Genomic DNA, 119550 nt, shown 5'->3' with positions numbered 1-119550 from the left:
TTTCTTCACCTGCGGGGAGTGACCACCGGTGCACCAGGGGACCCAGAGGCTCTCACCGGGCAGGGACGGACAGGGCAGCTCAGGGCCCCCTGACCTCACGCTCGCCATCTGTCAACTCGCAGGCATGTGCTCAGGGCACCTACTGGAGAAGCCAAAATGGACGGATGTCAACACATGTGACACATTTCAGCACGCTGTGAGAAATTGATAACTGCAAGAGAGTTATTAAAAGAGAGATTTTAAAAAAAAATCGTGAAGGAAAAAAAAAAAAAACTAACAATCAAAGGGGGAAAAAAGGTTTTACACCTGAAGATAGGCTAGGACATTTCGCAGAACTTGTGTGAAGGTGTGACCGTGTCGTCGGGGCTCCAGGGCTGTGAAGTGAAGCCCAGGGGGAGGGGGGCGGTGGGGGCGACGGGGCTGTGAGGATCGGTGAGGACAGAGGAGAAGGGGAAGCTCGAGATGCTGCTCTTCTTCAGGGAGGAGTGGGAGATGGAGGGGCTGCAGACTGTGGGCATCCTGCTGGTCATCTGCAGCTCGCTCAAGCTCCTCCACTTCCTGGGCTTGATTGACTTCTCCACGGGAGGTAAGAGATAGACAGAGAGAGAGAGAGAGAGAGAGAGAGAGAGATATTACATATCTGAGAATTCTGGCTGTATACTTAAATAAGGATATTTTAAACCCTGGATGTATGATCAAATAACATATTAGTTATAGTAGTACTATAGTATAGACTTAGTGAGAGTGAATAGTAAAGTATACATGGCAGTCTTGTAATGAATGAATGTAGCAGACCCAGGTGTGTAAGAAGTAGATGCAGATGAACCAGGGAGTATGAGGTGAACCAAATTGGTGATGTATCCATTTCTTCACCTGCGGGGAGTGACCACCGGTGCATCAGGGGACCCAGAGGCTCTCACCGGGCAGGGACGGACAGGGCAGCTCAGGGCCCCCTGACCTCACGCTCGCCATCTGTCAACTCGCAGGCATGTGCTCAGGCCACCTACTGGAGAAGGCAAAATGGACGGATGTCAACACATGACACATTTCAGCACGCTGTGAGAAATTGATAACTGCAAGAGAGGAAAGAAAGACAGAGAGACGGCAAGAGAAGGGTGTCAGAACCCCCCCCCCCCCCCCCCCAAAAAAAAAAAAAAGAAAGAGATTTTAAAAAAAAATCGTGAAGGAAAAAGAAAACAAACTAACAATCAAAGGGGAAAAAAAGGTTTTACACCTGAAGATAGGCTAGGACATTTCGCAGAACTTGTGTGAAGGTGTGACCGTGTCGTCGGGGCTCCAGGGCTGTGAAGTGAAGCCCAGGGGGAGGGGGGCGTTGGGGGCGAGGGGGCTGTGAGGATCGGTGAGGACAGAGGAGAAGGGGAAGCTCGAGATGCTGCTCTTCTTCAGGGAGGAGTGGGAGATGGAGGGGCTGCAGACTGTGGGCATCCTGCTGGTCATCTGCAGCTCACTCAAGCTCCTCCACTTCCTGGGCTTGATTGACTTCTCCACGGGAGGTAAGAGAGAGAGAGAGAGAGAGAGAGAGAGAGAGAGAGAGAGAGAGAGATTACATATCTGAGAATTCTGGTAGTATACTTAAATAAGGATATTGTTAAACCCTGGATGTATGATCAAATAGCATATTAATTATAGTAGTACTATAGTATAGACTTAGTGAGAGTGAATAGTAAAGTATACATGGCAGTCTTGTAATGAATGAATGTAGCAGACCCAGGTGTGTAAGAAGTAGATGCAGATGATGATGTGGGCTGCCATTAAAAGTCTTGAAAGCCTCTTCACTCTTCATAGCTCACACAACTTTCTCCTGAGTGCTGTGCGATGTAAAGGTTGCTGCAGGTGTTTCTGACGTAGTGGCAGGTAAAGGGCCATCATTATTGCTGAAGTTATTTACAGCAGAAGGACAGGATGTGTGATATCAAACAGAACAAAAACTGATATAGAAAAGTGATGCAACACTCGGTGCACTTTTGCAACTTCCGCAGGGATCACTGAAGTTCATTGATTTTTTGTCAGGTCATTGTAGAAATTTGGTTTGATGTACATAGTGATTGATCTGGAATTTTTTTTTTTAACTAGCACAAAAGAACATGGCAGATACATTAAGAAATATTTGATCATTTAAGCGTTTTTATGAATGTTGAGAAACTAATTTCGTAAGTAGGGCAGCACCATGGTTGGGTCTGACAGCAACGCTAACATAGCACTCATATAGTTGACTTAAGAGTGCCTTAGGTCGGCTTTCATGTCGTCTCCAAATCACCCTGTCATTTCAAAGAAAGGCGAGTAAATTTGTGCCAATTACTGGCTAATTATGGAAATATTTATTTATTTGGTGAGGTCAGATTACATTCACCGTGTGAATTGAATAATATTTGTTAAATGTTATTATTGTTCCTACAGTATATTTTGTTCTTTTCTCTTTTCATGTTCTGATGGGGCTATCATTTCTCTTTCCCTCTTGTGAAGACTCTTTGTATTTGTTCTGTTCTCAAAGCCAAAGCTTTCTCTTCATCATTTAAAATGGAGTTGGTCCTTTATTCCAGCCCCTAAGCATTGAGTTTGATCAACAGTGATTAATTACCCTGACCTGGTTTCCAAAATCTTTCAGTGCAGTTTACATGGTGTGTTGTGTATTGGGGGAAAAAGATCCTCCCTCACTTGTGGATGTCATATAAGACACATGCAACTTCATTTTTTTTTTTTACAAATACTCTTGATGAATTATTGTTGTTGAATTATATTATTATTGTTGAATTCAATAATCAATTATTATTGAATATTATTATTAAGATAAGTTATTTCTAACAGACTGAACTCATGAATCATGTTCCTACTAGATCCAGATTTCTCATGCAGAACAGAGGCATGTGGGTCCAGTGATTCACCTGAAATCTATTGAGGTTGAGCATTGTTCCCTCAAAGCTCTTTCAGGGCCAGGAATGAAGGCCAGTCTTTCTCTACTACTGAAGGCAGGTAGCAAGCTGTAAAATAAGTGTAAGGAAGCCTGCTACCTGCTTTCAGTATTATAGTTTTTTTTAGAAGAAAAGACATTCACATTTCATTGCACGTGGATCCTTGAAAATATAATTGAAGCAGAATAAAAAAAAAAACATCTATTTTTCTTTTGACCAATCCAACAAAAAAGCCTTCTACCAAATAGTTATCATTTTGCCCATGACATTAGGTGATCTCCTGTAGCAGGAGGATTATAATGGTAGAGCCTGGAAGTGTGGCCTTGAAAGGCTTATGTAGTGAAGTGGACAAGTGCAAAAAGATTCCTCAGTTTTATTTTACTACAACACCACACACACTGCCAAAGATATATTGTAGGACCAAGAGGAAAACAAGAGGTATTTTTCTTACTGTTCTCATACCAGTCAGTATTCTGCTTTACTGGAATTAAAATGTGTTTTCAAGCATTGTTTAATGATGGAGGTAAATGCCTAACATCAGTGGAGCCTTTGTAGACCATTTCTCTTGCTCGTCAAATCAGCTTGGCCACACCAATTGATATAAACATACTCTCACACACGCACATACAGACACACACACACACACACACACACACACACACACACACACACACACACACACACACACACACACACACACATACACACACACACACACACATGCACACACACACACACACACGCACACATGCACACATACACACATACACTCACCCTCAGGCCGGAGGCTAGGGCTCAGTTGGATGGCCGGAAACATAAATCTGGTGCTTAGTTGCCCATGACATGGCTGGTCCGACTCCAAGTGACGTGACCAAGGTGGGACCTGACCACAGAGCCAGGGTGCAGGGAGGGACTGGGCAAAAGACAGAGAGATAGAGAGAGAGAGAAGCGGAAGAGGAACATCCCAAAAGAGGATAAATACAGGCTCCTGACGACAGATTAGAGCAAAGGGAGAGCTCAAGGTGAGACTAGAGAAAGAGAGAGAGAGAGAGAGCGAAGAAGAGGAGAGCGTGAAACGGATAGTGTGCGTTTAGAGAAGCAATTGGCACGGAGCGAAGTCCAGGTCACCGCGGTGATGGCCTTCATCCCTCAGACTGCTGGAGCGGTGCTTAGGAGTGTGCGAGGCCTGCTGCCCCACAGGCACAAGGGCAAGAGTAAGTGCTCCTTATACGTCTCCAACGTCAGCGTACTCACCCACCGAACAGCAGAGAGACACTACTACTGCTCTCCTTTCTCAGTTATACTGTGTGGACTACATTGCAGTCGTTCGTGTTAATGAAAGCTTAATGTGGTGATTTCTTTGACATGATTTGTGGCATGAAGGTCAAGGGCATCCACCTGTGATCTTGGTGCTTTGTTCTCCGTGCTTGTGACTCATGGATTCTGTTTCCATGTTTGTAAAGTGTTCTGTTCTGTCCGCCGCTCCGTTTGTTCACCCATACAGTAACTGCATTCAATCTGCACTGAAAGGGCCGGGCAGGTCCGAGAGCTAGCGTTTGCACCCTGGAGTCGCGCACAAGGGCTGGTGATTGGGGGTCTGGTGGTGGGGTGTTTACTTCCTGAAGGGGGTCTGCTTGGTGGAGCGTGCAAGGGGCCAGAGCCAAAGTAACTGCTGACTGGCGGTAATCAGAGATCAGCCAAGAATCACTCCAACGGCTACCCCCATGTTGCAAGGACACATGTCAAATGGGAAATGTGCGGCTGCCCTTCAAAGCCATGGTGTCAGATCTCAGGGTGGTGTCATAAAGGTTGCCACCATACGGCTGTGTGATTGCGGTGCATGGCCTGATTAGAGTTGTGGTTGTGGTTGTGGTTGGGGGTTGTGATGGAAACCACTGGGAAGAAGGTTGATGAGCCAGGTCAGCAAACGTCTGTGTGGATGCTTCAGAGAGACTTGTCTTGCATGCTGCCTCCTCCCGCATGTTCTCCGACAGGATGAAACACACACTCAGGTTGCAAGTGTGGGTTTCTGGTGGGTGTACTGTGTATGCTGGCATTTCAGCATGCGCGTGTGAGTGTGAACTGCTTTTTCAACAAAGAGTCAATTCAAGAGCAAAGCTCATGGACATATTTGTACAATTGATGTATTAAAGCATTGTGCACATCAGATGCACATGATTATCTATGAATATCCAGGTCAACTAATTAGGCTATTATGTCCACCTGCACTAACCTCACTAACTAGGATTCTTTGGCTAGAAACAAATGTTATCGTTGTTGGGTCTTCTCAACTGCTTGTCTGTTTGCACGACTGTGCACCTGGAGGGTGACTATGATGGTGTTCTTGTGTATGTTCCTCTGTGTCTCTTTGTCTAATATCTGTGTTGTGGTTGGTGACTTTCACAGGTAACGCTCCCTCCAGCCAAAGCAAAAAAACCATAAAACAGAGATTCCTCAAACTGCTGCCCTGCTGTCGGCCCAGCGCCGCCCCCTCAGTCTCTGAAAGCAAGTGCCTCTTTGCTCTGTCACGCACTACTCCTCTGTACCACCCGTCTGTGTCCCCCTGACTGTCCCCCTCTACCCTGAGCCAAGCACACACACACACACACACACACACACACACACACGCACACACAGAGAAATATATTTATAAATATATGCACGCAAAGTCTTGCGTACCCTTCCCTCTTTACACACGCACTCGTGCCCATATTCACATGCATATATAAATACGGGCAATACACACATACATTCACACACATATTTAAGTATGTTTGTGCACACTTGAATCAGAATGTCTCATGCGTGCCACTTCAAATATCCAAGCAAGTATCTTTAGAAAAACAAATGCCGCACACATCAGGTGAGAATATACATGGTGCTAACAATGCACAGCATGTCTCAGACCTGCCTCCTGGGTCGGAGGATAGTGTTTGAGACTGATGAAACTGGATCAAAGTGATGCTTGAGGGGCTGAGGGCTCAGCCATTTCTCCCCCCAGGAGTGGAGTCGGTGGAGGATTAAGGAACTCAGGTCTCAGGTGCCAGACATAATGTTGAGTGCCATGCTTGCACTGTGTGCATTGCAGGGGACTTAGAAGCTGCAAAGTGGTCCTTGGGAAGGAGATGAGAGTGAATGCTTATGTGCTTATGTGTTATGATGGCCCTTTCTGCTCTCTTTGAATACTTCTCTGGTGGATTGCTTTCTTGATTCATGTTGGTCGGTATTCTGTTATATGAAAAGCAGTACAACATATGTATTCTCAAAGGATCATTATCTGTGGACATTACTTTGGTGTATGCTACAGGTTGTAGGATTGGACGTGAATTTCATTCATCCACCTCATGTTGTTATTCTCTTTTAGCTTATTTAATATACATAAATAAATATACTCAATGTGAATAGTATATTATATGTATTGTGTATGGATTGGGTAACTGTAATTGTTTGAAAAACAAATGCAGTTATGTATGCTGTGGACATGACCTTCATTTAGACTCTTTTGTGTCTCTAACAGACAGCATTGAGGATGACTTTGAACTGTCCACGGTGTGCCATCGGCCAGAGGGTCTGGACAAACTACAGGAGCAGACGAAGTTCACCAAGAAGGAGCTTCAAGTTCTCTACAGAGGCTTCAAAAATGTATGTCTTTATTGTAATGGAATTGTAATTCATGCTCTTATGCTTTATCCATTATGTTTACAACATGCACGTCAATAATTTGGTTGGATACATAGCACTGTATCTAACCAATATATCTATATACATCTCTATATGCTATATGCTATTATCTAATATGTGTGTGTCTGTGTGTGTGTGAAATAAGCACATTAACTATAATGCTTTATTTACCGTACATAAAACGTTTTCTCTCTCTCTCTGTCTCTCTCTCTCGCTCGCTCTCTCTCTCTCTGTGTGTGTGTGTGTGTGTTGCAGGAGTGCCCCAGTGGTGTGGTCAATGAAGAAACCTTTAAACACATCTACTCTCAGTTCTTCCCCCAGGGAGGTTAGTGTCGCACAAACACACTAAACACACAATTTCTCTCACGGTTGCACCAAATGTCTTTGACCTGACCGATTTTATGGAACACTACATCATTTCATTTTTACTGCATCATATCCATTTTACCCTAGGCTCTGTTTTAAAATATACATCTTAGGTGGAATAGATACCTGCTGTATCTGATGTACCCTTTTAATGTTATTGTTTTTATGTTATCTATTTTTAATAGCCAAAATGCAATAAATATGCAATTAGGACTCTTCTTCTTCCAGACTCAAGTACATACGCACATTTCCTGTTTGAAGCATTTGACACAAATAAGAATGGGTCAGTTAGTTTTGAGGTAAGCATCATTTATATACATTACATGTTATCTTGGAGCTTGAAAACCACACAAACACAACTCAATGGTACAAGTCTCTATCTGGACTCCACTTAGAAACTCTGACATGCAGTATCTGCTAATGTATTCACTTCCATGTCACTCAGTAATAAGCCGTTGTAGCCGTTGAGCCGCTCATTTCAACTAAGTCAGATGCAGCAGGTTGTCTGACTTCTCTTGGTCTGGGAATATGATAACTGACAGATGGAAAGAAATGTGTTACTCTCCACTGGGAATTGTTATGGTTAGCAAGGTTAGCAAATTATTTTTAAAAGTGTTGTATTTTTGTAGGGAAGTCAAACAGGAAACAAGATTTCTTGGGTGTGCATTTCATGCATCAGAAAAATGCCTTGGCTCAATTTTTCTACAAAAAATAAATTTTCCAATGCCCCTTTTATTATTTTTCTTGCTGTTTACTAACACCAAAATGTCTCATTTTAAAATAAAATAAAACTCATTAAGCCCAAAGACTTTCTCAAAATTCCATGAAACTTTGAGGAACACTGAGTAGCTTATCGCATTTGGTCAACCAGGTCCAGTAATTATTGGGCTGAGCAGGACTGTATTGTGTTGTGTCTCTGGGGATTTTATTTTAATGCTGTATTGTCCTCTGTCTTAGGACTTTGTTGCAGGTCTTTCGATTATCCTCAGAGGGTCAATCAATGACCGACTAAACTGGGCGTTCAACCTTTATGATCTCAATAAGGACGGCTGTATCACCAAAGAGGTAGGCCTCTTTCCCAGCCCCTTGAAGCCTGGATTATTGTGTGTGATGAGTGATCTGTGCTCACAGTCCCCCTCCACCCCTACCCCCTTTTTTGGATGTCTGGTTGTCTGGTTTAGGAGATGATGGACATTATGAGATCAATTTATGACATGATGGGAAAGTACACCTACCCCTGCATGCAAGATGACACTCCAAGGGAACACGTGGAGAACTTCTTTCAGGTTATCATTATATTTTCATATAATATCTTCATATTTTTTTCTGATTCATCCAATTAATTCCAGAATGTATTTTTATACTGTACAGAAATCATTCAGAGGTTAGGTATACATATCTTGAGATTTTATATTTTCCTCAATTTAAGCCACATTTCCTCTGATACCCGAGGACTGCCTTGAGGCATATGAATAGGGTTTTTTTTTACATCCAAACAGATTAGTCACGGATCCTTAGCTACTCAAAATTCTTGTGTTGCTACTATTTTGCACTCACACATCCCCAGTGTTATAGCCTAACATCAACACAAAGTGTGTGTGTGTAACATAATTTATTCATATTTCCATTTCCTTCTTACATTTTCCATTAATCCGTTGCTAATAAGCTAACGATTTCCATTAGTAGCAGCACTAAAACATTGTCATCTTTTGCACACAAAGTTAAATTAAATTAAACTTACCCTGAAGTAATTATAGCTTTCTCTTACTGTTCCTCTCTTTAGAAAATGGATCGAAATCAAGATGGTGTTGTCACTATCGAAGAGTTCATTGAGTCATGCCAAAAGGTAGGAATGAATCCATTTATTTTACAAGAAAATTTTGATCAGACTTATTTTGGTTGGTTCCACCTATAATTTTTCTGTGGGTGTTTTGTCAGTATCTAATTTGCACTAAAATAAATCCCATATTAAATAAGTAATTCTCTTTATGAAGTGAAGGATTAGCAGAGCTGTTAATAATGTCTTCTCTTGTCAATGTGTTCTTTCTGTCCACCTCAGGATGAGAACATCATGCAGTCCATGCAGCTGTTTGACAATGTCATTTAGGAGGGTCAACTGGTGGAGGGGACCCCAAGGCCTTGTTGTCTGGACTCCATGTTGGCCTAAGGACCCCCACAACTGGCCTCCTTATCCTCCAATGTCATTCCTTTTTTCCTAGAGACACTTGAAAAAAAGTGGGGCTGGCTTATAGACACACACATTTGTTATTTTACATTCATCATGTTCTGAGGAAGCTCTTGTGTTGACTCATTCGAAATACAGTCCCAGTCTGGGAGGGTGTGTGTGTGTGTGTATGTGTATGTGTGTGTGTGTGTGTGTAGGGGGGTGATCAAGACAGAAAGATGCGTGTATATGGGAAGACCAGAAGATGACTGGAAATGTGGCGACTGGGCATTGTGACGACGACGACAACGACCCTCCAACAACAAACTGATTTTATTACCGCATGATGTCACAATTAGTCCACACTTATCTATTTACCGAGATACTCCAAAGCCTGTCTGTTGCTCTATGTGTGTCCACACTGGTGCCTCGCTCCCCTTTAGCGTCTGCTGTCGTCGTTGTGCTTGTAAGGTTGTGTAAGGCTCTACTGCCGTCACTCAGAATCCCAGGCTACCTACCCAACCACCACTCACTCACTTGCCATAAAGTAACTTAGCTGACCAGTCCGCAGCGGTTAGTAGGGCAGAAATGATTACATTCCAGAGGAGTCTCCAGTTTGGGCCTTGAAATCTTTAGCTGTCGTATGCTGACTGTTTCTCTCTGTGCCCTCACAGACAACTTCCGGTTATAAACTCAACACATGGCTAATTGCATTGTGGGCAAATGTCTCACCATAGCCAGCCAATCTTCTTAGCTAATTGTATTGTATCTAGAATGGGAGTGAACATGTGAAATAATAGTGTCCTCACTCTGCCATGTAATACTCGACTGTACCATACAGTAGATGATGTCATGGACACACTGATGAGTGTGATCTAGTTTGAATAGAGAGAGGGGCTTCCTTCCCTCTGGCTAAGGCCTGGGATGGACGTTAGTATGTTGCAACGCATTGTCAAAAGGAGCAGCCATCTTTCCTCCAAGTTTATTTTCCCATCAAACACCAAAGAGAAAGGCTCTAGTCAGTTTTCCCTGATCCCTTCCTTAACATGCTACCATCACACATCTCAGTGTATTCTGTGATGGAATGGGGCCTGGCTTGGAGAATTAGAAGGGGTCACATCAGCAGTAGGAAAGGTGGATCTTTTACTTTTCCCATTCAGAAGCATAGGGAAAAGGGACTGGCACTGTTTTCTCTTTCCAGTTGAGATTACTACTGACACCACACTACAGACAGCCACTATAATAAGTAATGTATTTTACAAAGACCATTACAGAAGTACACATCTAGATGGGGTGGGAGGAGGGAGGGTGCATACAAATCTTTATTGGTAGTGTAATTTGTATTTCTATATTTTATTTATTTCCCAAGCAGTTAAAAAGGGACGTGTAGAAGATAGATGGGCTAGTTTAACACAAGCAATAATGTCCCTTCATCAACTGTGACCTGAAGTATTTATAATGTCATCCAGAGAATTGATCTACAAGAACCAATGATCAGTTGACAGAATGAGATAGAGTGTGTCATGTCTATCCCTACAGAGTATTCATTTGTGGTCAGCAGGGTGCAGAACATTGGTGATGCACATACTCTGGATCACTGTGGTTGTGTTCACTGTCCCAAGCCTTCCAGTGTCTCCTTTGTGTAATTCTTGACCCTAAGCCTATGAAGTACCGGTAATTATTGGCACTCAAGTTTAATGTTTGTATGATTCTTTTGCAAGTTATGTGAGGCTGTCGCCTTATTTCAACATGAGCTTGCTGCAGGAAGAGGTCCTGATTTGATATCTTTTGGCATGGTCCGATTGTTATTTTTTAACACATGGATAATTGAAGTGCTGTATTCCCAGTCTAGCTCTCACCACTAGACTCGATGCCAAGCATATATACATATCAACACACTTGCAATGAAGATCACCATGAATACAACATTAAAAATAACACATTATTACTGCAGTGCCTTGAGTGCTGTACTGAACTAATTTGGTCACACCCTCTTCTATGTAAAATTAACTTGATATTCTTTTTATTTTTGATGTGGCATGGATGGATATCGATATTTGGTCCTAATTGCTGGTAGCAGAACTCCATTCCTACCCAAAGTGGTACCTGTCTATATTCGCATGTACTGTCTAGAGCAATGATAAACTTAATAACCTGGTGTACCAACTGTGTCTAGTGAGCTAGCCTCAACTGGTTGCATTACATAAAAACATGTATATTTTGTATAGACAATAAAAATCACAACTGCTATGCATAGTATGTTATGCACCATTCTACTACATTCTTCTAAATGTCTCTTCCAACAGTCGGGACTTCTCTCTCATATTCAATAATGTATATTCTGATACACATTTGGGAATACTGAAAGTGTGGACTTCTCTTCTAAAGATGTGTTTTTACAAATAGTGCTATTTTTTACCTGAAATCAACAACATTCAGAAGAAAAACTACATATAGATATGTACAGATAGATCTTCACCGACACAGGAATTTTACAACATCTGTCAACACATTTATTGACAATAATACCTAGAAAATTCAAAGTTCAATAATTTAAATATACACAGTACTTAAGTATTCCCCTTCAATCCTCCTCACTCTCTATACCATTCAACATCGATGTATCTGTCAGGCAGTGCAATGGGGGAAGGCAATGGATGATCCATTTCAAAACTTTCAACAATCATTCCACATGGTGGCTCGCCATGGTTATCACATGTAATGCATTAAGTATTCACACATCCTGAAAATAACTATTATCAAAAGCATGAGTAAAAAAAGTTTAGTACACAATTCTGAACTTAAGTGTCATAGGCCTGCTTCCGGTAGAAGGCAGGGCCAGGTATGCTAGGGCTAAGAGTGGAATCCGCAAGTGTGTGTGCTTACGTGTGTGAGAAATGATTAAATAAATGGCAAACTATGGGGCATTGAGCGTCAACTGCATTGGAACGATCTGATGTTGGACAGAGAGAGGAGGCCATTTCCATAAGCGGGGGGGGGGGGGGCAAATTTACAGTCTCTCCACAAACATGTAGCTGCAAAGAGTGAAAGAGCTGCACTGCGTGAGCCTCAAGAGGGCTTACTTGGCGACCCTCCGCAATTCAGCGAGGACCCAGATGGCGAAGGTGAGCAGCGCCACAGAGCCAGACTGGTGCGTGGCGGCCAGCGGGGTGGGCACGTACAGCAGCAGCGTGCTGATGCCCAGAGCCACCTGGAAGGAACATCACCTCACTTCATTTCAATTCTCCTTTCAGTTCCTATTCACCAGGCACCATCTTCCCACAACAATTCCCACAACATACTACACACTACAAAGATTATTACAGATATTTCTGTGGAAACTTTCCCCCAAAACAGTTCCCTGATATGCAGTTACTTTGAAAACTGGCTTTAAAAAAGTATTTCATAGTAAAACAAACATTTCTTTCAAACATGAAATGCTAACATACTTGTGTGTAAGCCATGGCGGTGAGGCAGCTAATGGCAATCTTTGCCCGACGAGGCAGGTGCACTCTTCTGGAGTAGAAGAAGAGGCCGGTGATGGCAGCCAGTGAACTTATTGCCTGCATGCAAAAAGGAAAGAGCATGATCAGTTTATATGTTCAAAAAGAGTTCTCCATTAAAAATAGACCATGCGCATAATTCACCAATTTCAAATCATTTGCCATTTTCTTCTACAGTTATGACAACTGTTACCTTCCGTAAATAGACCCTAGGTTGTTTCAACTCCGGAATATCCTTTTAACCTTTCATAAAAGTGTACCAGAATATCGGCTGTAAAGGATATGCTTTATACCACATTCTAAAACTGATAGTTCCGGTCCTTAAATGTGATTGGCTGAATCACATTTGATGCCGTTGTAAAATGCAGCATAAACATACACCTTGACCGCATTTCTATATTACTGCGCTACTATAACTTGATACAAAAGTTAAAATAGCTGCATCGAGGTTGCTTGGCAACCAGAGGAAATATATTTCTTGGCGGAAGAATGATTATTTAGGAATAACTCATTATATTTCTAGTTTGCTGTGCCTTTACTTTACGAAACTTTGCCAGGTATTTATAGTAACAGTTTTAGGCAAGGGCAATTTCTTATAATGCAAACAATGGTCTTGCTCAAAACTCCACCAATTAACATAATGTTGCTCTCAAACGAAAGTTTGAACATGTTATGTTCCATAAATAGACCCTAAGTTGTTTCAATTCCGGAATATCCTTTTAACTATGCTTCACATGGATATCACTAAATATAAAGTCATTGCTTTCATATCAATGTCAATCTAAAATACATAATTTTTGTGGACATTTCTGATTATTCTAATGATGCCAATTACCAGTATCCTGTGGTCAAACTGCACCGTGGTAGGATTCTCAAAGACATTTTTGATGTTGGGAGAGAAAGCCAACAGGTCATCAGGGATCCAACGATCTCCCATCTTTGGGAAGGAGTTGTACACAAGACCAGCATCCAGTCCAGCTACAAAGGCCCCTGTCGTCACAAACTACCAATTAATGAGATGTTCTTGGAATATTGAATTAATGTCATACTTTCCAAATGAATGTCAATGTACCTGACAATGCTGTGAGGAAGACCAATCCCCCTGTCCCCTTGGCGAATCGGCGCAGTTGGGTGAGGCGTCTTGTTTCTCTTAACTACAAAGCAACAGAAAAAGTCCGCCAGAGTCAACCTCTTCCTCCCAAAAAGATACAACCCCAATATGTTCATTATGAATTTGATACTAGCAACACGTTTCAAAACAAGTTGGGACAGGGGCAACAAAATGCTGGAAAAGTTGTGTAATTATAAAGAGTGTGTAAAAAGAATAAAGGACAACTACATAACTGCTAAACAAGGTAAAAGAAGAACTGATATAAATCAACAACCCTGCTGGGCCTGCCGAATAGGAGAGAGGCATCAGAGACAACCAATCATTCCCGCTGTATGCGCCGAACCTCACCTGGTTGGGGGACAGCATGAGCGTGAGGCCCGTCCACAGACTGGCGCAGTAGAGCACCAATGCGGAGCCCAGGTGGGAGGCCAAGCGATACTGACTCACTCGGGGAATGTCATGAGACTCTGGCTTCTCCTCCAGCCCACTCTTCACCATGTACCAGCCCAGGAGGCCCTGCAGACACAAACAACACATATTTCACAACGCAAAACTATACACAACGTTTAACAACCGTATTCTAAAAACTTTCTACTACCTTACTTTTAGTGTATAGTTCATGTTATAAAATACAAAATCAAGTAAACTATGCAGGGTTTATGAAGGATAGACATTCTTCTCCGGCTCTGTAAATATTAATATTTTCTACAACAAAAACATCATATTTTATTCTTCTATTCCTTCGCTGTTCACAGTAGCACAAACTGAGCTCTCAGGCAACTTCATATAGAGGGGCAACCTCGGAGGACTGCCCACATACCTGGAAGAAGACAAACCCACACAGGCCCAGCACTCGTCCCTTCATGGAGCGGGTGAAGTAGCCCTTCCTCCAGAAATACATAGTGGGGAGGATATACGCCAACCCAACCAGCCTGCCCCACATGCGGTGACCCCACTCCATGTAGAAAATGAATTTGAACTCAGTGAGTGTCATGTCATGGTTCATTCTGTAAGAAATAATGTGCTTTATTAAATGGCAAATAATAGCAGCTTGCTAAAAGTCAATCCATACCATACTCTATGTAAATAAGCACCAATATAATGATCAAGCCAAACTAAACTACCAGCAAATGGTTTGACTCTTCTCTGTTGCAACATCATGCATCTATTCCTTAAGAGTAATTACACTTACATTTTAAACTCGGGGAATTGTTGGTACTTGGCAAACTCTGCTTCCCATTCTTCCTGTGATTGTGGTGGCTTCATCTCTTTCACTAAATGCCAGTCCACCATTGAAAGACCAGACTCCGTCAATCTGTTTTTGCAGGCAAAAAAGTGTTCAACATAAGCTAGCTTCAGATTGTAAAGTTAATGTTTGTATTTCAAAAGTGTGTTCCTAAATATTCTTTGACACAAGCTTACATCACTGACTGACCACTCAAAACTCCGCACCATGTTGTTGAAGGTGCAAACAATATCAGAGGTGCACTGACAGCTGCGTAAAATTCACCTTGGATGTGATTTTAATACGGGTCATCCGATTAAATTCTGCCCTTCAACCAAGTTCTATAGCAGGTTATAAACCTAAGTTGAAGCTTTGTGGACCAAAAGATAAGTTACAGATTGATTGACGAAATGTGACCGTCAGTTAACTTCGAAACAGCCACCTTGCTTTGATATAATAGATAGATAGATACTTTATTGATCCCTAAGTGGAAACTGAAGGTGTCAAGTAATGTCTTTGGATAGACAATGGCAATATTTCAAAGGAGTGATTAACGTTAAAAAATTCTATACTGGATAGGGCTGGGATAAATGAATATTTTTTAAACGATTGATCTAGCGATTATTTTTTCGATGCATCGATTAATCTAACGATTCATTTTTTCAGTCCGATTCGATTATCGATTATCTCCCCATTAATTGACTAATAGCAATTTATACATGTTGATTTATATATCTGAATGAAAAAACATGAATTACTTAACATTGCAATATATGTTTATTGCTCTTAAAATTCCAAAATAAAAGACTATACAAGTGCAAAGTAATGCATTCTTAGTCAGAGGTAGCATTCAATAAAGTTCAGTAGTGTATAGGTCTAATCGAGGGCCTGTCACTGGGGGAACCCTTGTAATTGTAACATTAACGCAGTTAAAAGGCTGCTGATGTGTGGATGCAATTCATAACGTAGTTAGTTCAAATAACGGTTTGTACTTCTCCTTGGGACAAGCACTTTTGAGTCTTGGAAAACACTTTTCCCATGTACATCGGGATTTTGCAAACATTCAGTGACAAGAGTCAATCAAATGAGCCCTGAGTAACGAAATTGACAAGCAGCTGTAAGTAAGCATGCTAAACTCAACATCCAAACAGTATTCTAACGTTAGCTTTGAGATACTGCATGATTGCATAACTTAACTAAGTTTAGTCTCCTCAATGTACTATGTTGTGATAAGACCTTACGGCTCCCACACACAGCTGCGTGCATCGCGTGGCTGGAGACGCATCCCATTCACTTTAAATGGGCTCACGTGATCCGTTGCCGAACTGAATTGTGGGTCCGTCGCGTCGCGTTTCTCCCGCTGCTCGCGTTGAGGAGTTCAGCTGTTACTGCACTGACAGACGGCACCGGCCAATCAAGCCAATCTACGGACGGCACCAACCAATCACATTACGGTTTTACTTCAAGTAATTTGCATAGCTACCGTCGGGAACACCCAGTGGAATGCGTTGACGGAACGCAGCTGTGTGTGGGAGCCGTTAGCAGAGTTAACTTGACTGCAGCAGTTTTGAACAAATTTGCACAGCATGGTCATGATGCTAAGCGGATTTAATAGCAATTTAGCCAGCCATGTTCTATGCAATGCTTCTATGTGGCAACAACAATCCTTCAACAATCGTGAATATTTTGTGTTAAATGCACATGCAGAGGAGGGGCAGCGGGCTCATTACAAGAGAGAGCGGGCGGGGCAGGGAAAGGCTGCGTGCGTAAAAAATGCAGCTCAAAGGATTTTATCTTATCTGTAATTTAAATAGTACAACATAGAACATCAATGTGTGATGGCCGGTTTTGATTTCGTGGCACCCCACCACAGATTCGTCAACGTATTGGAAACACTGAAGGTGTAAAATTCAAAATATTTGGCAGCACGTGTTTTGGGTCTGACAAATCGATGTGCACTCTTAAGTTCGCCTACAAAAAAGCTGCCATCTTTGACATCCGGTATCTGGCGATTTTTCCTATGGGAAAATAACATGGGGATTTTGAATAATCGCACCTGTTAAAGTCTCGAAAGTGAAGTGAAGGCGGCACACTTAGATTTTTGCTACCCCAGAGCTAACTTGCAATGCAATTTGCCATAGGTAGTTAGCTTCAATTAACAACCGGATCTCCTTATATGGGCAAAGATGGCCGTTTTGGATCTTTTTTGTAGGCGAACTTCAGACAAAGATGGTTGATTACGAAGATACTTCATGAGAGGCCATTTCCTGTCCCTGGAAATTTATGCAAATAGGGTAGCAGTACACGCCCCCGCACATTTATGCAGTGATCGGGCTCTCTTTTTAACATTGAGGTCTATGGCAAAATCCAAGAATTTCCCAGAATTTGTCAAAGCCTTACTTTTCTGAGCAATGGATGCACATTTCGGACACGGTATCATGATCTCCAAACCCTCCTCCCTATTTCAGTAGAATGTCGTGATAGTATGACCCTCCAGTCGGGAGAAAGTCAACATTAATGAAGGTGTACACCAAGTTTATTTTGTACTCTGGCTTGTCTGGCGTGGAAACGAGGCGTTCAAACGTAAGTCATACGTCAGTGACACGCCCCTGTGCAGGCGGGAACTGAACCAGAGCCCGTCTCTGGCTGAACTCCACTTTGCCCTCATAGACATGAACTAGGACGACCCATCTTGCTACGCATTCATTATCTTTGCTTCAGAGGTCTATAGACCTCTCCAGAATAAGTCCCGCCTCCTAACTTCTGTATCCATCCAACCTTCCGTCGTCAAATGTCTATGGGAAATAACATGGCGTTTTGAAAGATCGTACCTGTCAAACTCTGTAGGTGACAAAGTAGAAAAAGCTGGTAGGCAGATTGGCCTACACACTTCTGCCATCTAGTTTCCACTTGTCGGTGCCGTTTAAGTAGTATACTATAGACTATACTACTTAAACGGCACCGACAATCAAAAAATCCAGTGGAAACTAGATGGCAGAAGTGTGTAGGCCAATCTGCCCACCATTTTTTTCTACTTCGCTACCTACAGATGTTTTACTGGTATGATATTTCGTAACGCAATGTCATTTCCCATAGACAATCGACGCCCGGAAGTTGGATGGATACGGAAGTTACGGAGGCGGGACCAGACCTATTAGACATTCTCTGGCGGGACTTATTCTGGAGAGGTCTATTTTGCGTCGACGTATTTTTTGCGTCTACGTAATCGACGCGTTGTCCCAGCTCTAATACTGGAGTAACTTAGCATTAGGTACCTCGCCGATATGTTTAGAGTCCTAACGATGTTAAATAGCTCATTATAGTTACCATTATGGTAGCCTAAGGTGCCAGAAGTAAACACATGCGGATAGTTATAAAAATTGTCCTTTCATTATACAAATAAACATGACAAAACACTTTATAACTCTTGAGCCAGCTCCTATCTATGTGATCTCAATGGCGATGCACCTTCTGGTTTGCACCTCCAACAGCATGGCACACCTGTTGCCACCCACAAATGCCTGTATGTTTGTGTCAAAGAATATTGACAGTCTTAACCAAAAACTTCATAGTTCATTTTAAAGTTTATAAAAGTAACAAGGGGACACATAGTATATGACTGAAAACTCACCTGGTTACCCCACCTAAAACAACTGCTCCCAATACCAATCCACTGCAACCAACCAGCCATCTTCCAACAATACGGTTTGTGGCAGCATTAGGTACCGTAGACGTTGCTTTAACAGTGCCTGCTTCTGCAGTTAAGGTTGATGTGGTTTGCCACCTCTTTAGCACCCATTGTCGTAGAGGGGTCCGCTGAAGGGAAAACACAGACCCGAACCAAAATTCAATAGGATGCTCAAATATTCATCATCTCTATTGCTTACTTGAAGGACGTCACGTAACAGCGGTTTTCATAACACTGCAGCAAGGGAGCTTGCCTTATACAAAACAACTCCTACAACACAAAACATATTATGTTATACAATAAATTAAACATTTCCCACTTTCCATTAACGGTATCCTATCACTGCAGTCGTACCTCAATTCACTAACGTTAAACGATTGCTGGAATATGCTTTGACGTTACTAACCTTAAATGAGCTTGGGTAACGATCTATAATCAAAAGTTGTTTCACTGTTTTCATACATCTATTTGTACACAAAACACCTAATTTCACTCAATGGTTTATAAAATGTTAAGCAATTGTCTCCCTTGTGTTAATGAGGCACATGTAACTCCTTTGATAATATATGCCACCTAGCTAGTTAGCCTAAGCTATGAACTGCCTCGACAAAATATTAATCAATCTTTCGCGTTAGTGGAGGATTGTTATCGTACCTGGCTTTGATTAAAGCTTCGTCCGGCGTTACGACAGCCACATGATACCACGAATCGTAACGATGGGAGCAGCATTATGTCAGGGTTTCCAGATGAATTTGAAGATGTTCTTAACGTTACAACTCAAGCAACCATGTTTCCTTACTTAACCAGAAGCACTGTAACCTCTGACCCTATGACGTACGATGTAGAGAAAAAAACGAGGAACTTAGATAAACTATTCACTTGTTATTAAAGTATCATATTTCACTGAATTAAAACTTAATAATAACAATAATAATAATCACCTTTGAAATGTGTGACTTTAGGTGACGTGCATCTATGTTGTTGTCACGTGGTATACTTCTTCGACCTCTGACGTGCTAGGAAGGAAGCATCTCCTTGGTAGAGATTTTCACTAGAAACTGACTAGAGCAAGCTTAATACCAAGCGATTGAAAATGCATTGCGGACTTACTATGAGTTTTCACTTTCCACTTTAAGTCTGCAAGAAGTCATGAATGGGTTCCGTATAAATGCCAATGGCTCAGAAATAGACATACTTCGAATTTCTTCACCGAACCTTCAGTGATATGATATCCATTTGAAATTCATAGACTGTTAAAATTTAGCACACATAAACAACATTTACTGAAAGCCAATCAAAATCGCACGGTGGAGATAACGCGGGTTAAAGGTTGCGGCGTGCTCAATGTCCGATGTCCGAAGTTAGCAGGTAAACTTTGCAGCTGTCAAGAGTTTGGGAAACTTCATGCGGCATACTGTCTTTTATTTCTGTTTTAATATGTATTTTTTGCAAATTGTTTAAAGTCAACGACTCCATGTTTCTTTATCTGCAAGACAGTACTTGCATGGCAATGTGAATGTTCCATTAATGTTGCTCGTCATTTGTTTAGTAGCAAACGCCAATTAGCTAACATTTGCTTACTTTGTTAGCTAGCCTATCGGATTTATAGTTATCTTGTAGTCATTGGTATCTACTGCACGACCTGCATTTAATTACTACATTGATTGCAAGATATCCTCAGAGCATTCATAATTGTACTTATAACAGACCAATTAATAAAGTGGGACTTGCAACTACAGTGCTAAACTGTGTACTAATGAATGCTATATCGGAACTCCTATTACCGTCGGTCCCGTATTTCCACCGTCTTGCGTGTATGCGTCACTTAATATCAATTTCTATACAAACCAAGACAGCAGACTCCTAAAGAAACGCAACCACCCACACCTTAGGTGTATCTAAATTAGCTATGTACCAAAAATGACATTTTACCGTGACTCAAAGACAGTGTTGTAAGGCTGCATGTACACAACCGCTTGGAGCTCCAGTGGAATTTTAATTTCACGACGAGAATTCTCGGTCTAACCGTTCATGTGCCGTTGAAACGGTGTAAATAGGCGACCCATCAGGCCAGCACTATAACTCCGAGCGTGCTAAACAAAATCGGATATTTCAGGCAGTAAATGCTCCCGTTAACAAACAAACCAGATTTTGTTCAAATCTACACACCTATGGCTACTGAAAAATGTCAGGTTAATTTAGCAAATGTTATTCTGAAGTGTTAAAAAACATCGTTGTTTTAGAATTTCTCAACAAAAGTGGTGATAATTGGGGGTGTTACGATACATCTTATAGCTGGACATATTTAGCTAGACATATAGATTCGGTATGTAACCTGCCGTTAAGTTAAGTTTCAAGTGAGTTTTGATACCTACACTACTAGTCAAAAGCTTGGGGTCACTATGAAATTTTCATTCCACTCCATTATAGACAGAATACCAGCTTTCTTAATCAGGGTAGTAGTTTTCGAATTACATTATGTGCTTACATAATTGCAAACTGGTTCTCCAATGTTTTCTCAGTTAGCCTTTAAATATCAGATTAGTAAACAGAATGTGCCTTTGGAACATTGGATGAATGGTTGCTGATAATTGACACTCGCATGGTCATTGAACACCAAGTGCACCCTCAAGAAGGCACAACAACGCCTTTATTTTCTGAGGCGTCTTAAAAAGTTTGGCCTAAGTACCAGAGCACTTGTGAGTTTCTACAGATGCACCATTGAGAGCGTTCTTTCTTTTTGCATCACAGTGTGGTATGGGAGCACAACCTCCCATGACTGTAAACATTTGAAAAGAGTTGTCAAGTCAGCAGCCAGGATTACTGACGCTGACCTACCTGATCTCCACGACATTTACACTTCCCACTGCAAGAGAAAAGCTGATTGTATTATTAGAGACCCCAATCATCCCGCTCATGCTCTGTTCTCTCCCCTACCATCCGGGAGACGTTACCGGAGCATTAAATCCAGAACCACCCGTCTCAGTAATAGTTTTTTCCCACAGGCGGTCAGACTGTTGAATAGCTGATGCACTTTCTGTCTTGCACTATACACTTTATGTCTGTTTTTTTGTCTGTTATATGTCTCCTTGTCTGTTATACTGCATGTGAGTGATGGAGCAAAATGCATTTCATTGTATTGTAGGCCTACTAAATACATATGATAATAAACCCAACTTGAACTAATGGGCAATGTAGATATTGCATTAAAAATCAGCCATTTCTTTCTACAACAGTTGAGAACCCTTTTGCAATGTAAGCACATAATGTAATCTGAAAACTGTTACTCTGAACTGTTGTTACTCTGTTACTAAGAAAACAATGCAACTGATCTCAGCTGGTATTGTGTCTATAATGGAGTGGAATGGAAATTTTAAGTGACCCCAAACTTTTGACTGGATGTTCTGCACCATACTGCTGCTGTAGTGTTGACGGTCATCATTTCTTTCTAGGATGTCAGAGGGTTTCCTCATGGAAGTGTGTGTAGACTCTGTAGAGTCAGCCATTAATGCCGAAAGAGGAGGTAATGTCATACTCAGCATGCATCCCTCTCTCTCCCCTGTGTCATGGCGTCACACGCTGTGTGTTAGCCTATCCAATGTTCATTTGATAAGTATTTGAATTGATTCTTAAATTCTTGAAGAGCACACTATGTTACCTATCAGGCAATATTCAGATTCAGTGGAAGTCATTCAAAGCTATCTACACAGCTATACTGTATGTTGTTTTCTTGGTATTTCCAAACAAAGGAGCTGGTCGCCTTGAGCTGTGCTCCAGTCTGCTAGAGGGAGGGATAACACCCAGCGTTGGTGAGTTATGCCTCTGAAAATAAAGGCATTACATCAGTTATCACACAAATACAAGTGACATGAGTCCAGAAATAGTCTTGTTTTGTCCACAAGGGAAATTTGCCTCTCAATACTTATATTTATATACTTATACAATCATGCAAACACATGCACATTGACACCTTCACCCCAAGCACCCTACTGTGCACACAATTACCACAAGCATATCTGCTAACACCCCTGCACAACCACATGCACACACACAGACACCACTGAGGAATTTTATTTAAAGATACAGTGGTAGAGGACCCAAAACACCTGCCATTGTGTACCCATTTCCAGGCCAGGGACCTACAAATTATGCGAATAGCTTTAAAAGCACTTCACAATATAGTACCCTCCAGAATTATTGGCACCTCTGCTAAAGTTGACTAAAACTGGTATAAAAAATAATCTGTTGGTGATTTATTGTAATTTCACAATGGAAAAAATAGGGGAAATTCAACCTTCAAGGGAAGCAAATTTATTTTAAGACAAAGGAAAATCTCATAAAGAAATACATTTTTTTTAACAAGAACATGTTGCTCCCAATTATTGGCACCCCTGAACAGCTTGTAATATTCACCTATGACACCCAATAAACTTGGAGAATACAAAGCAAGAGATAAGACTGTTCGTCTTTACAAAATCTTCCCAGATCGTCCAAATTCATAGGTCAACACTTGTGCATTCTCCTTTTTGACTCACCCCTGTTTTTCTATGGAGTTTAGATCAGGGGACTGAGATGGCAATGGCCAAAGCTTGATTTTGTGTTCAGTAAACCATATTTGTTTTGATCTGGACGTTTGTTTTGGTTCATTGATCTGATGAACGATCCAATCTTGGCCAACTTTTAGTGTCTTGGCAGAGATCAACAGAATGTTAAGGTTTTTCTTGATGTTCATGATACCATGCACCTTAATTAGATTCCCAAGGCCTTTGGGAATAAAAACAGCCCCTCCAGCATAATTATGTATGGGGTTCTTTTCAGTATAGTCATTCTTCTATGTACGCCAAACACACCTAAAGTGTTTGCAATTTTCATTTCATCTGACAATAGTGCAATTTTCATTTCATCTGACAATAGACCACACTTCCAGACAAAGTCACTGTACCGTTCAGTAACTCCTGCCGTTTACATTGGTAATTAAATGACTGGACAGGCTTTTACCTAGCATGCCCTTTAAATACGCTATTAGCAGTGAGGTCACTTTTGAAGATTTTTTGGGGGACTTGGTGACCCCAAGATGATGCCTTTATAGTACAGTACGCTGTGTTTGGAAAATAGGGTCCCGCTGGATTTTCATGTAAAAATTCATTTTTTTTGCATATTTTGCTAATATAGAGTCTAAGGAACAAGATATTTTTTGTCCTCAAATTTTCACGATCCATCTTTAGTGTTTTTTTTTCTGTATGTTTTAAAATAAGCAATTATACAGTATCTAGTCTGAAAAGTGATTTTCACATTTTCTTCTAATTTTTTTGACAATTAATTCCACTTTTCGCACACAAAACCCCCAGATAATGTAGAAAGGTTGTTGCTTCTAAAACAATATCCATAGTTTTCAATCTTTGAGTGTCTGAAAAGTGTAAAAACATCTCCACCCTTGTTGCCTACAGTGGGTCCCAGTTAAGTTTGGACGGGTTCCTTCATGAATCACGCACCCCATTTTCTCAGCAGAAATGGCACAAACTGCAGTTGACACAAACAACCACAAGGTGTCACTTAGGAGTTCTGCCACTACTCTTTTTGATGCGACTTGACTTACTGCTTCCATGACGCAGCGGGGGCATGGGAACTTAAATTGATCACGGTAGTTTAAGCTTACACTTGACAAAACATTCTAATATGAAAATGTAGATGCAATTGTTGTAAAATGGTGCAGCTCCTTTAAGAAAGCACCGTGCGCAGGGATGGAGAGAGAGAAAGCGAGAGGGGATATGTGTGTTAGAACTTAGATGCGTGTGGAAAAAGTATGTGCTGTTGAGACTGGAGTGAGTCATATTCAAAATAATGCAAAAAATAAATCCGCAGATAAAACCAATTATCCTCATTCATTGCAACCTCAGCATGCCTGCTTGCCGACGTTCAAACGAAAAAGATATCAAAGCACCTTTTGCGTTTGAATAGCACCAACAAATGTTTAAACAGCTGGACAAATGATTTAGCTAATTGATTATAGCCTGTACACCAGCAATTGTTGAACATTTACCTGTACAAGTACATTGTAGCCCAGCCTAACAGCATGTAGGAGAAAAACTGTAGAAATTTCACTTAAATTGCAACCGCAACATGCCTGCTTGCCGACGTTCAAACGACAACGAAAAAGATATCAAAGCAACAAGAGGGTTGAGTCTGAATGACGCTGAGTTTTAGACACAGAGTTTTTGAAGTTAAGAATTATTTTCGTATAAAAAAATGGCATTCTTCAATCTCCTTCACTGACGCCTATGGAAAAGGCTTAACGTCCCAAAACAACGATCAATGATCATCAAATTTCTCTCTCATATTGCTCCTCATAACCATCTATAAAAAAAAAGTGTTTTTTCTTTTCTTTTTGAGCACGTCCGAATCCCAGGACACAACGCACTGGACCTTATAATAGGCTCGAGATATAATTCCAAAGGGGGCAGATATGGGCCTACTGCACTTAAAACTTAAAAAGATTGAACGAAGCTTCCCGAACTTTGAAATTGCGATCAGTGACTGACATCGGGTGAACGAAGCTTTTCGAAGTTGAACAGGCTATTAAAAACTATTTGCGCACCTCATGTCACAGGAGAGACTGGGCTCTCCCTTCTATGAATTGAAAAATACGTTATAGGCTACCTGCAAACTGGCCTATGATTTCATTGCTGAGTTTGCGGCAAAGCAAGAAAATGATTTTTTTTTCCTGAGTCAGGATATGCGAGTCAGTGTCATTTATTTGTCCAATGTTAGCCTACAGACCAGTTGCAATAGTTTGAATGTTGTGTGTGTTTCTACTCATTGACAAATACCGTTCAGCACAATGATCCATGCCCAATTAATTCCCCCTGTTAAAGTGTCCCCCTGGTAAAGCCTTTGTTACACTATTTGGTTTCGTGATGTAGCCTATAATAAACACCATATGGCCAAATATGTGACTCAGCTAATAGTAAATAATAGTTATAGGCTATACAATTGAATTTCCCCTCTTAAATACAAGCTGATGTAGCTTATTAGACTAGGCTACTATTAAAATACACCGACGGTAGCCTTGGCTATGTGTAAAGTAAGCTATCGCATGATTTCATGCACGTAAGTGAAAAGGGCCTTGCATCTGTCAAGTTCGCACAGGGCCTCGCACCCCCTTGCAACGGCCCTGCAGCTCCTATGACAGCGAGGAAAAAAGTTAAAATACGTGATAAACCCGGGAAAAGTTGACAGGTTTGTTTCGGTCCCGGTGATTATTTGTGAAATTGTGCAAACGACAGCCTTTTCAAGCATTTCAAGGAAGAAGTCGTAGCATGCAAGCTCCCAAATTGACCCAGTAGCCTAAGGCATCAATAAATTGTTGGGAATGGGGAGGGTCATGCGTTTTTTCTCAATCACTTTGGTGGGTCATAGAAAAAAAAAATGCTGGCGAGGGAGGGTCACGTCTTTTTTGACTAACGCTCCCAAAACTCCTCCGGTAGCCCCTTAAATAAATAACAAACAGTCCCTAATTGATTAATAGCCTGTAGGCCCACCAGCAATAGTTGAACATTGACCTGTAGGCTACAGGACGTTGACAGTAGCCCAGCCTAACAAGCAAATGTTGCAAAAGACCTCAAAAGACGCAATTAATCAGAAATAAATAATGTAATCTGCATTGCTTTATTTAACAAACTGCAAGCAACAAGAGGATTGAGTTCGCTGTGAGGCCAAACCCAAGAGCAGAGCCTATCTGTTAAGGCAGTCGATAGGCTATATGGTAACGAGCTGTGTGTGCCTGGAAAGACGATAGATGACGGCTCTGGTCATCCCATACCCTCCCCCTACTTCCTGTAGCCTACCATTATGAAGGCCTGCAGCCTACAGTTGTAACAGCGCGTTACAACTAACTCCGCTGGGTCACGTTTCTTTTAAGAGAAGATAGTTCCTATGTGTTGACTACATGTTTCAAAACGGTGTTCATTTTTAGCCTACAAGACGATTATTAGTCAGTGAGCTGCACCCACAACTCAGTAATCGAAAGACAAGTTGCCTACCAGCTATTTACTTTGATGCCTTCAAAAGACGTTTTGCTGTAGATCTACGTGAAAACACATCCATACGGACTGAAAATTTGTGGAACACCGTCTCATAGTAATGTGGTTAACTGACCAATACAGTGGGTCCCAGTTAAAAATTGACACTTCATTCACGATCAAGGTGATTCACGCAGCTGGGTGAAATATAAGTACAACTGCAGCCGCTTGGGGGCAGCATAGTCCGCTGTGGCGTTCTGCGGTTGAGCATATCATAAACAGCAAAGAAAAGTGATTGATAATGACTGACTGACTACTATTGTGTTACATGCTTCAAATGTAAAGCACTTTGAGCTGCATTCTGTGTATGAAAGGTGCTATACAAATAAAGCTATTATTATTATTATTATTATTATTATAAGAGGCTGTGATTGGCCGAGCAAGGGCTGTGGGGGCAGTCGTGGCCTACAGAGACCAAATTTCCCTCACGGGATCAAAAGAGTATATATACTTATATACTTATATACTGTGATTGGCCGAGTTTTCAGTTTGTTTCTCTGTGTTTTTAGCAGCCTCTGCAACATGCTAGTCCACTGTAGCATAAGCTTTGTACATAATGTTAAACATAGCTTTGGATTCAGTGGCAAGATTTCTTGATTGTACAGTGCCTGTCTCTCAGTAATGTTTTAAAATGAGAGCTTCGTCAGCTGGCAGTAGACTTTGTCGGCAGTCATGAGAAGTTCGCTTGCTAACAGAACATGCTGCCCAGAAACCTCGTGAATAGTTATGTTTTTTTTACTACTTTCAGGCAGTTCTGAGTTCGAATCTAGGCAGGAGCAGAGCCGAATAAACTGGCCTAGGCCTATTTGTTAATATTTTTTGCAAAGTGTTGCTCCTGGCAAGACTTGTTTATAAGACGTTTGGTGATTAATTGATAGCTGTTTTTGTGACATGTTAAACGTTCTTTATAATGAGCGCATACGGGGAGTAAAACAACTTGTTGCCGTTTTGGGACATAAAGCTACGTTAAGCTTTTTCACGGCAGGGTGGTATGTGTTGTTAGGCCTACAGCTTCAGAAACACCGCTTCAGAAAGCTGCAGGGGAGCGCGGGGCACAAAGTAACTCGGGGTTAAATGTTAGTAGATTGCAGATGGTTGATCGGGACATACTGTATGTCAAAAACGATTTCTTAATCTTTGCTTTTCTTGATGCTTTCCTTGACCTGCCATGTCATTCTATTGTCTACCTTAAGAGAAGTTTGTCTTGGAAATAATCTTATAATAGTACAGGCAACACAGTACACCACTAGGTGTCATAGGCATGGGTAGTTGAGTAAAGGTAGGCAAAATTAACAAAAGAATATAAGGTACAAACAAACAAACAAACCACGGATGGCCTTCACAGCCCGAACTAATACAAAAAACAAATAACTCAAGGAAAAACATTGCTCAAACACTAAACCATGTGCATTTGCTCTCTTTAAAAGCAACGGGTTATTCACAGCCAACAGGCCGGGCATGCGAGAAGCAATGAATTCTTAGAATTAAGAATAAAGCCATGTTCTTCCAACAACAACCACAAACACCCATGCGCCAAAAATTTCAAATGACCGGCATTGTTCTCCCAGAGAGGAAGCTACGCATATGATCACCCACAGGTGGGAGTGTGCGCCAGCGCTGCAGGTCAGCTTTTCCACATACACACCTGGCTTTAAAGTTCACTGTCCTGGTAGCATACCTATCTACTGCCAAGGCCTGAAGGGGATGGGGAGAATATTTACTTCTGCTACAGTGGCAGAGAACTCATGTGAAACAGACTGTGGGAGGTGGAAGGGGTTTGAATGCTGTCTGGCAGTATTATGAGTGGAACGTCTCTTCCCAATACAGCCTGATCTTATAGTGTGTGCCAATTCCATCAAGACACTCCACAATTTCATACTTGGTAGACACCCATGTATCCTGGATTTTGTGGCGACCGTGAAAATGGTTCTTGCAAAAGAGCTTACATGTACATTATATTTAGCAGACACTTCTTGACCAAAGTCACTTACATACTGTATGTCAGCTATATTACAAGGGATCACATTTTCCCTGGAGCAACTTGGGGTTAAGTGCCTTGCTCAAGGGCATAACAGTGAAAGCCGGGAATTGAACCGACAACTTTCAGGCTACTGCACACTAGCCCAGCTCCTTAACCACTACACTACCACTGCCCACTAGAAAAAGACTAGAGTGCCAGGTGGTAATATGGGTACAGTGTCAGGACCGCACACTGCAATCTCCCAGAAGAACTAAATTTATTGAGTTAAAAACATAACGCAACGTTTCGACCCACCAGGGTCTTCATCAGGCCTGATGAGGCGAAACGTTGCGTTATGTGTTATGATTGCAGTGTGCGGACAACTACTCTTCTTTCCTTGATAAGCTTTTTTGTCCTGCACCTGGCCTCAGTGAGGTTGGATGTGCATGCAACCACTTTGAAGAGGACTACAGTGTTAGGACCACCATGCCTACGATATGCCGTAGCCTCTTCTAAGTGTCTCCTAGCACTAGCATAGACAGAAGTCAGGTACTCTTGATGTTGCACCACCCAATCAGTCGGTGGACTATCCCTGTGGTCACCTCCAGTATTTCCAAGTAGGTGGTCGACTGGTAACTGTGGCTTCTGACCGAACATCAGCTCGTATGGGGAGTGCTGTGTGGACTGGTACACAGTGGTATTATAGGCGAACAGGAGCTGAGGGAGCAACTGGGGCCATTTACGCTTCTTTTCAGGGGGTAAGGTCCTGAGCAAGTCCTGTTGAAACGTTCACATTGACCATTCCCCTCTGGAGGATAAGTGGTGGTTCTAGTCTTTGTTATGATGTAGGTGTCACACAGGTGCTTCAACAGCTCCCCCTCAAAGCTGCGCCCCTGATCAGAGTGGATTCTCCTTGGCACGCCATACAAATAGAATCATCTCTCAGTTAGAATCTACGGTGGAAGCTCTCTGATCAGGGGTGAGAAAGGCCTGGGTAAACTTTGAGAAAACATTTGTGACTACCAGAAAATTCGCTTGTCCTGTGCTAGCCCAATCCAAGAGAGTAAAGTCAATGGAGATTATCTACAAAGGCTTAGTGGCTAACATATTTCCCAAAAAGGTTCTGGCTTGGGTTGTCTTGCTTTAGCAACCACACAGTGCTCACACTCAGATCACCACGTTTGCACCACGCTGTAACCCATCCTTCTCCTGTGACAGAACTGCCCCCAATCCTGCATGGCTTGCATCCGTCTCTAAGATAAAGGGACGACTGAAATCGGCATAACCGAGGACTGGCGCTTGAACAAGCCATTCTCTGAATCCAGAAAAAGTTCTGAAGGCAAACCTGAACTTGACTACATTCAATGTTAACTATCCAATATTCAGATGTCTGTAATTGAAATGTATGCAAATTAGTGCATAATTAATGAGATATTGTTAAATTACATCCCTAAACATATTTTCAGAAAACTTGTAATGCAAAATATTGTCTCTACATAAATAATCAACTAGTAAAGTTTCATAAGAATATCAAGGAGTTAATTTTTTTACCCTATTCACCCGTTCTATGTTGCCTATGGAGGCCAGTTTTAGGCCGCAAATGCTAATTAGCAGGTTTAAAACTAAAAAATCAGCTAAGTAAATATGATATTCAGAATCAGCACCCAAAAATTAGGCAGAATACCCTCTTTACCAGTGTTTTCTCACATTTGACCCCCAAGTGATAGTAGTCCCAGTCTTAACTAGATGTACCGCAGAGCGGTACAAAATATGACCGCCGCCCAGTCCAGCACATTTTTTCCACAAAAATAAATCACGCTGAAAGGCCTATATGATTCTAACTGTCTCACTAAATTGCATTATCCACACTCAATTCTCACTGGTATCTGCTAGACAACAAGTACCAAAACATGATTAGTTCATAGATTTCACATGTAAAATTAATTTTATACAACCCCACCCTCATCTTGCCTGTTCATAACTCTGAGAAATTCTTGAATTGTGTGCATGTGTGCGTGCACACGTTTATGTTTATGTGTGTGTGTGTGTGTGTGTGTGTGTGTGTGTGTGTGTGTGTGCGTGCTTGTGTGTTTGTCTGCGTATGTGTGTTTGTGCATGTGCATGCATGCGTACATATGTCTACTGTGTGAGTATGTGTCATACGTATGATTACTGTGAATGTATGTGTGTGCGTGTGCATCTGTTTATGCACATGTGTGCACATGGAATGGGTTCTAAAGATATTCACAGAAAACTGTGTCTGCCCTACCCTCTTTTCGGGGGGGTCCAGTCCAGCGGGGGGGCTACAGATCAAAACGAAAAACGATGGTTCCATGCTATCCATGTGGGGTTACATGCCCACCAAGTTTCGTGTACCCCGGTCTTTCAGTGTCCCGGGAATCCTTGTTGGTGTACGGTCACTAAATGTACACATAAATCATTTTATTGTAAGGCCCCCCATGAACGAAAGTTCACAAAACTTGGCATGCATTCGGAAGGTGTCATAATGATCCTACACTTTCAATTTCGTGCAATTTTGACCATGTCAGCCAGAGATATTGTGATGAAAACACCTAAGTTTTTGCTTTTTAATTTTTAACTAGGTGGCGCTATACATGAAACAAGTGGTAATGGGATGGGTTGACATGCCCCCTTAAGACCAACATACAAAAAAAAGGTGGACCTCCTAGGCCCTACGGTTCTCGAGATATTCACAGAAAACTGTCTCCGGCCACCTACAGGCCAGTTGGTGTATAGTAACATAAATTAATTTATTGTGTGGCCCCGCATGAACGGAATTCCACGAAACTTGGTGTGCATTCAGAGGGTGTCATAATGATCCTACACTTCCAATTTTGTGCAGTTTTGACTATGTTAGGTCACAGATACCTGCGATTACAACACCTCATTTTTACTTTTTTGTGTTTAACTAGGTGGCGCTATACATGAAATGAGTGGTTATGGAATGGGTTGACATGGTCCCTTGAGATCAACATACAAAACAAAATGGTCCTCCTAAACCCTACGGTTCTCGAGATATTCACAGAAAACTGTGTCTGCCCTACCCTCCTTTCAGGGGGTCCAGTCCAGCGGGGGCGCTACAGATCAAAACGAAAAACGATGGTTCCATGCTATCCATGTGGGGTTACATGCCCACCAAGTTTCGTGTCCCCCGGTCTTTCAGTGTCCCGGGAATCCTTGACGGAAATTTGGACATGCGGGAAAAAAAAAAATCTGACTAAACCTGCACGGCGGTCATAATTATGCATTATATAAATGATGATGTCATGTAAGTGTGAAAATGGATCGTGAAAATTTGAAGACAAAAAAAATCTTGTTCCTTAGACTCTATACTAGCAAAATATGCAAAAAAATAAATTTTTACAAGAAAATCCAGCGGAATTACACAAGACACCATACTATTATCTGTAACTCTCCAATAGTGGTTCTTATGGAATTTTTTTAAAAAGAAAATATCCCCACACTGTCTTCTTTGTGTGTGTGTGTAAATGTACCTGACAAAGCCAGAGTGGACGAAAAGTTGTACAATTAAATCACTTTTTGAATCAAAGAAGACGGTGTGTTGCAGAACCTTAAGTGCATAATTGTGTTCCATGAGCTGCCTTTCCCCATAGGCCTGTTGCAGGTAGTGAAGCAGTATGTCCGCATCCCAGTTTATGCCATGATCCGTCCCCGTGGCGGGGACTTCCTGTATTCCGACCGTGAGGTGGAGGTGATGAGGAAGGACATTGAGATGATGAAGAGCCATGGTGCAGATGGACTGGTGTTGGGAGCCCTGACTGAGGATGGAAAAGTAGATGCTGAGCTTTGCATGGAGCTGTTAGGTAAACTCCAGCACTAGAGGGGAACAAAAGCCTTATGGTGGTTAGAACCTGGGCTGAATGGAATTAAATCCACATTTTGCTGTGGCTTTTGGCTATTCTAGTGTGTGACTTTGACTTTGACTTTGACTATTCTAGTGTGTGAAAAATATGTGGGCTCATTAATGGAAATGCGTGTGATCTGGTTTAAATCCACTCATACTTATATCTGTGATACAAGCTAATGTTCAAATCATTTTGTAGTCTCAACAACCCTACTCAAAATTCAGATAGAATCGCCACTCGCTAAAATGGCTTGTTTTGTGGTTGAATTTGAATGTCTTTCAACAGCTGCCAGCCGGCCTCTTCCTGTCACATTTCACAGAGGTAATTTGTAATTCACATGTTTGCTCGCACACAATACAACCATATCTCACTCCTAAAGTCGGCGTGAACGCAGCACACCTATCCCATTTACATTACCTGTTGTGTTTTGGGAGTTTGTGTCTAAGAGATTTTAAAAGGGTTTCTGTTATCTGCCCTCACAGCCTTTGATATGGTCCACAATCCTGTCGTTGCCTTGGAAACTCTTATTTCTCTAGGCTTTGAACGAGTGCTGACCAGCGGCCTTGACAGCTCTGTATTGGAGGGTCTTCCTCTCATCAAGAGGCTAGTGGAACAGGTATGAGCTTGCCCCAGTTTTCACACATTTGTCCTTCATTCCAATATCCTGTGATGATGAACTGATTTCAGTCAGTTTCCATTGGTCAGAACTATTGCCATGTTAGTCATCAGCCAGGCTAATCAAAAGTGTCTGATGGCTGATGTCAGCCCTCTCAGACTGAATCGCTAAAAAGCTTCAAGGAAGATAAAAATAGAGGTCAGCTTTCAGTCGGTTGGCTTTTATTCAGGCGGATTATTCCATTTCAACTTTGCTTTATATGTAAAAACGTTACATTAGATTCACCTTTTCTGTATTTTTTCAACAGGCTAAGGGAAGAATAGTCATCATGCCAGGTGAGTTCACTTTGTAAATAAACTGTGAGTGTGTCCCTACATTTTTACAGAACTTTTCAAAACTTACATGTGTGGTATTTATGAAGGGGGTGGTGTGTGTGCGTGTGTGGAAAGGCATTAAAGTTTACATTTTAAACCTTTGTAGTGCAGAATCAGGAAGCTTTCATTCATTATTCTATTTTGGAAGTGAAATGGAAAAGTGGTATACGACTTTTTGAAGTTATAGTCACTTGCTAATTGAAAATTATCCCATATTTTCACCTATTTCAGGGATTAGGCTACAAAGACAAAGTTGACTTAATGGATAACATAAAATGCAATAAAGATAAATGATTTGCAATAAATAAATGTCAAAAGCGTTCGCTATGCATAGTCTATGCAATGCGCGTATGTAAAAAAAAATAGACCAGTGCAGTCTTCTAAAATTGTTTTACACGTTGCGGACGGAACACTTCAGTTATGTGCCCGGTGTAGTCCCCCTGTAACAGCGTTATTTGGACAGTAGGCTACTTACAAGGTCTGAACTAGATTTTATGAAACAATGGTTCCTTTGGTCACCTGCCGGTCATACATTTTCATCGGGTTGAAGCAGTCTACAGAAGTTTGAATGCACTCGGGGTTGGCCGCTGTGTTTGCTGACGATACGTCAAGTTCTAAGTTCTGCGCATCTCGAGAAAGCCTAAAGCCTACTCCTCGCTTGAGTTTGTGATTGTAAACATTGCAAAATCTACGCTAAGCATCCACATCTTGCGCCAATGTCTGTGAGGTGCTGTGAAATGCAACGCATGCTTTGGCAACAGGTCACAGATTATTAGTGAGAATTATTGAAAACTGGCTGTTCCTACTGTTCAACTGGCTGTACCTACTGTTCAGATAACACGGTTAGAATGACATTCATTTGCATTTCACATTATCCATTTATTAAGCCAATATTGTCTTTATAATCTCTAGAATAGGTCAAAATACGACATAATTTTCACTTTTTAGCAAGTGACTATAGAACTTCAACAAGTCATATACCACTTGTTTTTCCATTTTCCATTTCACTTCCAAAAAAGAATAATGAATGAACGCAAAAGTACACGGACCCTTCTCAAACATATCAACAGGAAGTTTTTCATAGACTGAGCAGCACGATGACCAAATTTGATCCCTGTTGAGGTTTTTCTGGTATATTTTGACACAAACAATTCTTAAATGTTAATAAACATTAAATAAATATTGCTTTTTTCTGCTACAGGAGGTGGCATCACTGAGCGTAATCTGCAAAGAATTCTAGAAGGCTCTGGGGCTCAGGAATTCCACTGCTCTGCTCGTTCTAGTAAGGAATCAACCATGAAGTTCAGGTGAGGCATAAGAACAGTGGAACAGATGTTTTCTACATCGTTACACCGCATTCCTGTACTCCTCAGCCATATACACAACACAGTAAAGACCATAATATGCACTCTGATCAGTATTGTAAATGATTATTAATAGAGAGAAATGTATTATTTATGATAATTATAGTAATACTCACAGTTATTTTCAAGATGCTTTGCATAATGCATACAGATATACATTGGAGAGTTACACAAGATAGATGGCAGTACATGACAACTGGAGCAGTGATTTACTAATAGAGGTGGTAGTTGTTTATTGTATGTTTAGATATGTCTTCATGATGTTAGTGCTCATTGAGCGCTACTTCCACAGGGTCATTTAAACGCATCCATCATGCTTTAAAATGTTGTTTTCCCCATCATGAATTATAGTAATATGAACTTTGCAGCCTGAATAGCCTGAATTACATTACACATTTATTTACATATATATTAATTCTGATCATTTCACCTCATATCCTTCATTCATAATGTTTTTAAAAGGTCTTAAAGTTTTGAATTAAACGCTGTTACTGTGATTTCACTAAAAGAAGACAGTGAGTGGGTTGGGGGTGAGGTGAAGTGTGTTGGTGGGTGGGGATTGCCAAAGTTGTAATACCTTTTTTTACCGTGTCTGCTTCATTGCGTAGGAACTCCAGTGTTAACATGGGAGCTGCTGTATCCATGCCTGAGTATTCCCTTAAAGTGGCTGATATGACCAAGGTCCGCACACTGAATGCCATCGCCAAAAACACTCTTTAGGGTGCTGCGGGCTGGTCCCCTTTGCACCCTCTTGGAACAGGTTCTTTCCTAATGGAGAGCAGAGACAGAATTTGGTGTAAATCATCAACAAGACAATGTTTCCACCAATAAAACTGGACATACTTGTGAAACCTTGATATGGGTTGACAAATCAAAAGAAGAAAAGAATCAGTATCTGTACTGTGATGTTTACAGAATGGTGAGAATAGATACAGTATGAGCGTCAGAGTTTTTGTTTGTGTACTCTGTCTTGTGGTTTGATGTTTTTTATCCTGACCTGTCGAAGATGGTATACATAGAGATTATGATCTGGTAGAAATTATAAATGATCTAAAATTACCTTTACAAATCATGTAGGTCATATGTCACAGAAAGATTGAATCTGAATAGAAAATTACACTGGTGAAATTAATAAAAAAAAATTCTCCAAGATCAGTATCTAGTATCTATGATATCAGAACTTTTGGCTTTGATGAGCCACTGCCATGTGCTGTGTCACTGTTAGAATCACACACTACTATGATGTATAAGTATACTCTTTTGATCCCATGAGGGAAATTTGGTCTCTGCATTTATCCCAATCTGTGAATTAGTGAAACACACTCAGCACACAGTGAACAGAAGCACACACTAATCCCGGCACAGTGAGCTGCCTGTAACAACAGCGGCGCTCGGGGAGCAGTGAGGGGTTAGGTGCCTTGCTCAAGGGCACTTCAGCCGTGCCTACTGGTCGGGGTTGGAACCGGCAACCCTCCGGTAACAAGTCCGAAGTGCTAACCAGTAGGCCACGACTGCCCCCAACCTATCAGAACCTTTGGCCTTGATGAGCCACTGCCATGTGCTGTTTCACTGTTAGAATCACACACTTGGCCCTGTATCCTTCAGATACTGTATCCCCTCAGCTTTGATGTGAAAGGTTTATGGAGGCTTTTTGCATTTTCTCATTTTGAATGACATACAGTTGAAACCAGAAGTTTACATACCCTGTACATACACATGCTAAAGTTGACTAAAAAGTAGAAATAAAAAATCTTTTGGAAATTGATCTTAATGCCTTAATTAACAAAATTAGGATAAATCCAACCTTTAAGGACACCAATTTTCTTTGTGAATGAATAATGTATCAGTGTTTCCCATACATTGACTTATTTGTGGCGGCCCACCACAATATCAACATTGACCATCACGCAATGATTTTCCAGGTTGTACTACATTGTGCTTAAATCTGGTTAGCATCATAACCACGCCGTGCTAATTTGTTAAAAACTGTTGCATTCAGGTTAATTCTGCAAACCTACCACCACAAATAGAATTCAATTCTGTGGGAAACACTGTGTATCGTAAATATACATTATTATCTTCAAAATAAATATCCTCAAAAAAAACGGGCCATAAGTATTCATACCCCTATGTTAAATTCCCATAGAGGCAGGCATATTTTTATTTTTAAAGGCCAGTTATTTCATGCATCCTGATAAAGTTCCCTTGGCCTTTGGAATTAAAATAGCCCCACATCATCACATACCCTTCACCATATCTCACGATTAGCATGGGGTACTTTCCATAAGATCATCTCTCAATGCAAATCAAACCATCTATTAGGCTAACTGAAATAAAACCATGCCAATCTCTAGGTATGGTGAATCTAAATGAACCAAAACCACGAGAGCTCATGGCTGGCATAAATGAGAACTAGGCTTGTGTCTATGAACTTGCAACCTGACTGCTATTATACAGTGCTGCTTGATGAGTGTTTGTTTTTGTGTGTGTACTCTACGTCTCTGTGGTTTCTTGCCAGCTACAGTAAGTGAGCAGCAGCGAAGAGAGATGTGTGTGTATCGGCAGAGAGCCGCTGAGAAAGAGGCCGATAATATTATGTAAAATATCATACAGAGTAAAAACAGATAATGCAGAGATTGTTACAATGGTGTTGCTACTGCAGGGTACATATGATGGTTGCTATGCCAAATAAAGTGGTTTGCTATACTGGTTGCTAGGGTAATCATGTTGGTTGCTACAGTAGGTTGACATTGTAGTGGTGGTTGCTAGGTTGTTGCTAGGGTAAATTATATGGTTTCTAGGGTGTTGCTGGGGTTCTTATGGTGGTTTTTATGCAAAATAAATGTTAAATGTTATTTAGAAGACCTACGTTACAAAGGTTTTTTTTTTTTTTTTTTTTTTTTTTTTTTTTTATTTGCAAACATCATTGACATTACAGAAAATGCAACACTACGACATGCACATGAATACTACATACGACAAACAGACGTACATTACATAAACACATACTGTAACTTAACAAGACATCACATTGACTTGGCTTCCACAAACATAACACAACATAACATTAATAACAGAAAGGCTAAGGATGATTTGCGTCCAGGATGATTACAGATATGATTATCAGGGATGAAATTGATGACCGGAATGAAAAGAAGGGGGGGGGGGGGGGGGGTGCGGATGGTAGCTCTAAGAGTGTGAATGAGGTGGTGTTGGGATGGGGGTGGGGATGGGGGGTGAGGGGTAGTGAGTATGTGAGGATGTATGTGTGTGTGTGTGTGTGTGTGTGCGCATATGTATAAGGCTGGCTTGCTGTTGGGCCAGGAGGAGAGAAGCTGGAACATAGAGAGGGAGGGTTTCAGAGGAGAGGAGTTGTAATTATTCTATTAATGATAAGTATAATGATAGGAATAACTGATTGCCTGGTTGATTGCCTGACTGATTGCCAACCTGGGCACCCATTAATGGCCACAGTTCCACCCAGCCCCTGCAGTTATACTGCGACGCGCTGACAGAGGGGAGGACCTGCGTGCCACCCATCGCCCCAGGCCCCCAGCATATGCACACATCCCCCACTACCACGACCAACCACACCTCGCCCCCAGACCTTCACCCAACACGCCACTCTTGACCTAAATATGTACAGTATGTGAATGGCTAGGTTGAGGGGTCTATCTAGAGTGTAGCATTAAAAGAAGTGGGCATGCATGGTGAATATCTGTCAGGATTTCCCCATGCACACCACACTTACCCTGTGTAAGATGTATGCCTCCTCAATGTGTGCATTAAAATAAGTGAGGCATGCAGATAGACACCTGATGAGGCATCTACCTGCACTCCACTCTTACCCTAGCCTGTTTTGTAGTTTTTGTTTATGTATGTCACCTAACATGTAGTGCGATTAAAAGAGAGTAAAGCGTGCTGTGTGCTTCCAGGACAAGGCGTGTGCATGAGCGTATGAGGAGGGTGCACACCGGGGGCCCAGGGCCAATAGATAACCCACAGGACCCAACCAATGCCAAAACCACACAGCGACCCGCCAGGACCGAGTCTCCCAAGCCATCCAATGGGGCCCCGTCAGAATAACGATGGGAGAGGTAGAGAGAAAGAGTGAAATTAGTAAAGTTTATCAGAGAATGTAAATAAAAGGGGGAGGGAAAGAAGGGGATGCCATTTATATTACTAATAATAATAATAATAATAATAATAATAATAATAACAATAATAATAATAACAATAACAATAATAGTTCCAGCTACCCTCCCCTGCCTAGTGTTCGATGATATGTGTATCTGTTGATGAAGTGTGTTATGATCGTGTGGAGATGGAACTCAGGCAAAGAGGGTCAGGACTGTAAGTAGGTGATAAAGGGGTACCAAGGAGAGGTTGTATCCTGAGTATTGATTAAGTTTGTAGTTGATAGGTTTTCTAATGATATATAGTCTGTTAACAAGTTTTTCCAATGAGTGATGTGAGCTTTTTTCTTAGATTTCCAGTTCATGAGGATTGTTTTCTTGGCGATAGTCAGCGCTACCAGCAGTGTTTTATTGCAGGAGTTGCTTAAATTGACTGTGGATGTATCACCAAGTATGCATAAGGAAGGGGATGCTGGGATGTGACAGCCAAAGATGGAAGAGAGAGATTTTGTGACACTCACCCAGAAGTGGTTGATTGGAGTGCAATGCCAAACCGCATGAATGTATGTATCTGGGTTATTTTGTGTGCAGTGAGTGCAAAGATCCGAGCCAAACCCCATTTTAGCCAATTTATGTGCAGTGAAGTGGAATCTGTGAAGAACCTTGTATTGTATTAGTTGTAGATTACTATTCTTTGTCATGAGGTAGATGTTTTTGCACATTTTGGTCCAGAAGTCGGCACCGGGAGTAATTGATAAGTCTGATTCCCATTTGTGATATGGCAGGCCAATTGTTTTTTCTGAACGAGATATAATTTTGTAAATTTGGGAGAGTATTTTTTTGGGAGAGGGAATATTAAGCAGCTCTGAGATTGGTGGGGGAATGTCAAGGTTAGCTGTCTGGATGTTAATTTTTCCTAGGATAGATGATTTAATTTGCAGGTATTGTAAGAAGTGTTTACTCTCGATGCCGTGCTTCTGGACCAAACAGGAAAATGAGGCCAGATTATTGTCTTGAAGAATGTGTTGAAGGTGAGTGATGCCCTTTCCCATCCATGTGTGAAAGTTAAGTGTTTTTTTATTGACGGTGAAATCTGGGTTATTCCAAATCGGGGTGCGAGTTGATGGTGCTATAGGTGAATCAGTGATGTGGTAGAATCTCCACCAGGCTGTCAGAGTAGCTGAAATTGTTGGGGCTTTGAAGGATGGATGTTTTTTGACCGACTGACTGCAGAAAGGGAGATCTGAGATTTTAATTTCTTTACAGATTGTTTGTTCTAGGTCTAACCAGGTGTTGTCTGAGGGGGTGGGGTGTAGCCATTTGTGGATGAAGTGGAGCTGGTTGGCCAGGGCATAGTGCTGGAAGTGTGGGGCCTCTAGTCCTCCCATTGCTTTTGTTTTTTGGAGAGTGGCGAGTTTGATCCTTGGGGTCTTATCTTTCCAGTAGAATTTAGTGATTAGTGAATCGAGAGACTTAAACCAGAGGGTGGTGGGCTGGGTTGGAATCATAGAGAATAGATAGTTTATTTTGGGCAGTATTGTCATTTTGATTACTGAGATTCTGCCCATGATGGATAATGGGAGGTTCTTCCAGCGTTGAAGGTCATCATCTATTGAAGTGAGTAGAGGGGAATAATTTAGGCTAAATAAGTCTGACAGCCTGGGGGAGACTTTTATCCCTAAGTAAGTGATATAGTTAGTGCAGAGTGGGATAGGTGAAGAGTTGGCTGTCACATCCCAGCTGTTGGGATGTAATGGGAGAACTGCAGATTTATTCCAATTGATTGAGTATTCAGAAATTTTAGAGAATGTGTCAATGAGTTTGATGGTTTCTTCTACTGATGTTGTGGGGTCTTGAAGAAAGAGAAGAATGTCGTCAGCATAAAGGCTGATTTTGTGATGCATATATGGAGTCTGGACACCTTTGATGAGGGGGTTCTGACGGATGGCAGCTGCTAGGGGTTCAATGAAGATTGTAAATAGTGAGGGGGAGAGTGGGCACCCCTGTCTAGTTCCCCGGTGAAGAGTGAAACTTTGTGATGTTAGTCCATTGGTGATTACTGTGGCTGAAGGAGAGGTATATAGAAGTTTAATCCAGTTAATGAACGACTCCCCGAAGCCAAACCTCCCTAATGTGGAAAACAGGAAATTCCAGTTCACCCTATCAAAAGCTTTTTCTGCGTCCAGAGTTGCTATGATGGTATTATCTTGAAAATTTGTAGAGTGATACATTATATTTAACAGTCTGCGGGTGTTGGTGGATGAAATTCTACCTTTAATGAAGCCTGTTTGGTCTGGGTGGATAATGGATGGGGTGACCTCTGCTAATCTGTGTGCTAGCATTTTTGCGATTATCTTATTGTCCACATTGAGGAGAGAAATTGGTCGGTAGCTGGATGGCAATGTTGGGTCCTTATTGGGCTTGAGGAGCAGTGAAATTGAGGCTGTGGTGGAACTAGTTGGAAGACGTCCTTTCTGTTTTGATTCATTAATCATTCTGATGAAAAGTGGAGCTAAGATGGTCCAAAATTGTTTGTAGAACTCAGCAGGAAAGCCATCCGGACCTGGTGCTTTATTATCGGGCATCTGTTTCAGAGCATCAAACAGTTCTTGTTGAGTTATAGGTGATTCTAGGTTTTTTATTTCGGTCTCATTGAGTTGTGGTAATTCGATGCTGTTTAGGAAAGAGTCTATGAATTCCTGGTTGGGGTTTATTTCTGAAGAATATAGTTTATTGTAAAACTGGTAAAAAACATGATTTATTTCTTCAGGTGAGCTGGTTAGCTTCCCTGCTGAGTTCTTTATGACCGGGATTGTTGATTTTTCTTTATTACGTTGGATTTGATTTGCTAAGTATTTACCTGATTTATTGCTATGGTGGAAGTTTTCCTGCCTTAGACGGTGAATCATAAATTGAGTGTGTTTATTGAGTATTTCATTGAGTTTGAATTTATGTTTCCTAAGTTTTGCCTGTGTTTCTTCAGTTGGGTTGCTTGCATTGGTTTCTTCTAACTGTTTAATTTTATTGTTGAGTTCTACTTCCTGTTTTTTTTCCTTCTTTTTTTTGTATACTGAATATGAGATGATTCTTCCTCTGAGTACTGCTTTTCCTGTTTCCCACAGAAGGGAAGGAGATGATTCAGGGGAGCCGTTCATTTCTAGAAAGAATGCCCACTCTCTCCCAACAAAACTGATGAAATTTGGGTCTTGTAAGAGGGATGTATTAAAACGCCATTTGCTAATTGGTCGCTGTTGGTTCGTTATGTTCCATTTAATTGTAACTGGGGCATGATCGCTAATGACTATGGGATGAATAGTTGAATCAGAGATATTTTTCATTATAGAGTTGCTGGTTAGAAAATAATCAATACGGGAATAGGAGTGGTGGACCGGAGAGAAAAAAGAGTAGCATTTGGAGTCTGGGTGCTGAAGCCGCCAACAATCGCCAAGGCCAGAATCGCTCATGAACTGTTACGTTACAAAGTTTGAATGAAGTTTCTAGTTAAACGGTTTAAGTTTAAGCTGAATAGCGCATAGAAAAAGTGGTAAGTGGAATAATAATAAGAAGACTTGGAAGAACAGTACAGTGCATTTTCATGCACTGTAATATTCAAACAGCAGTAGCGCCTTTTGAGATCACATCACAGTAATCAACCTGGCCCCAAAACGCCACCGGCCCACCGGGAATCCTCCGACTCTCCCGATTGCCACTCTGCTACTGCACACAGGTGCAGAATATTCTAGACAATGCTCGGGTGTTCGAATAATTATAACAATATCATCCACCGTGTTCGATAGCTGGAGAATCTTGTCATAAACCGAGCTTAAAATAGAATTTGATTGAGTCACCGCTGAGTTACCTTTCACTGAGTTACCTGACCTCCACTGAGTTACCTTTCACTGAGTTACCTTTCACTGTACTATTATTGTCATTTACAGTTGTATTCGAAGTGAGGGTCAGGGGATGAAGTGTTTCTTGTTTGCCATGCCACTCATCCCTACATACCTATTTACCTATCAGTGGATGATTAGTCTGTTAGCCACTCCCTACTGATAAGGTGCTAACGGTTCATATCCCTCAGTGATTGTTGCCACAACCACAGCTTCATCTCTTATTCTCACTTTCAGAGTGGATGTCTGACTTTTCTTTTCTTTTGTTTTTTATATTATGAATGCCTGTCGCTGTAATGTGCTGGGCTGCATTGTACATTGAATACTGCTGTGTCCTTGAGCTCCAACACCATTCTGAACGACTGATGTCATCCATGTGATTATCAAGTGTGATGTAATGATTAACTGCAAACATTGCAAGTGGGCTGGGGGTTATCACATTGGGGAAATTCATTTCAAACAACACAACCTCTATCAAGTCAATGTCATCTTTTTCAATACAATAAAGCACTTGATAGTTATTTCTGTATGATATATATATATATATATATATATATATATATATATATATATATATATATATATATTTTCATTTTCATGAACTGGTTAAATATAGCTTATTATCACAGTTGGCCCTTCCAAGTTAATAGAGCTAAACATGGCTACTGAATTGTATGTTATCTCTGTGATTCATATGTATAGTCCTAACCTCTGAAGGGATCTTATGAGGAGTTAGATATGCCTTGACTGTATATGTATGACTGTTGTGTCCACGTGAGGATGAGTGGTGGCCATGGGACTTCCCTGCGTGCTAACCCCATAGGGTGGGAGCATGTGAGTGAGCACTTATTTAATGAGCACCTTAGTGTTTCATATAATGGCCATGGGATTGCAATTTATCTTAAATCTCAACAAACAATCACTGGCATGTTTATATTCAACCATTTTGTATATCTTTATCAATATGGTGAGGATATTTATAGGGTTAAAAATCTATTTTCATAGTATGTATTACAGTTTTTTTAAATCGCTAACAAGCGCTTACCTATACTTTAGATAGAATTTTCTTCTAAAAAACACATGTTGTTAAATATATACTAACTCTTAATTTCAAAACAGAACACATCTTTCTCTGCACACTATAACTTTACCAAAACATTGGAAATCTGACTCAAAATGAAATTATTCTGTCAAAGAATAACACTTGTTTTCACTTCACAAGGTACATGCAGTCAATCAAAGTACATGGTTTCAAAATACTGGCTATTGTTGACATTACAAAAACTGCATACACTTTTAAGTTTCAGTTTTACAGGTATTTGCATGCAAAACATGCAATCCACCGTTTTTACACTAAATTTCTTGGTTGGGAATTGTATGGCCACATGTAATGTTCACATTCAAAAGCATTCCAGTAAAAAGCAAATCATTTTTTTTTCCCTTTACTGTTTACTACAGGAGGTACAGTAGACATACTGTTTACAGTATGATAGAACAGAAAAAGTTTTACAGTATTGCTTACAGTGAACAAAATATCCATGAAACACACAAGAGCATTCTGAACAAAAAATAAAAATAAAAAAGCCCAGATGAAAGGGGGGGGGGGACTACTGTAAAAAAAAAGCACAAAATTACTGTATCTAATCTCTGCGATCTTCAGAGTTAGGCCACACATCGCATCTGATATTATCCAAGGCGATGCACCTGGGATAAAACCATTTGGTAGCAGAAGCAGAGGCTTTTATACTGTATCTAAGGTTTGAAATATTGTGTTTGCTATTGTGGGATGTTGTGTGTTAACATTCGTAAATATTACAAAAACAATCCATAGTTTTGCTGGGAGGTATAGCTTGTTTGTTAAGAAAATTTAAGCATTGTGGAAATGTGTTCACTGACTGCATATTGTGTGAAAACAACATGAAATGTGTGAAAGGTATGGCCATAAAAGACAGATGCTGTGCTAATTGTGTTTAGAGTTTTGAAAATGTGATAAAACTGGTTAGACAAACGCTTGTTAGCGACTGAAAAAAACTGTAACCTGTTGATTATTTTCTAGATTAACCGATTAGTTGTTTGGTCTATAAAATGATAGAAAATATTGAAAAAAGCCCAAGAGGAAATCCTTAATTTTTTTAGTCCATGCGTCGGGACAGCCTGTCTGAGTAGAGTTTCTCAGGGAGCACTGAAGGAAGGGGTGAGATACCTCTCTGATGTGTTTTCTTTGGTTCATTGTTTCAATATAAGTGTGTGCTGGAGTGTGTGCTAACTATAATTCAGATACCTTATCATAAAAGGCTGCACCTATTGGGCTTTCACTGTTATCATATAGTTTATTGTTATTGCATTAGTTCGATATTTCATAGGCTTTTCAAGATGAATTGCCCAGGGGATGTGCCTCTTGTGTTCTGAGAAAAGATTATCACATAACTGAATGACTATGCATATGCCAGCATTGGACCTAAACAGATGGGGGGTTTTAGGCTTGCATTCCTGAAGCGGAAATGGCAGATTCGGATGGACCAATTTAGGTAACTACATTCAAGTTCCCTGATTTCTTTTCTTTTCTTGTCTTTTCTTTCCTCTTTCTATTTTTTTTTGGTGCCACTGAACATTACTTGCATGTCAAAGAAGTGTTTTCCAGGAACACATGGAAGGCAGATTGTTGTGCTTGGCTTAATTGAGCACCCCCCTCCCTTCCCCCCTTTTCCTTTTCCTGCACCCCAGCACTCACACACCACCACTTCCATTCCCCACCCCTTTGCCTTTCTGTCCCCCTACCCCACCCACACACAGACACAGGCACAAACGCTTATTCACAGTCAGCCTGTGTGGACTTTAAACAGCTTTATGAAAAGTGATCAGTGGATGACAAATCAAGTTTTTGAAGGCCAAAGGAAGGGGCTGTTCCCCTTTTGCACTCGTGGTTTGGAGAGAGAGACCGCCTTCTTTTTCCTTTTGTTTATATAGAAAATGGTCTGGATGTGTTTAAGACTGCACACACTTCCACAAAAATTGAAGACGTCCACCACGGGATTGCCTTTTAGCCTGGAAAGGAGATAGGTCCTATCACTAAAAGAGATTAAGCATTAACTCAGGCACTCTCAAAGTGCACACAGACACCCATTGAAGGACCTGCATGAAGTTTTCACTAGTGTGAGTGTGTGTTCAAAGGTTTTTATGGCTTTCAGTCTTGCTGAATCACTGCTTGCTATAGGCTTTAAGAGGAATACGCTCCGGCTGGACTAGTGGACACCTCGGACTTCTGGGGCATCTCTTTCAGTTTTCCCCAATCCAGGGGGAAAAAGTGGAAACATGTCAGCTGCTCTCGATGAATTCTGTGGCTCCATTTTCTGGGTGAGTTGACCTGAAAATGCATCACTGTCAGATATTGTTTTTCTGGACCATGTCATCTGTGCTTTTTTTCTTCCCCTCTGTCTCTGTCAAAATTAAAGTCGGCTTTCTCTTGTTATATTTCAAATGGATCCAAGTGTTATCCACTGTCATAGTAGCTATGCAATATGAATGTTAATTTTAGTTATGAATATGGTACATAGTGAAAGTTATGAGCTACATGGTGATGATTTCTCTATAATCATTGTTTAATTGGATAATTATTAAAATAATCTTATGGATATCATCTAAATAAGGGTTTGAATCTGCACTGAAGAAGATGATCTGTACAAACAAAATAAACACTTTCGTCACTAGTTAGAGTTTAAATCCTCTCAAACCGTCAAAGCAGTCTCTCGGAAGTTGTTTAATGTCCTATTTGCTTAGTTTATTTAGGAAAATCAATGTTACACGGGGTGCTTCTGTTTCTGTTTTTATCCCAATAGTGTGCCTGAATTACGTATAAGCTATAAACTGATATTTTATCATGGCATTAAATAAACTTGTGTTGATATGCAAATGAATAATAATAAGGAAAAAGAGGATCATGTTGTATTTGTCAAATCTGTATACTACAGACACACTAATTGACTTATTGACTTGACACTAAAGTCTTTGCTTTGCTTTTTTTTACAAACATGTGTATTGTATGCACTAATCGCTGTGAAGTTCAGCAACAGTCAATAGTCTCTTAGATAGATAGATAGATACTTTATTGATCCCCAGGGGAAATTCAAGGTCTCAGCAGCAGCATACATACAACACAAACACATTCTTTAACAGCAGAAAGAGTAATTAAAGTATATAATATAAAAACACAACTAAGCAGTAAGGACAGTAGAAGATAAAGAATATGCTAAATATACTAAAATACAAATTATACTAACACTTAATACAATATATAAAAATATACAAATTACAAAAATACAAATTATACTAACACTTAATCTAAATCAATTCTAAAAACAGTATCCACATAGTGGTGATTAATAAATCAGAGGCGCTTGCAATGACTGAGGCAGGGACTGAGCCTGTGATTCTCTGTGCATAGTAAGGTACGGTAAGGTGCTCTGTGTGAATGAGTGTCATGGTGGTAGTGCAATGGTGATAGTGGTCATGGTGATAGTGCAAATGAGTAAGTCAACAGTGCAACAATGCAGAAATAAAGTAAAGTAAAGACTATATATTTATATATTTAACTATTTAAGAAAATCACACACAAATCTTACACAAATGGGATGGTTTTAATGTTTAGTTCTTGTCCGTTATCTTATTCATGCTTTGTCCAAGATACATGTCATGGCAGACTAGTTTTTTCCTCTAATCACTTGAGAGTCACATCACATTAAAACTCTAGTTAGCAGCTCAACGGGGGTTACGAGCTCAGTCTGAAGCTCTGTGGCCTGTGTACTTCCCCCTCAGAATGCCTCCGTCCTGGACCGGCCTGATCCAGACCTGCCTGTGTGTGTGGAGCAGACGGTTCTAGTGTGGATCCCGCTGGGGTTCCTGTGGCTTTGCAGTCCATGGCACCTGGTAGCACTCTTCAGGGGCAAAGCCCCCAAAAGACCCCTATCCAAGCTGTATATCTGCAAACAGGTAACAGGACTGTGTTTTGGGATACCCATGTGTCTTCTCATGGGTACATGAACGTTATTTTTGCTTGGCCTATTTTTACTACATGTCTTTTATCATTCTTTTTGTTTTTTATTTTGACGAGTTGATCAGTTTAATCAGTTACATTTTAAGTTTCATTTACTATTTTTAGTAGGCTACTTTGGTTTTAGATCAGGATCATTGGTCATCCTGTGTGTGCTTTTGTGGTGAAATCTCTGTACAGATCCTGACGGGACTCTTGTTTCTTACGGCTGTGGCTGGGCTTGCCGTCACTCTTGGTGAGGATTTTGGACCCAACGGTGACTCCACAACTAAGAATGCAGCAGTCTTCTACACCAACCCTGTGCTGTTTGCTGTCTCTTGGGTAAGCCAGTCGAGACAAAGCAGAATAGCAGAATAGGCTACCATGTTAGTATTATTCTGTAACAGAGCTACAGTGTTGATGCGTTTGCTTCTAGATCCTGCTGATGCTTTGCCACGAGGGCGTGAGACGGAAACGGACTGCCGTCGACTCCAGCTCGCTCTTCCTCTTCTGGGCCCTGCTGGTGGTCTGTGAAATCTTCGCCTTCCAGACACTCCTTCGGAAAGCCCTGCAAGAGGTGAGGGGGATCAAGAACAAAACACAGCAGCCCTAAACAGACCATCATGCCACCCGTCAATCCACAGGCACACCTTTAATGTGGTTGTTTGTCTCTTTGCAGGGGGAAATCTCAGATCTTCCACGCTTTTGTTTGTTCTACATAGCCTTTGGGCTGCAGGTCATATCCCTCGTTATCTCTGGCATCGCTGATGTACCACCTGAAGTAAAGAAGACAGTCAAGAAGGTAGGGTTTTGATCTACAGCAACATTATGAGGTATTGTGTGCACCAACTACATTTCTCTTATTACCAAATCTGTTGTGTCCATCTCTTATCCTGTAGAATCCAGAGACAGGAGCCGCATATATTAGCAGAATCACATTTAACTGGTTTAACAGGTAAGAGGCCTAGTGAAGACTTGATGTAATGTCGGTTGAACAATGTTGGTTGTTCCTTCACTCAATACAGTACCATACAATATGAAACATACAGCTATTTAAAAAGTGCAAAGCATGTTTTATCAAGAGAGGATATAGGATAGACTATGAAATGTGCATGGAGTTGAGAGAAATTAGTAAAACAAGTTTTTGGAACTGAATTAGAATACAAATATTAAACTATAGCCTGGTTTATTTGCACCCATATTTCCCTCAAGAGTTATACAACAGATTGTACATACCATCAGTACAGTGTAAACATGAGCAATGTTCGAACAAGTATATATACTCTTTTGATCCCGTGAGGTAAATTTGGTCTCTGCATTTATACCAATCCGTGAATTATTGAAACACACTCAGCACACAGTGAACACACAGTGAGGTGAAGCACACACTAATCCCGGCGCAGTGAGCTGCCTGCAACAACAGCGGCGCTCAGGGTGCAGTGAGGGGTTAGGTGCCTTGCTCAAGGGCACTTCAGCCGTGCCTACTGGTCGGGGTTCGAACCGGCAAACCTCCAGTTACAAGTTCGAAGCGCTAACCAGTAGGCCACGGCTGCCCCATTGGTAAACTCCTCAGGGCCCTTTGTACAGAAGTGGGTAAAGAAGAGAATAGATCAAAGTAATTCCAAACCTGCACATAAAGTTTATTCAGAAAACAAAACCAAGTCTTTTGTCAGCTGTACAAGCAAGGTGCTGCTGAGTTTGAAACAGCAAGACATACATTTCCTCCTGTCTTCCTACCCACATAGTTAGTAATACCCAATGGCTGTCTTGTTCTATAGCATGGTTTTCAAAGGCTACAAGAGGCCCCTGGTTCAGGAAGACCTGTGGGATTTGAATAACAAAGATTCCACCTGCTACATCTACGAGCAGTTTGAGAAAGTGATGAACGATGAGCTAGTCAAAGCCCGACACAGGTTTCAGAAACAGCTCAAGAAGGTGAAAGCCAAACAGAAAGAGGGTCCTCATCAAAATGGCCTTTCAAAAGGTGTCAGCCAGGATGTTCTAGTGATGGTAAGACCGCTAATCTGCTAATTTAGCTCATAAGTTTCAGACAACCACCACCATAGCAGAGGTAATCACAGGTATATACTCCTTAAAGTAAAAAACATCTGACGAGTGAACTTCTTGTTCTGTTTTTTTTTTCTTTTCTTTTCTTCCGACCCAGGAGGAGAAAGGTAACAGTAAAGACAAGAAGAAAAAAGAGAAAAAGAAAGATGATGAAGTGTTACATCCGAATTCATGGCTTATACAGTCCATTGTCGGGTCATTCAAATGGCCGCTCATCGAGTCTGCTTTCTTTAAACTACTATACGACCTTCTGGCCTTTGTCAGCCCTCAACTGCTCAAGTAAGTCACACATGTGCTAGCATTAGCTAGCAACTCGCTCGAGTTGAGAGTGTAGAGGGCGCGGCTCTGCTGCTGACCCCGAATTTTCACCTGTGTTTGTTTCTGCTCAACAACTTGAGTGAACCAAAACAACCTGGAAACTGTATATAAAAGCTTAGTGGAATGCATCTTATATTTTATCATGTGGTATGGTAACCTAAACATCCAAAGGAGGAACAAACTGCAGAGAATAGTGAGCCTCAAAAATTATAGGGAAGCCACAAAGGCACTTAAACAGTATTTATGAGGAACGCCTTACAAACAAAGCTGAGAAAAATTATTAGTAACCCCTCTCATCCACTACACAGCAAATTTGAAATCCTACCCTCAGGGAGGCGTTTTAGAGTAGGCCTACCAACAGCAAATAGAAACATCTTTAAGAAATCCTTTGTCCCCAATGCTGTGAAGATGCTAAATAACACTGAAAACCGTAGGCTACATAAAAATGGAATGTAGGGTGAGACAGACTTCAGAGTTGCAGGTTTTATGCACAGCAAGCATTTTTAGTAGGCTATCTATTTATTTATTTATTGATTACTTTTTTAAATGCAACCTTTGTATTGTCATTTTCCATGAAATGTATTGTCTGTATTGTCCGTCTTGCCGTCTTGGCTATGTACTGTTTTTAATGTCCTGTCTGCCTTGTATTCTTGTATTCGAAGAAAAATGTTCACATCTGTGGATAATTAAGTTTTCGTATTCGTATTCGTATGTGCTAAATGTCACACCTAAATGGTTCTCAGAAGACTTCAGTTCAATAGTGTTTTGTATGGCTGTTCTTATGAAAGTTTATGTTGGTTGCACAAAGTGAACCTAGGCTTTGTTTGCATGCCATCATGAGTCAATGAATATCCTGGTCACATTTTGTGCATTTTAAATAAATGATTGACTCAGCACCTGATAGTTCATTGTAAAAGTGAATATGTAGAGCATTTTTACATTTGACTGTACAGACACAAATAGTCAGTAAAATGACTAGTGTTTACTTCCCAGGCTGATGATCACCTTTACCCAAGACACAAGCATTTACATATGGAATGGCTACCTGTATGCCATTTTGTTGCTGGTGGTGGCTGCCGTGCAGTCCATCTTCCTCCAGCAGTACTTCCAGCGCTGCTTTGTGCTGGGCATGAAAGTTCGCACGGCACTAATGGCAGCCGTTTACAAGAAGGTACATCCTATCATCTTTTCCTGTCTTTTAATAGTAACCCTCTATCCCCTTCTCCCTCCCTCCTTCCTTATTCAGCTCGTAACCTTTCATTTCTAAGAGGTAATTAAAATAACAGGCAATAACAGGTAATTTTTTCCTTATCCTTCGAGATGACACAGTGATGACTATCTTTAATCACATTAGAGGTATTTGGCCTTCACACTCTTGTCTCCCTGTGTACAACAGCGCTCAAATTTTTGCATTAACTCCGACACTTGTCTCCTAGGCCCTAATTGTGTCTAATGACTCACGTCAAGAGTCGACGGTGGGCGAGACAGTCAACCTGATGTCGGCAGATGCCCAGCGTTTCAACGACGTCACCAACTTCATCCACCTGCTGTGGTCGTGCCCTCTGCAGATCGCTCTCTCCATCTACTTCCTGTGGCAGGAGATGGGCCCATCTGTGCTGGCTGGCCTGGGGGTCATGGTTCTTATGGCTCCCATCAACGGCTTACTGGCCACCAAATCCAGGGACTTCCAGGTAGCTGTCCGTCAAAGTTGTCTCCAAGCTTGTCACAGAGATGAGGACTCTTTTGAAAGATTGTAAACAAGATTTAAGACCACAGGATTTTCCTTCAGCAGCGGTTCATGAATCTCACACCAATTAGTGATTAAAAAGTATAATTTAGCTAAGATTGCTGTTATTAGATGTTTTGAATTGAAGCAGTTGCAGCTTTCCCCCCTTATTTTTTGCCCTTAGACCATTTATTTTACACTATGATGCAAGCTGTCAAACACTGCCTCTTAGTTCAGAGGATCTTCTGTGTTTGTCTGAATGTGATCACTTCAGCTGCTCTATGTCCATGTTCATTGTCCAGCATGCTGCAATTGTCAGTGAGAATGACTTTATTGGTAAAGCCTGACATGATGTTATTGTAGTAATCACATTTACAACTCTGTGTCTCCTTCAGACTAAAAACATGAAGCTGAAGGACAAACGCCTGAAAATTATGAATGAAATCCTGAATGGTATCAAGGTAAGAAAAACAATCCCTTAAACATCTACACTAAAATACTAAAATAGTTGCTTTTTAAAAATCTTTTATATGATAAAACTGCTTGAGCAGTATTCTCTACCTCTATTGGACTACATACCCTTCTGAACCCCTGAGGTACATTAAGTTCAGAGGACATGGGGAGAATATGAGAACACACGCACGCATTCATGAACACACGCAAACGCACACATAAACACACACACACACACACACACACACACACATACATACACAAACACACGCACGCACACACTCATTTACATACACAAAAGTTGCAAGAGTAGGGGATGGAGTAGGATATGAGACAAATTGACAAGCGTGATTTATTTTTGCGGAGAGAATGTGCAGGACTGAGCGGCAGTCATATTTTGTACCGCTTTCCAGTACATCTAGTTTGTTTTCATACCTTAGTGAAAAAGAAAGGCATGAACTACTGCTGAAAGTTTGCAGATACTATGATTAACTTAAAGGGGAATTCCAGAGGTAAAAGCAAGCAAATTGCCTGACTTTGTGTTCCGTAAGCGTCAAATCAGTGTGGACGCGTTCAACTTATTCCAGTGATGTGTAGATCTGGCTGAACGTATTTGTATTGTAAGATTCAGCTAGATCTCCGCAGGGCTGCAAGATCAAACTTGCCCACTGATTTGATGCTACCAGAACACAAAGTCAGGCAATTTGCTTCCTTCAGAAACAGGTCTTATTATAACCTCTCTGTACACTTTCAAAGTTTACAATACTTCGGTCTGTCTGACCACACCTCACCACACACAGAAGTGTAATGATATTTTGAGCATTGTCAGTGATATAAAATAGCATTTGTTTTTTGACGTGCTAGCTTGTCCCTTAGCTTTCACTATAAGCCATGTCATTATTAATGCAAAAAACAGTCTTGCTCAAAACTCCACCAATTAACGTAATTTTGTTAACTTAACTAAACTACCGAAAATAGACCCTGGGATGCTTTAACTCTGGAATTCCCCTTTAAAGAAATTGAATATAAATTGATAAATGCCTCTGTTACCTTTTGTAATTTTAGATTTCCTAGAGAGGCCAATAATTGGGAGCAATGTGTTTGTATTAAAAATATTTATTTCTTTTCTTGTTTCTCAGAACAAATTCTTCATTGTTTTTATTGTTTCATTCAATAAATCACCAAAGGATGATTTCTTATTCCTGTATTTAGTCAACTTTACCAAGGGTACCAATAATTCTGAAGGGTACTGTACGTTTTTGTCACCCCCAATGGTCAAGGCCTTTACAACACATGTCACTGTATTATGGTGATTTTAGAATTAGTTCAATTGGTACACATTTCCTTTTGAACTGGTTTTAAAATCAGGAAATGTTTTGTTAATGTTTGTTTATCGTGTTGCAATTATTAGTACTTTTTTCTAGCAACCTTGACCTACTCCATGATGTTGACCTCTAAGAGTGATATGAATGTTGCTAATGAGCTTCACATGCCTGGAAACATGTTTAGTTTAGATTCTATCCCTTTAGATCCAAAGATACACCACTTTTTAATTTTGCGCATGGAAATTTCATATCACAGAGGTCAATGACTTACCTCAAAAGTCAAACTGACAATGGATCCACATCTTAAATCAAAGCATCAAGTCAAGAACAAACCTTAAAGAAGGGTTGTTTTCATTTTGTGCACAATTTTAATTCTTAACAGCTTCACTACACATACCTTTTGTAACCCTTTCCCTCCAAATCTCTCTCTCTCTTCCCCACTCGCTGTCCTTTTGAAGATTTTGAAGCTGTACGCCTGGGAGCCATCTTTCGAGGCCATCATCCTTGCTATTCGAGAGCAGGAACTGAAGCTGATGAAGAAGATTGCGTACTTCTCTTCCATCTCCACCTTCATTTTTGCCACCGCCCCAGCTCTAGTAAGTGTACATGTAAATCAGGTTTATAGGCCAAGCATACTTGTGTATACAAGGAATTTGGTCCCTGCATTTATCCCATCCATGAATTAGTGAACACACAGAGCACACAGTGAACACACAGTGTGAGGTGATCCACACACTAACCCGGAGCAGTGAGCTGCCATGTTTTAACGGCGCTCGGGGAGCAATGAGGGGTTAGGTGCCTTGCTCAAGGGCACTTCAGCCGTGGATGTGGGCATGGGAGAGCAGTGCTCAACCACTTCCCCCGCCCACATTTTTCCTACTGGGTCGGGGATCGAACCGGCAACCCTTCGGTTACAAGCCCGAACCCCTAACCAGTAGGCCACGGCTGCCCATCGTGAAATTTAACTATATAAGAATAACTTTGAGTTATCAGTTTGTCCCTGAACTTTTCTATAGCTGTGTATTTTGTTGGTTTTGTTTCAAGTGTTGTTTTGTTTTCAATATCTTTATTGCTTATATACGTTTCTCAATTTCAAGGGGTCAGATTGCTAGTTATGTACTGTGCTTTTGTGTTTATCATTCTAGGTTTCCATGGCAACATTTGCTGTTTTTGTTTCAGTCGATTCAGCCAACATCCTGGATGCTGAGAAAGCTTTCACTTCCATATCACTTTTTAACATCCTTCGATTTCCTCTAGCCATGCTGCCCATGCTCATTGCCGCTATGGTCCAGGTACGGAACTATTCATCCACACACTAACAACTGACACACACCACAACCACAAAGCAAGATCTGGTCTGAAAGCAGGTACGTGAATACACCTTGTGGTGCAACCTGGACACATCGTCAGTGATGCTCCCGGGGTCATAGGGTGTTTCGGGTCTTACATCAGACACCCTCACCCGGGCGACCCAGCCGGAGGTGATCAGGCTCCGACGTGTGTCCAGGTAGCGCACTACGCCACGTGTCCCCCCTCTTTATCCAGAGCCACCATGAAGCCTTTTCAGCAGCTTCCAGGATGTTCTTGATGGCTCTTTGCCTGTGAAGTCCGCAAATCCCTAAGAGTCCCAGGATCCGGTGTAAAGACTGGCCTGCGAAGCCCCTGCAGCCCACTTCAACAGGCTCACTTTAACAACTGACACACACCACAACCACAAAGCAAGATCTGGTCTAAAAGTAATATATGAAGGCTAAACAAAATGTTAGTGCCTTAATAACATGATATACTCACACATTTACATGAACTTTTTCTGCAGGTTACCGTATCTAAAAAACGTTTGGAGAAGTTCCTAAGCGGAGACGACCTTGACAGCAACACCGTCCACCATGACCCAAGCTTTAGTATGTACACAAAGATGTGGCACATTGCCTTTCCATATGCATTCACAAGATTATGATTTATAAGCTATAAAAATGGACAGCTCATAGAAAATCTCTGCTAAGAAATGTCACAGGGTTAAATATCATTTGCAATCTTCGAAACAATTGATTTAGCCGGCTACTGATGCTCACATACATTATTTCATGAATCTCTACTTGTTTTTTAGGCAGCGCAATCGCTGTTTCAGACGGTACCTTCTCTTGGGGAAAGGAGAATGAGCCTACCCTGAAGAAGTGAGTCCTCTGCTTTAATTCTGCATTCTGCCATCCACCCTCACTGTGTGTAACATTTGCCGTATTTATCTTAAAACAGTCCACTTAGATGATGACAAAGCATAAAAAGTTGTTTGAAAATAGGCTATATATTTTTATTCAGGCTCATAAATCAAAACTAAAATGAATCCCATCAACCAAACAGCATGCTAGTTTGACCAATAGATGGCACTCTGTATTGCACATACTGCATAGCAGGTGTATACATAAGAAATGAGATCCTTTTCTAGACATTTGCTTTGTTTGATCTGTGAAGGAGGTACACGTTTCATTATCAGCCATTGTTATTGGTGCCCACTGACCCACCCAACCACTCTAACAACCTAGCTAGGGGAGGCACTGACTGCATTCAAGCTGGGCTGCTTTGATGCTTTACGCTAAAGGTCAATCAGTGATTGTCAGACATGGAGTGGTGTGCCTTTGGAGAATTGTGTTGATTGTAAGCAAACAAACAAATAAACAAGTAAAATAAGCAAAGTTAAAAACCAATCTCTTGAAATGTGTGCTACCCTTAGTAATCAGGATCAGCTAATTCAGAATATTTTATAATATATTTCTTTCACTAATTCATGCTGTGGGTGCTTCGGCTAACTGTGAATGCCTCCATTTATGTTGATGACAACCTTAACAAAGTCTAAACCTAACTCTAAACCTTTCAAAATGTCTGCCCCTCATCGTTGACATACAATAGGCTTACTGAAAGTCTGTAGCAGCCTGAATCAATAACGTAGGCTAATATTATTTTGCCAATAATGTGATAAGTTATTACATTATTAGTTGGTTATTATGTTATTGGCTAGGTTAAAAAAAAACTTTGAAAATGTAACATCTGTCAATTTATGTAATAACACACTGATATCACTTTATTTAAGGTTTATTTACTGAATATAAAGTGTCACCATGGCACTGTACTTAGCTCTTTCAAATAACTGCTTGAAAACATGACCATACAAACACCCCTACACTCTCTCTTGGAGATAGGATTATTTATTATGACCGCCGCTAGCATTGCAGTCATAATAATAATCTCTAGGTATGGTGAAGGGTATGTGATGATGTGGGGCTATTTTAATTATTTTAACTCCAAAGGTCAAGGGAACTTAATCAGGATGCATAGTATAGTGGATCCATGAAATAACTAGCCTTTAAAAATAAAAAAATTGTCTGTGTCTATGGGAATTTAACATAGGGTTCCTTACTTGTATTACCTGTATTTTAAGGAATAACATTTATTTACGATACATGATTCATTCACAAAGAAAATTGGCATCCTTTAAGGTTCGATTTTTCCTCATTTTTTAATTAAGACATTAAGATCAATTTCCAAAAGATTTTAGATCTAGGTGTCTTAACTTATGCACAGCACGGGTTGTGCCATGGAAGTGTTCTATGGGTTGCTATAGACTCCCATAGCGGAAGAAAGAAAAATCATCATCATCATAACAATAATAATAGAAAGAAAAAGTAGAAATACTATGGGTGCCTTCGCTGCCTGGCCTCCAATAAGGTGATTATTGCATTATCGGATGCAGTTATTACATTTTTACATTTTTTTTAACCCAGTAGATAACGTAAAAATAACCAGCCAATAATGTAATAACTTACATTCAAATTATTACTTGACTGGCCATTATTACGTTATTAGCTGTTGTTACATTATTGGCCATTATAACGTTATTGCCTGCTACAAGGTCCTTATTATGCTGGAAAATGAAAATGAGATAACATCTCAACCACAGTATTTATGTGGTATTATGACCAATTTTGTCTCATTGTGTTTGTCAAGAACATACTGTTCTGGAGTCTTTGTTTAATGTTTAACTTAGAATAAGGTATAGTATCTGTATAGACATACAGTGGTCACACCTGTACTGATAAAATTATAACTTCATGGGAACTACAAATTGATGTAAAAGAAACATTATTGTGTGTAAAAACAAATGATTTAGATCTGAGTCATTGTAAACAAAAATGTCCACAGGTGGCCTCATGCTAGGAAATGGTCTTTCAAAATATGAATGTCTTTCTTCCTCTTCCCTTCCAGTGTATCTCTGGATGTAAAGCCTGGTAGGCTAGTTGCCGTGGTTGGAGCCGTAGGGACAGGGAAATCCTCCTTGCTGTCTGCGTTACTTGGAGAAATGCATAGTAGCACAGCTTCCATTAACATGAAGGTAACCACAGAGCGAGAGACTTGGCAGTTACTGACACATGATTGCAAGAGCACAATGTTGACATGGCTGATAAAGCTAAAGGGCATTAAGTAGCTCATCAACAATTGATTTTGCAGTTTGCAGCCCTTGCCACTTAATCTACTAAACCCCTCTTCTACTGCACTTTTTACCCCCCCCCCCCCCCCCAACTTCCTTGTATCCTTGTCAAGTCAAGTTTATTTATATAGCACATTTCATTCACAGAGGTCATTCAATGTGCTTTACATAAACAAAACCAAACAATAATAACAAATAAAAGCATAGAAGGGCAATATAGTCAAAGAATAGTTAAAAGGTAAAGATCATAATAAAAAGAAAACATAAAACATAAAAAGAAAACACAAGGTAAAATCATTTAAAAATAAAGAATAATTAGTAAGCAAAAACAAAGGCAAAAGTAGTAAAAAAAGTAATAAAAGACAAGGTAGAATAATTATCAGATTCAGAATTTGTAACTCGGCACAGTTAGCAGAAAGCATCTGAGAACAGTTTGGTCTTAAGTCTAGATTTAAAACTGGCTACAGTTGGGGCCTTTTTGATGTCATCCGAAAGTTGGTTTAGTGCTTTAAAGTCAATTCTGTGACTTACTGGAAGCCAGTGCAAGGACTTAAGAATTGGAGTAATGTGGTCAGTTCTTTTAGTTTTTGTTCACCTGAAGCTGTTTAATAGTCTTTTTAGGAAGGCCTGTGAACAGTCCATTGCAGTAATCAACCCTGCTGGAGATAAATGCATGAATGAGTTTTTCTAAGTCATGTTTTGACATCAGCCCTCTGAGTTTGGCAATATTTTTGAGGTGGTAAAAAGCTGATTTAGTTATCGCTTTCATGTGGCTGTTGACATTTAGATCACTGTCAATTAATACACCAAGATTTTTTAACAGTATCCTTTGCCTTCAACCCTTATGTGTCAGTGATTTGTTCTATACACTGACACATAGCTTCAAGAGGACCATAGTCGTTTGGTGATAGAGCTAAGTAAATTTGTGTGTCATCTGCATAGCTATGATATGAAATCAAATTATTTTGAATGATTTGTCCAAGTGGGATCTTGTATCCTTGATTACTTAATGAGGGGTGCTTCCATTTTCACACTACTGCTGTCTGCTTACATTATGACATTTCTTACCATACCCCCCCCCTTTCTCTCTCTCCCTCTGTAGGGCTCAGTGGCCTACGTTCCCCAGCAGGCCTGGATCCAGAATGCCACGCTGAAGGACAACATCCTGTTTGGCTCCGAGCTGGAGGAGAGCAGGTACCAGAGTGTGGTCGACGCCTGCGCCCTGAAGCCCGACCTGGAGCTGTTGGCAGGTGGAGATGAGACGGAGATTGGGGAGAAGGTGACATTTTTGATACTCTCTCTCTCTCTCTCTCTCTCAGCTTACGTAACCATTATGATGTCTTTACATAAATGTGTTTACTTAAAACTTCAATGTCAAAGGGCAGGAGAGGTCAGACTCTTTGTGCAATTTTATGGACACTCATTGTAGAGTCATTGTTGCAGGGGAATTGCATGATGTCCTCTAAGCATTTCTCTTATTTCTGTGTGACAGGGCATTAACCTGAGTGGAGGCCAGAAGCAGCGAGTGAGCCTGGCCAGAGCCACCTACAACAACGCCGACACCTACCTGCTGGATGACCCTCTGTCAGCCGTCGACTCACATGTCGCCAAGCACCTCTTTGAGAGGGTCATCGGGCCAAATGGACTCCTAAAAGATAAGGTGAGTTATTGCTTTCTGCACAGTGTATACCCCACAGCATATTAAGCACAATACTTGCTCCATATGAGTTCATCTATATGCGTTAATATCTCATGGTGAATGACACACACCAATGACACAGAGTGTTTTCGTCTTAGTCCTGTATGGCATAGTACTAATATCTGCCTTAATGCATCAATCAAAACAGCTTTCTCTGTACTATGTGAAGTGTTTTTAAGAGAGAGAGAGAGAGAACCTTCTCCACAATACTAATCTCAGTCTCCACTCTTATCCTTGCTTCTACATTATTTTCTTATATGTAGCAAGGGGCTTTGTTTTGCCATGGTTCAGTGGAACATATAATGAATTCAGACCAATATTACTCCCCCACTCATGTCAGCTGCTCTTTTTCACCCGGCTTTCCTTATCACTGTATCCCCTTAGAATTTGAGTGCTCTCGAGGTGGGATGCATCACTAAAAAAAGTCAGCATAATTGTGTTTCTGCAGACCAGGATCCTGGTGACTCACGGCATTAGTTTCCTGCCTTACGTTGATGAGATCATAGTGCTGGTGGACGGCCTGGTATCAGAAGTGGGGACTTACGAGAGCCTGAAGGCCAGTGGAGAAGCCTTCTCTGAATTCCTGTCCACGTATGCCAAAGATGAGAGCAAGAAGTCCTCAGAGGGTGAGTCCCATTAACTTTGTTTTCTAGTTCAATATGCATTTTTAGGGTCCAGTGGCTGCCATAAAATAAAGATGCATTTTGATAAATATCAGCAAAACTGACAGAGATTGGGCTCTATCAAACGACTAAATTAATAAAATAGTTTTATAATGTTCATCAGAGGAGCACCTCACAACTAGAATAAAATGAGGATAGGCTAGCATATCATGTACATTGTATGATGAGGTAATAACAAGGGGCTTATATCTAGGATTATATCTAGTTGCCTACTTTTGATCTCTTTCTTTCCACCCAAGTTTGCTTCCTGTTATATCCCTAGGGTTATATTTTATTAAGTATTCACTATCAATTAAAAATCAAATGTAACAGAAGGGGCACAAAGCCCTTTTCATGTACTCTTTGACTCATTCTCTTTGACTCATTATCAAATGTAAATTTCAACTATAATTGAGTCTTTTTCAACATTGTGGCTGTCTTTTTAGAGTGTATGTACCTTACCTGCATGTGTGCACCTGTGTGTCCTATAATCAGATGAACCTTCAGATGTGGAGGTGGACATGGTCTCTGAAGCTCAGGACCCCCAACCAGACATTTCCCCTGAAGATGTGGTGTCTGTGACCCTGAAGAGGGAAAACAGTCTGCGGCACAGCCAGAGACATGCTCAGCGCAATGGCAGGTTGGTTTTACACACACACACACACACACACACACACACACACACACACACACAAACACAAACACAGACACAGACACAGACACAGACACAGACACAGACACAGACACACACACACACACACACACACACACACACACACACATACTGCGGAGGCAATCTAGCACTTGCAGAAGCAAAGCAAAAACATGCACCGTGGATGCTGTTTGTATATCCGCCATGCTGTACTTCAACAAACAATGCGACAGCATTCCGCCTCCTGCAAGCTCACTACCTCTCATTGAAACCAACTGGAGTATTTACTGCATGTATGAATAACTCCCAGCTCCACAATTTTGGCTGGTGAGGTCATGCCTGAACACTCAACTCTGTTTGAGATTCAGTGCTAATTGCACAGACATTGTCCGGAGGTCATGTGTGAAAAGGGCTAAATTGCCTCTGTATGTCTTCTATACGCCCACCCATTCTCCCATACCCTCTTCATCACACACACAAACACACACACACACAATCTCAAAAACAAAAAATACTTAATATACAATTATTATTTGCCACCAAAACAGCCCCGTGAAACTATGCTAGGATAAAGTTTCTAAGTTCTTCATGTTGATGCGAGGTCATGTTTTGACACGCATGAAGACTATAGGTCATAAAATGAAGAAAAACCGTTCAGATGTGTTCAGTACTGTAACACCCATTCAGCAAGCACAGCCCTCTCTGTCCCGTCAGCTGCGTCCATTACGGCCACTCCAGTCCTGCTGCACTTCACCAGAGTACTAATCACCTGTCACCTGTTAACTAATTAACCGCAGGCTTTATAAAAACTCTGTTTTACTTCCCACTGCGTGAGGTATTGTTTGTTCTGAACGTACTGAGCCTTGTTAGAAAACGTATTGTTAAACCACATTGAATGATTATTGACCTTGTGTGCCCTGACTACGATTCTTGGATTCGTGATTTTGGATTGTTTGCCTCTGTACTACTACTCTGTCCTACTGTGTTTTGACTTGGATTTCATACCTAGATTTTGCTACTGGACTTGCCCTCTGATTTTGTCAAAGTAAAGAAACTGTTTGGGGTCACTTAGAAATTGCCATTCCACTCCAATATAGACAGAATACCACACCTACCATAATCACGGCAGAAGTTTTCAGATTACAGAATCAGAATCAGCTTTATTGGCCAGGTTTGCGTAAACAAACAAGAAATTTGACTCTGGTTAATCAGGGTAGATCAGGGTAGCCAAAAGAAGCTGAGAAGTTAAAAAATAGCCTCTCGGACAATGATCCTGCAACAGTTTGGAAAGGCCTGCAACAGGTCACGAATTACAAGAGACCATCCCCCCCATCCTGCTGAAAATCCCAGACTGGCTGATGACTTCTACTGCAGGTTTGAAAAGCACCCATTTTCAGACCCCTCACGCACAATAGGTTTCCCCCCACCTGCGTTAACAATCTGCGAGAAGGATGTGTGCCGGTGTTACATGGCAACTGGCACCCATGTTAACTGGCTGCGTTGGTGACGTTTCACAAGTGATGACGTTTCTTCAACAGATGTGGCCACTTGCAGATTTAAGTATAAGTATATATACTTTTTTGATCCCGTGAGGGAAATTTGGTCTCTGCATTTAACCCAATCCGTGAATTAGTGAAACACACAGTGAGGTGAAGCACACACTAATCCCAGCGCAGTAAGCTGCCTGCAACCACAGCTGCACTCGGGGAGCAGTGAGGGGTTAGGTGCCTTGCTCAAGGGCACTTCAGCCGTGGCCCACTGGTCGGGGCTCGAACCGGCAACCCTCCGGTTAAAAGTCCAGAGTGCTAACCAGTGGGGCCACGGCTGCCCCACATGGATTTGTCACTTTCTGATGGAAACTGGAGACGAACAAATACAAATATGCATGACATATTTAAATGTCAAAATTGTCTGTAGTACGTTACATGCACTGGACCATAAATATGCCACCAAAAAAATAAATACCTACATAGCCTAATAACACCTGGGTATCGAACCTGCCTCCTAAATGAAACTTACATGATAACCATTCATCTACGTACTTGCGCCACGAACCAGCTGACAAATCACAGTGAAATTTACTTGAGTTTGGCTATACAATTAAAAGAAGTCCGCTGATATATGTTATTATGATTGTAGCAAGTTAACACGGCTGATCGTGGTATATGGCTACCGTGTTGTCTCGTTACAGCAGTTGCCCAAGCCAGTACTGTAGGTCTTCAAAGTATCATGGTCAAGTTTTCAAATGTTGACTGCTGGTCAGCCTCTCTATGGCCACCTAGTCTATCTGTAGCCTAAATTGAGGAAGCATTGATGGTCTAAAAATAAATAAATAATAATAGTAAAAAAACTGTGAGGGGCGAGGATTGAACCCCATGTCGACTGGCGTGAAATAGTAATGTGTAGGCATTAACCTGTTGCACCACCGGAGAAGCACCAGTTTGTAAATTGAGAAATAAAATATGGACACGTTGTAGACTTCTCCTGCCCATTGCAGGTGCGTTTCAATGCCTGTGTTTCATGAACTGAATTCTTAAAAGAATAGGCTGGACAAAAGGATACACAATTAGGCAACACATTTTTATTTGATTTATTTGCTGGCGTTCATTTGCCTCTACAGACACTTCAGGTAGGAGTGGCCACAGCCTGGTAAAGCTAGCCATGATACTTTGAAGGCCTACTAAATGGCTTGGGTAAGTAGCAGGATAACATGTTAGTCAGATAACATGATCAGCTATGTTAACTTGTTATGATGATAATAACATTAGCTGACTTCTTTTAATCGTACAACTCAAGTCGGTTTCTGTATGTGCCGTCAGCTGGTTTGTGGCACAAGCAGGTAGACGTCTGGTTATCAAGCACACAGTTCAATTTATTAGTGGTTCGATACCCACGTGGAGTTTATTTATGCTATTTAGATGTTTGTTTTTTGGGTGGCATATTCATGGTCCAGTGCATGTAGTTCTACAGACAATTTTTACATTTAAACATGTCATGCATATTTGTGTCTCTAGTTTATATCAGAAAGTGACAAATCTGTAAGCAGCCGCATCTGTCAAAGACTTGTCATCAATCGTGAAACGTCATCAACACAGCCAGTTAACATGGGAGCCAGTTGCCATGTAACACTGGCTCTTTTAGAAGCAGAAGATCAAGAAGACTCCAGTCCCTGGAGCTGTGTGAAGTGCCCTCCTGCTTCAAATGCTCCACCATCATCCCAGTCCCCAAAAAATCCTGCATCACAGGATAAATGACTACAGGCCCGTTGCCCTGACATCTGTGGTCATGAAATCCTTTGAAAGGCTGGTGTGGAGCCATCTGAAGGACATAACAGGACCCCTGCTGGACCCCCTGCAGTTTGCCTACAGGGTCAAGTCAAGTCAAGCCAAGTCAAGTCAAGAAGAGTGCAAAAGGGTTCTCCAATGTTTTCTCAGTTAGCCTTTTAAATATCAGAATGTGCCTTTGGAACATTGGATGAATGGTTGCTGATAATGGGCAATGTAGATATTGCATTAAAAATCATCCATTTCTTTCTACAAAGGTCGAGAACCCTTTTGCAATTATGTAAGCACATAATGTAATCTGAAAATTGCTGCCCTGATTTAAAAAAAACAATGCAACTGATCTCAGCTGGTATTCTGCTTATTCTATAATGGAGTAGAATGGAAAGTCACCCCAAACTTTTTTTTTTTAAGTATATTTTTTTGGGCTTTTATGCGTTTTTTAATGCGACAGGATAGTGGAGAGTGACAGGAAGTGAGTGGGAGAGAGAGTCGGGGTGGGATCCGGAAAGGTCCACGGGGCGGGAATCGAACCCGTGTCGCCGGCATACGGTGCAGGTGCCCCAGCCAGTTGCGCCACGGCTGGGGCCGTGACCCCAAACTTTTGACCGGTAGTGTACAGTGTTTGCCCAGCTTAGAAAAAGCAGACTGTATGTTCCCCCAATATAGAGTTCCAAGGTTGATAAGAAATGGCAACATGTAGGGCCATGTAAACATGAAAAAGGGGTGCCTGCTATCAGCATTAAATGAAGGGCCTACCACAGAAACAAACTGTGTTGCTGATGATTGTCACTGTCATCAAAAACAGCCTGTGACGGCGTGAGACTGCCAACAGCTCCTGCTATGATGATCAACAGTGCAAAGCTAGTTTCTGAGTGAATGCTCGCCTAAGATCAGTTTACAGTCTACTGCCCTCTGAAATGGTCATGGAGTGTTATGTACCTGCGAGTTGTTAAAGGTTGTGTAAATTTCATTAAGCGTCCTTGAAAACCTTTGAAATTTTAGGGAAAATGGAACCCCTTTAGATAACTAATCATATTAGGTCGTTCAGTCTTAAAGGCAAACTATGCAGGGTTTTTAGCTTAATATGCTAGTTTTTTTATCTTAATTTACCTTCATTTAACAGCTTCAGAGTCATTGGAATGGTTATATGACTTTTTTCGGGTTGAATGGTGGCCGTGTCGCTTCCCCCTAGCGCCTGTGAGCGGAAAAACCACCTTTGCAACTGTGGGCCAACTGGCCGACGGCCTCAGTGTCAGGAAGTATAACGAGTGTAACAAATTGCTTTACTGCATTCAAATACACACACACGCCAGGCACCGGCTAGAAAAAGGTAGCGATGGAGTTTCTCAGACTTTCATCATGACAGAGCCAGCGAAAAAGAAGCAAAAACCGAGAAAACAGTAAGGAAATTGTCAATACTGCATAGTTTACCTTTAGAACATCTATATTCTTCTTTGTGTCCTGTTTTTGGGTCCAAATTTAAAAAAATTGGGTCCAAATTGGGACCCAGGTTAAAATATCCTAAAATATTCTTCCGCAGAGGCAAATTGTAAAGAAAGCATCAAATTTACATTTCAATGTAATGCACTCTGTAGGTTAGGGGGTCAGGTGGTTAAGCCACTCCCTAAGTTGCCACACCCCTGGGCGCATTGTTTAAAAAATAAACGTGCAAAATAAGGAATTAAACTTTGCGTCGGGTGGAAAACGAGTTTTACCGCGCAGCGAAGCGGCGGTCATATAGGTTTAGTCAGATTTTTTTATTTTTTTTTTATTTATTTTTTTCGCATGCCCAAATTTCCTTCAATGATTCCCGGGACGCTGAAAGACCGGGGTACACGAAACTTGGTGGGCATGTAACCCCACATGGATAGCATGGAACCATCGTTTTTCGTTTTGATCTGTAGCCCCCCCGCTGGACTGGACCCCCCGAAAGGAGGGTAGGGCAGACACAGTTTTCTGTGAATATCTCGAAAACCATAGGGTTTAGGAGGACCATTTTTTTTTGTATGTTGATCTCAAGGGGCCATGTCAACCCATTCCATAACCACTCATTTCATGTATAGCGCCACCTAGTTAAACACAAAAAAGTAAAAATGAGGTGTTGTAATTGAAGGTATCTGTGACCTAACATAGTCAAAACTGCACGAAATTGGAATTGTAGGATCATTATGACACCCTCTGTATGCACGCCAAGTTTTGTGGAATTCCGTTCATGGGGGGCCACACAATAAATTAATTTATGTTACTATACACCAACTGGCCTGTAGGTGGCCGGAGACAGTTTTCTGTGAATATCTCGATAACCGTAGGGCCTAGGAGGTCCACCTTTTTTATGTATGTTGGTCTTAAGGGGGCATGTCAACCCATCCCATTACCACTTATTTCATGTATAGCGCCACCTAGTTAAAAATTAAAAAGCAAAAAATTAGGTGTTTTCATCACAATATCTCTGGCTGACAAGGTCAAAACTGCACGAAATTAAAAGTGTAGGATCATTATGACACCCTCCGAATGCATGCCAAGTTTTGTGTACTTTCGTTTATGGGGGGCCTTACAATAAAATAATTTATGTGTACATTTAGTGACGTACACCAACAAGGATTCCCGGGACACTGAAAGACCGGGGTACACAAAACTTGGTGGGCATGTACCCCCACATGGATAGCATGGAACCGTCATTCTTCGTTTTGATCTGTAGCCCCCCCGCTGGACTGGACCCCCCGAAAGGAGGGTAGGGCAGACACAGTTCTCTGTGAATATCTTGAGAACTGTAGGGCCTAGGATGACCAATTTTTTCCGTATGTTTGCCTCCAGGGGTCATGTTAACCCATTCCATGTGCACACATGTGCATAAACAGATACACACGCACACACATACATTTACAGTAATCATACGTATGACACATACTCACACAGTAGACATATGTACGCATGCATGCACATGCACAAACACACATACGCAGGCAAACACACAAGCACGCACATACACACACACACACACACACACACACAGACATAAACATAAATTTGTACACGCACACATGCACATAATTCAAGAATTTTTCCCGTCATCTACTCCCTGAATTTTTGGTCATTGATACCCGGGACACCGAACCATCGGGGTACATGAAATTTGGTGGGTATGTAGCCCCACTAGACTTTTACGGAAAAAAATCATTTCGTCCCCGGGGACCACCACCAGCCCCCCCCCCCGACCCCCCCCCCCACCCCCCACCCCCACCCCCACCCCCCGGGCTGGGCCCCCCGAACCGCAACAAAAAAAAACAGTTTTTCCTAAATAACTACCTGAACCGTGGCACTGAGGATGAAGAATCTTTTATGGTATGTTTGTCTCAAGGGCCCACATCAACCTGGCTCATAATCACTCATTTGTGATTTGCACCCCCACCCCCCAGTAAAAAATGAAAATGCAATATTATTCTGCTTTAATTGCCCCTATCTTCACTTAAGATGTTCAGAACTGCACCAAATTTTATGTGTATGATTGACCTGGCATTCTCTGGGGGTATGCCAAGTTTCGTAGAATTTCATCCATGGGGGGGTCTAAAAAAATTAGGTTATGTGTACATTTAGTGACTGTACACTCATTGGCCTGTAAATGGCGGTGCACACATATACACATGCACACACACAGGCACCCACATACTATCGGTATTAGAACGGCCGATACATAATTACAAATTCAGTAGGATTAAAAGAAAGCCAAAATAAATATTCATCATCATCATCATGGCTGCATTTTCAGTATTGGCGATAAGTAGTCGTTTGTCCACTAGATGGCGCATCGTTGCAGTGAGACGTAATTTTGTTGGAAGTTAAAAGTGGGTTGGAAAAAACAATGGACGCTTCCTACAAGGACTGTAATTTACCGCAGCGGACATCTAATAAGGATAGGACGATGTTCACATGAAGTGTAATTCCCATTTCTTCTTGAAGCCGAAATAAATCTGAGGATGTTTATCGGACATGCTTGGTTTTTACTGCAGGTACGTTAATCTTGTATCAATAAGGACCTAGGTAATGTTACCGTTAGCGTTAGTTGAGTGATGGAGGCATTTGATTGATTGCATTTGTAGAAAACTATAAATGCGGTTATACCAAGCAAATTGATAGCAGCACTGTTTGTATCTTTCGACTGTCATTTATTGCACGTGCTACAAAATCATTCTGTGCAATGGAAGATTTACCAACGTTACACCGGTCTGATACAGTTTTGCCTATACATGCGTGAGACTGAGACGCCTGTTTATTTTGTTTTAAGTGCGTGCATGGTGTGAGAGGGGAATCGATGTGCTTTGATTACAGCTTGGTAGTTGTAGTCTTGTGAAATTAAAAAGCACGTGTGTGTGAAGTATCCAAACAATGACACCTTCATTTCATTATGGCTGCTTTAGCAACACACCTTAAGCTACTGTGTAGTGGGTCCCATCTAGAAGTGGCTACTTCATTCGCGCTTTCCTTGACTCATGGAGCTGCTTGAATGTTATTACAATTTTTCGCCACGATATGGCAGTTTAAGTCCGCTTGATACTGTAAGGCGTAAGCCATTGGTTTCCAAAGGAGATTTTATTTGTGTCGCCAGCATAGCCTATTGACAATTTATGTTGTAAATAGGCCTACCTTATAATCCTACCTGTAGCTTAGGGAAGCTAACAGCTTTCTATTAGGATCTAGTTTGTTAGTTACCGTTTTGTCATAACTCCCTGATGCATTTTTGCATTTAGAATAGCCAGAGCGTGTATATCTCAATCGGAAAATTAAACAATATCGGGTGCCTATGGACTAGGCTGGGTGACCCCAGCCTGATCTGCCCGCTATTTATTTTTTGATTTCTTAAAAGATTGAGCTTGGTCTGATGAAAGCCAGACTAGCCATGGACCTCAGTTAAACAATGCAAGGGAACATGAATCAGCCTATATTTGCACTAACAATAACGGACAAAAGCTCTTCAACTTTGGCCCGTTAAAATGTGTATGAACAGTCTAGCGACGCATTTCATCAAGGCCCATTTGGACATGTCAGTTATTTGCACCACTGGTTAGATGTAAAACAGCATTTCGTTTCAGACTAGGCTACTGTTACTTAATTTGTGCATTAACAATAACGTTTCAGACTACTGTTACTTAATTTGTGCATTGACAATAAAGTATTACATGAACTAAAGATGACTAAAATCTTATGTAGAAGAAGAAACATTCACAAAAAATCCATCCATCCAAAAATGACCTTTGTTTTTGATAGCTGTTGAAAACGGCATGGAACTGACAGAGATGTTTTTGTTTATAAATACACAAAAAATAAATAAATAAATAAATAAATAAATAACATTATGCTGATACCTTTTGCTTTTCCCAAATACAATGTAGCCTACAGGTGTAAGTGACCTTTCATCAATCCAGTTGCAATGGATGAACTGTGATGAACTGCCCTACTTGTGATTGTTTAGAGATTTTAAAGGTTTTATAACAATGCTACATCTTCTTTGGCTATTCTACAATCTATTCACCTTTTCAGCACCAGTAGGCTACTTTCTGTGCAGCCGCACACACACACTCAGGCATGCCAAACAAGCATACACAAAAGTTTCAAGAGTGGGGGATGGAGTAAAATATGGAGACAAATTGAAGTGTGATTTATTTTCGCGGAACGGATGTACAGGACTGAGCGGCGGTCATATTTTGTACCGCTATGCGGTACATCTAGTTTAATGCTCTTCTCTAATGTGTATGTTTCTCAGCATCCGGTTGAGGAAAAACAGCTCTGTTAAAGCTAAAAAGACCTCGGATGAGGCCAAAAAAGGCCAGAGATTGATTGAGAAAGAAACCATGGAAACTGGAACGGTATGTTGTTATCCCCTACATTGTGATGTGAATTGAAACAAGGAATATGATTGAAGTGCATGCCATAGTGGAATAAAAAACTGGAATAAATTTAAAATATGAAAATAAACTCTTTACATAATACTTTTTTTTTCACTTTTTAATTTTTGGTCTCTCTCGATCTGTTCTGGGTTCACACACACATTTTACATAGTTTCTCACTACAAACTGACCTCACCAACTGAACTCTCTGCCCTGGTTTCTCTAATCTCCAAACAGGTGAAATTTTCAGTCTACCTGCAGTACTTGCGGGCCATGGGCTGGTGCTTCTCCTTCTTGGTCTTTCTGATGTACTTCATCCAGAACATCGCTTTCATTGGCTCCAACCTGTGGCTGAGTGCATGGACCAATGACGCAGTGACGTACTTCAACCAGACGTACCCTGCCAGTGTGAGAGACATGAGAGTGTGGGTCTTCGGTGCTCTTGGAGTGGCACAGGGTACAGTACACTTTAGGGTGCAAGAGAGCGTTAATTATAAACAAAGTATAGCGCTGTATGCTGAAGAGTCATTTTAGACTACTATGCAGCTACAGTATACAACTCTTTATCAGCTTTCTTGATTAATTCAGATTTACTCTGTATTATCCTGCTGTATCTGAATTCCTCTTTATCACCTTTTCATCTACCAAGATGATGTGCCCCAAACAGCCCTCTGACCTCTGCAGCTTTGCTGTGATTTTCCACTAGGGATCTTCATCTTTCTGGGCACTCTCCTGCTGGCAGACGGATCAGTGTCGGCGTCGCGGATCCTACACACGCGCCTGCTGGTCAACGTGTTGCGTGTGCCCATGGTGTTCTTTGACACCACACCGTCTGGCAGAGTGGTCAACCGGTTTGCCAAGGTAGAAGAAGAGAGAGAGAGAGAGAGAGAGAGAGAGAGAGATGTGTTTGGGGACACTTCCCATGGGGATTCTAAGGTGTGACGGTATCTGGACCCCTGAAATCCTGATGGACCCTGCGTGCACGACAGTACTAAGCTGACTGTGATGTGCAAAGTAATGATTATAGTGTCAAGTGCAAGATAAAACAGATGTTTTAAACTGGGCACTTGTAGGTATTTATATGCATTTTGAAAAAGGTAATTAACCTTAATTACAATGCTACACTAATGATGGTGTTGAGGGGGTGTTAATTAAGATGATGCTATAATAATTATTTTTACACTATTTTTTATACTTACAATTATCATAATTAAAAAATTAAATATTTCCATCTTCAGTCTTATCCCCATCATGAGGCAGCCTGAGCATGATCATTCAGAGTGTCTACAGATTGATAGTTTTCTGATCCTCAGTTACATCACCACCCAGCACAGGGTGTTAGACACGTTGTCTACTCTCTGTAAAGTCTGGTTCTCTCTCCACCTCCAACCCCAACCCCTCCCCTTCAGGATATGTTCACGGTGGACGAAATGATCCCCATGTCCTTCCGCTCCTGGATCCTTTGCCTGCTGGGGGTGATCGGCACCCTGTTTGTGATCTGTCTGGCCACCCCGATTTTTCTAGCAGTCATCGTGCCTCTGTCTGTCGTCTATTACTTTGTGCAGGTGAAGTGAGGACCTCACTCAGTCCCATCTCTACGCTGTAATTCAAAATGGCAATATAACACTATAGCCTCTCTGAGCCTTATTAAGAGATTTCCTTTTGTTCACAATTTGAATGACTTTAAAAATGTACACCCACACACAGGGCTTGCTAGGTGGTTGTTTTCTTGTGATAAGGCTTGGGGGTTAATGCGAATAGAAATTGTATGGCTTATGCAAGACTGTCTGTGTGCAAGTGAATAACACCAAAATTGAAGACTGAAAGTCTCCATTGTTGCATATTCCACAGAGGTTTTATGTGGCAACGTCTAGGCAGCTCAGGCGTCTGGACTCTGTTTCCCGCTCACCCATCTACTCCCACTTTGGGGAGACTGTGGCCGGCCTGTCCGTCATCAGGGCTTACGGCCACCAGGAGCGATTCTTGAAACACAACGAGAAAACCATGGACGAGAACCTCAAGAGCGTCTATCCATGGATAGTCTCCAACAGGTTGGAAAATGCAGTTTCTTTTGACTTATACTGACATTCTTGAGATGTGTGTCTGATGATTTGCCCATTTGTAGATTAACTGTTGGTGGTGTGCACTTTCTGTTGAAACACTGCAGGTGGCTAGCCATTCGACTGGAGTTTCTGGGAAATTTGGTGGTTTTTTTCGCTGCATTGTTTGCAGTGCTGGCACGAGAGTCACTGAGCAGTGGACTGGTTGGACTGTCCATCTCCTATGCTTTGAATGTATGTTATTTCCTCTAATTACTCCCTTAGATAACCATGCACTACAGTTCTTTTATTGTCTGATATAGTCCTACAATTGTTATTTAATGATTTCCTGTACCTATTCCCTTGCATATTCATAGGTGACTCAGACCTTAAATTGGTTGGTGAGAATGACCTCCGAACTCGAAACCAATATTGTTGCAGTGGAGAGAGTGAGCGAATACACCGAGATCGAAAATGAGGTATACCTCATCTTGAACTAGAACAAAGAAAAAAATGCAACTAGTAAAAATGACCTTAGAGTCATTAGTCAGAGCTAATAAAATCAGTTTTATTTATCCTAATGTGGTCTTTTTCTAGTTTCTAGTGTGTTGCTTTTATTTATTTACATATTATATATTAAATATTAAAATCCCCTGTGGTAGTTGTCCATACTGTATAGAAACAGTGCAGGAGTTAAGCCAATTTCTCTCTTGTTTCATTAGGCTGCCTGGATCACAGGCCAGCGTCCAGATAAAGCCTGGCCTGAAACTGGGAAGATTCGTTTTGAAGATTACAAAGTCCGCTACCGTCCTGAGCTGGACCTGGTTCTGCATGGGGTCACGTGTGATATAGACAGCAATGAGAAAGTAAGGACCCAGCTGTTGTAGCCTCAAAGACTTTTTGAATTATATTAGCTAGGTAAATAGGGATGTGTCTAGTCAACTCATAGGCTTCAAGGGACTCTAAAATGGGCTTGTGTTCCTCTTATCTGCCATCATGAGGGTATGAATATGATTGCAAGCTAATTCAATGCCAGAATGCAAACAAATTGTAAACACTAGAGAACAGGATAGATGGATTGCTAAGTGTGTGTGTGTGTGTGTGATTCATTTGTTGTCTGTTTTGTTGGATTATGCTCATTTGCGCTATTCTCCACGATAATTCTCCATGCAGAGTTCACTCTGTCACAGCTAACCACACAGCTCTCGTTCACAGATTGGCATCGTGGGCCGCACCGGGGCAGGAAAGTCCAGTCTCACAAACTGCCTGTTTCGTATCATCGAAGCTGCTGGGGGGAGAATCCTCATAGACGGAGTGGACATCGCCACCATTGGCCTGCATGATCTTAGAAGCAAACTGACCATCATACCACAGGTGGCTAACCCAACATTGTATTCATGAGACACATTCATTTTATAACTGAAGTGCAACGTGTGTGGTTCAGTTAACTGTCACTTTCATTAGCCTACCAGTTGGTCTTGGGCATGTAAAAACTACTTGAAAGCAAATGTAAAGAAAATGTATCACTTGTTTTTTTTCTCTCCATGTAAATGATACATGGAATATGGATATCAATTCTAGAAATGTAAATATGGGTTCAGTGTGTAAAATCAAAATTGGTCATATGGTCAGCTTTGCAAGATCATATTTGTGAAATGTGATCATGGTTTTCTCACATCCATCTCGGCAGGATCCCGTGCTTTTCTCTGGAAGTCTCCGCATGAATCTGGACCCATTTGAGAAGTTTAGCGATGAGGAGTTGTGGAGAGCATTGGAGCTCTCCCACCTGAAGGAGTTTGCACAGGGTCTGCCAGAAAAGCTGCTCTATGAAGTCTCGGAAGGAGGCGAGAACCTCAGGTGAGCTGAACACAGAAACACTGCGCCTTGTGTTGCCAAGCATTTCTTTTTTGAATCATGTAGGGACACCTAATAGACAGGGAAAACCCAGAACGATCTGATTAAGGTCACTACCAAACTTTTCTCAATTGATTCTATAGTACTTTTTTGCGTAGAATCCATTTCTGCTTGGGACATTTTTATATCACGCGTAGTTAATGAGAATTTGCATATTTAAATACATTAGTGAATATAAATGCATAATAAAGAAATGTATTGATAATATGGCTGTAAGCAGGTAAATGAATGGCTTTGTGGCCAAATAATATTCAAATTGTATCAAATATAACTTTTGTATGATCATTTGTATGTTTTAGATGGTATATTGCAGTTACATTATGCAAATTTGATTTTTTTTTTTTTACCTTTTTTGTTCATGTGCCACTTCACCTTTACAAGAACATCATGGCAAAGCAATTATGAATGTTTTTACTTAATTAGTGCAAATATACACTCTGTGCATTATTTTGTGAGAGCAAATTTGCATATGGGTATCATTTTGTTGACTAATTTGCATGCGGTGAAGAAATATTCGTGTCAGACTGGAAATAAGAGCACAGTTGCAGATGTGGTTCAAAGTTTTTACTTCAGCAGAATCTTCAATGTACAGTATCAACAAAGGAATTGGTTTAGAACACAAAACGCTCAAAAGCAATAACAAAAGTCAGACTTGGAAAGGGCAAACTTAGAAGGTCTTCAAGATTCAGTTCTCACCATAAACACAGTCCAAAGAATAAGGTATAAAGGCAGTCCATGATCCAAGTACACAAATTAGACAACGTGACAGCGATTTCCACAAATGGTAGAAGTAGAGTACAAAGAGTTGGGCAGACACAGTACCGTGACCAAGTGAGATGTTAATGAAGGCAGTTCACAGAGGCAGTTCACAGAAAGAGTCCTAAAGTCCCGACAGTCCAGATCGACAAAAGTACAATTCCCAAGTGAGGACAAAGGCACAGAGGCTCCCGCAGACATAAGCACATGCATGAACACTGACAAACAATTCTCAGCCCCTTTTAAAGGTGGCAGTCACTTCTGGGCTGAGCGTGTCACTCGTTGACTCGTCTGCGCCCTCCGCTGTTCCGGAGGACGTGTGCGTGGAGGGGTTGTGACAGGAGCCCCGCCACGAGGGCCGGCACCCGACGGGCCAGGAAGATCATCACGCGTGTCATAGAACTCAGTGATGAGGGATTTGTCAAGGATGTCCTTCTTGGCCACCCAGGAACGCTCGTCAGGCCCATAGCCCTGCCAGTCCACCAGAAACTCCAACGATCGCCCCCTTTCGCCGGACATCCAGGAGGCGCCGGACTGTGTACGAGGGAGCACCATCAATGATCCTCAGGGCAGGCGGTGTCTGGGGTACTGGAGACAAGGGAGAGAAAAGAGCCTTGCGAAGCAGGGAGACATGGAAAACAGGGCTGCATTGACCGGGGAATGTTCAACAGGTATGATACAGGGTTCACCCTCCGTGAAACTCTGAACGGCCCAACATACCTTGGGAGAGAGTTTTCTGGACTCTGTTTGCACTGGCAGGCCCCTTGTGGAAACCCAGACTGTCACCCGGGTGATAGACCACTGCCACCTGTTTTCTCCGGTCAGCCTGGCGTTTGTGTTGCTTGGATGCCCTCTGGAGGTTCTGGCGAGCCCTCTTCCAAAGACAGCGGAGGCGCTGGACGGAGGTATTAGCAGAAGGCACTGGACCTTCTGTTGGCGACGCTGGGAGGAAAGCAGGAGGGTAACCTGAAACAATTTCAAATGGAGACAATCCAGTGGATGAGGAGGTTAATTGGTTATGGGATATGTCGGCCCACATCAAATGGCTGTGGTGGGATTAGCGGAGCAGTAGCAGCGGAGGTATTTCTCTAATTCCTGGTTGACTCGCTCAGTTTGACCATTACTCTGAGGGTGGTAACCCGATGTGAGGCGAATAGTCACCCCCATAAGCTGCCAGAAAGATTTCCAGAATCGTGCAATGAATTGTGGGCCTCTGTCTGAGAGGATCTCCTCCGGCACCCCATAGTAGCGGACAATCTCCTTCATGACAGTGTCAGCTGACTGTCAACCTTGTGGGCGGCACAGACAGGGCAGGCAGACACATATAGATTTATATCATCTTTCATGGTGGGCCACCAGAATGTACGGCCAATAAGCTCCGTGGTTCGTTGGCGTCCTGGGTGGCCTGCTACACGTGAATTATGCCCCCACTCCAGCACCAGGGGTCTTTGAGCAGATGGGACAAATGTCTTTGAGACTGGCGTGTTGGGTGGTGGTTGTTGTGCCCACCTTGCTTGACGAGGGTTGAGTCTGCGAGCTCCACGGATGTATTCAAGATTTTTATGATCCGTCCAGACCATGAATGGGTGTACTGCCCCCTCTAACCAATGACGCCATTCTTCGAGAGCTAGTTTGACTGCCAGCAATTCTCTGTCACCCACATCATACCGACTCTCAGCTGGGGTGAGTCGTCTTGAGAAGAAGGCACAAGGGTGCATCTTCTGGTCTTGGGGCCTTCTCTGGGATAGGACCGCTCCCACTCCAATTTCCGAGGCATCTACCTCCACAATAAATGGTTGCTGTGGGTCTGAGTGGGTTAGCACTGGCGCGGAGGTAAATCTTTGCTTCAGATCACTGAAGGCTTGTTGTGCCTCAGGTGTCCACCATAGTCTGATGGGGTGTCCTCTGAGAAGCCCCGTGAGAGGGGCTGCTATACTGTAGTGTCTGATGAAACGCCTGTAGAAATGAGCAAACCCTAAAAACTGTTAAAGCTTCTTCACCGTATTAGGGGCTGGCCAGTCTAGCACTGCCTTCAGTTTGGACTGGTCCATAAGCAGACCCTGAGGGGAGATTACAAAGCCAAACTTTGATTACAAAGCCTAGAAAGGTTGTGCTAGTAATGTGAAACTCACTTTACTCCAATTTGACAAACAGCCTGTTGTGAAGTAGTTTCTGCAAGACCTGCCAAACATTCTGGACATGGGTGTCTAGATCAGGGGAAAAGATCAAAATATCATCCAAAAAAACATAAACGAATCGGCCAAGAAATTCTCTTAACACATCATTCACAAATGATTGAAAAGCTGCAGGACAATTAGTTAGGCCAAATGGCATTACCAAGTATTCATAATAGCCGCTTGGTGTTATGAAGCCCGTTTTCCATTCATCTCCACGTCGAACCCGGATGAGATGGTATGCATTCCGGAGGTCCAGCTTTGTGAAGACCGTGGCTCCACCGAGTTTATCAAAGGCCGTACTCATCAGAGGCAGGGGGTATCGGTTCTTGACAGTTATTTTGTTCAACTTCCTGTAATCGATACATGGTCTAAGGCCTCCATCCTTTTTGCCCACAAAAAAGAATCCTTCTGCAGCCGGGGAGGTAGAGGGGCGAATCAAGCCATTCTTGAGACATTCTTGAATGTAGGACTCCATTGCTTGGGTTTCTGGGATGGACAGGGGGTATAACCTGCCCCGGGGTGGCATGGCACCAGGAAGGAGGTCAATGGCCAAATCATAACTGCGGTGGGGTGGCAGAGAGGTGGCCTTGTCTTTACTGAATACTGCGCTGAGGTCATGGTACATAGCAGGAACTTTGGTCAGGTCAGTCGGTACCAGAGATGTGTCTGCCACAATTACAGACCGAGTAGGTTGAGGATCAGGAGAGAGATTGTCCTTGCACGCTGGGCCCCACTGAGTGAGTGTGCTGTTGGCCCAGTCGAATGAGGGCTGATGGTTAACAAGCCAGGGGTATCCTAAGACAAGAGGGTCTTGGGGGGAGTTGATTAGACAAAAATACACAGCTTTCTTGGTGTTTCTCAAGGGTGATCATCTGAAGCGGTTGGGTACAGAATTCCAGTCGGCCAGAACCTAGTGGTCGTCCATCAAGAGCTTGTACCGCTCTTGGAGATTCACATGGGAGGATAGGCATCTGCAGCTGATGAGCCAGAGTTTGGTCCAACAAGTTGACTGCTGCCCCAGAGTCCACTAAGGCTTGTAATTTCACTTGAGATTCCCCACCAGTGCCCCAGGAGAGACACACAGGTAAGGTGCAGCGAGAGAGGAGGGCAGAAGTGACAGCTCCGCTCACCAGGAAGCCCCCTTTCCCTGGTGGGCATTGGCTTTTCCCTGCAGCTCTGGACACTGAAGCCGCTGGTGATCCTGGACCCCACAGTACAGACAAAGGCCTTGCTGGAATCGACGCCGTCTCTCTTCTAGGCTCAGACGAGATCTTCCCAGTTGCATTGGCTCCTCTCCATGGTCGCTGGTGGAAGTTTGGGCAGGCAGTGGGAGCTGTGACGGCCGCCGTGAAGGAGAGGTGGCTTGGTTGGGCTGGAGTAGTCGAAGATCTCGCCGCTCCCTCCGTCTTTCTTGCATGCGCTTGTCCAGGGCTGTTGCCAGTGTAATGATGTCATCTAAGTCCTCACCCCAACCTCTGTTCACCATTTCATCTTTCATGGACTCTCTAAGACCTTGGTAGAAGGCACTCACCAACGCTTCACCTTCCCATCCGGTCTCGGCTGCCAGGGTGTGGAATTCGATAGCGTAGTCAACCACTGACCTTTGGCCTTGGGTAAGTGTGAAAAGCCGAGAAGATGCCTGCCGCTGAATGAGTCCTTCATCACCTCTCGCTGGTCTGGCAGTCTGGGTGGCGATGAGTCCACAAAGCTGTAGCCCAGTCCAGGGCCTTTCCCTTCAGTCGAGTGATGATATAGGCGACTTTGGCTCGTTCAGTGGGGAAGTGTGCAGGTTGTCACTCAAAAATCAAAGAGCATTGAGTGAGAAACCCTCGGCAGTCTGAAGGCTCCCCAGAGAAAGGAGGTGGAGGAGAGAGGCTTGTGTTAGGGAGAGAGGGTGAAGCATTATCCAGACCCCTCACTCGGGTGCCAAGCTAGTTAACCCTCTAGGCGCCACAGTCGACTTTAGTCGACAAGATGCGGTACTGAATAAAACGGCCGATTTAGTCAAATAGGGTGTCATATTTCGTTCGACCTCCACTCCACTAGATGGCTGACGTGTCATACGTCATCCCTGAGTCGAAAAAAGTCATGGTTTAAACAAAACTTTCGCGCTACAGCTGCAGTGAATCAGTGCGTGCAATACTGGAGCTAGTGTGCGTGTGAGCTACTTTATCAGAGCGATATTGTTAACGTCAGCGAGTATTTGCATTAGATTATCGTCTAATGGCATCAAAAAAGTTTACCTGAAATGAAGTGTTGGGTCTTCTATTCGCGGACCCTGATTCTGAAGGGGAATATCTGCCTTCAGAAAATGACGGTGATTCGTTTAGTGAGGCTTCAGATGCGTCCCTGCCTTGCAATGATGCAGCTGGACAAAGTGAGAGTTTACTCCATAGTTTAGCTTACACCAAGCACAAACGTTGAATCGTTTGCCCAATGTCACTGGTGGGAATAATGTTTCACGGGTTCGGAGTGTTCATCGGGAAGTTCGCAGGGTGTTAGTGGTGTGGCGAACGTGGCTGGAGGTAGCCTAATATCCATAGCGCTAGCTTCTGTCTTCTGAACGTGTGCCTCTCCACAATCGCAAATCGATGGTAACGTGGTGGAGCCTTTGTCTAATGCCACTGGGTATGTTAGACGAGGTCGAAGTGCTCATAGGACAGTTAGGGGGAAACGTAGTGGCAGTGTGGGGAGTCGCAATGAGAATGACAGTAGGCCTAGTCCGAGCTGCGCAAATTCTCTCCACTCGGCGCACGCGCGAGGCTGCTGCTCGCATGGTGGAGGTGGTGACACGCTCTCTCCCTCTCCCACACACACACATTAGGTCATGCATAGTCTATCACAAGATGATGGGAATGCCGGCCCTGTATGGATAGGGATAGGGAGTCATTATCTCTACAGCAAAAGGCCTGCTACATAAAAAAAAAAAAAAAGTCAGCCATTTATTAGTAATGATTTACACTGTTGATTTGCTATCTATTTCCCTGATCATTTAGGACATACACTATGTGTTCCTTTTTGTGTGTTCATGTCCTTGTGATGTGTGTGTCTTTGTCAGCTAAGAAAAAAAACAAAAAAACATCAACAAAAACAACAAAAAGAAAAAAAATACTAACATTGTCTCTTGTCTTGTCTCGTCTTATCTCACTCCTGATCTGTGCCTTGCCGTGGCAAATGAGCTTTTGAACTAAACAGGTCTTGTCTACTTGCGTTTGTGTGTCATCTGAAAAATATATATGTGCCCCATACATGGAATCAGAGTGCCTACTGTATGTAGTAAATGGAAAATCTCTACAGCAAAAGGCCAGTCTACCGCTACATGCATTTGGTTTCTGCCATTTATTAGTAATGATTTGCACAGTTTGTTCACTACTTACTATTTACCTGAGCATTCAGTATTGTGCAATATAGCATACAGAAGGTGAGGGACATTTTGGGGGGGAAGAAGTGGTGCATTTTATCATTCAAACATGCGACTTTTCATGAAAATTCTATAATCCAAGATGGCCGCCACCATATGACGTCATAATATGCAAATTAGATATAAACATTTAATCTCTACATAAACTTTGGGTCATCCTTAATATTTCTCTAATTTACAGAAAGTCTCTATCTCTTATCACTTTTAAGATATAGCCTTTTGAAATGAAGATGTCAAAATTGATCGTTTCGGAAAAAAACCTCTGGCGCCTAAAGGGTTAAGGGCATCTTCCATTTGCAACAGGCCATCTTGTTGTGCGTGCACGGTTACACTGAGTATCTGGACATGGTTGCGAAGTTCATCGACATCTGCTGTGCTACTTTGATCTGGTTCATGCATGATGTCAGACTGGAAATAAGAGCACAGTTGTAGATGTGGTTCAAAGTTTTTACTTCAGCAGAATCTTCAATGTATCAACAAAGGAATTGGTTTAGAACACAAAACGCTCAAAAGCAATAACAAAAGTCAGACTTGGAAAGGGCAAACTTAGAAGGTCTTCAAGATTCAGTTCTCATCATAAACACAGTCCAAAGAATAAGGTATAAAGGCAGTCCATGATCCAAGTACACAAATTAGACAACGTGACAGCGATTTCCACAAATGGTAGAAGTAGAGTACAAAGAGTTGGGCAGACACAGTACCGTGACCAAGTGAGATGTTAACGAAGGCAGTTCACAGAAAGAGTCCTAAAGTCCCGACAGTCCAGATCAACCAAAGTACAATTCCCAAGCGAGGACAAAGGCACAGAGGCTCCCGCAGACATAAGCACATGCATGAACAGTGACAAACAATTCTCAGCCCCTTTTAAAGATGGCAGTCACTTCTTCTGGGCTGAGCGTGTCACTCGTTGACTCGTCTGCGCCCTCCGCTGTTCCGGAGGACGTGTGCGTGGAGGGGTTGTGACAATTCGTCTTGTTTTCATGCTGTGTTGTAACTGATCTTCCCCTCCAGTTGTTCACTTGATTTAGTAATAGTAAATAGCTTGTAGAAATAGTATACAGTAATAGTAGATATCCATTTTTTTTATATCGCGCATAGTTAATGAGCTATTTTGCATATTTTGACTAATTAGCAGAAATAAAGGATATGGATTGTCCCACTTATGTTTGGGTGACATTTTATGATTAGTTAAAGAATATTCTATCTCTTTCAGGTGTAAAGTTATCTGCAGTGTAAATTCTGGTCATGGTTATATTAGTAAATTTACATAAATAATGCCAATAACAAAAATGCCAATGCAGACTCTAGTAAGCACAAGCAAGCTCTTGCAACCCATTTTTTCAGTGCTCAAATGTTCAATGTCCTCCGGCAGATCTTTCATCGGATAAGCTTCCTTATCCTTCACTTTCCTTCACTTTCCTTTCGATCAATTTCAGAAAGTCCTCAGTAACATTATGGGCTCTAATATGATGATCAAAAGCGCAGCGCAAAGTGTGTTGTTATTACGACGCAAAGCTTATTCCGATTGTACACTCGATTTTATCGCCATGTTTTTCGCCATGCGCGTCTCTTTTATTGAACAATGCGCTCAGAGGTGTGGCAATTAACGACCTAAGGTGTGGCCTGGCGCAAGATCTAAAAATCGCTATCGTACACTATCTAAAAAGCATTGCACCACTGACCAAGAAAAAACTGGTCTTTAGCAAGGTGCATATGGAGCACAGCTGAAGACGCACGTCACGAGATGTAAGCATCAACTCTTCTGCAGGATAAATGTCCTTAAGTTTTTTATTCAGTCATTCAAACATTATTGGGGTACATTTTTTCAGGCTATGTTTTCGATGGTAACCCATTGTCAGTCATTAGTGAAAGTAATTAACTGTGTATTACTGTTTTGTCTTTGATTATGACACCACAGTGAAGTTAGTTTCACTTTGCCAATGAGTTCAAATAATAGACGAGTGCAGATGCAAGTAGGCTATTTTGTTTGAATGGTCGCCAGTGACCATGCATTTTTGATCGCCAAAATATAGCCCAATATTTCAATTTTTCCTTTTCTTCTCTGTCCAGTGGAGTCTCTAAGTGGCTGTAAGGGAAGGCAAAAGACAGGTAGCAGCTTCTATGGTAGTATACATTCACAGCAAACATATCAAATGATTGTCCACTCAGATCTTAACGATCTGAAACACAAGTATCAAACGCAAAACGCAAGTAGCTTTGTGGGCGGATCTCAAGCACTGTTGCTATTATACAAGCATGTGCCCTTAACCTGTTTAGGAGTACGGTCACAAATATGTGACTAGAATGTTTGCGAACCGAGAGTTCCACATTATGATGTGACAATTACACTCAGAGATTTTCCCCATAGACTGAATTGAGAACACTGAAATTATAGATCGTTTGCATAGAATTCTAGAAGGAAACAGGAAAATAATTCACTCCTCAACAGGTTAAAATCTGAAAAACGCGCCACTGACTTTAGACTAGGTTTTTTCTGGTCTGTGGCGGAATTGTTTTATGAAACTGCAAAATAGCACCAGGGAACGTTTGCGCCGGAACCACCCTCGGGAGCGCAAGTTCATTCCCTAACTGATGTGCGTCTGTGGAGGGAAAATTCCGCTGCATTCTGCTCAAATGCAAAATAGGAATGATACAAGCGCCAGTGTACAAAGTCAATTGTGCTTGAGTGCAAGATAGGTACATTTTGTAGAGTCATTTTGGTTATGTAGCTTTTTGAAAGACCTTTCTTCAGAGCATCGGCCTCGGCTACAATCTGCATATGGATTTGTATCTGCATTTGTCCTGTTGATGCAGATGAAACATATGATGGTTTCTTCACCACTCGTTCAGAGACTCTCTTCTTTTTGTCTTGTTTGTCATCTTCATATACTTCTTCTGGTGTATCCACACCTGTGACAGCCTTTTTCAACACTCTTTTTGCTTCCTCTCTAAATGTGTCCTGATCAACCTGCAAGTTGAATGAGCATGAACACTTTGTGCGGTTGTGCTCACGAGTCTGTCTTTCACATAAGTAAATTCTTCAGTAGAGCGGCTACAAGGCCAATTTGGCAAGAATCGTGCAAATTATGATACAAGCATGAAACTTGGTAGGTATGTGCTTATGACCAATACAATCAAATCTACCTGATTGGCCACTTGAAATGGTGGCCATTTTCCAAGATGGCCACCAAAAAAGACTCCAGAAATTGATTTATTGCATAGAATTGACCTAGCAAATTATGATACAAGCATGAAATTCGACATGTATGTGCTTAAGACCAATACAATCAAATCTACCTGATTGGCCACTTGAAATGGCGGCCATTTTCCAAGATGGCCGCCAAAAAAGACCCCAGAAATTGATTTATTGCATAGAATTGACCTAGCAAATTATGATACAAGCACGAAACTCAACATGTATGTGCTCAAGAGCAATACAATGAAATCTACCTGATTGGCCACTTGAAATGGTGGCCATTTTCCAAGATGGCTGCCAAAAAAGACCCTAGAAATTGATTTATTGCACAGAATTGTCAAAGCAAATTATGATGGACGCATGGATGTGATCAAGACCAATACAATCAAATCCACTTGATTTGCTACTTGAAATGCTGGCCATTTTCCAAGATGGCGTCCAAAAATACCCGAGAAATTTGCAAATTTCAAATGTGCTGTAAATAATTGTTCACTCTCCTTAAATATGTTTCCATAGATGATGAAGTGATACAGATATTAAAAATGTTCCACAATGACAAATAAGCCACTTATGACACACAAATAAAATGGTTATGACATGCTAATAATACAATGACACTAATATGCTAATAAACAAAAGATGCGTGTACACCAGAAACAACCTCAGCTACCAAGTAGCCAAGGTCGTTGAAGAAGCTTTGTCATGAATTCGCTTTTTATAACGGCTCTGGCTTGTCAGCCTGGGACATTCGAAGATAAGAGCATTCCAATTGCTTTTTGCCGAACCGCTCATTACCATCATATTAGCTGACTTTTAATGGCTAAATCGCTTAATCGCTCTGGTCACCCAGATTGGTTCGCTCCCGGCGAATTCACTTTGGTCGCTTTATTTGCCGACCCTCCATAGACAAATAATGACTTCCGTCTTTCCGGTCGCATAGGTCGCTTTTGGTTTTACATGCAAAAAACAGCGGTAACAGTTATTAACGACAAATAAGCCCCTCATAACACACTGATAACATGGTGATAACATGCTAATAATGACAATTCTTGGAGGGTGGTGCGTGATGCGATACCATTGTGGTAATAATATGCTAACAACGGTAATTTATGATTTTCTCGATATGGGCGTTTAAAAACACTAATAACGTGCTAATAGTAAACGGTAATACTATGGTAATAATGTGCCGCTCACTATAATTTGTGCTCTCTGCGACTGTCCCCACAATTACCCCAGAGTTAGAGAACAAGGTGACCAGAGTGAATCAATCAGCAGTGGTCCAATGTCGCTAAAGTGGCTAAAATTAATTCCGAATAACCTCAGTGGCTGGTTTAATTCAGATAGTTTTGGTCTAAATATTGTAAGGATATCGAGAGTGATATACAGTACATATACTCAAATGTAAAACGGCATATACAGTGTAATTTGTAGTAGGAGAGTAGGCTACAAAGTAGGGCAGTAAGAACAGACAGGAATATTATATATGAGGCATACTAGCATATAAGTGTTCTGTGTAACCACTCTGAAGGCCTGACTGACCGCAACGTCAAAAAAAAGTTTGGTTTGACTAACTGTAGCAACATTGCCCTTTTCCATGCTTAAGGTGAGGGTGGGTAAAGAAATATTACATCTTACTTGTGACATTGTCAGAATAATCATCTGGGGCCAGACTACAATCACCAGGCCAGATATTGGGAATCCTGCTGAATGGGGCTGGATGAAAGGAGATGATACATGGCAGGTTTGTTGGACAACTTTGCCTCCAATTGAAGCCAGCTGTCAGGAACTCACTAAGTGTTCATGCAAAAAAGGTTGCACCCATAGATGCAAGTGCTTCCGTTTGGGGCTTTTGTGCACAGCACTATGTGGTTGCACATGTGAATAGTAGATGTAGAGCACTGTTACAGTGACTCAATCAATTCCAAAGGGTGAAATGTTGTTGGTGTTTTCTTAAAAACACAATTGAAAAATTGCTCACATTTGCTGTGAAATGGACTGTTATTTTTCCATGCTGAGATACTTACTGCCATATTGTTCTTCTTGGCATCCGAGTTCTTTGCCTTGTTACAGTTACCAAAAAAAAACATGCTCTGTTATCGCCTGCTCTGGTTGTACAGTCGTATTTTAAATAGGCAAGTTGGTGCAAGGCTCTGTCAGTCCTGATACTGTTGCATACGCTCTCTTCTATTGTCCCTCAGTGAGATTTCTAAGATTAAAGGGAAACTTGGCAGGATTTCCCCCTCTGCTGGAGAAATTGCACATTATGCTATTTCAAACTGTGTGAAAAGGTAACGATAAAGCACATGGATTTGTTTACAAGCTAGCGAACTGTTAGCATAAGTTTGGCAGAACTATGTGGATGTTACAAGGTAAGAAACACGATTTAAAACGAGTTTCTTGTTTCTCACTTCTCTTTCCGGGACGGTAGTCTCAATGTTGCAAGGTTGGTTTTCCGCCTGGGGACGCTAGGCGCAGCGGGGAAAGTCACCATTTTCACCGGAACAGGTCATTTAACCATCCAAATGATTTCTAAACGGGTTTATTAAGTTGAAATAGTTGCCAAGTTCCCCTTTAATTTAGCCCTTCCAGGGTTTGTAGTCTTTGTACATAGTTCATTTGTGAAACACTGAATCTCAGTTATGTGCCATTTTGCTTGATTTTTGCTTGATTGAATTTCCAATGACTTCATCATAGAAGGAAACAGAAATGTAGTGAATGTTAAAGCAACACCAAAGAACTGTCGCACGCACGCTATTTGTTTATCCAGCAACGGCTTTGCAAATAACGATGTCCATAGACAAGGTAGAATATGATGCATGATTTTATGAAATTACGATGTATTGCGACATCATGCAAGTCAAATAGAGGGCCGTGAAGCGAATGCAGAAGTGCCGTTCACCCTGTTAAGAGTTGATGAACCACGGAAACAATTTTGGAAACATTATTTTAAGGTGCAAAAAACTCTTTGGTGTTGCTTTAACATTGATTTGGGCCACATCTGCTAAATTAATTGCAATTAATGAAGTTCTAGTGTCTTATTTGGTGGCCATCTTTAAAAATGGCTGCCATATTACATTTTCAAGTTGCAAATGAGGTGGATTTGATTATATTGCTCTTTAGCACAAACACACAAAATTACATACTTGTATCATAATTTTCTTGCTCACTTCTGGGCTAAATTGGCGGCCATATTGTAAAATGGCTTCCATTTCAAGTGGCGAGTCAGGTAGATTTGATTGTATTGTTTTTTTAGCACATTCATGCCAAAATTCATGCTTGTATAATAACTTGCTTGATCAATTCTGTGCAACAAATCCATTTCTATGGTATTTTTTGGTGGCCATCTTGGAAAATGGCCGTCATTTAAACTGGAAAATCAGTTAGAATGTATTGTGTTGGTCTTAAGCACATACCTGCCAAATTTCATGGCTGCATCATAATTTCCTTGGTCAATTCTGTACAACAAATCAATTTTTAGAGTTTTTCATTAAAAATGGCAAATCAGGCAGATTTTATTGTATTGGTCTTGAGCACATACATGCCTAATTTCATGCTTGTATCATAATATCTTTGGTCAATTCTGAGCAATAAATCAATTTCTGGGGTCTTTTTTGAAGGCCATCTTGGAAAATGGCCACCATTTCAAGTGGCCAATCAGGTAGATTTGATTGTATTGGTCTTGAGCACATACCTGCCGAATTCCACGCTTGTATCATAATTTGCACGATTTTTCCTGTAGCCGCACTACTATAAGGCTCATTACCAGAATGTACTTGCACCTTGACCCACAGAGATGCTTTGTCTTCAATTGTGCTCAAACCAGACGCAGCAATACTTTGCTTCTTATCTCTCTCACCTATGACTTTTGAACAAAGCAAGCTCCTGCTGTCTTCTGTGGAATGAGAGACTAAAAATGGCTGGACTGCCATTACCAATGAACAGTTATCTACAAAAAAGTATTAAAATCCTAATTAATCTATTGTTAATGTTGAAAATATGACCAAAAACCTTTCAATTGTCATAAGATTTCTTTGACATGTAAACCATTGCCTCCTACTATGCAAACGTTACGTTAGCTGGACATACCAGTCTTAATTTGATAGCTAGCAAATTATGCTGATGGCAATACTGGTTGAAAGGTACATGCAAATTAGCTCTCACAAAATAATGCACAGAGTGTATATTTACACTAATTAAGTAAAAACATCCATAATTGCTTTGCCATGATGTTCTTGTAAAGGTGAAGTTGTACATGAACGAAAAAGGTAAAACATGACCTAATTTACATAATGTAACTGCAATATCCTAGCCTGACGAGCCAGACCCACATTAAAATGTAGGGTCTGGACACTCACCGTTCGCAGTGCTCAGTCCGAGGGGTGGGATAATCAGTTGTCTTTCAAATTCCCTCTGCACGCAATAGGACAGTGGCAGCGCTATGAGTCCCATGCGTTTCCCACCAGCGGAGCTAGTTGGCTAGTTCAAACATTTGCCAACTTAATAAAAGCTTAACTCCTGTCACACTGTTCGCCAGCAGCAACATCCATCTTATTTGTTTTCAAGTAGCAGGGAATTCAAGCCAAACCGTTGCAACTCTGCCATCAATCATTATGTTAAGCCCACCTAACGACTCTATACACGATTTCATTGGCCTGATTAAGTTTCGATTTCTGGAGCTCACAAGTCAACGGAGAGTTGCTAGACTAGCCCTGGCAGCAAATGTAATTCGCTGCCGCTAGGGGCGCGTCTAGATTTCTAGGCCAGCAATATCCTATCTAAAAACATACTTTTGTATGATCATTTGTTACCTTTGATACAATTTGAATATTATTTGGGCCTAAAGCCATTAATCTATCTACTTAAAGCCATATTATCAACACATTTCTTTATTATGCATTTATATTCGCTAAGGTATTGCAATATGCAGGGCAGCTGATATATTTTTGCTATTTTTTGTTTGTTTGCTTTCCCCTTTCACAGTGTCGGGCAGCGTCAGCTCCTCTGCCTGGCCAGGGCTCTGCTTAGGAAGTCCCGCATCCTGATCCTGGATGAGGCCACAGCTGCCGTGGACCTGGAGACAGATGACCTGATTCAGACCACCATCCGCAAGGAGTTTGCGGACTGCACAGTGCTCACCATCGCTCACCGGCTCAATACCATCCTGGACAGCTCACGGTAAGCAAACATAGCCTTTGTTTTTTTGTTTTTTAAAGAAAAAAAAATCCTGTAAGAGAGGTATGTGACGAAGAGATGAGACTCAATCAGGTAGTCTTAAAAAGAAAGCTTTCAAAGCTGCCGCATTAATAGCCAGTATGGTGGAAATGAATATAGATGAAAGCCAAGTAGCCACAGGTGTGCGAGATCTGAGTGTGCTCCCACTTTGTGAACTCCCATGCCCTGTCTTTTTCACTAAAAAGGTAAGGGGAGGAGACTGTGTACCAGGCATATATACACAGTAGGTGCCCATATGGGCTATGGCTTTGTTGCCTTAAAAATACAGATTATTCCCATGAGTGGACTGGTCTGAAAGGGTGGCTTTTGTTCCTCAGATCTGGAGAGAGCTCTGGAGAGAGCTTCCCTTCTAAAGAGTTAAAACAAAGTTATATTCCATTGCATGTTTCACTGAATGTTATTCTGAAACTGGATTTATCGCTATTTGATTTCTGCACATCACCAGGCTTTTATGGAGCAGTGTTATGATGTTCAACCACGTCATTTACAAACAGGGCTGTTGTGCAAGACAAATTCGCTGTTGATTACGGAGGGAAGGGGGGTCTGAGGGAGGGCATAAATACCAATACTCACACAAAATTATGAAAAATCAGCTGTCAATACAAGTTGTCAAAAAAAAATCCATATTTAGACAGATCATTCAGTAGCTGGCTGTGGTCATTGATTTTGCATGGAAGTTTTTTATTATTATCTTTCTATCTGGGAAAGTGAAAGGGGACAAAATATCTTCTCACATCTGAGGTGTTTGTGTCCCTATTCATTCTAGAGTGATGGTGTTGGATGCTGGCAAGATAGTGGAGTTTGATTCACCTAGTGCATTGTTCCAGAAGCAGGGGCACTTCTTCTCTATGGCAAAGGATGCTGGAATCACCTCTGTTGACTATACTGCACTGTAAGTGTGAGGTCATGGAGGACCTGTGCTTCCACACATTGCAGTACTTCATATCGCTGTATGTTTTTTGTTTGTTTGTCTTCTACATTTGTACCACTGACATTTCAGTTTTTAAAATGATTTATACATGTCACATATTTAAATTGTCCATTAAGTATAAGGCTGATGTGATATATTGTCCAGTGTTTTGTACAGTTTAGCCAGAGGAGCCATTAGAAAATCTCTTACTTTTGTAATTTTATTTTATATGTAAATAAACATGTTGTCCATGATTGGAGAAAACAATGGGTTTCCTGTTTCATCTATCCAGTAATAAATCATATTGTCAGCTAATTTTAGTTGAACACTAGGTTGGGAATTTCAGATCATTAAAAACAATAACACACAGAGACTAGATTCTTTTAAATACACATTCTCAAAGAAAACATTTTACTTGTTCTTGGTTTAGTGTTGCAATTTTGCAGTCCATATTGTTATTTAAAGCAACACCAAAGAGTTTTTTTATACCTTAAAATAATGTTTCCAAAATCGTTTCAGTGGTTCATCAACTCGTAACAGGGTGAACGGCAATTCTGCATTCGCTTAGTGGCCCTCTATCGGCTATAACCGCACTATGTAAGTTTGCCAGATCGGGTAGCGGATCTGTAGTTCGATGGAATGAGACATAAGAAACTACAAATTTGACTTGCATCTGATGTCGCAATATATCGTACTTTTATAAGTCATGCAAAATATTCTACCTTGTCTGTGGACATTTGTTATTTGCAAAGCCGGTGCTGGATAAACAAATAGCGTGCGTGCGACAGAGGGAAAGTTCTTTGGTGTTGCTTTAATATAGCATTCCCATGGAATTTCCCATATGAACTAAGTGTTTTCAATCTCGAGATGTTTATATGTTGTAAATCTCAAATTTTCACCCTAACTCAGTAAGCTTGTGACAGTGCCATCACTACGGTTGAGTATGCACTCTGACTGCTACACCAATGAGCCAGCGGCAGGCTTTTTGCCGTTGCGGTCAAGCTGCATGTTTAGTACCCAGGAGACCAAGCGGTTTTCTCCCATCGCTACTATTGGTTTGTCTCCTCTTCCCCTACACACAGCGAGAGAGAGAGAGAGCAGTGTGTGTGTGTGTGTCTGTGTGAGTGAGAGAGAGAGTCAGTGAGTGAATATTTTACATGAGAAAGGAAGGGGTCATCACTTCAACTGAATGCATTCTTTTCTATGATGCTCATAAAAATGCATTGAAAATCATTGTCATGGAGCTACATTTCTCATCAAGTGTACCTTGAACCAACAGAAAAATCTTTTTTTTTTTTTACAAAAAAGGCACTGTGGCTCATACTGTAAGTGCATTACAGTTTTTGACCATGTGATCACAGGAACCTGTATTTCCATGTGTTTTTAGGAATAGTGTAAAAATGAGTAACCAACAACTAAAAAATAGTATGTTAATAAAAACTAGAAAAACCACAAAGCGGTATAAAATATGACCGCCGCTCAGTCCTGCACATTCTCTCTGCAAAAATAAATCACGCTTGTCAATTTGTCTCCATCTCCTACTCCATCCCCTACTTTGCAACTTTTGTGTTTGTAAATGAGTGTGTGCGTGCGTGCGTTTGCTTTTGTGTATATATGTGCTTCTCTGTGTGTGAGTTTTTGCTTGTGAGTGTGTGTGTGGAGGTAAAAGGGTGTCTGTGTGTGTGTGTGCGCGTGCGCATGCCTGCATGTGTGTTTTTTCTATGCGTGCGTGTATGTGTTTGTGTTTACATGTGTGTGCGTGCGTGTGCTTGTGTGCGTGCCTGTGTGTCTCTGCATGCGTGAGAGTCTGTGTGTATGCCTGCATGTCTACTGTGTGTGTTTGTGTGCTTGCATGCATGCGTGTGTGTGTGTGTGTGTCTGTGTATGTGTCTGTGCTTGTGTGTGTGTGTGTGTGTGTGTGTGTGTGTGTGTGCGTTTATGTGTGTGTGTGTGCGTGCGTGCGTGTGCACGTTTATGTGTGTGTGTGTGTGTGTGTGCGTTTATGTGTGTGTGTGTGTGTGTGTGTGTGCGCGTTTATGTGTGTGTGTGTGTGTGTGTGCGTTTATGTGTGTGTGTTTATATGTGTGTGTGTGTGTGTGTAAGCATAGTGTACAGTCACTAATTGTACACATATGTAAGGGATAATATATTGTCCGCCGGTAATTATCGGAAAATAAGTCCTGACAGGGCGAACAGAACCCCAACGCGCAGCGGAGAGGTTTTTCTTCGACTTATTTTCCGATAATTACCGGCGGACAATACATTATCCCGCTTATTATAGGGCTAGTTGCCAAAATGAGAAAAGAAACTTAACACAATGCATCTTTAAAATGGTTTTGCTACCGTTTCGTGGTTTCCGCTGACAAAATAAATAGTTCGCCACACAGACAGAACATGACAGTTTTAGGTGTTGAGTGGCAACAGGGCTGGACTGGGACTAAAAAATGGCCCGGGCATTTTTGGCCACGGCGGCCCACCATGATTATTTATACGATATGCTGAGGCACACGACATACCAGAGGATATATGCGCACATTTATCATCCATTTCGGGAAAGCAATGTTTCACTAATATTACAGTACATGATAATAACTGTAAGCTGTAACACCTGCAAACTATAACTTTATGGCAAGCTAAAATAACACTGTAAGTTGGACACAGAGTCTACTCATAGCATTATTTGAAAACAAAGGCTATTAAAACATACACACACACTAGGGTGACCATCTCCAAACCAGCAAGGACGAGGTTGTGCACAAAACTCTATAGGCTACTATTAGGGGCAGCCGTGGCCCACTGGTTAGCACTCTGGACTTGCCGGAGGGTTGCCGGTTCGAGCACCGACCAGTGGGCCGCGGCTGAAGTGCCCTTGAGCAAGGCACCTAACCCCTCACTGCTCCCCGAGCGCCGCCGTTGAAGCAGGCAGCTCACTGCGCCGGGATTAGTGTGTGCTTCACCTCACTGTGTGTTCACTGTGTGCTGTTTGTGTTTCACTAATTCAACGATTGGGTTAAAAGCAGAGACCAAATTTCCCTCACGTTATCAAAAAAGTATATATATTTATACTTATTATTATGCATGTTTGAAGTCTGACTGAATAAAATGAGTCCTGTAATTATTTACACGCTTTTAGCCTACAATCTCCCCAGATACTATTAAGTGAAGATACATACATCCCAAAACATTTTCATTGTTACGGGCTATCATAATTATGACCGCCGCTAGCGAAGCGGTCATATAGGGATTGTCAAATGTCATTGTTTTTTTGTTTTGTTTTTTTCCCCGTCATCTACTTCCTGAATTTTTGGTCAACGATACCCGGGACACTGAACCACCAGGGCACATGAAATTTGGTGGGTATATAGCTCCATTAGACTTTTACGGAAAAATTTTGTTTCGTCCCCGGGGGCCACTCCCCCTCCGTGCTGGGCCCCCCGAACCGCAAAAAAAGCAGTTTTTCCTAAATAACTACCTGAACCGTGGCACTGAGGATGAAGAATCTTTTATGTTATGTTGGTCTCAAGGGCCCACATCAACCTGGCCCATAATCACTAATTTGTGATTTGCACCCCCCCCCGGTAAAAATGAAAATGCAATATTATTCTGCTTTAATCGCTCCCTATCTTCAGTTAGGATGTTCAGAACTGCACCAAATTGTATGTGTATGATTGACCTGGCATTCTCTGGGGGTATGCCAAGTTTCGTAGAATTTCATCCATGGGGGGGGGTCTAAAAAAAATTAGGTTATGTGTACATTTAGTGACTGTACACTCATTGGCCTGTAGATGGCGGTGCACACATATACACATGCACGCACACACACACACAGGCACCCAGATACTATCGGTATTAGAACGGCCAATACATAATTACAAATTCAGTAGGATTAAAAGAAAGCCAAAAATATTCATCATCATCATCATGGCTGCATTTCCAGTATTGGCGATAAGTAGTCGTTTGTCCACTAGATGGCGCATCGTTGCAGTGAGACGTAATTTTGTTGGAAGTTAAAAGTGGGTTGGAAAAACAATGGACGCTTCCTACAAGTACTGTAGTTTATCGCAGAGAACGTCTAATAAGGATAGGATGATGTTCACATGAAATGTAATTCCCATTTCTTCTTGAAGCCTAAATAAATCTGAGGATGTTTATTGGACATGCTTGGTTTTTACTGCAGGTAAGTTAATCTTATAATATCATTAAGGACCTAGGTAATGTTACCATTAGCGTTGGTTGAGTGATGGAGGCCAATTTGACTGATTGCATTTGTAGAAAACTATAAATGCGGTTATACCAAGCAAATTGATAGCAGCACTGTAATTGTATCTTTCGACTGTCATTTGTTGCACGTGCTACAAAAATCATTCTGTGCAATGGAAGATTTACCAACCTTACACCGGTCTGATACAGTTTTGCCTATACATGCGTGAGACTGAGACGCCTGTTTATTTTGTTTTAAGTGGGTGCAGGGTGTGAGAGGGGAATCGATGAGCTTTGATTCCAGCTTGGTAGTTGTAGTCTGTGAAATTAAAAAGCACGTGTGTGTTAAGTATCCAAACAATGACACCTTCATTTCATTATGGCTGCTTTAGCAACACACCTTAAGCTACTGTAGTGGGTCCCATTTAGAAGTGGCTACTTCATTCGCGCTTTCCTTGACTCATGGAGCTTTTGCAGATGAATTTTATTACAACTTTTCGCCACGATATGGCAGTTTAAGTCCGCTTGATACTGTAAGGCGTAAGCCATTGGTTTCCAAAGGAGATTTTATTTGTGTCGCCAGCATAGCCTATTGACAATTTATGTTGTAAATAGGCCTACCTTATAAGCCTACCTGTAGCTTAGGGAAGCTAACAGCTTTCTATTAGGATCTAGTTTGTTAGTTACAGTTTTGTCATAACTCCCTGATGCATTTTTGCATTTAGAATAGCCAGAGCGTGGATATCTCAATCGGAAAATTAAACAATATCGGGTGCCTATGGACTAGGCTGGGTGAACCCAGCCTGATCTGCCCGCTATTTATTTTTTGATTTCTTAAAAGATTGAGCTTGGTCTGGTGAAAGCCAGACTAGCCATGGACTTCAGTTACACAATGCAAGGGAACATGAATCACCCTATATTTGCACGAACAATAACGGACAACAGCTCTTCAACTTTGGCCCGTTAAAATGTGTATGAACAGTCTAGCGACGCATTTCATCAAGGCCCATTTGGACATGTCAGTTATTTGCACCACTAGATGTAAAACAGCATTTCGTTTCAGACTACTGTTACTTAATTTGTGCAGTGACAATAAAGTATTACATTAACTAAAGATGACTAAAATCTTATGTAGAAGAAGAAACATTCACAAAAAATCCATCCATCCAAAGATGACCTTTGTTTTTGATAGCTGTTGAAAACGGCATGGAACTGACAGATGTTTTTGTGCATAAATAAATAAATAAATAACATTATGCTGATACCTTTTCCTTTTCCCAAATACAATGTAGCCTACAGGGTGTCCTTTCATCAATCCAGTTGCAATGGATGAACTGTGATGAACTGCCCTACTTGTGATTGTTACTAGAGATTTTAAAGGTTTTATAACAATTACATCTTCTTTGGCTATTCTACAATCTATTCACCTTTTCAGCACGAGTAGGCTACTTTCTGTGCAGCCGCACACACACACTCAGGCATGCTAAACAAGCATATACAAAAGTTTCAAGAGTGGGGGATGGAGTAAAATATGGAGACAAATTGAAGTGTGATTTATTTTCGCTGAACAGATGTACAGGAATGAGCGGCGGTCATATTTTGTAGTCTAGTTCTAGTTTCTGTGTCATTCTCATACTGTATCGTGGAGTTTATTTTCGGAGGAGGAGAGAGACATTATGTTTGATGTGCAGTGTAGTGAAACAGAGGAAGGAGAAGTACAGGTGGATTCGGAGGAGGAGAAAGACGTTACGGAGGAGGAGGAGAGAGACGTTACCCAGCAGGGACAAATTGAGGAAGAGGTCAGAATAGCTACTGTAAATGTTAGCAGAATGAAGAGGGACGTTTCATGCAGGGAGGGCTGTTGTGTGTGTGTGTGTGGAGGGCTGGGTGTCCACCTGCTCCTCCGCTTTCGATTGACATGCATTTGAGCGTTTCTCTGCAACATGCATCAGTAGCAAAGAAGCCATCTGCATTTTACATTGCGCTATTCGATTGTCGTCGACGCGGAGAGGAGAAAAAATAAAATAAGTTATCCACAACAAATCAACGAGTGGTCGGCCTCAGAACGCACTCAACTTTTTGAGATCTGAAGTCAGTCATGACTCATGATTGTTTGAAATTGTTGTCAATCTTGACGCAGTACAACAAGCAAACCTATCACATTTCTGTGCGCATACAGGCAGTTACACGTAGGCTACACACGCACGCACTCAGAAAGACACTGTAGGCCTACATTTATTTGTTACCGTTTCGTCGTGGCTTTTGCTGAGAAACAAATAGTTCGCAATACACACAGAGCTTGAATCAAACTTTCTTTAGAACACAGCTGATCAACTGCCTGCTTTCACTTTTGAACGAAGTTCCATTGCACAAAGTGACCGGACTACTTGCGAAGTGTTATGAAAGACTTAAATCAGAAGCACAAAACCTGTTGCCATTGGCAGCGGTAATTATATGGTTGCAGCATTCTATATATATCTATGGTTGCAGTGGTAATTACGTAGGCCTAAGTGATAATGGACGACACAGTGGGTCTGTTCACAGAAATGAATGCACTGTCCAGGTTGTAAAACGCATAGACATAATATACATAGACGCCGCATTGGCTGGTGGAAACAAGAAATGCGGCCTCCATCTTGGACCGGTCATACTCCTCGTTGCGTTGCAGCAGAAGACACAAGATGACAGCACTGTGCAGCATGTTCCTTCTCAAATCGGCGGACCATACTCGGGGGATTTACTTTTCACAAGTAAGATTTAACATAACCGTACTATTGGTTGTATTTTGTGAATAGAATATTACCAGAGAGCTGAGAAGGAGCAATCTTTGATATTACTGTATGAAAATCGTAGCCATCTAGCTAGGCTATGTTTACTCGGTGTTCACCCGGCTATGAACTGAGACTTGATAAGTCATATTCCATAACACTGACTTAGATTACAACTGACACAAGACGGCTATTGTAGAAATAAATCATACTAGATTTGGCTGGAAAATTTTACACAAGTGGCACAGACTAGCCTATTGGGCAATCGCTAGCTGCTACTTGTAGCATAAGTGTGTTGGTGGTAGCCTCACTATTTCCTGAATAAAGTAACTTTTCAATAGCTCAACTTCTTTATTTATCAAGTAGCTTAGCCAGACAAGCTACACTTTTCTTGTCATGTGAAATTAGCACAATTTAAAGTAGCTTACTATGTAGTGAACTAGCCTACTGCTGTGTTTGTGTTAGGCTACTAATACATTTGACTGGGTGGTAGTTTTGTGTAGTGTTTTATTCATGGCAGAGTAACTAATAGTTTAGCTCACTAAAATTTCGAAGTAGCTTGCCCAACACTGTATTATTCACATGTCATTTACCCTAACAAGAATAAGATGCCTCTCAAATTCCTTTTCATTCATTTATTTATTATTTTGTATCTCTCCAGAACAACTGCCTTGTTCAAGAAGACTGTGAATTAACTGAACGGTCTCCTCACACCCCTGGAACTGAGGAAGGTGCAGCTCTTCATTGCAGTACTGCAGGGCATCTGCTACACTGTGACTGAATGTTTGATTTATGAGCTCCACCTTCATCACCTGCATTCGCCACTCTGTGTCCCATTTTCCCATCGTCTGGTTGACTCAGTCCTCTTTTATGGAGTACCCAGTTTACTATGCCATCTTATTTGCCCACCTGCTGTCTGAAGCACTTTTGTTCTCAGCCAAAGTGTACCCAAGCAATTTTAGCAAGGTGGGAACATACAAAATGACATGCACCAGTTGTCGAAATCATAGAACCAACTGCATCACGGTAACTCTGTCTCACTGAGCCTGTGAAGACACTCCCTGATTCTTTACTGATTGCAATGAACGGGTTGATCTTAGCAGTTTCTAAAATGTTTCTTAATTCCTTTTTATTTAATCTCTTCATTGGGGCTGGAACCTTTCTGTGAACTGTAAATAACAGATGCTGTTGATGAACCCATTGACACTGTACAAGTGACAAGTCACCTTTTTGTCTTGAATTGATGAACTGTTACACTTACTATGCCAAACCAATGTCTGTTTTTTAAGGATCAGAAACAAACCTACAAACTTGCACTTTACAATATTTATGGAACTTGTCTAACAAATGCTGTTGATATTGAACCCAGTTACTCCATTTCCTTTATGCCACACCAATGTCTGTTCATCACTTTATTTTTGATGGCACTGAACTGAAAATGTTAATGGATTTTTGTCTGTAAATTTAACTCATTAAAACTTGTATCAAACCAGTTTTTGTCTATGCTGTCAAACGTGGATTAGTTATGTTCCCAGTTTTTATATTGGATGTCATCACTTTATAATATATCATATCAGAATATTCTATTACTGTTAAGCCCACTATGAATATTAAAATACACACAACCGTGTTTCCTGTATCATACAGCTTTTCTACTGGGAGGTTTACAACTTATTCTGAGTCAATTTACCCAAGTTTGTCACTAAACCACATAGGCCTACTTGGAATACCCCTCAGATGTCTGAATGGCACTGATCTCACTTAAATGTTTATGGAACCTTTCTGTGGACTGTGAATAATGCTGTTGATGGAACTTTTCTGTCAACTGTGAACTATATTTAACTCATTAAACTTGTATCAAACTAGTTTTGTCTATGCTGTCAAACATGGATTGTGTTCCCAGTTTTGATATCGGACGTCAGGTCACTTTATATCATATCAGAATATTCTATTACTGTTAAACCCACTATGAATATTAAAATACGCTAAATCATGTGTCCTGTATCATAGCTACATGTATGACCTTTGCAGCAAAAAAAACCGCGTGAGAATCTGTTCGGTATTCAGTGAGATATGATTAATTAAGTGCGCTGACAGCTCATCTCACCGGCCAAACAGATTACACTGAGTGGAGTGGATGACCGGTCCAAGATGGCGGCTCCAAATCTCGTCAGCGCTAGTAAGGAGTAGCGGTCGATGCGGCGTCTATGTATATTATGTCTATGGTAAAACGGCCCCGACACGAAGCGGAGGGCCGTTTAAACCTCGTAACCACGTTACAGCTCGGATGCAACGTGACAATTCGCCAAACTCGTTATGAAGTTTAAATGAACTAATATACAAGTGTGATACAACCAAAAAAATGGATCTACTTCATAAGTGTGCAAATAACATACGGTTAATGGTCGTTCTAAATTACGTAGGACAATGGGAAATTTAACCAAGCAGTGGAATAAATGAAAGTAACCGTAGAACGTTGGGAAATCCCATTCAAGTCAATGGAGTATTCTACTAGCATTGTGAAGAGCCGTGTAATAAATTACACGACTCATGAGAGTGCTGCAGAAAGTTCCATTAATGTGGTCCCCCATGAACGGAATTCCACAAAACTTGCCATGCATTCAGAAGGTGTCATAATGATCCTACACTTCAAATTCTGTGCAGTTTTGAACCTGTCAGCCAAAGATACTGTAGCCTACCTGCGATTACAACACCTCGTTTTTGCTTTTTCATTTTTTACTAGGTGGCGCTATACATCAAATGAGTGGTTATCACTGTAAATGATCACTCTTACTTACAGTCATATTTTATTGGCATTTTATTGGTCAGTCAATTGCATTAATACACAGGATTAGATGTTATAATCCCACATAAACAAAGTGTGCATTTATCATCCTCACCAAACCATTGACTCAAATTCTTGGGAAATGGGAGCACATCATATGTAGCACCTAACATAAATCTGATCCTACCAGCTTCTATGCCCCATAGATCTTTCCATCTAATCAGTCTTTTTTCCACCCCTTCCCAGTTCATCCACTGCCCTTGTTTTGCCTGCGATACTGCCTTAGTACATCTTACAGTCTCCTGTCTATGCATTTTCTCACAAAGGAGTTGATCAGGTTTTCCAACCTTTCTATCTTTGACAGAGGAACTTCATAAACTGTCAATGGCCACATTAGCCAAGGCAATAAACCAAACTGAAGACACCACAGCTTGAGCTTACCTGGCAGCCCTGACTTGACAATTTTTGCAATACCTTGCCTAGTGTCCTGTCAATTCTTCAACCTGTGACTCATCACTGAGGCTTGCATCATACCACCATCATACCACTGGTTTCTCCAGAACTGTGGAAATCACCTCTTTATTTGAACTTTCAAACTTCTTATCTATTATTCCACTGCTTGGTTGAATTTCCCATTGTCCTACGTAATTTAGAACGACCATTAACCGTATGTTATCTGCACACCTATGAAGTAGATACATTTTTTGGCCGTATCACACTTGTATATTAATTCGCCAAACTCGTTGTGAAGTTTAAATGAACGGTCACGTTGCATCCGAGCTGTAAAATGCAGACGTTCAGAACATTGCAACATTATAGCATATGACAGAGGTGGCTTTTAGCTAGATGGATGACAGCAGGCTAAGTAAAATAGCGATGTTTCAAAGCTAAAGTTCATCAGAATCTTGGGATACGCCCGCTTGACAACGGGAGAGATAGAACTAACAACTGGCCTTTGGCCGTAGCAACCATCCATTTAGAACTAGTAACGGCAGTTTGTCCTGTGAGTTGAGAAATTAGTTGATATGTGTCGGAAGAAATTAGTTCTACAAACAAGACAGTTTTAGCGATTAAAACGTTTAAATTGTAACAGGAAATGAACACAACGCAAGTGGCAACAGTGGAATAAGCGGGATAATGGACTCCACGGTGGTCTGTTCACAGAAGTTAATGCACTACGAGGTTTAAACTGCCCTCCGCTTTGCGTCGGGGCCGTTTTACAACCTCGACCGTGCATTAACTTCTGTGAACAGACCAACATTATCCCTTACTTACCTTCCCTTTAACAATTGAGAGACTTCTAGGGCCCTATCATGACATTCTAAAGTGCATCGTCACTCGTCAAAAGTCTATTCAAATTTAGTAGGATGTCCAGTTCACAATGGGAGGGGTTTCGTTATCAAACGTGGAGCGCATGGCGCAACAAGGTGTTCCTATGTTTTTTAATCAGTCATATGGGTGTGTTTGGGGCGTAACATCATTTAAACCAATGAGAATGACATCTGTCATTCCCTTTAACGGCGCAAAGCGCGTTTTGGCATTCAACGGCGGATTTGAAGGAGGATGCTTGCGAGACCGTATGGAATAGTCATTCTTAAACCATGCTTTACTAAAACCTAGCATAGCCTTCACGCATTTGCACTCGTCTATTATTCGTACATATCGTACATTGGCAAAGTGAAACTAATTTCACCAAGGTGTCAGTCAACGAAGACAGTTATATGCAGTTACTTTCACTATTCACTGACAATTGGTTACCGTCGAAAACATAGGCTGGAAAAAGCAACACTTACCCTAATATTGCTCAAATTACTGAATAAAACAACATTTATCCTGCAGAGGAGTTGCTTATATCTCGTGACAGTGCGTCTTCAGCTGTGCTCCATACGTGTCTCTTGCCTCTCCCCTAGTCACTTTTAACAGTCATTACCAATTTGCAAATGATGGTGAATAACTACTCATCATGAGATGTACAGTATTTCGTAATATCTTTATTCTAATTATGTTTCCCATTGTAATCATGCAATTTGTAATGCTTTGCATGGACGTGCGCTGGTGTGCGTTCATGAATGATAGAAGGATGGTGCGTGCACCTAATGCCAATATGACTGTTGACATGCGCTCTTAAAATAGCATATGAACAACTCGCCATTGACTTCTGACCAGGTTTAGGTGGTGTACGATAGCGATTTTCAGACAACGCGCCAGACCCCTCCCTAGGTTGTTAATTGCCACACCCCTGGGCGCAATGTTTAAAAAATAAACGTGCAAAATACCGAATTAAACTTTGTGCGGGTGGAAAACGAGTTTTACGCCATGCGCTGGTGTGCAAAATACAGCCCCTAGACTTACTTGGTTTCACCTTCATTCTGGCCCATTGCAGATTGCTATTTAACTTATCCAGCAACCTGTTGGTGCATGGAACGGTTGACATCAAGGTTGTCATGTCCTCCATGAAAGCCCTAATCAGGGTAGGCAACTTCTCCCCACCCACTACCCATTTTGAGGCCCTAATAATGACCTCCATTGCCATTGTAAAAGCAAGTGGGGAGATGGTCATCCCACCATGATTCCTATCTCGAGTTGTTGCCACCCTGTGGTGTACTCAGCTGTAGTAAAACATAGTTGAATATCCATAAAGTATGCTAGGCATTTAATGCTACCTGGGATTGTGAAATAATCAAAGGCCTCCCACAACAGACTATGCGGCACTGATCCAAAAGCATTAGCCAAATCCAAGAACACAACATGCAGGTCTCTGCTCTCACGCTTTGCTAACTGAATTTGGTGCCAAATCATGCTGGTATGCTCTAAGCACCCAGAGAAGGGATTCCAGCTTTTTGCACCGTGGTATCAATTAGTTTATTCCTTTCAAGGTAACTTGTCAGTCTCCGTGCCACCACACTGAAGAAAACCTTCCCTTCAACATTCAGTAGACTAACTGGCCTAAATTGATTAATCTCCACTGCGTCCTTTTCTTTGGGAATAAATATTCCCCCAGCCCTCCGCCAAGCCTTGGGAATACTCTGCTTTTTCCAAACTATTTTCATGAATTGCCATAGAAATCTTAAAACATCTGGTGCACTCTTATAATTAGGTCCTGGGGCTGAAGAGGCCCTTGCACATTTTATTACTTCTTGCACCTCTTTCCACCTTGGTGGACTATCGTCGCACTGGCTACTTAATTCACCAATAGGTGGGATAGTACCATCTCTCTGAACCTCTCCCTATCTTCGTGCACTCCCTCTAAATACTCCTCAAGCTTCTGCTTAGGTTCCAAAAGACTACCACTCTTCTGCATTACAAATAAAGACTTAACCAATTTAAATGGGTCTTTATAGAATGCTAGTCGAGCTTGTGATTTCTTCTTATTTTTATCTTATTATTTTCAGCTCTTCTTAGCACTGCCAACCGCTCCCTCACATCTGCCTGTAGACAGTCAATACCTTCCTCATCATCTGTAGCTTTTCCCCACCACTTCTTAAGCTGCCTTCTCTCCTTGATGAGTTTCTCTCCTGCTGGCGCCTAGATTTGACTACCTCATTCTACCTTCTGCTGTGCCTGGCCATGTGACCCCAGGCCTATGACCATTAATCTTCTCCCTCCTTGGTTGACTGGCCTCTCTTTCTGCCTCACTGCTAGAACTTTCCTCAACAACAGGGGTGCTGATGTCCTGCAAACTGTGGGTTTCTTCCTGTCGCTGAAATTTAACCGACTGACTTGATGCACTTCTTAAGTAGCTATCAATGCAGGGACCCTGTGTTCCCTCTACCAAGCACTTCTTTTTCCCTTGATGAATTTTCAGGCCCTTTAGACTTGTATCCTTCTGCCAACCACACACGCACATTTGCAACTTCAGTTTTCTCTGAACTAGTGGCTTCCACAGATATGTTTTCCGCAACCCAGTCTCACAGCTTAACGTGATATCACCACGAAAGTAAATCTGTTCAGGGGTGCTGCCATCACGATTTCGGGCCCTTTTTTCGTGATAGGACAACACTTTCCCTACCCTATTCATTTTAATGCGCGAGGTATAAAGCCGCCGCTGTGAGCGCTAACTGGTGACTGGGGGACAGAAGGGGAGACATTTGCGCGTCAGGTTTTAAAATATTTTTTCACTGTCGTCTCCTCAAGTTCATGTGAAGTGGCAGTGTATTAAAATAGTTGAAATCATGCAGTGGTTTTAAAAGCAATTGGTCTGTTCTAAGTCATTTCTGTAGGCCTACATGCCAGCTCACGTGTGAACGTGTCTTAGTTTTCTTCTTTTGAATGAACACTTTATTCTGAAAATATGTTGTAGTCTGACAAGAAGTAGATAACAGTTGAGAATATAAAAATATAATTTATTTTACATGTATTTCAAGGAGAACAGTTTGAGAGCACATGCAACATTTAGTAAGCCTTCCCCACAGTTAGCTACATCAACCACAGCTTCTAATCATCCAATTTGAGACAGAGCAGGGGGGTTACAACCAAGAAAAAGGACTCAACAACCAAACAAAAGATCAAATACACTCAGGGCCTCAACAGGTGCCAAACAAAGGATTCAAACTCAAGCAAACGGGCCACAACATAAACCCCGCTCCACCTCCCAACAGCCACATACATGCAATAGACGCTGGGTTAGACAAAGACACTTAGGGAATGGTTTGACAAACAAAACAAATATAAACCTGCTAACCAGCGTAGTAGTTCACGCAACTCACACAAGCTGATCTATCGATCAGCAATTACCACCACTGCTGGCTAGCAGAAAGAAGAAAAAAAAACACAAGCATATGTATACACAATCACATATAACCAAAAGAAAAGACAAAAGAACACAAGAGAAACAGTGATTGCCACAACAAAGCCTCTACGCTGCAATCCTCCCAGAAGCAATGGCCAAAGATCCCTCGTAGTCTCTACAACAGACAAAAGTAGCATCAGCAACATATCCTCTAAAAAGTTAACATGCAGAAACTAAACTGAAGAAATTTCAATTACCTGTAGACGCTGAAATTACTCACTTACAAACCACCGGACAAAGTACATCTGCTTACATCTGTTACAAGATAAAACAGTTCACAACTTCTCCACAAACAGAGAACAAAAGAGGCCTAGTAACATACCTCCAGGCAAGGAGAAAACCAGCAACCTCCTTGGGCTGGTTGCATGCTTGGTCTGAGGATCAGCAGCACACAGGTGCTGACAATCAGTGGCACTCATCATTCCCTCCCTTCCCCCCTTATATAGGGAAGAGCCATCTTAAGGAGGGCATACACCCCTCTAGTCACCATCATTAGTGACCCAAGTGCCACAATGTGATACATTTCCCGCTAGACGCTAGAAATGTAATAATAAAAGGTTGATTCCTTATCGTTTGTTTGCAATAAACTCGTCAGTTTTAGGCCGAGCAGCCTGAATCGTGATCGCATCACGCTTTGGCCAGATCACAAGCGATTTGTCTTAGTTGTCTTCTTTTGTATTCATGAACATTTTATTCTGAAAATGTAATGCACATTTCCCGGTAGAACTATAATAATAAAATGTTGATTCTTTGTCGTTTGTTTGCAATAGGCCTACGATCGTCAGTTTAAGGCCGAGCAGCCGTGAATCGTAATCGCAACACGCTTTGGCCAGATCACAACGTCTCGGTTGTCTTCTTTTGTATGGATGAAGTCTTTATTCTGAAAATATAATACACATTTCTTGCTAGAAATATAATAATAAAAGGTTGATTTCTTGTCGTTTGTTTGCAAAGCTGGTCAGATTAAAGTTGAAGGTTTTTCTTTCAGGACAACACTTTATACCCGCTACGAGCGCAACTGGTGAGTGATGGACAGAAGGTTTTTAAAAGTTTTTTTTTTTTTCAACGTCTTCGCCTCAAGTTCATGCGAAGTGGAAGTTAATGAATTAACGCTCCCCGCTAGAAGGAGCTCTATAATTGGCTAATAATAAATCAATATTTATTGTAGGCTACGGTGCGGAGAGTGCCAAGGCACAATGTTTCATTGCGGTGGTATTCTGTACTAATATGCATGACAAATACACCTGAGCTGAAATGAACACATTAGGCCACCCGTCAGAACTATAGGCTAATGAGGGTTGACAGGTCGAAAAGCCTGGCGAGTGTCTTCAACACCCAGGATGTTACGGTGTTTTTCGTGATCCTATAACGTGTGGTTCAGCCATGACAAATTGCTTCTACTTCTATTGTATGTTTGAGTGGATGCATATAATATTAGGCTATGCCTATTTCCCGCTAGAAGTGTAAAAATACCGGCTAATTTATTCATCGTTTTGAGATGGGCATGTCATTCGTGACCCGCCACCTGCTTGTCTGTTTCAAAGTGTGCTGCAAGGCTTGCTTTCTGTTCACTCTTGTATGAATGAATATGCAATGATGTGGAAATGCAGTATATATAATTTAAAAAAATGGACCATCCCCGTTGTTTAGGTTCGCCAAGCTGAAGAGCTTATCCATGGAAAACACCTGCAATAGGCTACCCAAGTTGCCACCAGTGGCGTCATGCCCATTGAAGTTAAGGGGGCACGTGCCCCCTCGGATTTTTCGTCCCTGATCATTTTTTTGATCATAACTTTGTTCCTATTATGCTCCATAATAAGCCAGAGCCTATAACGACTCAAATGTATTCTTCTAGATGTGTAATAAACCGTAGCAAAATAGCTGAAGACCAGTCAACAGCCCTTTTCCTAAAATTGGTGTCTGTGTATGTTCCCATAACAACTCACACGTGCATTGAGCTCGCAATGTTTTGCTTGTGTTGAACTGTTACAGTTAACTTTAGGCTACAGTTTGAACAGTTTAACTTTTACAGTTACAGTTTAAACAGATACAGTCAATGGTGTTGAAGTGGTAAGTAGTCTAGCTAAGCAATAAAAAGTAGTGGAATTATTTGTAGTTGACCAGGAAATTTTGACTTGATGATCAAATAGTTAGAACTATGGATTTGATGTTGGCCGCGAATTCAGAGCATTACGTTAACGTTAGCCTACATGGTGTCAGTATAACGTAGCCTAGGCTACTCTTACAAATATTACAAATATTTGGCAAAGTCTCCTGGTTCAATTGTTTCCCGTTTCATAAACGAGTTAGATTTGCAGTGACTACAAAATCCAACCTAATAACATTAGGCCTACCAAGGCATTGCATTGGATGTTTCTCCACTTGTTCTTGTGGCAGATTTTTTTTGAAGATGTCATGTGTTGCCAGGCAGCAGCCGAGAGATATATGTAGTAAAGTTCATGAACAGTTCATGTGCAGCCAGGTGGCCAGGCAGAAGCTGGGGGAGGATGTCATGCACGTGCGCGAACGTGACACAGGCCTACTGGGGATTATTTAATAATTTTTGTGGCAGCTCAGTGAGCTCATCTACCTATATGATTTATTGAATATACATTGATTGAATGAAAAAGGGTCTGCCGATTTCATAGGGGGCAGACACTGGGCCAGGGTTGGCCATAAGTAAAAAGGAGGTGTTTTTGACCACATACAAAAACTTTCCCCCAAGAGGAAAATCCTCAGAACGTGCGCACCTTCTCCCCAAGGCCTGGGTCGTGGAGTCTCCGCTGCAGAGGACATCCATCATTCGCAACTCCTGCCTGGTGACACTTAGTCTCTGTGCATTTTTCAGAGCTGTACCCAGGAGGACTTGTGAATAAAAGGCCACAAGCGGCCACTTCTCATCTCAGACCGTTCTCCGCTGGTTTTTGTTCAGAGTGCGTTAGAGTTAAAAGTTAGTGATTTTTTCCACGACATTCTCTTCACGTATCTGGCTGCTAATCCATGTAATGAAAAGGGATAGGCTACGCGCTCAAAAGGAGGCTTAAAGTTGTTTTATATAGGATCGCTATGAACGTGATGTAGAGGGCAAGAAAGTATATTATCAGGTCACTTGCTCATGATTTGCAGATAGCAACTTACAAATGAGGTAGCCTACACTGAAAAAAGTGATTTTGACATGTAGTAGCCTAATTTTTTCTTAAATGAAACTGTATTTATATACTCAATTTGTTTGTGTTTTGCAAAAACTCATTTCAGATAAGTAATATCTGCAAGAAAAAAAGGGGTTTGCTTCAGATTTGTTTGTGTTTTACAAAAAACTAATTTCAGTTAAGTAATATCTGCTAGCCTGGGTGTTCCCATGCTGCCTTACGCGCGATTTGATTCACGCTGCTAAGGCAGCCTGGAGACCATGGAGCAAATTTTCGCCTGAGATAGGGAACCAATCACAGAACAGGGGGGAAAGCAAGACGATGATGAGCTATGCACAGACGCATTTGATAGACATCCGTGGCACCCAATAAACGGATCTGGGCATTTTTTTCAAATACAAGAAAATGAACGTTTGGTTCCCAGACCACGTCTCATTGAGAAGTGGTGGCGCTAGCCAGGCTAAATATCTGCAAGAAAAAAAAGGGTTTGCTTCAGAGGCGGTGCTGCGCATGCGTTTATTTGGCTGCCAAAAGATGATTGTCCTCCATTTTGCAAACGGTTCCGTTGGCTTGAAGAGATCTGCACTTGAAATCTTCGCTTTTGAATTTTTAACGGTAAGTGGTATATTATTAAACGTCATTTGACAGTCAGTTTACCATTAGAAATTTGTTGTGTCTTTAATTGCCTTATTTGACACGATAGAGCTGTTTTCTTGAATATTTAAGAAATCGTCTAGCAAGCTAGCTAAAGTTAACTTTACCTAGCAGTTCTACTCCAATATAATGTTAACTTTGCTAACAAGTTCATCTTAAAGTTTACTTTTATTACCTCCTCGACGTAATTGATTGAATAACTTCAAAATGAATATAGACCTTAATGTTAGATCTCAATTTAGGTCGTTGAAACTCAGTGGACCCATTAAAGTTTGTACAATTAACATTAGCTGCTAACTGAATTGGAACACAGATCTTGCCAGAAATATGGTTGACCTTAACGTTAGCTAGCAGCTAACCGAACATGTTATGCAGCAGACCAAACACGTTTTCACCGACCCCTGTGGAGTCAACTGACACTTAACTTGAGCAATGCCGAGTTTGCAAAATACATTTGTTTGGAGACTCAGAATGCAGGCCAAGGTACATGTAAAAAGGAAAGAAATAGGACGCATGTTTTGTGAGTGATTAGGTCAGGTCATAACTCGGACAATGTTGGGCAAAAGCCACATTTACGCTAGGTTTAGAAACGTGTTTATTTATTCTGTGGAGTACTAGCCTGGCGGGGCCATCCTATATCATTGAGATGTATAGTCTGGCATCGAACCATTCACCTCGCTTAATCCAAGGGGCGGGCAGAGAATTGTCTTTCAAACTGCCTAGGCATGCAATAGGCCAGCGCTACGACCATATCCGTATCCGGTCGGCAAAACGGCAAATACATCCTTCTTCGAAAATAATGACTTAAGTGCATTGTGTTGCTCAACTTTCAAAGAAAAGCACAAGTCCAACTCCTCCAAAGTTGACGCCAACGCCGATTCAAACAACCGCTCTTCGTTCGCCATAGCCACCTTCCTTGTTGTTCACAGTCGCAGGACTGTCGTTATCCTGTTAAGCCCGCCTTAAGACTCTCTAACAAAATAGAGCGCTGTGATTGGAGAACATCCACGGTGCTAAGCCAATAGAAATCCCTATGGTTCGATACTAGACGTACAGGCTGAGCAAATTAATTTGCCGCCGCTAGGGTGCGTCTAGATTTCTAGGCTAATGGAGTACCACTATTTTCGTAATAATGTCATTGCCAGCGCTGAATATGCATGGTGGTGGTGGTGGCATTTCTCAAACTCAACAGCAGTGCAAGATCTGGACAGGCTGATGCTACGCACCTGTTAAGCAGATATTGGTTGAACATTTTATTTGTTCCATGGTGTTGAAATTCGAAATGTTTTCCCTCCAAGGGTACAGTCAGACCAACAAGCAGGGCTGTGTAGCTATTGTTTGTAGATTGTAAGATAATGTGTCAAATGTCAATTAAATGAAGTGTCAAAATCGTTTGATTAACTAGTACCATTTGTGTATGTATTAAATAAGTATATTTCATAAATGTATACTTTATATTTATATTATAAATGTGTTTATATCCTCTTTAGTTACAGGTATTGAGAAATGTCCTTGCTTGATGACTGGATCAGGAAATGCCTGTGATGCTTGGGTATTCAGGCAAGCTACAGGTCAAAGATGCGTAACCTTGGATGTCCAGTGACCGCCGTTTTCCAGAAGAAGAAGGTCATAAGTTCCAGAAGAAGGTTTAAAGGACACAAAATGACCAATCATTTGAGGATTTTGCAAGGTGTAAGTTTGTATAACTATTATTGTTTACTTCTCTTATAATAATAATAATAAATATAATAAAAAAATAATTCAGTGGAAATGCATGGATTCCAGTTGCTGCTACTGGAAGAAACTGGAATCCATGCATTTCCACTGAATTATTTTTGGAATCTGATCCCTTATCATACCTGTTCATTCTTACTCGTTGCTCGACTTATCGTGACTAAATTCAAGATGGCTGCAAACGCTAAACTTCGTGAAGGTACTGTCTGTATAAATCGTCTTGTAAGTAAACTACCAGTGCTTTTTCAAAGTTCTCAATGTCTCGTTTTAAATGTCAGGGCCCTCAGAAGTCTACCAATGAAGTGTGGAGATACATTGAGCCTCGTAAATGGGTGTAAAACAGTGATTTATTTGCATGGCTAGCCCGATGCCGAAGCACCACTATTGAAAAAGCTGTTGGTAGCATCGGCTAACTAGCGCCAGATTTTGGAGTGCAGGGGACAAGCCGAGATGGGCTATGAGACATACGTTCACACTCGGTATCATGTTTCAATACACTTTAGGTCAATATCACACCGGAATTCTCCTTTAATTGCAAGAAAATATTAAGTAAATTCAACTAAGCTACTTGAGCATAGGGGTAAAGTGATGCCACCGTTTTGTATGTGTTAGAGCCCTGTCAGCTGAGGTCTGAACATACTGTACTCTGCCCAGGGCCTTGCTGCACAGACCATACAGGCGCCCATTGCAGTAGTCCCAGCGGGAGGTGGTGAATGCATGGAATAGTGTCTGATTCACTTATTTAGAGAGAGATGGCTAGGGTCTTGAGTTGTTTTTGAGGTGGAAGAAGGCAAATTTGGCAATTCTTTTGATGAGCACTGGAATGATAGTTTGGAGTCTAGGGTGACACCTAGATTGCGTACCTCTGGGAATGGCATGATGATACAGCCATCCACATCAAGGTGAAGACCTGCAAAGATCTTTCTGATCTTTCCATATGCTGATGGGGCCGTTGGTGGAGGCTATGCAAAGGTCTTTGAAGATTTAGATGAGGGCAGTCTCGGTGCTGTGGTAGGCTCTGAAACGATTGAAGAGGGTTCAAAGACATCATGGAGGGTCATGTGGTGCAGCCACTGCTTTTTCCATAATTTTAATAAGGAAAGGTAGATTGGAGATAGGGCGGTGGTTATTCATGTTCTTGTTTTTTTTATACATCAACACATTTAAAGTGTGGGTGTCACCACAGCTGTCTTGGAGCTGGTGCACACCACCCCTAAGCCAGATAGGTGTTGATCATAGGTGCCCTTGTAGGCCATAGTGTATGTATACATGCACTTGGTCCCTTGTCTGCAAATTTCCACACTGGTATACAACATTTTGGGGTCTACTTTGATTCTCCCTTAACTTTTAACAATCAAGTTAGCAGTGTGGTGAAAGGCAGCTTCTTTCATCTTGAATATTACAAAATTGAAACCCCTTTTATCCCATAAGGACCTGGACACAGTCATTCATGTTTTTTCTCATCTAGGCTGGATTACTGTAACTCCCTATATTTTGGCCTGTCCCACTCCCCCTTAGCTAGGTTGTAAGTAGTTAAAAATGCAGCAGCCAGACTACGAACAGGTACTAGAAAGCGTGAGCACATTACTCTTTTGTTGTCTCAATTGCGCTGGTACACTGTGAAGTTCTGAATTGACTGTGGTGCTAAATAGTCTAGCACCACAGCATATCTGTGACCTCCTACCACCCCACTCTCTGCCCAGGTCAGTTAGATCTTCCACCCAGCAACTCCTTGCTCTTTTTCCATCTTTTTCCCCTAGCTTTAAATATACCCTAATCCCCTCCCTTCTCACCCACCACCCCCTTTTTTCTTGTATTATTATTATTTTCTTCTTATTTTTTGTATTTATAATTTGTTATTATTGCTGTTATTATTATTGTTATTGTTATCATAGCCTATTGGGATTTTCTATTAGAGCACTTTGGGTCTACACAGCTGCGTTAAATGTGCGATATAAATAAAATTGACTTGACTTGACTTGACATGCCTTTACCAGGGCAGTATGCATTCGGTCCAGTTTGCTACTGGAGGTCTTGGCTTTTGACACAAACTCCATGACCTGGTTGACATTCAGGTGGGAGAAAAAGGAGAGTCAGCACTGCGGTGGGCTGGCTGCAGGGGTTAAAATGGCCTTGTTCTGGCATGCAGTGATAGAGCGGCAGTCCACCTGGTGTAATGCAGGTGGAGATGGAGTGCATGTCTAGTGCAGCTGCTGGTGGATGGTGTCCACTTTTGGCTGAGAAAAGCTGCAGAGCCAAGGCCAGCATCAGCGGGGCAGAGGAGGTGGTTGATAGTTGAGAAGAGAAACTTGTGGTTATTCTGTTGTTTATTGATAAGAGTTGTATGTTGTGGGTATTGTTTTGAGGACTATTGAAAGACATATGCCTACATGTGCTTTACCAGTAAATATCAGTATAGTGGCATTTGCAAGGAAGCCTTACAACCATGCAGAGTTTGGAGAAAGATTATGATGTGCAAGCATGTAGTCGCCACAAAGTGACAGGTAATATGAGGTGCAATGAAAAATATTTTTATTCACATTGACAAGGAAAACATATCAGATATTCATTCAGAGATCCCCTACCCCCTTACAGGATCAGAAATACTTATGTACAGGAGCTGTGGTGCCCCATATGTTCCAGACAAACATATGGGGCACTGTCTGTAGATCATAACATTCAAACCTACCTTCTGCTGAAATTATACTTTGCAGAGATCCCATCAATTTCTGCATCCAGGAGCAGTGTTGGGCCATCTCTTTTACCAGGATGGTCTTCTCCTCCTCCAACCTCATCCTCCGCATTATTGACTGGAAAAGCCGGATTTTGTCTTCAATTCTGGCTAAAAGACATACAACTCCAAGTTACAAGCGTGAAGTATAGCACCAACCAATAATCAGCCTAGAGCCTACTTTTGTACTACAAACCCAAAAACAGGTTGCACTCCCTTACCACTTCCATGAACCTCCCACGGCCACGCGAGACGCTCTCCAGATAGGGACAGCTCAACCTCATTGAGGTTAATTTCCACAGCGGGCTCTTTCGAGTTATATTCTGTTATGTCCCTTAAAAGCAGTTTTTTGCTCTTGCCAATTTTCTGTCTGATCCGGTGACGGAGCTTGCCACTGTCTGAGAAATTAAAAGAATGAGGGCAAGTTGTGACAGCCTGGCCATGACGCACTTCCGCTCAATTATCAATTCCATACAGCGATGATCTATATTTAATCCCAATGAGTTCTACAGTATGCTGACTAATCATCAAATGGGGATTTATGAATGCAGAGAGAGAATGCTATCATTTAAGGCCAGCTATGAGTGAAGAAGTCATTCTATGTTTTTAAAGTGAAGCATCAAGTAATAACAGCAAGTAGTACCCTATGTCCAGACATTCTGTATGAACCTTGTAGAACAAAGCTCTGGTCTATTCCCAGGCCAAAGTTTTACACAACTACACCTAATCATCATAGACATACCATTCTGTCGGTAGAGAGTGAGTTTATTTTGCCTCAAGTTCAGGTAACGCCCCTCTATGGCCTGCTCTAGCTGTGATGTACCCATTCTATCTGTGAATATGAAATATTTATAGTGTTGTGCAGGCAAATTTCACAATGCCACTTCATTGAGAAAATATGAAAGGATTTAGGTGCGATTTTTAAGGGTTAAAACATCTTCATAGCAAGATTATCAGATTCTCCTGTGCATCATTACTATGAATAAATTCATAGTAATGGATTGCTTCTCTCTCAAGGATTGCTTCTCCTCTTCCTGTTTTTCTATCGCCGCCAGAAGCATCTTGCAAGTCTGATAATAGTAACACAACACAATCGCAAAAAGGGTTCCAAAAAAGATAACAACAGCCTGTTAAATGATAGACTCACCTTCACATATCTGGCACACAATGTAAGCCCAGGGTTTTCTTTTTGTTCCATGCTATGGCATGGACCGTCAGCATGTTCACACATACTGTTGAGAGAAAATGTATAAAGCCACAGTTATACAACAATTGCCCAAAAAACCAACAATTGCCCAAAAAAAAAAAAAAAAAAAATTGAGGGTAAGTAACATTACATTACATTACATTACATTTGGCTGACGCTTTTTAACCAAAGCGACTAACAACATGGTAAACAGTAAGTTTTAGAACAATTCTCACAATTTTAGGACAGTTTAAAAAAAACACATTAGAGTACAGTAAGAATAAGTGCGTCGGTGAGTGCTGTATTTTAACAGTTACTTGTCAGTTTAAAACGGCTGGTGAGTGCTAGGATCAGTAAGACTTGTTGTAAGTGTTGCTATGAGAGTAGATGTTCTCTAAAGAGCTGGGTCTTCAGGAGTTTTTTGAACGTGGAAAAGGATGTCCCTGCCCTTGTAGGAACTGGCAGTGTGTTCCACCAACGAGGAACAACAGATGAGAAAAGTTTGGATTGGCTTGAGCGTACCGGTGGTAGAGCTAGACGTCGTTCGTCAGAGGAGCGCAGCGGTCTGGAGGTAGTGTAAGTCTGTATGAGGGCATTCAAGTAGGTGGGAGCAGAACCGGAGACTACTTTGTAGGCAAGCGTTAGAGACTTGAATTTGATGCGGGCCGCCATAGGTAGCCAGTGTAGCTGGATGAGCAGCGGGGTAACATGTGCCCTTTTGGGTTGGTTGTAGACCAGGCGCGCTGCTGCGTTCTGGATCATCTGAAGTGGTTTCACTGCGCAGGCTGGGAGACCTGTCAGGAGGGCATTGCAGTAGTCGAGTCGTGAGATGACTATTGCCTGAACCAGAAGTTGGGTAGCATCTTGAGTCAAGTAAGTCCTGATTTTCCGTATGTTGTAGAGTGCGAAACGGCATGACCGGGCGACTGAGGCAACATGATCTGAGAAGTTTAGTTGGTTGTCGAGAACAACTCCTAGATTTCTTGCAGTCCTGGTCGGTGAAACAGACAGGGAGTCAAATTTGATGTTGATGTCGTGGTGTATGGTAGGTTTAGCTGGGATGACCAGCAGTTCAGTCTTTGAGAGGTTCAGCTGGAGGTGGTGTGCCTTCATCCATGTAGCTATGTCTGAAAGGCAATCCGAGATCCGTGCTGAAACCAGGGGGTCGTCAGGTGGAAAGGACAGATAGAGCTGTGTGTCGTCTGCATAGCAGTGGTATGAGAAGCCGTGCGAACGGATAATCTGTCCCAAGGAGGTGGTGTAGATAGCAAAGAGGAGGGGGCCCAGCACTGAGCCCTGGGGGACCCCTGTGGTGAGATGGTGAGGTGCAGATAGCTGACCAAGCCATGATACATTAAACGAGCGTCCTGTGAGGTAGGATTCAAACCAGGAGAGAGCAGCTCCGGAGATTCCCATGTCAGCGAGTATAGAGAGAAGGATACGGTGATTAACCGTGTCAAAGGCAGCCGATAAGTCAAGCAGAATGAGTACTGATGACCGAGCGGTCGCCCTGGCTTCTTTTAAGGCTTCTGTTACAGACAGCAGAGCCGTTTCGGTAGAGTGGCCGCTTTTGAATCCAGACTGATTTGGATCCAGAAGGTTGTTCTGTGAAAGGAAGTCAGAGACCTGTTTGGAGACTGCTCGTTCAATGCCTTTGGATAGGAAAGGCAGTAGTGAGACAGGGCGGTAGTTCTCGACTTGAGCAGGGTTGAGAGAAGCTTTCTTAAGTAACGGTGTTACCCGGGCCATTTTGAACGCTGTTGGAAATGTGCCGGAGGTTAGCGAGGCATTGATCACATGTGTGATAGCTGGAGCGATGGTCGGGCTGATGGACTGAAGTAGGCTCGTAGGTATAGGGTCCAGCGAGCATGTGGTAGGACGGCTGCATGTCAGGAGTCTGGACACTTCACTCTCGGAGAGAGGCGTGAATGCTGAAAAAGATGTTCCAGCAGTCCCTAGAGGTTGTAGGAGTGCGGTATCTGAGTCAGATGCGTTGAGTGGGCATGTAGAGAATTGACTGCTGATTGCCGCCACTTTGTTTGTAAAAAATGAGGCGAGGGTATCTGCAGTAAGGCTGGATGGAGGAGGAGGCAGCTGAGGGTTGAGTAGCGATTTGAAGGTTGAGAAAAGTTTTCGAGTGTCTGTAGCGCTGTTGATTTTGTCATTGTAGAAAGCAGTCTTAGCAGCAGTGATGCTGGCTGAGAAGGAGGTCAGGAGTGTCTGGTAGTTTTTGAGGTCGTCAGCTAGTTTGGATTTGTGCCATTTCCTCTCCGCGGCTCTGAGTTTGGTGCGCTGCGATCGGAGGGTATCATTTAGCCATGGATGAGAATGTTTGGATCGAGCTGGCCTTGTGGTAAGAGGGCACAGCTCGTCTAGACACGAGGTCAGTGTGGAGCAGAGCGAGTCAGTGGCTTCATTGACCTCCAGAGAGGAGAAGGTGTTGAGTGGAGGTAGACCGGAGGCAACCACAGAGGAGAAGTGCGTTGGAGACAGGTTCCGGATGTTGCGGCGGAACGTGACCATCGGCTGAGGAGCTGGAGGCTGTTCTGTCAGGCTGACGTTGAACTGGATGAAGAAGTGGTCAGAAAGATGGAGAGGCGTCACCGTGAGGGTGTCTGTGCTGCAGTTCCGAGTGAAAATCAAGTCAAGCTCTTTGCCAGCTTTGTGAGTCGGTGGGCTTTGAACCAGTTCGAGGTCAAAGGAGTGGACCAGGGCTAAAAAGTCTGCTGAGCCTGGGGCATCTAAGTGGATGTTCATATCACCGAGAACAAGAAGCGGACAGTCATGCTCAGGGATGGAGGATAGCAGAGTGTCAAGTTCGTCAATAAAGTCGCCTAGTTGGCCTGGAGGGCGGTAGATGACCAGCACGTAGAGTTTTGCTGGGGCGATCACTGTGATGGCATGGAATTCGAATGAGACATATTTGTTTGAAGGCAGTAGCGGGGTGAATTTCCATTTGTTGGAGATCAGCAGGCCCGTCCCGCCTCCTCGTCCAGATGGGCGAGGGGTGTGGGATAGTGTAAGGTTAGTGGAGAGTGCAGCCGGGGTGGCAGTGTTCTCTGGTTTGATCCAAGTCTCAGTGAGAGCAAGGAGTTCCAATGAAAGGTGGTTGGCATAGCCAGCTATGAAGTCCGTTTTGTTGACTGCGGATTGACAGTTCCACAAGCCCATGGAGAAGGAGGTTTCTGTCGGTGAGGACCGTTTAAGTTGCTGGAGGTTAAGGCGATTTCTGGCCCTTTTGGCATGATGCCGTTTTCTGCAATGGCCGGCGATAACAGATATGGTGGAACGGCACATTTTGCCTTTGTCGGTGCCTGTGCTCGGTGAACTTGCACAGGTAAACTTGCTTGTCTTGACCGTGTCCGTCTGAAACGCGGCTGGCTGAAACGAGGGCTGCCGCTTATGCTGCCGCTTCAGCAGCTGCCACTATTTTTATTCTTCTAGGAATTACATGCAGCTGTCCTCCTGTCTCACTAATGATGCATCAGCGTAGACCGCCCTCTGACGTTCGCACAGCTTAGATTGTTCAAAAGGGTGTTAATTACTGTCAACTGAAAGTCCGCTCGCTCACACCGACCGAAACTCACAGTTTCAAGTAGCCTCCTCCCTCAGCTGTTCCCAAACGCCCAGAGTCCAATTCTAACAATTGGAGAGGATTTGGCCAGTAGTAGCCTATGTGTTCTTGCTTTCTCTCTCCCAACTCACTGCAGTTGTTGTCTGATTACCTGAGAGGTGCTCCGATATTATAAGGAGCTAGTCACGTCTGATCCCGCCCTCTGACGTTCGCACAGCTTAGATTGTTCAAAAGGGTGTTAATTACTGTCAACTGAAAGTCCGCTCGCTCACACCGACCGAAACTCACAGTTTCAAGTAGCCTCCTCCCTCAGCTGTTCCCAAACGCCCAGAGTCCAATTCTAACAATTGGAGAGGATTTGGCCAGTAGTAGCCTATGTGTTCTTGCTTTCTCTCTCCCAACTCACTGCACTAACAGTCACCTCCTTTCGTCATGTACTTCGTAGTTAGGGCACAGCGGGAGAGGTAGCTGTTGACTTGCTCTACCTCTTCTCCCACTGTTGCACCAGCTCCTTCTAAGTTCTTTCCACTCCATGTCACCTACATACATCAATGGAACCATACAACACTTCCTTTGACACAAGCTGAAATTAATTAATATTTCTGTACATGCAGACCAGCGGTCTCCAACCATTTTACCTCCTAGACTTACTTTGACAAAATCAATTTGGCCAAGAGCTACTCCACTACTACTATCCATTGGTATTACAGATAGTCCTGGAGATAAATGTTGCATCTCTAACCATGTAACTCACTTACAGTGCAATGCAAACAGTCATCTGAAGTGTGATTTACCTTTATTTTCCATAGATATATTCCATAGTACTTGGTGTTGTGACTTGTCTTATTAAATATGTTTATATTTACTTTGAGTTGTTGAAAAGATACTACTAACCAGGTGGCGAGCTACCTGTTGGAGACCCCAGATATAGACAATATTAAGAAAAGGAAGCGATGAACCTACCTCACACTTGGTGGAGTGTGCTTGTGCATGCATGACACTCAAGAACAGCCTTACAGTGGTAAGAGGTTTCAGGTGTGGGAGGCTGTTGGCAGCTTTATTTAAGTACGGCCAGTATTTGCACACCACATCCATTGCCAGGAATGTGGGTTTGCAGCACATCAATTCCTTATGAAGATACATAGGGTATGCAAATATTTCTCCTGTGGATGAATTGTTATGTATGATTAAATATTTTATTTTAAATGCAATTATAGCCCTTGTATAGTTTTACCACCACAAAAGTAATCAAATATTACTGCTTCATAAATAAAGAACACACTGTCTGCACTGCAGAAAAAAATCAACAGTGATTGATATACGGTAGTTGGATTTCCATAATAGATGAGTTTCTCATTACTGTGGCAGTAAATGTTACCTCTGTACATGTTCAGGGATTTCAAGAGGAAGCCATGTCGACAGACTGCAACCTCCATGATTTCCTCGTCCAATTTAGTGGTCCTCCTTGAGGTCCTCCCTCGCTGCCAAGAAAGAGGAGCGGCCACATGTGCCCTGTCCACGTGTCTATGAAGAATCAGAAAGCAAAATGAGAACAAATTCCAAAAACTGTGTGCAGTCACTTCTCAATGTATTTAATGACACAAACAATGAAAACGTGCCTGTTTCCCCGCTTGCTGTATACCAGCAACAAATTCAGAAACAGATGAGTCCTCCGCCACAAAGACACCCTCAAAATATGGTGGGTCAGCACGAAGAAAAAATATTGTACAGCTTAAGCTGGAAACAGAAAATAAAGTTTATAATGCATGGCAATAGAAACCTACATCT

General features: G+C 41.7%; 4 protein-coding genes and 1 long non-coding RNA gene across 13 annotated transcripts in view; 3 read left to right on the top strand and 2 right to left on the bottom strand.

Annotated features, from left to right (window-relative positions):
- Positions 1-11417, top strand: part of LOC121685016 (Kv channel-interacting protein 2-like) — a 133155-nt gene extending 121738 nt beyond the window's left edge. For 5 of the 8 annotated variants that reach the window (XM_042065252.1, XM_042065250.1, XM_042065248.1 and 2 more), the window contains 7 exons: positions 6448-6572; positions 6867-6936; positions 7206-7276; positions 7935-8042; positions 8159-8263; positions 8761-8823; positions 9037-11417. In XM_042065252.1, coding sequence (XP_041921186.1) covers positions 6448-6572; positions 6867-6936; positions 7206-7276; positions 7935-8042; positions 8159-8263; positions 8761-8823; positions 9037-9084 — 590 coding nt within the window. In that variant the 3' untranslated portion in view covers positions 9085-11417. Of the gene's footprint in view, positions 1-3863; positions 4145-5336; positions 5436-6447; positions 6573-6866; positions 6937-7205; positions 7277-7934; positions 8043-8158; positions 8264-8760; positions 8824-9036 lie in introns of those variants that run through there. The other 3 variants (XM_042065247.1, XM_042065245.1, XM_042065251.1) reach the window with 2 other exon arrangements.
- A 214-nt stretch (positions 11418-11631) lies between these two features.
- On the bottom strand, positions 11632-19780 carry LOC121685011 (cytochrome c oxidase assembly protein COX15 homolog). The gene is made up of 10 exons (XM_042065239.1): positions 19610-19780; positions 19323-19495; positions 18612-18796; positions 14948-15070; positions 14576-14762; positions 14104-14271; positions 13717-13798; positions 13480-13634; positions 12591-12704; positions 11632-12352 (listed from the first exon to the last, which is right to left on the bottom strand). The coding sequence occupies exons 2-10, from the start codon at positions 19395-19397 to the stop codon at positions 12221-12223; spliced, it is 1221 nt and encodes a 406-aa protein (XP_041921173.1). The 5' UTR covers positions 19398-19495; positions 19610-19780; the 3' UTR covers positions 11632-12220.
- On the top strand, positions 19681-35804 carry cutc (cutC copper transporter homolog (E. coli)). Of its 2 annotated transcripts, none has more exons than XM_042065255.1 (9): positions 19681-20036; positions 22121-22191; positions 22418-22477; positions 32342-32551; positions 32879-32914; positions 33130-33209; positions 33517-33544; positions 34785-34890; positions 35556-35804. In XM_042065255.1, the coding sequence occupies exons 1-9, from the start codon at positions 20020-20022 to the stop codon at positions 35665-35667; spliced, it is 720 nt and encodes a 239-aa protein (XP_041921189.1). In that variant the 5' UTR covers positions 19681-20019; the 3' UTR covers positions 35668-35804. The 2 variants fall into 2 exon arrangements, with proteins under 2 accessions (XP_041921189.1, XP_041921188.1); XM_042065254.1 differs by having other exon boundaries at positions 33076-33209.
- A 9981-nt stretch (positions 35805-45785) lies between these two features.
- Positions 45786-90459, top strand: LOC121684892 (ATP-binding cassette sub-family C member 2-like). Its single transcript, XM_042065023.1, has 32 exons — positions 45786-46327; positions 47786-47959; positions 48201-48341; positions 48436-48576; positions 48679-48801; positions 48899-48954; positions 49778-50009; positions 50164-50345; positions 51378-51555; positions 51821-52075; positions 52506-52571; positions 54347-54484; positions 55034-55180; positions 55705-55789; positions 55996-56062; positions 58146-58272; positions 59471-59647; positions 59861-60028; positions 60516-60693; positions 61225-61369; positions 70424-70526; positions 70785-71004; positions 71254-71408; positions 71957-72112; positions 72399-72598; positions 72715-72841; positions 72964-73065; positions 73309-73452; positions 73802-73960; positions 74277-74443; positions 89031-89225; positions 90049-90459. The coding sequence occupies exons 1-32, from the start codon at positions 46286-46288 to the stop codon at positions 90176-90178; spliced, it is 4680 nt and encodes a 1559-aa protein (XP_041920957.1). The 5' UTR covers positions 45786-46285; the 3' UTR covers positions 90179-90459.
- A 13808-nt stretch (positions 90460-104267) lies between these two features.
- On the bottom strand, positions 104268-105154 carry LOC121684894. Its single transcript, XR_006023210.1, has 3 exons — positions 105057-105154; positions 104932-104989; positions 104268-104849 (listed from the first exon to the last, which is right to left on the bottom strand). It is a non-coding gene; the product is annotated as an uncharacterized LOC121684894 (long non-coding RNA).
- Between the last annotated feature and the right edge of the window lie 14396 nt (positions 105155-119550).

The sequence above is a fragment of the Alosa sapidissima genome, chromosome 16 (assembly GCF_018492685.1).
Source record: "Alosa sapidissima isolate fAloSap1 chromosome 16, fAloSap1.pri, whole genome shotgun sequence".
NCBI lineage: Eukaryota > Metazoa > Chordata > Actinopteri > Clupeiformes > Clupeidae > Alosa > Alosa sapidissima.
Note: the sequence above shows the minus strand (reverse complement) of the source record. Positions and strands in the feature narration are given on the sequence as shown.

Coding starts and splice junctions, on each gene's coding strand:
- LOC121685011 (XM_042065239.1), bottom strand. CDS start 19,397: ATGCTGCTCCCATCGTTACGATTCGTGGTATCATGTGGCTGTCGTAAC. Junction 18,797..19,322: donor GAAGCTTTAATCAAAGCCAG/GTACGATAACAA, acceptor TTTTCCCTTCAG/CGGACCCCTCTACGACAATG. Junction 14,272..14,575: donor GTGGGTTTGTCTTCTTCCAG/GTATGTGGGCAG, acceptor TTGTGTCTGCAG/GGCCTCCTGGGCTGGTACAT.
- cutc (XM_042065254.1), top strand. Junction 32,552..32,878: donor GCTTTGCATGGAGCTGTTAG/GTAAACTCCAGC, acceptor GTCTTTCAACAG/CTGCCAGCCGGCCTCTTCCT. Junction 34,891..35,555: donor GAATCAACCATGAAGTTCAG/GTGAGGCATAAG, acceptor TTCATTGCGTAG/GAACTCCAGTGTTAACATGG.
- LOC121684892 (XM_042065023.1), top strand. CDS start 46,286: ATGTCAGCTGCTCTCGATGAATTCTGTGGCTCCATTTTCTGG. Junction 70,527..70,784: donor AAACCATGGAAACTGGAACG/GTATGTTGTTAT, acceptor ATCTCCAAACAG/GTGAAATTTTCAGTCTACCT. Junction 73,961..74,276: donor AACTGACCATCATACCACAG/GTGGCTAACCCA, acceptor CCATCTCGGCAG/GATCCCGTGCTTTTCTCTGG.